The following is a 109,374-nucleotide window of genomic DNA, read 5'->3' as shown; positions in this document are numbered from 1 at the left end:
ACAAAAAGTGGCTCAAAATAACATTGTCAAACACACACAGAATAACTGAAAACTTCCATTTTATTCACTTAGATTTCTTAAAATTTTTAATATACACATGATATGAAAATACAGTTATTGCTTATGATTGAAAAAAAAATCATTCATGAATTGAATTATACAAGAAACAAAGAAACATTCAACAGTACAGAAAAATAATGATAATGATACATTCTGCAAAGAAATCAAGGCCCCAATAAATTCACTTGTTGCTAAGCTATAAAAGGTTAATGAGTCCCATTTTCATAAATTTTTACTTCTGAGACGAGGGGTCCATTTCACTAAACTTTACAAGTCTCAAAATCATTTGTAACTTACGACGAGTCGTAAGTTCCATTTCATTAAACTTACTTACGAATGATACCCTTTGTAAGTAATAGGGATTTACTACATGGACCCTTCATAAAGTTAAGTCTAGTATTGGGAATTCGCAACTTTACAAACAGTTGCTTTAGTTACGAAGGGTTAAAAGTTTAGTGAAATGGACCCCAGTATAGAAAATGTTGCCATGGAAACTAAGATCCTGATATTGAGAGAACAAGACAACCCCTTTGCTGTAAGTACAATATAATGTCAATGAAGTGAAATAGTTTTCTGTCTATTTTAGACATATGTACAGCCAAAATTGACTGGATCAGGACCACCAAATCGCCATGTAGATGCACTAAACCATGTAGTGCTAAACGACAATAATATTGGTAATTACCTAGCTGGGGGGTTTACACCCCCAGCTAGGTACTGTAATGCTCTCCGATTCTTCTTTCTTTCTTCTTCTTCTTCTTCTTCTGGCAACAAACTTCGAAATGCTTCTCCTCCTACATGTTACACCCTACAATTACGTAACTTGCACATATGTACCGCCTTTATCCAGTGCCCATATGGTGCAAACAGAATTGGGATCAAAAGGTCATTAAAGGGCATTTTCGGTATATAACCAAATATCTTCAAAATGCTTCTTCTGCCACATATTACATAGCACAATGACATCACTTACACATGTGCATCGGCTTTAACAAGTGCCCATACCTTGCACACAGAATTGGGGTCAAGGATCATTAAGGGGGTAAAATCTTACAAATGCATAATCTGGACATCTGTAAGGAGTATGGGGCTCAAACTCGATACAATAAATCTCATGACCAGGGGAACATTTTGCGGGGGTCAGGTCAAAGGTCATGCAGAGGTCAAATTTTAGAAACGCATTTCCTGGACATCTGTAAGGGGTACGGGGCTCAAACTTGGTGACAACAAACTTAATGATCAGGGGAACATGTTGGAACACTTTGCAGGGGTCAGGTCAAAGGTTATATGGGGTCAAATCTTTATAACTTCATTTTCTGGATATCTGCAAGGGGTATGGGGCTCAAACTCAGTGACAACAAATCTCATGACCAGGTGAACATTTTGCAGGGGTCAGGTCAAAGGTCATGTAGAGGTCAAATTTTCTAAATGCATTTTCTGGACATCTGTTAGGGGTACAGGGCTCAAACTCCACAACAACAAACTTACTGACCTGGGGAACATTATGGAACAGTGTGCAAGGGTCATGTCAAAGGTCATCTGGGGTCAAATCGTAGAATTTCATTTTCTGGATATCTGTAAGAGTGCAGGGCTCAAACATGGTGACAACAAACCTCAAGACCAGGGGAACATTATGGAACAGCATGCATAGGTCAGGTCAAAGGTCATCTGGGGTCAAATCTTAGAATTTATTTTTTTGGACATCTGTTAGGAGTACGGGACTCAAACTCGGTGAAAACAAACCCCATGACCAGGGGAGCATTTTTGGAACATTTTGTAGGGGTCAGATACCTCCACAACACCAACATGCCCCAGCTAGGTTTGTGGTCTATGACCACCATTTGCCACTAGTTAAAGTTGTGGCCCAATTGTAGATTTTTGTCCTGATTTAATTTGGGACACAGGGTCAGAAATTCGCAACCAAGTATGAGAATCCTTTTGGATTCTCCCAGTGGAATTTTGCAACAATCCATGGATTTTCGCCATATAACTTTGTATGATAAACTGAAATATTTACGAGAATCCATTTAGATTCTTGCAGTTTTGATGACGAGAATCTTTGCAAGAATGGATTCTCGCCAAATTTCTGACCCTGGGACATAATATAGGGACATGAAAGCAACAAATGGCTTAAAAGTCTTGTCTGAAAAACACCTTTAATTTTACATTTTCCAATAAATGGAAGAATTTTGCAGCAATGTCTAACATTCTCCAAAAGTCTTACAGCCCTGCGATTTTACTTTCATGCATTTCGATTAATAAACCATGGCTTCAAACCGCGACCACACATTGCTGGAACATATAGCATCAGGCCCAATTGCTTGTTAATTCTGCCAGGGCATCCGTGGTTGAGTTTTAAAATCATCTCCAAGTAGGTTCGAAAAATAACTTGTTTGTTACATCTTGTAACATCATCCTGGCCCCATTTAGGCGACAAAAAGACAACAACCCAGTTCTATGGGTGGATGGACCTGTGATGTAGGTCGGTCGGGTGTTTAATATTTTTTTATTTACACAAAATCTGGGTCACTTTATACTTTTCTTTAATAAGAATACAGTAAGGGTTTGCTTGCTTCTCTACATTAACATGAACCAAAAAATTGCACATGCGCAGAGTAAAATATGATTAAGCAAATCTAATTATCAATTCATATTACATATTACTTAGAGACTTGTGATTGGTTGGCTTCTGTGTACAACATCGCCAGAAAAAACCTAGCAGACTTGTGATTGGTTGGCTTCTGTGTACAACATCGCCAGAAAAAACCTAGCAGACTTGTGATTGGTTGGCTTCTGTGTACAACATCGCCAGAAAAAACCTAGCAGACTTGTGATTGGTTGGCTTCTGTGTACAACATCGCCAGAAAAAACCTAGCAGACTTGTGATTGGTTGGCTTCTGTGTACAACATCGCCAGAAAAACCTAGCAGACTTGTGATTGGTTGGCTTCTGTGTACAACATCGCCAGAAAAAACCTAGCAGACTTGTGATTGGTTGGCTTCTGTGTACAACATCGCCAGAAAAAACCTAGCAGACTTGTGATTGGTTGGCTTCTGTGTACAACATCGCCAGAAAAAACCTAGCAGACTTGTGATTGGTTGGCTTCTGTGTACAACATCACCAGAAAAAAACCTCGCGAGAATGTCCCGTTATACATGTACAATACAGAAAATAACTTCACACTTTATTGTTATGAATGTGCAATTTGAGTGTGTGAAACAAAAAAATTAAAATAGTTCATTCAAATTGCATCACTCTTTTAACAAAACAGGGTGACCTACATACCTTTCAATTTTTTAGCATGTAATATAAACCATATTAACATTCTGTGACACACTTCAGCTCTTTTACAGTTTACAGGGCTCATTTAAGTACAACAGCAAAGAAAATAGTAATTCATACATTTGATCAAATAAATCATTTCTTCATTCACAATACTAAATCATAATTATTAAAATTCAAAGAAGTTATATAACAGAACAGAGTCGGGACACCACCATGATTGGGTATAGCTCTCACCCATGGAGCGCTGAACAGCATACCTCCAGATTAATATTTTGCCATGTTCCCCTGCAACAAAACTGACCATAATATGGACCTAAGAATAAGGAAGCAAGGCATGGAATAGCAAATGGTTCCCAATTTTTTTACAAGTGTCCCAATTTTTGCCTGACTTATCCGTCGCGACCCACAACCTGTTATACTGGTATATACCCTTTAAAGCCCCATAATATAGTTTTGAGCATTTGCCAAGAAAAAAACAGAGGTACAATGCTTTAGTCCTCATATATGACAACCCAATATGGCACAATATTCATAGCCTTAAGTGCAAGGCAAATTGGAGTCCACAATCTCTCATAAAACATCCTTGATAAAATCACAGAATTAAATACATTCAAAAAACTAAACTATTGATTTGATTTAGATCATACAGCACCACAACTAGTCATAATAATAATCATATGAGACATGGTTCTTTTAAAATAAGAAATAAGTCACAACTTTTCTGCTTCATATTCCAAATGCGGGCATTATTAGAGCATATTTGCAACATGTATTTCTCATAAAAACGATGCCTTTACCACTCTCGTCAGTGTTTTTTGACAAAGCCCCATCGTTACCATGTTTACAGGTAAATTCTACATTGGACTATTCTAGTTGAAATCCATACACCCCCTATGGAAGACATGACCTTAATCTTCCACACAAGGGGTGTAGGTTTCAAATGGAGTCACTCATTCAGGAAACCACATTTGAAATTCACACTCCCTGTGTGAGATTCAGGTCATGTCTTCCATAGGGGGTGTATGGATTTCAACTGGAATAGCCCAATTAGTCTGCTCAAACAAGGTTAGTGGAATTTATAACAAATTCACAATTATTAGAAAATATCACAAAATTTTGAAGCTTTGAAAGCAAAAAAGAAAAAAAAACCAAGAATCTCATCAAGAATTCCTATTGACTGCATAATCAAAAACTACATCCTGTCACCCGGTGATTTATGGAAGTAATCATCAAAATTAATTCTCACAGAAAATGATTGGGACTTATCACATATTTACTGACAGAACCACTCTCCTATGATATTTTAAATGAAACATGGAAAAATTAAAAATAAAATCACTTTTTACAAATTTTACAGAAAAAAAGAGACATAATTTGAAAAAAGAAAGACAATAAGGCAGCGATGAAATGAATAGCTAAAATGATAGTGCAAAAAATGAATCAAGTCTACACAATGCAAATGAGATACCATATGTAGCTATAAAACTAACACATTTTTCTTATACACTGCAAAAACAGGGTTTTAACACTTTCCCTAAAAAACTTTTTGTAATCAATATTTAAATGCTAAACACGTTTCTGAATATGATGGCGTGTATTTTCGTTCATTGCACGGTTCCATCATATGCGATGAGAGCCGGGATCTCGCAGCATATATGCATGGGAACTGAACCAGTCATGTAACATTGCGTAAAGTTACATAATTCTTCTTTGCATGTCTGTTGTGAGTTTGAGGCTCTAATTGCATATGGCGGAATTGTGCAATGGGCAATTAAGAATACATATCTTTGTCTTCAAATCAATAACGTAAAAGTGTTCAATCCAGTCTCTAAATACAGTTTTTGCAGTGTATAACATGTTTGTACCAATTATAATCAATTTAATCATACCCATAAAAGTGGAAACTTTCAAGCAAATTTTTTTTGTACACAATTCCATGTTTTTTTCAATTTGTGTTGTTGTACTACCTACCTATGCACAGGCCTAGCCTCAAGTAATATATATATCGTCGGCAGAGTGCAACACTATCGTAAGTGCAGTAGAATATAATAGCTGCCTTTTGTAAAAGACTTATTGTTTGCAGCACAATCCCCACATCATACTCATTGTGAAGTGTTGATGTTCTGTATACTTTCCTGATGGCCACTAAGCTAACCCCGAGATATCACCTTTACATGTAGTTGGGTGTTTTTTCTAGTGTTATTGGTTAAAAGTAAGTACATTTATATTGAAATGTTGCTGAAATGTTGCAAATGGCAGCTATTTCATTCTACTGCACTTTCGATAGTGTTGCACCCTGCCGACGATATAGGTCTATATTCAAACATTTTTCATGTTACCTGCTTCCTGTGTAGTATAAAATAACACAACATTTCCACTTCTAGAGTACTACAGAAAATGCAGGAACTGATGGCTGGACTGGACACACCAAGGTCACAAAGCCAAATTTTCATTATGTACACACACTCTTAGAAGAAGAGAGTTCTAAAGTTCTACCAGGAAAGATGGTTCTCTGGTAAGTGGTTCTACATACAGGACAGCTATGGTTCTAGAAAATTGCAAGAACCCATAAATGGTTCTTTCAGGACTTTACAGAACATTTTACATGTCTAAAATGGTTCTTTCTTGCCCTTGAAGAACGTTTTAGTTCTTTGTTAATTAAACTAGGCCTTTATAAGGTTCTACATCCAGATCAGCTTCAGAACCTTTTAGGGTTTACTTGGAACCTTTTTTCTAAGAGTGTACACAATTTTGCATCCAACCAACAGTAAATTCCATGTATTCCTTATGAACTCAAAACATGCTCATTGCTCATGCCACAGTTCTTTAACTCCTGTATATATACATACTTGGAATGCCCTTCGAATGATTTGGGTATAAAAACTCGACAGGTTTGTCAACCGTAACATGTTCTTTGAGTGTTCTACAAAATCAGATACATTGCATCACTGTTAAATACAAAATATGTCATCACAAACTAATCAAATGCATACATATACATTGTACAACTTTCTTCTTTCTAATAAAGCTGTTACATCAAAGAGCTGCACTCCCACATGATAACCTTTCACCAACCTGTATCACTACCAATACATGGGGTGTGGTAGTGACTAATAGAAAAGCCGAGTATTATTCATAATTCATTCATTTACACTTACAATATATTACATATGTTTTTATTTATTCATGAGATAATAATATTTAAATATCTATATCATTTACACACAAAAAAAGTGAAAATAAGTACAAGATGTCCGTAAAAATAGTTTTTGTTATATTTATGATTGACAGCAAATTGAAAAAAAATAATTCAACTGAATTGTAGCCATTTTTTGTACAAAATGTGAAGTTTGTTCAATTGTGACAGTTCTAATCCACTCAGATGAAAGTCAGAAATTTTGAGAATACTGTTACCTACTTTTACTTGTATTATGCTACGAAAACGAATAAGCATCAGTAATGATCTCCTGTACTTACGTAATATTTATTAAGGTATTGTATATTTCGACTGCTTACATTAGACACAGTTTTAACCACCGTTTATCAGTGGGAGCTGGTAGCCTAATGGATAGAGTGTCCATCTAGAGATCGGAAGGTCATGGGCTCGAATCCCATGCTTTCTTTTTCCAAGTTGTGTTGTGTGTTAGTCAGGATTTGTGTTTATTTGTTGTCTTGTTTAATTGTAACACTTTGGGTTGGTAAACTGTTCTTTCTTTCTTTTTGAAAAAAGTTATTACCACTTACTGGCTCAGTAGGTATTACTGATCTCAATTTATTTCATTATTGACGACTTTAGTCTGATCGGATCAGATCATGTCACATATAAATGCAAGAAGAAAGACAATAATTAAAAGTACTGTAAAAATGGCAATTTTCACACCATGTTTATTTTGTTCCAAGCAATTACCGAAAAAATACCAATGTGAGAATATTATTTCCTTTGTCTATAAGTCAGGTGAGGAAACTTAGAATTGCAAATTTAAAAACAAGTGAACAGGTGACAATAATTGGCAAAGCACAAAATAATCATAGCATGAAAATTATCCAATTTTACAGTAATCATCTAGCATTCACTACACAATAGGAAAACAACAAAAACTCAAGGTCTTTGGTACATGTTTTTTCTTCTTATCAGTGAGCTTAGGCACAAAAAACATTTTGATTAAAATGAATGGTATGTCACCAATGGGCACAACCATTAAGACCTAAGTTACCAAATACTAGTACTCACTCAGGTGACCAACTACAATCAAACGAATATGAACACTCATATGAATTGAATTCTTCTGATAAATATTATCGATAACTAATTATTAAACATTTTTCATTATGTTATCGCGAATTAAATTCTAAAAATATTTACTGCCACGCAGAAAAATTAAAGACAAAAACATAGTAAACTTGCCCAAACAAAACAAAATTTTTGTGGTGAAATCTGGACACACTTGCCACCTTTCCATCCAATTAGGTCACTTTCAAGACTTCATGTCTAAAAGCTGTAATGGCAGCACCCAGCAGGATCACATGCAATTATTTTTAATCAAGGTTTTTTTTGTCGCCTAAGCTCACTGATTCTACTGACCTAAATTCTTAAAAAACAATTCAAATGCATGTGGTGATATAAATTCAGGTCTGACAAACATTTCAAAGTGAATTTCAGGTGGAGCAAAAAATTGGGAACATTTACCCCAAATTTGTCATTTTGAGTTAGGTGGAACCCCCTCCCAAAAGTGGTGATGTTGGGTGTAAAATCCTAACCTTCTCTGCATGCAGACACCTGTTTCAAGTTTATTATGGCCTACATGGGGGGGGGGGCATGGGTTCTGGATGTGGACTGCAAACCCCTGCCCCACCCCCTACTAAACAATTAAAATCATCTTAACACAAATTACATAAAGAATCTTACAGGACATCTTGTTAACAATATATTAAGGCACATCAAGAGTAAGTTAAGCTACAAAATGCATGCATAGAAATTCAGTATAAACAGTACACCATCATATTTAACCCCATGAGAACTACCTGCCGATTGGTCAAAAAAGTTTTCATTATCAATTGGACCAATCAGCAACATTGTTAGAATAATTTCACCAGGCAAAAAAATTGGGGTGAATTATTTGCAAAGCTCCATTCTGATTGGTAATTAAAATGAAGATATCATGTAATTGACCAATCAGAGGCCATGTTATATCAGCAGGTAGTGCTCAAGGTGTGAGAAGAAATAATAATGCAATATAATAGTTATTTTTTTCTGTGTAGGAGTTGAATGTATGGACAATATGGTATAATTCTGGTTTAAACGACAAAAAAATCCTCCAAAAAACAAACAATGTTTTACGAGTGGATGGACTATTTAAGCAGGGTCGGTCGGGATTATTTATCTGGAGTCTCCTGACCCTTAAATATCACCAAAAGTTTGAAAAAATCTGGCAAAAATTTGATGATTTTTTTTGAAAACATATTTTGAAATGTTTTGAATACCCACCCACCCCTGCAAAATATGGATCGATCAGTCCTGTAAAACAGTTTTTTTTTTTTTTCGCCTTATCCCTGCCTACTATCCAGGGCATTCCAGATTGTTTCTGACAATAATTATAAATATATTCTCTCAGGTGCAATGACTTTAAATTGTTTAGATCAGAATTTACACTCAATACAAATATAAATAAATCCAAGGTGAATTTTAAACTTGTTCTGCGGTTTAAAAAAAAATCTGTGGACATTTTTACTACATGGACCCATTGAAATTTTGAAGCAACTATATAGACCTTTTCAAGTCAACATCAGAAACATTTGGAAAATCAGGCCATGTGTACTAGGTGCGTACACATCATATGCTCACCAATTATTATGCAAATGCAATCATTGCAATTAATGTAAGTGCTACATCCAACAGTGGCATGATTACCCAGATATATAAACTAGGTTATCATTTACAAATGGTTGTCTTTGAAAAAAATTTGATTTGAAAAGGTTTATTATCACTGCTGTCACCCCCAATCATAATCGTAACCCTAATCTCTTAACCATATTTTCTAATGTAAAAGAGAGAAAAACTCACTTTACAAAAGAGTGAAAAACACTCTTAACAGAGTGAAAATCACTCATCAAAGAGTGAAACCATTCTTGAAAGAGTGGAATCACCCTTTCAAGGTATGATATCAGGGACATTATTCTTTTTGAGTAATGTCCCTTGAAAGAGCGTTTTTCACTATTTTAGGAGTGGCTTCCACCCTTTGGGATTGATTTTCACTCATCTTACTCTTCTGGAGAGCGAGTTTTTCACTCTTTTATATTAAGAGTAAACTTTACCATAACCTGTATCCTAACCCTAAACCCTTACTTCTTTGGGGTGGTGGCAGTGATAATCAAATAATTTTAGCCAAAAATGTTACTTGATATATATAACGATCCCTATTTCTGTGTACAACACATGTTGCCTGTCAGTTCTTGCAATTGAGGTCAACTTGTAAGTTTTTATAAATTCAAAAATTCATATAAAACGTCAGGTGCATAAATTTCTCTTTGACGTCCGCTCAAGTGCAAAGTTCAGGACAAATAAGGGCACTTAACAAATTAATCAACATTTTTCACTAGTCTTCAGAAATAATATTATAATACATACACTTCACAGAAACTACATGTAGCACAGGAATACACCGGGGGAAAAGTGAATTTAATTAATTAAAGAAAAAATAAAAGAACCTTGACACACACAGCTATTTCTAAGATAGACGCTTAATATAATCTGAGACAAATATCTATATCTGAGACGAATATCTATATTCGTCTCAGATATTATTGTATGAAAATTGCTGGCTTATGGCTTACAGTTGACAATATATTGATCAAAACTGCATATCTGGATAACTTTTCAAACAAACCTATTTGCCTTACATTAGTAAATACAAAAAGAAATGAAAAAACTTCTCTGAAATTGAGTTGTGTTACTGAAATAATTTCTTAAATGTTATTTTGAAATAAACTGTGTGACCTGTTTTTGTAAAGACTAACACAGAGAATTTAGCAAAGAATGGTAGACATACTGTAAGCAAGGTTTGGATTTGTGAAGTTTTTGTGAAAACAGACCATATCATTTGACACCATCTGGCCAAAAATAAATAAAATTCATATTTGCAGGTTACACCCCTTGTATTGTTTATCCTATGATTTGGATGAATTTGACGAAAACCTGCAAACTTGCAACAAAATTCTATTAATCTGGAGAGGATTTAAGGTGGGTCAGAGAGGAGCATGACCTATATGGCGGTGTTTGCACTCAAATATTGAGACATGTAAAGCTGACACACAAGAGAAATGGAATGGGCTCTATAAAGGAAATTCCAATTCTACCCAAAATGCTCATGATTTTTCTCGTTAAGGGGAAAACACCAAATTTTGATATATTATTGGCCTTAACTCAAGAACTACAAGACCTATTGAAATATAATGCAATTATTGGCTTCTTTGACCTTATTTCCTTTAATCCCATGAGAACTACCTGCCAATTGGCCAAAAAGAAGTTTTCATTATCAATTGGCCCAATAAGCAACATTGTTAGAATTATTTCACCACCCAAAAAAAATTGGGCAAAACTCCATCTGATTGGTGATTAAAGTGAAGATATCATGAAATTGACCAATCAGAGGCAATGTTAGATCGGCAGGTAGTGCTCAGGGGGTTAAGATCAATGTATTAATATAATGAAATACACAGCCGTTTTTTAGTTAAATGGTTAAAACTGGACAAATATGGCTCCAGCCATCCCCTCGCCTTAAATAAAAGTGAAATCAAACTTCTACTCAGAATGCAAATATGGACATTTACCTAACAGAAAATTGAATGAAATATGTATGATTATAAGTACTCCTGATGTTTGTCAGAATTGTCAACATTTTGATCAAAGAGTCAATATTTATAAAGTTATCTAACAGCTATAAATATTCATAATACTTATAAGTATTTTATCATATAGACGGTAACATAAGCTCATCAGTACACAATTTTTATGCACATTTCCAAACTTTTATAACTTGCGACGCCAAATCGTAACCTGAAGCCATTTGATCTAATTAGTGCCTCTTCCCTGGTAAGCACCTCCACAGAATCAGTGGCGTAGATTTCTTTTTGACATGGGGGGGGGATGAGGTTGAAAAAATTTCTTGAAGTACAGTGAATCAAGCACATTTTAGCGACAGAATACGTTTATGGTACTAATGCATGTGAAAATTTTGCCATATTGAAACTAAATTGATGAAATATGGTGCAGAAGTGGAATAAATTTGCGCAAAGTGTGGGAAAATTTGCACTTTTGGGGCTAAAATGGCCAAATATGAGGTTAATTTTGTCAGAAACCCACATACAGGCATCAACATGGGGGGGGGGGACGATTGTATGGACCATCACCCCCTGGCAAAATATTGGGGGGATTTATCCCCCTATCCCCCTGGGATCTACGCCTATGCACATAATCTGTTGAATGTCAACTGTCTAAACACCGATGCAACTAAATTCCATCAAATGTCCGAAATAAAAGTTGTCTTAGACATTGTTGCCTTACTTCATGTGCTTACAGTTTTTGTCAAACTGATTGGCCGATTATGCGTCAAATCTTTGGTCGGCACAGATCGGTAGCGTATGTCGGCAAATGTCGCTCATTAACAGGGCGCTCCTGTCAATCTCAGCAATGGACTGCCGTTCTTCCATGAAACCCAGAGTAAATACTCAAAATAAAGATGACTGGTCGTGTGTCCACCCAGAGTAAATACTCAAAATAAAGATGACTGGTCGTGTGTCCACCCAGAGTAAATACTCAAAATAAAGATGACTGGTCGTGTGTCTTGAGCTCGCCACCAAAAAAAGGTGGCGACGTTACATTTTGCCAAAGTCGACTCAAAACAAATGATGATATCTCTGTCAAGCAAGAAGTTATTGTCATGCTTGTGGTCTCATTTTATTGCTAAATAAAATGCACTTTCAACCTTGTAAAAAGAAATTCTTGAGCCTTTTTAATACTGACACTGTGCTTCATAGAATTCAGAATGGGCAGGGTGGCAGTGGTGGGGGATGTGATGGTGGGGGATGTGGTACACACAAACTCTATGGGATTGGTATTTTTAGTGCGTAATCTGCTTCTGTAAAGGCTGTAAATTGGATTTGGACTCTATTTAGCATCTAAACGACTCACAGCCTTACAGCTAAACAATTCTACTAATTGTTTTTAATCATTTATGATTGGTTTAGTGTAGAAAATACAAACTTTTCTATACAAAACTACCCGTTGTCATATTAAACACTGTAGTAAGTAATGCAGATGTCTTCAAAATCTGAAAGTTACTGTAAAATTTTAATTACTTATCCTATCATAGTCAAAGTATAGATTTTCTGAAGGGAAATTTGACGAGGAATCTAAATATGGACATATATTTTCTGTATGGGTTAGGGGGAAAATGTTTAGGTTCAAAATATGTTGAATTGTAAAAAAAATCTAACATACTTTGGGACACCCTATATTCCGAGATTACCAAACAGCTGTGATTTTGGTTTCTTCCGAAGTCAGTTGGCTCTCCATTTCCTCTAACCAAATGAATGTTGTTTACTTCCAGTTTATTACTGTAAGTTGGTAATAAGCAATGCATTGATTGATCCATTTTTTATCAAAATCTTTTTTATTCCACCCTGTATAACTTGCAGGTCACCCTGTATAATGAGTTGAAATGTATATATTGGAATTGCTGATGCCTTCAGCTTTCCAAAAATGTATACTTTTGCTAGTTTAGGGTTGATGATTGTCGAGATAATCTAATTAGAAACCCGGTTGGTGTAAAAATTCATAATATTTGTCATGTAACGCTAAGGGTGGCGAGTTCAGGACACACGGCCGACTTTGCATTTTTTACCCAATTATATAATAATAAACATACATTGAAAGTAAGCGCTTAAACTAATAGCTAGAAATGTCCGCGGTAGGGCCCTAATTTGGGGCGATGCACTAAATATATAAAATAAGGTATGATTTAATTAGTTAAAATGTCATCTTTCAAAACAAGTTGATTGTTTTTACCCAAAAGTGAATATTCAATACAAATCAAAGTCAGTCTAAAACAAGCTCAGAAAATGCAAAAATTTGCAGAGATAAGCTTCATCTGTAAAATGCATAAATTCATAATTCATAAAATTTCCACTTTTCATTGCATGCATAATACTGACTTTATACAATCAACACAAATTTGTGAGTATGATACGATGTCTCGCATAATATTTAATAAATCTTGTAAACACATTTGGTTGGAGAATTTTGAGGAGTATAGTGTTACATGATAGCTGACAGTTGGTTTTAATTACCATCATGAAGCGCTGAAATGGGGCTCAAGCAGATTTGAAATGCAATCCGAACCAATACTATATTCTCTGCTTTCCAGCATAAGGTAGAGATGATCGTATCAATTAAAGGCCTATTCAGTGATTTAGTCATTCAGACTAAAGTAAATTAGGCCGATGTTGGTATTAAATATAGTGGTAGGTAAGTAGGATTTATATTTATTATGCAAAAATTGTCAACATTGGTATTTTTTTAAATGTTTGTGAATTCTTTTCAAATGTTTAAAACACTGGTGAAAAAATAATCATAGTAGTAAGTATATGTACCCCATTCCTAATAAAAATATAAAGATATAGTATTTGGAGGTGTGAGCAGAAAAGCAAAAAATATTTTGCAGGGTTCTTAAAATAATTACACGGCACTTTTGGCAGATGATAGGTAAGTCAATCCTTTTACTGCATATGCACAAATTGGGCTATTCCATTTAAAATCCCCACTACCCCTGTGGAAGATTTTGGAAATATCTGCCACAGGGGAGTATGAATTTCAAATGGAATGAACACATTAGCAGCTCCATTTGAAACTCACCCTCCCTCTGTGGAAGATTCAGGTTGAATCTTTATCAGAGGGTGTATGAAATTCAGATGAAGCACTGCTAATGTGTTCATTCCATTTGAAATTCATACTCCCCCTGTGGCAGATATTTCCAAAATCTTCCACAGGGGTAGTGGGGATTTTAAATGGAATAGCTCATTGTTTAAACAAAATAAGCAGCTATATTCTTTTAAAATGCACGCTGCAGTTTGACTATTTGTGTAGTGGACAACCAACTGGTCAAATCAAACCAAAATTGTTGTTCCTCCGCAATATCTTACTGACATCTAATGTGGGTGTATATGAACCATGGGAAATCAAATGGACATGTCATCTTGTAGCAAAACACTGTATCTCATCCCCTTAGTACGGTCACCAACTAAAACTGGAGGACTCCACACTGACAGCTAGATCCACACCAATGTGGATTAACCCCATGAGAACTACCTGCCGATTGGCCAAAAAGAAGTTTTCATTATCAATTGGCCCAATCAGCAACATTGTTAAAATAATTTCACCACACAAAAAAATTGGGGTGAATTATTTGCAAAACTCAATTCTGATTGGTGATTAAATTGAAGATACCGTGTAATTGACCAATCAGAGGCAATGTTAGATCAGCAAGCCTCGGCACCCTTTACAGGTTATCGCTGACCACTACGGCCCCACATCATTCTATAAACCATTTAAAAACAACTCATTTTGCTGCTTAGAAGTGCACACCCTAGATATTCCACAATAAGTGATCTTCGCAGCCAGGATGAGCTCACCGAGTGACGTACGGGTTACAAGTAGACAATTAGCAGTAAGTTTATGTCCAGGGGAACTTCATACTAACTCAAGTTTTCCACAAGAGCATACTTAACCACCGCCAGAGTTCGAAACCACAACCTCTCGCACCATATTCGTGTGTGCACAGACAACATAGTGACATGAGCGCTCTACACGCTCAAGCACTGTAACACGCTTACAAGTAAAACGCTCACTACGCAATCATTTCAGTTTGCTGTGCGCATCAGTTTACTGCATAGACAGTTGTTATACTTGAGGATCACAGAAGTGCACATTGATGCGCATTGATCTGGCTCTAACCACTCGTGTGAGTCTCCCGTTGTCCGCACACCCTTCTCCCCTGATGGACAGCTGTATATCAACAAGTTCTCAATTAATTAGCAACTGACAGTTGACTTAAAACAAACAAGACCCGACACACATGTCAACTCACATGAGATATATATCAGAAGCCAGTTCAATATGATCCAGGGTGTCGCAAATTAAACACTATCAAAGTATCATGAAAGTGAAATTTTGTCTCGCAACTAGTATTAGGGATCGGAAAGCAAAAATTTTAAGTCTTTTTGGGAAAAATGTATATCTTCAATAGGATAGGTCAAAACTTTGAAATGAGGTTAAGTACATATCATTAGGTTTATAAATTTTATTTCAAGGATTGTTAAATGTCAAAAATATCAATTTTTAATAACTTGCCATAAAATTTGTATTACATCACGAATTATTTGATATCAGTGGCACATTCCTCGCATTCAGAATGCAATTTGGCGTGTCTGATGGGCTCTCAGGTCCTACAAAAATACTGTGCAAACATTGCTATCGGATTAAAAATTCATTCACTTTTAGTTGCTACATATCTTGATAGTTAGATATATCAAATCCAAATTTACTTTCATTATATATTTGGTGATAAACAAAGTCCATAAAGCCAGCTTTATAATATTTTTAAATGTTAGCCACAGATAAAATTAATTTCAATAATAGGTCCAAAAGTCACAGTTTCCTGTCTTATAAATGTCTTAAAAATACACTATTTAATTTCAAATTTCTTGCAAACACCACTAGGTCATGCTCCCCTCTGACACACCTTATCTGTCCTAATCTCAGCATTTCATGATTTCTACCCTCTTTCTTTTGGATAAAATACACTTTTTGGCAAACAAGAACTTGCAGGAATGTGTGTGTTAAGTTCATTTGGTCCCCAATCCAATTTTTTTTTTAACTAGAAGACTTCAATTTTGCAAGATGATAGGTGAAACAAGAATGCTTGGTGAAACAGTTTTGACCTAATGGCGTAGCCAAGAAATGGGGTAAGCTGCCCCCTTGTGAGAAGTACCCCGTGGGATGCTGGCTGACCAGATATAAGATTTGTATGCCTTTTTTGTACTTTTAAGCCCATTTTTGACCGTTTTCATCAAATTTTTCTTTTCCCCCCTTTGAAAATTGCCTTCCCCCAGCTCCCATTTGCCAGCCCCATGAAAATGTCCTGGCTACGCCACTGTTTTGACCTCTTTAGTTCTTGTTCTTTCTTAGTGATACCATACTCCCTAGAAAAAAATATCTAGGGGCTATAGCTACACTTGTTTGGCTCAATTTTATGTCAATTATGCACAAGGTAAAGATTACAGGCACTTATATATTTATATCCACAGCACCAAATTACTTACAGTAAGCGTACCTTGTGCATTATGAAGGAGGGGAATATAACTATTTACATTTTTGTTGGATTTTTTCAGATCTAACAGCATCTAGGAGCCAAGAAAGCACAAGAACTGAAAAAATAAGAACAAAATTAAAGTCTGATTATATAAATATCAATATCCAAGTCAGAAATAATAGGTACGGACCTAAATATATTGCAAAAGGGTTTATGGTTGATGGATACAACCCTCAATGCAAAGACCGATGCAGAATTCATCATGTATGTAAATGACTCATGAATAGAAAAATACATTCAATAGACTATATGTTTTCAGCTTAAGTTTGGTAGTGACATAGCCATGTGTATTTTGCTGGTCACAGTGGTAAATCGTGGTGCCTACCTAATTCGGCAGAGTGTAAAAACATGGGTGCAAGGGCGATTTGTAGGCATGCTTGATTGCAGCTTGAACAATTAAAGCTGTGATTGAAAGCACTGACGTCACAACCAAACTTGAAACTTGAAAAGATGACAAGCAAGATGGGCAATTCCAGTTGAAATCCATATACCTCTTATAGAAGACATAACCTAATTTCCTACACAGGGAGTGTATATTTCAAATGGAGTCACCCATTCAGGTAACCCCAATTTGAAATTTGCACTCCCTGTGTACAAGCTTACAGTCATGTATTCTAAAGGAGGGGGTATGTGTATTTCAACCGAAATAGCCCAAGATGGTATGCCTTGGAAGCGACAGGACAATCATTCACATATGCCTTAATAATTCTTTCACCGAAGGGCAAACATCACTTTGCCTTTCAACACTGTAAGTGTAATTTCAGTAATGTCAACCTTGTGGAAAGAAAAGACGGATAGCTGAAGAGATTGCCGAAATAAAAGGTAGTAGAAATGAAAATGGAATGATTGATAGCTTGTTTCCAGAGGAGGAAATTGCACCAATCCCACAATGCAACTTGCTACCTACTTCCACAGAAAATAAAGTGTATTTCCTATGAGCAGATCACACTGCATTGTGGGAATGGAGTAACCCCTTCTCTGAAATTGATATAATACACTTATTTACCCACCTCTATTTGTATATACAATTCGGTACGGATTTATATCAATACTTGATATGCTATGGAAAATATTATGTGACACAGGTTTGGAAAATATTCACTGCAAAAATAGTGTAACACTATGATGCCCTACATTAAAAATAAACTGTAAAGGGCTATTCCATTTGAAATCTGCAATCCCCATGTGGAGGATTTAGCTAAAGTCTTCCACAGAGGGAGTATGGGATTCAAATAGAATAGACAATTGGGTAACTTCCATTTGAAATACTCACTCCAGTTGTAGATGTAGGAAAATCCATAGGGAGTATGAGTTATAATGAAAATAATGACCCCAAGCCAATTCCATTTGAAAAACATACTCCCTCTGTGGAAAACTGTTCTTACAACTTCCACAAGGATATGTCCGATTTCAAATGGAATAATCCAGTCAGACAGCATATCCTACACAGTACAAGGATCCTATACTATAATTGCACAGGGACCCCTGAATATACATGTATGCAATAATTGTACACAGTATACATACACTCATTCAAGTCAAAGTTGTATAGACGTCTATTAGCTTGAATGGTACTAACTTAATACATTAGCTCTGAATAACAAAGTTCTGTACATGAAGAAGCACCCATAATCCTTACCACTACAGAGGAGGAAATCATACATATCTGGGTATACCAGTTGAAATCCATACACCCCAGATTGAAGACATGACCTTAATCTGTCAAACAGGGGATGTAGACTTCAAATGGAGTCACCCACTCAGGTAACCCTGTTTGAAATTCACACTCCCTGTGTGGGAGATTAAGGTCATACCTTCCATTGGGGGTGTATGGATTTCAACTGGAATAGCCCATTTGCCCTCCCAAGACAAAATGCAGCCTCTATGAATAAATACCTTAGCATATACAGCCTTTTAATTGCGAGACAGGGGGATGTGTTCCCCACCTTTCGGTAAAATGACCCATTTTTTGTTCTTTTCAGCCACTTTTTGACAATTCAGGCCGATTGCCCCCCACCACATTTCAAGCCAGATTGGCGCTAATAAATACAGCATTTTGACTCAAGAGGGCAGATGTAACAATATTACTTTTCTAAAAACATTGTGTGGATTCATTCATATTAATTTTCAATCTTTCTATCAGACCCTTTTCATGTAAACTAAGTTGGAATAGACAGAGATTTGGCAAAAATATACCCAGATTTGGACAATAAAATGAAATTGCAACAGCAATAAAATCAATTTAAGCAAAAAATATCCTCTTTGCATTCATGCACTTTTACATTTAACATGAACCCCATGAGAACTACCTGCCGATTGGCCAAAAAGAAGTTTTCATTATCAATTGGCCCAATCAGCAACATTGTTAGAATAATTTCACCACCCACAAAAATTGGGGTGAAAATATTTGCAAAGCTCCATTCTGATTGGTGATTAAAGTGAAAATATCATTTAATTAACCAATCAGAGGCAATGTTAGATCGGCAGGTAGTGCTCAGGGGGTTAAGGGGTAGGAGCTAGATGTAAATCTAAACAAACAAAATTGGTCCAATAGTAGTAATCCACAGTTCATAGACACAAGAAACACCTCATATATATGAAAGAGCAGCATGATACTTTAGTACAGTGGTCAGACCTTACCACGCAAAAATCGAGGCACATGATTGGTTAGTAGGTGAGATGTAGGTGGCGCTTTGCCTAGTCTTTCCATTCGAAAGCGTTCAATTCCCATCTTTGTGTTTTCCCTCCACTGCAAGGTTTGACGCTAGGCTCTTCGCGGCTTTTGTCGGAGATGTCAAGGCATAGGCCGCTACTGTGTTTGATTACTTTGGTCTGTGGAAGAGACAGAATGATAAAAGAACATTATAATCTATCACCAGGCCCGTAGGCAGATATGATAAAGAACATTTTAATGTTACACCAGGCTCATAGATGCAGGAATTTCAAAAAGGGGACCTTTCCACAAATACATTTGATTATTATGTAAAAAGTGCACTTAAGGGATCTGGAATGAGCGTTTTGAGCGTTTCTACAGTATTTTTTGTGGGACATGAGAGCACATCAGACATATCGAATTGCATTCTGAATACGGAGAATGTCTTTCTGATACCAAATAATTTTCATTTTTTGAAATTCACGATATAATTATTAAAATTTGATATTTTTCACATTTTTGATATATACAGTCCTCGAAGTAAATTTTATAAATCTAATGATATATTCTTAAAGTGTATGTAACTGGGAGGAAAAGCCGACGATCAATTGAAAATTTTGACCTTTCATATTGAAGATATGGATTTTTTCCCCAAAAGTCCTAATTTCTTTTGGTGTTTTGGGAAAAAAGGTCAAAATTTACAATTGATCGTCGGCTTTTCATCCCACCTACATACACTTCAAGTATAAATCATCAGATTTATAAAGTTTACTTGAAAGTACTGTTAAATATCAAAAATATCAATTTTAATGATTTGCCATAAAATGTGTATAACATTGCGAATTTCAAAAAAAAAATCAAAATTATTTGATATCAGAAGGACATTCTTCATATTCAGAATGCAATTCAATATGTCTGATGTGCTCTAATGTCCCACAATAAATACTTTCCAAACGTTCATACCCCAAATGTGGCCCGTTAGGGATGAAATCCAAAACTCGACTGCCGGTTGACCAGCAGTTGAACCGTATTCCATTGTTTGAACAATAGAATCTGGCCCCAACCGGACCGGACCACCCGGAACCGGCGGTCGAGTATTGATTTCATCCCTTAGTTACTTTTCCTTCATTACAATATTTTACAATACCTTTGACGAGCGCGTACTACCTTGATGTTGCAAAGTCAGAGATAACAACGCGTACGGCGCAAAGTTCATTCATAAATTTCCACTCGGCAACAGCAGAGGTCGCCTCAGCAGCCAAGTGCGTTTCAACGCAGTAAATATGTGATGTACGCTTAAAATACGCTCTTGTCAAAAGTTTAGTGCAAAATATTAAGTGGACCTTTTTGTCACTTATGGGCAGGTGTGCTTTGCTGCGGGTCTGTCTTTCACACTCTTGGGACTACCTGGGATTGGGTCTTCAATTTTTTGTTAACTTATATCAAAGATCATGTGACATGATCACCAAATTAATTATAACCCGAGGACAATTTATTAAAATTATTATTCATCATTACCAACATATCAGACTCTTTTACTTTTGACAATTCTTACACAATGATAAAATTCTTTTAGTTCATATGGTTAACAGTGGTTGTGAAATGTGGATTTTGCAGAATTGATAACATATCCATAAGCCAGCATTGACATCAATGATTCAAATGGTTTCAACTTGTAATAAATCAACACAAGTCTGACATACATCAACATTCTTCACTACATGATAGATATACTGCGCCAAGAAAGTATCCTTACACTTGGAAAAATAATCACAATTTCAAAACTGAACCATATTGGGGTAAATTTGTTTTTGTAATAGATGCACTATCTAATCCTGCACATTATGACACCACATTGAATCCAATATGACCTCACAAAGTAAAGTTACAAGCAATTGAATAGGCGAAGGTCCAGTTTTAAAAGTGACAAATTGGCCTATACAAGGCGCAAAAAGATTTCAACAAGCGCAACAAAGAGACTGCACAGTTTCTTCAATGAAGCCTTATTTATTTCAGTTTTTACTTCTCTGTACTTTTCATAACTTGCATTTTATTTGTCAGTTCTTTTGTTTCAGTTTTCCTTTGTTCCTTTTGTTTTAAATTGAATGCACACACAAATTAGCCATTTACCACTCTCAAACCAGATGTCTAGTCCGTGGAGTTTTCAATAGGCCAGTGTGTCACTTTTAAAACCAGACCTTCGTCTAATCAAATGCTTGTAACTTTGCTTCTTGAAGTCACATTGGATTCAATGGGGTGTCAAAATGTGCCGGATTAAATAGTGCATCTATTAAAAAAACAAAATTACCCCAATGTAGTTCAGTTTTGAAATTGTGATTATTTTTCCAAGTGTAAGGATACTTTCTTGGCGCAGTATATTTTAAAGCCCCATTTGGATGATCTTTGGAAGGAAAAACAATTGGGCTATTACATTTAAAATTCACACCACCCCTGTGGAGGATTTACCTAAAATCTTCCACAGGGGGAGTATAAGTTTTGAATAGAATAGACAATTGGGTAATTTCCATTTGAAATACCCACTCCAGTTGTGGAAGATATAGGTAAAGCCGTAATACAGGAAGAGTATGGGTTTTAAAATGATTAACTATGACAATTACATTTGAAAAACATACTCCCCTGTGGAAGATATTTCCAAAATTTTCCACAGGGGTAGTGTGAATCTTAAATGGAATAGCCCATTTCTCCTAATTGACTAGTAAAGTGTAACACAAACTAAAGATTGATTCAATAGGCTGTTCCAGTTAAAATCCATACACCCCCTATGGATCTTCCACACAGGGAGTGTGAATTTCAAATGGGGTTACCTGAATGGGTGACTCTATTTAAAATATACACTCCCTGTGTGGAAGATAAAGGCATGCAGGGGGTGTAAGGATTTCAACTGGAATAGCACAAAGTTGTGTCGACTCCCATGATTCCAATGCCAATGCTTAATTCTACAAATATCAATTAAACGGGGCACTTTCATCCCTGCATAAATTTACTCCAAAAAAGTTGAGATTCTTACATCATGTTTGTGTGCATATGTCCAATTTGTCTTTTCTGTCTGTTGACAGACAGAATATACAACACAGTGGCATATGGAGCATTGTAATATTATGCAATTATGTTCAAACATGTTCTAAAAGTGCCACAATTTACATATTTTAAGTTGGTCCAGCTAGACAAGTCACCAAATGGGCCTTTAATACAGATAAAAGATAACAGAAAATGTATAGAACAAGAAAATCTTTCTCCCAGTATGTTGCAAGAAGAAAATCCCATTTTAAAGAAACAATCTATCACCATATGATGGCACTGGTTTCAATATGTGGAAAAACATAATAAGAAATGAAAGCATCCCATCATGCATTGCTTCAGAGTCTTAACCCTAAGGTTAATGAAAGTTGATTCTGAGTTTCCTGTAACCAGCCTGCATCAACTTTTCATTTTGGCCAAAATGTTTATAAAAAAGGTCAATTACCTAAAAAGTAAGCTAGAAATAATCAAATAATTAGCAGTTTTTCTTAGTTGTAGGGGTAGAGGATGTAGTAAATAATGGAAATTTAAGGATTACCTCATCATGTTTTAAAAAGTGGAAAAATAATGAATAATGAAAAGGTTGCCTCATTTTGTTGCTGAAAACATGTTATGGGAAACTCAGAATCAACTTTCATTAGCCTAAATTGCTGAAAGGGTTTTGTTAAAGAAGGAAGTTTTAAAAGAAGAAGATGAACAAAGAAGTTTCCCTCTGGTTTTGAATCCCAGACTCCTCAGGTGCCAAGCATGTCATTGGCAACTGGTAGCCATGTGTGTTTCACTGGCCAGGCTAACAAAACTTTGCGAATATATGACTCGGCGTGATTGCATTCTACAGCCCTGACTGACTCAGATTTTCAGTTGTGGGATTTTTTTTCAAATTTGCTGTATGCATACAAAATTAGCCACTTTTGAGCCAAAATTGAATTGAACAAAAAACGTTGTATGCATGTAAAATCAGCAGATTTGGGTCAAAAGGAAGATCTATTTTGGCAGGGGAAAAATGTGAGCAAAGCAAGGGAACAAATTAAACAAAATTGCAACTTATTTTCAGAATCAATTTGCAATTAAAAAAACAAGCCAAACCGACCGACCGTATTTGAAAGGTCAGGCTGTCCGCAGAACAGGTTTTTGTCGCCTAAGCAACAAATAACAAGGTCTATGTGTGGTACGATCTAGCTCTATTTCATGCATTGTTCTATTCCTGTTGAAATCCATACACCCCCTGTGGAAGACATGACATTAATCTCCCACACAGGGAGTATGGATTGTAAATGGGCTTACCTGAATGGGTGCCTCCATTTGAAATCTACACTCCCTGTGTAAACGAGTAGGGGTGAAATCAAAACTTGTTCCGTCCGGTTGCTATTGTTCTAAACAATGTCAACCGGACAGAACCGGACGGAACTGCCGGTCAAGTTTTGATTTCATCCTTTAGGTAATGTCTACCATAGGGGATGTGTGGATTTCAACTGGAATAGCCAATTGCATCATGGGAACATTTTAATTTTCTGCTGTGGGAGATCACATGCTTTAGGGATTTGATATTGTTGATTACATTGCTTAATGCTCTGTGTGCTAGCCGTGCGCTTCAACAGAAACATATTTTCTCTATGTTATCAAGAGCTATCTTAATAACTACTAAACCAATACTAGGCATGTTTGTACTCATTTTAATGCATTTTTCATGCTGATTCCAAATATGGTCATGAAAATTTACATTTCTGATATTTTTGATTTTTTTTTTTTTAATTTGAAACTTGTCGTCTGCAGGCGACACCCGCATGAAGAGAGTTAATATGAGCTCACTTGATTGATGTCACCGGCAATAAACTTACACTTCCTTCCCATCCTCTTCATAAAAGTGAAGGCCAAAATCTTGTTTTCCAAACAGTAGAAGATTGCTTTTAAATTTTACATATTTTGTTTTGTGGGTGTATTGCATGACAAACAACAATGGATCAACTTCAGCGAGTGCTGACGACTTGTTTTCGATCAGTATATATCACGTATCACAGCAGCTGATAGGTCTATCCCATCATACTTTGTGGTACCATAATAGAACTGAATGTGCCATAAAAAGTGTATACAAAATCCCTCACTTATTACCCGCACCCAGGGCGCTTCGACTTTTACTTGAAAAATTATGAACTCGATAGTATTGTGAAACTATCCATAGCTCTCAATTTTTAAGTGGATCTTAATCACTTTTTGCATCATTTGTTATGGAGCAAGCAGATAGAATGCAATGCATGATGGGATACTCCATGCATCTACTGTGCTATGGGTATAAAACTAAAATACTAGTTGTAGCGAAAGATACATTGTGTATGATCACTTATGCCAAGTAATTCAGATACTATATTGTATAAGGAAATGGTGATATTTATTATACAGGGTGTCTCAATAAATATTGGCCATGTGGATTGGGGAACTTAATTGAAATATCAGTAGTAGAATTAAAACTTTCTTTAAGATTCAAAAACCATGAAGTTCTTTAAAATGTGCAAAAATCATCAAAATTTGTTTATATGTCACTGAGATAAATGGGACTCATTTTTGGACATGTCTATGCACTGTTCTTTAAATGACCCCTCATTAAAAACCTAGAGTGATATAGGTATTCTAAAGGAATTCCCAATAAGTGTGGCATTTTCACCCCCTCTCACATCAGAACAAAATCCATCTCATTAATATTCATATAATCTAGGAGTTTATCTAAATTACCTATTAATAAGACATAATAAAAAAATAGTTCCGATAGCTAAGTAGTCATGTGCTCCAGACCTCGGGTGATTTGTTCCCAAATTTTACAAAATAGTGTCCATGGAAAATATATGTCAATGGTCAAAAGATAACATAAGAGCTACTTTGCATAGAATCTATTTTATATATAGCCTAAAACGGGTTCTGTCCAGCATGATCAATTGCACATGATGAGTTCAGTGATGCATTATGTTGATATTCATACACCCCCTATGGAAAACATGACCTTAGTCTCCCATAGATATTTCAAATGGAGCCATCCATTCAGGTGACCCCATTTGAAATTCACACTACCTGTGAGGAAGATAAAGGTCATCCCTTCCATAGGGGTGTGTATGGATTTGAACTCAACTGGAATTGCCCAATTTGACCAATCATTCAAAGTCATCGTCGTATGTTTATTAGGGAAAACAGATGCAAGAAAACCATAGATCCCAAGATAGATGGAGCAAACAGAAAATTGGCATCAAAACCTGTTCATCGTACACACATATAGCACAAAATAAAAACCACATGCACAGTCATCAGAGAAAAATTAAGACAAAAAGAGTTGGCCTGAAAATGCAGTAGTATATTAAAAGCCATAATGGACCACTTATGTTTACCCCTGATGTCCTAAACAAAGACAGATATGTCATAATTAGAACCAGCAGCCTGCATTGGTTAGCTTGGATTTTAGACATCATTTGTTGAAATCGGTTGAGAATTAATAAAATGGTAATCGAAAACCCAGGGAAGGAACAAAATCAAAAGCTGCATTCCAATGTTCTAATCAATGGAAAGCATGGCGTTGTTTATATTGTTCAAGAACACTTTGTTTACAAATCAATATTGAATCAAGATATAATTCGTAACATCTCACTACCACGAAAGGCAAAACATTTTGGTACAGATAAAAAAAGGAAGATATACACATCTCAAAGTTCACTATATTGCTAAATTACACAAATTATCATCACTTTAATCAAGAAAAAAGTATAGGGCATCTAAGAGCCGATTTCATCGGTATAGGTTTTTGCCAAAAAAGATTTTCTTATTAGTTACAGCATCATGCATATGTTGGTATTCACCACAAGTGTGCTATTCCAATTGGAGTCACCAATTTAGGTAATCCCATTTGAAATCCACACTCCTTATGTGAGAAACCCCATTGAAATTTTAGGCCTGGAATATGTTTGGTTCAGGCAATATGAAGAAAAATTGTAGTTTGGGCTACTAGGATACACATTTTTGCTACTAGAATCTAAACCACTGGGTGATAGGCCTCAAAGTGAGGTAACACGTACATGTAATATGTTACAATTGGAATGCAATGAGCTATTCCAGTTGAAATTCATACACCCCCTATGGAAGACATGACCTTAATCTTCCGTCTTCCGGGGTAGATTTCAAACAGTGTCACCAATTTCCGTTTGAAATTTACACCACCCGGAAGACGGAAGATTAAGGTCATGGTCTTCCATAGGGGGCGTATGGATTTCAACTGGAATAGTCCAATATGGTGAACTACCTTTAATGGGCTAATCCACTTGAAATTCACACTCCCACTGAGGAAGATTTGGGGATTCCAACAAAATTCAACAATTTGAATAATTCCAACCACTTTCGTCCTCAAAAAATGGAAAAGTTGTCGAAGATTTGGGAATGCCAAACAGAATTGTCTCATTTGAGGCCTAATTGTGTAAAATCAGACTGGATCAGATTTAAATTTCAACAGTATTCAACTGGAATTTATCATAAAACCGGGTTTAAACATACATAATGGTGCAATTGGAATGACATTGGCACAGGGTGTGAGGTTTTAAATGGAATAGCCCAAGCATTAAAAAAAATCACAAAGAATGACAGCAGTGATATTTAGAACTTAAAATCAATGCCACTTTTCACCAATAAATCCATGATTAAAAGATGTGATATAAAGCCTGATAAAACTCTATTTCTACTGCACTCCAGTTCATGCCATTTAATCTTAAAAAGCAATTACCGTATTCATTCCATTAACCGCCTAGAGGGCTTAACAATGTCATTTTGGGTGGGCGCATATTTTTTACATTGTTTAGGCCTACAAAACGTAAAAAAGGCCCAAAATATTCATCCATCATCATCACCATGTCATAAGTTTCAGACAATGATTCAGATTTGCATGGACAGTTAATAAACTAATACCACAGTTAGCTTGTTGTAAAGTCACTGGGTGGGCGCTTAGTTATAGGGGAATGGGCGGTTAATAGAACAAATACGGTACATGGTATCCATGATGGTGGTAACTTCTCGCCAAATTTCACCTTACAGAAGTGAAATTTGTATACATATGTACCCAGCTGCATACCAGGCAAAATTTCCAAGGGGAAAAATTGTAAAATCATCCAGCAGACAAACTGCTAAGATGACTTTACCAGAATGTGCAAAAAGTGGGTGACAATGTGCTATTTTAAAATGGGCAAAAATGAAGAATAATTGTAGCCTAAATACAGAAAAGGAACATGCATATCATGACTTTTTATCAATTTTTTTCTGGTATTTCAAACTGGGGGGTTGAGTTTCTGGTCAGGATGGTACTACATGTGCCATGTAAGTTAAAAGTCAACTGGGATTGGTATAGGCTGCAAAGCAAATAAGTGTTTCCACTAGCATGCACACCCACTAAACCCACAAAACCAAATCAGATCCACAAGCTACCCAAAACAGTCACAATAATATCTCGTAGTCAGATGAGAAGAACAGCATTGGGCTATACAAGTTGAAATCCATATCTCTAGGAAAGAATTTCAAATGGGGGTTACCTGAATGGGAGACTACATTTGAAATCTATACCCACAGTGTGGGAGATTAAGATCATGTCTTCCATAAGGCCTAAAAAAATTGTTTGATTGGCGTAACTCGACCGACCCTGGCTTTTTTTTGTGCAAAAAAAACAACCCCAAAGAAAAAAACAAACATTTAGTTTAAAAAAAGGAAGGAAAAAGGTTCCAAGGGCTTTATCAAATGCAATTTACAGGTTTAAAAGTGATTTTTTTTAAATGTTATGCTAATCAAACAATTTTTTTTATGCCTAAGGGGTATATGGATTTCACCTGGGATAGCCCATTGTTCCAAGTCACACACAACCCACTGAATCTAATCTCTGATTTTGCAAGAAAGACAAAGCAAAGAAGTACACCCTCCAGAAGAAAAAGCTATAGTTCATTTTGCCTCAAATTGGCAGTGACATCAAAATGCATCTCTCTATGTAACTCTCTAAGAGAATGTTATGATTGTACTGCTGCAGTCTTTACACATGAGCACACAACCCAAAACACAAGGCAAGGATTTATAGGTGTTATAATAGTGTTGCTTGTGTCCTTGTTAATATTAGCTCAAGTTAATTTGAAACCAATGATAACATTGCTTCTTGTGTACTATAATTGTGATGACCTTTGACTAGACCCCAGAAATTGAAAAACCTATGGAAAAGCTTTATTTTCATTTCCGGTTATTATACTTCTGCATTTTTTCTTTCTTGTGCGATCAGAATTTCAGTGGATGGTCCGTGAATGAGAAACAAATCAAGTCTTAATCACTGGACTATTCCATTTGAAATTCATACACCCCCTATGGAAGACATGACCTGAATCTCCCACACAAGGGGTGTAAATTTCAAATGGAGTCACTCATTTAGGTAACCCAATTTAAAATCTACACCTCCCTGTGTGGGCATTTACGATCATGTCTTCATAGGGGATGTATGGATTTCAACTGGAATAACCCGTTGGATTGTAAAACTTTCTCACCATGTAGTGCACTATGTGGCTTTAAAATGCCACTTTTGTGTCTTCAGACCTGTGCAACGTGTCAGCAATAGTTCGTCTTTCTTTTTTTTCGATAAGTCAAGACACATATCCTTTTTGCTACTTTTGAGCTGTTTGGTCTACAGAAAAAGAAACAATTTTTACACTATAATATTTTGCGGTAAACCTTTGACGAGAGCGTATTTTAAGCGTACATCGTGCAATTACTGCATTGAAACGCACTTGTCCCTGATTGGCTGCTGAGGCGATCTGCTGTTGAAGAGTGAAATTTTATGAATGAACTTTGCGCTGACGCGTTGTTAGCTCTGACTTTGCAACAGTAGTACACGCTTGTCAAAGGTTTACTGCAAAATATTATATTTTACAGAGAAGAATGGTACTCTCTTGCTTGTAGTGAGCATACATTGTAAACAAGGAAGTGGGGTTCTGATTGGCTGATTCAATCACAACAGACCATTAATCTGACTGGTAAATTACATGCAAAAGAAGCGATCAGCGCAGAGCGGGGTTCATACAGAGGAACATAAAGCCCGGCATATGTTGGTCATTAACAATAACAGGGCATGTGCATCAATCAGACCAAAAGAGTGCCGTACTCCTCTGGAGGCTAGTACACAAATAATGATACTTTCAGAATTTTCATCATTAGGACTTGTTTTAACAAAAAAGGTGAACAACTGAGAATAAATGGACTAAAAGGGAAAACAGCACTCAGACCACCTATGTCGCTGTTTTCTCCCCCTTATCAATTACATTCTTCTTCAATAAAAGTGAAATTTTCCAAGACAAAAATTGTATATATTGAAGTGAAATTTTCCAAGACAAAAATTTTATACTTACAGGCTTCTTTTCTTTTTTGGGGGGGGGGGGGGTTATTTTTCTCTTTATAAATTTTGTCTAGTTATATGTCACAAAATAAGGCTCCAGTTCTATTGAGTAGCACTACTCCGAAACTATTTTCCAAAGAGAAACATTTGCGTGAACATGTTTTCTAACTTAAGCACTGCTGAAGAACTTGGCATCACTGGATTTAGATGTTTTTGTCAACTTGTAATGTTTGCTATATTCAAGGACTTATGTCTGACATTGTATAGGCCTTATCAACTGCTCAGTGCCACAAGTGGCTAAGTGCAACAGTTGCCCTGTGAACATTTGGCAATTTACATTGTTCTTACATGGCAGTTACACATGGCATCTATTGCACTTACCCACTTCTGGCACTGAGCAGTCATTATGATCTTTATGGCACGGACTTTACTTGGAACCTTACTTATTATTACTTATGTGTGCCCCTTTTTTGCATGTGAAGTGGTAGCTGCCATGAAGTTTACAGGTAAGTGCATCCACTGGGCTATTCCAGTTAAAATTCACACTCCCCTGTGGATGAGTTTAGGGAAGTATGAATTTCAAATATAATTATCACATTTACCAACTCTATTTGAAACTCACCATCCTGTGGAAGATCCAGGTTGAGTCTTTTTCAGAGGGTGTATGAAATTCAAATGGAGCTGCCTAATGTGTTTGTTCCATTTGAAATTCATACTCCCCCGTGGAAGATATTTCCAAAATTTTCCACAGGTGAAGTGTGGATTTTATATGGATTAGTGCATAGCTGCTCTGCTGTGCTATCTGACGCGGCATCAGACTAAGCCAGTGCTATTGTATCTTTGCTAGTCATGTGCAATTTATAGCATTGTCAGAGTAAAAATCGGGTTTAAAAAAAAATAGATAAAACCGTGCTATCGTATTCTTAAATCAGATATAAAATCATGCACCCAAGAAAGCGTGTCAACAAGATTTGTATTGAAATAATTCAAACAATTTACTAAAGTAAGCAGGTTTATACCATACGCTTAAAGACGTACACTCATAAACAAAATTAAAAGTTCAAAATAATTTATATATCTATAAACCCAGCCAAGAAGAAATATTTCATTCCAGTTGAAATCCACATACCCCCTATGGAAGACATGATCTTAGTCTCCCAAAAAAGGAGTGCAGATTTCAATTGGAATCACCCATTCAGGTAACCCCATTTGAAGTTCACACTCCCTGTGTGGAAAGTTAGGGTCATGTCTTCAATAAGGGAGTATTATCATTTCAAATTCAGAGCTCAATGCTTTTAAATGTGGGATTATTGACAAAACATAAAGCAAAATCTACCAGCTGGGTGCATATTGTCTTCCAAAAAAATGATTTCAAATATTTTGAACATGCAACCACTTTACAGAAATCCAAGTTCAAAGAAGTTGTTTTCTCATGTCAGAACAATTGATAAATATCGTGCATCTACACTGAATTGTAATTTTGTTGGTTGAGGGCTAAGTCACCTGCCTTTGCACAGTATTTTTTGTGGGCCTAAAGCTGGTTTCATAGTTTCTTGCCGCTGAATGGTGTGACGCTTCATCATGCCGCTTGCACTTGTCTGCAAGCGGAGCGGCACACCGCTGAGCGGCAGCGGCATGACTCTGAAAGCCACTCTTGTCGCTCAGCACCACTCCAAAATCAATATTTTGTTCTCATACATCAGAGCGGCACCGCTCCAAGTTGTATCTGGGTGGAAGAGCAGACCATCATATGAAAATTTTGACCTTTTGTATTGAAGATTACATGAAGTTTCTCAAAAGACCTAAAATTTGTAGGTCTTTTGGGAAACTTCATGATGGCCAGCTTTAATCCCAGCAACATACACTTTATGTACATCGATTTTTAATAATTTGGCATAAAAATTTGTATTACACCGCAACCACAAAATCAAAAATTATTTGATATTGTCAGAACATTCCTTGTATTCATAATGCAATTTGGTGTGTCCAATATGCTCTTAGGTCCCACAAAAATACTGTGCAAACATCGCTATCCGAGCCCTTAACATTAACCCTTGCCAATAATTACCCTCATCATTAGCCGCCACGTTGCACAAAGTCCCACTGCTGAGATCTTTTGGCTTTACTACAGATTTCAGTTGTAAGGTCACCTTTTGTTTTGCTTAAAACAAGACACTGATTCTTGTCAATTTTGATATGCTTTGTCTAATTATGACAATGGGGAAAAATAAACAAAAGGATAAAATATATATAGCATCATTGTGATCAAAAATACTAAGCAAAATAGCAGTGACAAAAAAATTAATTGAACCTTTTAGGTGAATAACATAATTAAATTGAAATTGACCTTTTGGTAAATCCCATAATTCATTGCGGTTAGACCTGAGCTGTCGTCATTGACGAGATCTCAGGTCTAACCACAAGGAATTATGCTCTGGAACAGTATCCCTTTCACCATTCGTTCTGCTGTCTACACTGATCAATTCAAAACTAAGCTCAAAACTTTCTTGTTCAATTAATTGATTCTGCATTTCTTGCTTATCATGTTCATGTCATTTTGTAGTAATTTAAGTTGTAGTGTATGTTGCGCTTGATAAATGTTTTTAATTATTATTATTATTATTATTATTTACAGAAAAGGTCAATTTCAATTTTATGGAATTCTAATAGACACCAGTAATATGACCCAAGAATAGAATTTTTGCAACAGCATTCTAAAAGAATATTTAGATTTCCACCCATTTTCAGCCAAGTGCATAGGCTCCAAAAATCTATGAGAATTGTCTTAAACAAATTATTCTTTCCCTATAGTTATACTCAAGATGGCCAAGGAAAAAACATCCCCTTGACCTGGATTTGAACCTTATTACTTCTAGGATTTAGACCTGGATTTGAACCTTTGACCTCTCGGATTCTAGACCAAAGTTGTTACCAAATATAAAGGAAAGTTGTGGTATCAAAGCTTTGTGTATTGACCTTTTGGTAAATCCCATAATCCTTTGGGAGTACACCTGAGATGTCGTCATTTGACGTCACGCCGACTTGCAATGCGTAGTAACGATGTTCGCTAAACAATGTGCGCATCGGAGTGATACAGGATGTCGTCAAATGACGACATCTAAGGTCTACTCGCAAAGGCTTAGGCATCAGAAACAAATTTGTTCGATCTTTGGATCGACCGTCGATGCTGCTTCGATGCTTGTAATTAATGAACTAACGACTAATTAGTCAGAATTAATGCTAAATTACTTTTTAATATCCAAACAGGCAAGGATTTATATGTTATCACAATTAATAATGGTCAATTAATTGATTTCATAAATAATAAGGATCGACCAAGCATCGATGGTCGATCGAATGATCGAACTAATTTGTTTCTATTGCCTTATGGGATTTACCGAAAAGGTCAATTGACCCGGGACAGAGAAGATATGTTACACTTCCCACAATGCATTTTGTTCAGTTTCCTGTGCTTGTGAGCTGTTCAGTTCAGCGCGAGTCGTTAGTAACAAAAAGTACCTCAATGAACAGCACACATCCTAATCTTGCAAATTATGGTACTTGACTAACGACCCCTGTTAAACCAGTGTATTCTGTTCATAAAACAGGCACATTTTACAGTAGTCTGTGCAAAGAAATATGGGTGTCATTTGCTTACATGAGGTGGTGCAACAGTTGCAAAGTATTCTGGGAAGGGTAATTTATCTCCTCTGGACCTGGGATATTGACAAACCCAGTTAAATACACTATCCTTTGTACTTTTTGCTCAGTAGAGAGCAATGTTGTCAATTTTTTACAGAGCTGATCCATTTGGTACAATTCTGGTTTACCCTGTGGCCTGTGCACCCTGTGTTTTCAATACAATTCTAGTTTACCCTGTGCACCCTGTGTTTTCAATACAATTCTGGTTTACCCTGTGCACCCTGTGTTTTCAATACAATTCTGGTTTACCCTGCGCACCCTAATTGTTAGGGCTAGGGTTGGGGTTAGGATCAGGGTTATCCTTGTGTGCTGGGTATACCAGAATTATTCCATCCATTTTTACCATGGTTACTAGCTTGTTATTCTGTCTCAGCAAATTAGTTAAGCTAACCATCTCTATACCATTTTTCACCCAATATCAGAGTGATGTGAACGTATTGGGCAGCTGTTTCGCACGACAATCTATACAGCGTCTTTAAGCATGTGTACGTCAGTGCTTTGAGCAAATGTTAGCAATTTAAAGCTGCACCCAATGTAATGCTTGCTGACATCACTACCATATCAGCATGAAATATGGTACATAGGGATGTTTTTGTAATCAGGGGTCCATTTTGCTAAACTTCTAATCCTTTGTAACTCGAGTAACTGTTAGCAAAGTTATGAATGCCCAATAATAGACGTAACTTTACAAAGGGGCTCTGTTGTAAATCCCAATTACTTACGAAGTTTAGTGAAATGGAACTTACGCAAGTTACGAACGATTTCCAGACTAACAAAGCTTCGAAAGTTTAGTGAAATGGACCCCTGGAACTCTATTATCACTGTTATCACCCAACCATAATCCTAAGCCTGATCTTTTAATCCTAATCCGCATCTTAACACTTGGTGCCCTCTAGAGGGTCTTGGCTATGAGGTAAAATGATCTAATTTTGAGCTTTTATCACATCAAACACATGGAAAGTGCCATAAAGGGTCAAGATAGGTTATGGTATCTTCAAAACAAAGTCCGGTGGTAATTTGACGATGTCACCAACTGATAGAGTGCCCTCACATTATCAAAGAAATGGATTTATCTCAAAATGTCAAAATTTCAAGTTAGATCGTTTGACCAAATCAGGGCTGCGCAATATGCACCAATCATCTCCCTTCTCTGATGTGGTTATACCACTGTGGTGCAATTCACAGGACAAAATTATTGGTATGATGCATTTCACTTACCGATTCATCATAGGTCCACTCCTGGTTTCCCCCTTGTCCATGACAAGTTAACATCATAACTGGACCGCCACGAGACACATCTAAACATGCGTCGTCATGGCGAATCTCATTGTTACGAGTTAATGCCCAAATCTGATGGGATAAAACAAAATAATATGATTTTGGTGTTAATTACAGAATAAAATTCATATAACATATGGCTACATTGTTAGAAATCCTTCCATAATTCAGTTAAAATTGGATTTTGAATTAGGGTCTAATGTACACCAAATCTTTCCAAGAATCTGCTCCCAATTTAACACTTTACACTAGGATCCATAATATGCTCATCTAATCAGGGCACAGTTCTTTAACCCAATACATTTGTATATTCATAGAATGACCTCTGAAAATTTGGGTACAAAAACTCATACCGTGCAACTTGAGGTCAAATTTTGCTCTATGATTGTTTAATTGAGGTTATTGAACTATGCCATTGGGATGAGGCCATTGTGGTCCAAAGTGTTAACAGTTTCCTGTTTAGATTGGTGGCCTTTACAGTCCTCCCCACTATCTGTTGAAGGTCCTACACTACTCATCAAATGTTTTTGGCACTTTTATGCCAATATAGCATGCACACTGCATGCAGTGGGATCCTGATAGGGTAACTGAATTACTTCATGAATACGCATATGTAGACAACTCAGTTCTCTTCGCACAATAAACAGGGCACACACATTGTCTGATGCCAATAACTCTAGTCAACCTAGCAAGCACAATCCATGTAAGGGCAACATTGTGTAGTATGTAGAAGTCAACACTACTTCAACTAGTTTCAAGCTAAGTGTAAAGCCTACGGCTGGTGAGCTACGATGATAACAATTCTCCTTTCTTTTTTACAATATTGCTATGAAGTAACAAAATGGCTGCATATAGTATCTTTAATATAATGTGAAGCCGCAAGTGATGATGCCATCACTAACCATATCTAAGACTATAAAACATATTTGAGACCTGTTCACACCCAGAGGGGAACCTCACCTAACTTCTTTTTAATATTTTTTTATGGATCACCTACCTGATTGCCCCCTTGCCCATGACAGGCAAACATACCAGCTTTATGACCAGCATCGTGCATCATAGTATCCACACACTGGTGGGTCTCTATATTTCTAATCTGTAGAGAGAAAAAATGTCACAATATACATAATTTGAGGGAATGAGGAAAAATATCTTTTAAGTATCAGAGATGTAACAGAGGTGTTGGCAACTGAAAATCAACATGGCCCGGCAACCGAGCACTTGCGCTCAGAATTTAACATTTCTAGGAGCATGCTGATTTTGCTCCTTTTATGCCGAAATATTATCATAAGGAAATATTTAAAAAAAATTCTGTGCGTGTGGCAAAATTTCCGGAATTTCAAAAAAGAAGCTTTCTTGGGTTATCCAGGGTTGTCAAACTCAACAAATAAAAAATTAGTTTTAAACTAGAATTATGTTGTTCGTAATTAAGGTGGCCCCCACACAAAAGTGTGTAAATAACAAAGGTTTGTAAATTCAAATAATATTAAATCTGCAAATGAGCTCATTAATATTCATAAATATGTAAATAACATGACACAAAACTATACAGCACATAAGGCTACCATATCCAATCCCCATTCCAAGTGCCAAGTTGATCGGGTCTTTGCAATTAAGCTGCAGAGTGGATTAATGAAAATGTAGGCAACATATGCAAATAAGTGCATTAATATTCATAAATATGTAAATAACATGACACAAAACGATACAGCACATCAGGCCACCATATCCTATCACCATACCAAGTTTGAATTTGATCGGTTATTGCCTTTGAGCTGCAGTGGATTAATGAATTTGCTTCCGCCTGGACAAACCAGACAGCCAAACAACCAAACAAACAAAGAACCATCTGGGGGATAACATAAGCCTCACATTCATTCATTCATATTTTATTTTGCCAATCACCAATCAATAATACAATGTACAAATGCGATTCAATAATGAGATGGGGGCCCAAAAATAGCTTTAAAAATATATGTACAAAAAATAAAACTCGATCCTCACCTCACCCATCTGCTTGTAGTTGACAGGCCATGATGATTCTGGATATATATTTTCTAAGTACCACTTGAAGCTCTTACAGTTGAGTTGATCACGTAACCTGAATCGGTCCGTCAAATCACCCGGATCTGTTTTGGCTACTGCTGGTGATATTCTATTATATGGAAATAAGAAGAGAACAAATATTTGCTTGAGGTTAAATTATGTTATTATATACCTTATTAATATGTATAAGGTAATCATTGGTTAGTAGAGTCGGTATTCTTGAGTGCGGTATTTGGTCTAGTTCCCCACACAGTGTAGTAAATTTCTTTTTGACATGGGGGTGAGATTGGAAGAATTTCTTGAAATATAGAGAATCCAGCACCTTTTGGTGACAGAATAAGTTTATGGTACAAATGCGTGCAAAGCGCAGCCACAATTTAACCATATTGAACCAATAATGGAAAACTGCAATGTCACAGTTCTCAGATTGATGTGTGAAGTTGCCGGTCCATCACACTACACATTTTGATAGCATTGAAATTCGCCTCACACACATTTTGTCTTGATGAAGTCATTCTGGGAGCCAGTCAGCAGGACGACTTGGAAATTGTGCTCCCTTGGGAAATTTGCGCTGTACGCCACTGATAAGTTTTGGTGAGTAACAGTATTTGTACTGAGGGGTATCAAAAAGTTTTTGAAATCTCCCAGAAGTGAAGGAGCTATATCGATTAAATTTTGCTAGTGTAATCACTGGTCCTAATGTATATTATGGTCCAAAAATGGTCTCATAATGGTCTTGCAAGATGGAGAAAATTGAGGCACACAGCATGATACCCCCCTCGTATTATGCTGTGGGTCGCACCCACAGAATTAAAGACAGAGAATCGGGACTCGACCGCCATCTTGATACAGGCATGGAGCAAAAATTGGGGGTATTCGGTTTCCCTCGGAATGTACTTGAGGCATTCATTGTCATGCAAGCACGACATGGATGAAGGGCGCATTTGAGAGACGCACTTGATGCAACCTGCACGCGAGTACCAAGACACTTCAGATGAAACGCAGAATTGTTTTCGTTCGTCTCTGCGCACCGCCGGCATCAGGACCCGAATACCCCAATTTTCTCCCCATAGCTGACGGCGCGATTGTATGTGGTGGTATAGGGAGTCTCCTTTCTAATTCTGTGATCGCACCATAGTTTTCTTATGAAATTTGGGTCATGGAAAAAAAAATTGGGAAGCACTGCACTACGTGTTCTTTTTGTCCATGTTCTTACCTGTAGAAAAATTGTTTATATTCATCTAACCAGACCTCGGCTAGTCTCTTGTTGTTCTTGTTGACATAGTTGGTACCGGGTGGGAAGTGATAAGGTGATTTCTTACGGAATACATGGCCGACGTGTGAACAAGGCACAAATTCTAGCTTACCACCACACATCCATAACTGTAATCAAATTAAAAATATTTGGGTTAACCTTATGATCATACCGGGCGGAAAGTGATAAGGTGATTTCTTGCGGAATACATGGCCGACATGTGAACAAGGCACAAATTCTAGCTTACCACCACACATCCATAACTGAAATCAAATTAAAAATATTTGGGTTTTAACCTTATGAACATGAAAGATTATTTAAAAAAATTCTGCAAATATAACTGCCTCACATGTCCAACCCAGAACACTTGACTTACTTCATGTGAAAATACCAACCCTATTTACCGGCTTTCTTTGAAACAAACAAGGGAAGGGGCCTAAGCACCAGGGTTTACTTTAACGCACAAAACACACATATTTACGCGTTCAGGCACTTGCTACGTAATATTTGGACACTTACACACGCAAAAGTGTTTTCTGTAAAAAATGCCTAAAATAGGGGATTTTCAGAATTATTGCCACAAAAATTGACTTCATGTAGACATTTTTTTTAATTGAAAGTTAAACACAACAAGATTACCTAAATTCTCACGCCAGCTTTTGTTATTTTTCAGCTTCTTTAAGCATAAATAAATTTATAACGACATCAATATTTTCACAGACTAGAAACACGTGCTATTACGTAATTAATGGATTTAGGCGAAAAAAGCTGGCGAGAGATTTTAGATAATATTTATTTACAATTTTTCCGATAGTAAAAGTTGGAATCAGAGTTGAAGTTTTTGCTAGCAAGTCGTAAAATTAAAATAGTGTAAAAATGATGCACCAAATGACTTCAATTGGACCTTCATTTTGCAAACTTTTCCCTCTCAGGGAGGAACATCCCCCTCAGACACCCCCTGCGTAGTGGATAAACAAGTGGCCATTTTCACTTCTGCTTTCGACATTTGCCAATTTAGGCCCTATGTTTAACCATGGAAGTAATACACATGGAAGCTGGTCAAATACTACATCAAAGTGAGTATCATACTTGCCGCGATACTGAACAAAAGCAGTACAGTTGAAAGTGAACAATTGAGTCACGCATGGTCAACGTGTACCATGTCTAAAATCAAAGTTCCCGCTTAAAAATCAATAGCAGTACGAGGTCGTGTACCAAGTCTTGACAATGGGCTGTGTTATATTACCGCAGTGCATGACTAGTTTTATGAACACAAACAGATTTTATAAAATCCCTACTTAATGGTCAGAATGCTATTAATTTATATTTTTACAATTTTATTAAAAGTATGTAATTATGTGAAAACCTACCGATTAAATGTATATATATATATGCTAGACTTTCAAATAGCAGTTTTAAAACAGAAAATGAAATGAAATACAATTTATTTTATGCAAAATGTAAAGATAATACCCGACTCTGTAACATTCTGGTCAACAGCAATTTCGGGCAGCCCGGGCACACAAATAGATGCGGATTCATTTTATAATGTAAAGCATGTGCCAAGTCGCATATCAATTATTACCGCTAATTAGCGGTTTAGACGTAAATGCATGATTTCCAATATTTTGAAGTTTAAGAAAATCTGTAAGTATAGGGTAGAAATCGATATTTTGATTGGATTTCTGTAATAATGGATTACAAATCTAACATCCCTGTCACTTTTTTCCGAATAAAAACAACATACTTGAAACATAATCAAGAAAAACACGATTTTTGCTCAAAATAATAAACATGTAAATAAACGAACTGGCAATAAAGGCGGCAAGTCTGATCCACATCAAAGACACGCTGACTACATTGTTATCACAATAGCTTGATACGTACCCTCTATAGAATGTTACGTAAATAATTCAATAGGTGTTGGATCGACCAGCTTCCATGTCTCTTACTTCCATGGTTTAACACAATTTATAGGCCTAGAATAACAGGGAAAATGTGCCCACGAAAGGCTTTATGGACCGTCATTTCACACATTTTCGGCTTTTTCAACTGTTGACTGTTGAAACGTAATTTTTACAAAGTAATAGTGCCAAAATGGTCCACCAAATCACTTCAATTAGGTCTTCATTTTGCAAAATTTTCCAAGTTCTGAGGGGGAACTTCCCCTGCGTAGTGGATAAATAAATTGCCACCTACACTTCTGCTTTCGACATTTGCCAATTTATTGAATTTGAGTAGGGAAACACCCGATATTGTGCATTTATTCTCGGCTTTTGGCATTAAGAACCTACTCCAGATATGCAGGGCCCGTCACATTTTGTCATCCATCAATGTTTTAGTAATTGCTAGTTTCAAGACTTGTATAGTATCAGTGGACCTGTGTAACATTTGAGATTTTGCAAATTAGAGTTCAGGTCCTTTTTTCTGTCTAAAGCAATGATTTAAATAGTGTAAAAATGATGCACCAAATGACTTTAATTGGACCTTCATTTTGCAAACTTTTCCCTCTCAGGGAGGAACATCCCCTCAGACACCCCTGCGTAGTGGATAAACAAGTGGCCATTTTCACTTCTGCTTTCCACATTTGCCAATTTAGGCCCTATGTTTAACACAATTTATAGGCCTACAATAACAGGGAAAATATGCCCACGAAAGCCTTTATGGACCGTCATTTCACAAATTTTCGGCTTTTTCAACTGTTGACTGTTGAAACGTAATTTTTACACAGTAATAGTGCCAAAATGGTCCACCAAATCGCTTCAATTAGGTCTTCATTTTGCAAATTTTTCAAGTTCTGAGGGGAAACTTCCCCTGCGTAGTGGATAAATAAATGGCCACTTTCACTTCTGCTTTCGACATTTGCCAATTTATGTTTAACAGTTTATAGGCCTACCATAATAGGGAAACTTTGCCGTCCACGAAAAGCTTCATGGACTGCATATTTCACAAATATTTGGCTTTTTGAAACTAAATTTTACACATTATTAGTGCCAAAATGGTCCACCAAATCACTTCAATTAGGTCCTAATTTTGCAAAAGTATCTTACTTCTCAAAGTTTCTTACTTCTCATTTTTTACATTTTCTTATTTTCTTCTAATATTGCCCCCCCCCCCTTCTGACTGCTCTAGATCCGCCACTGCTCCAAAAACACACACATTGTTAAAAAATGTCGCAAAAATAATATTATAAAAATACCCCTTGGGTAATGTTTTTGACTCCTTCAGAGGAAAATTTCACAATTGAAAGGGTCCAAAAAACTTGAAAATACTCCTTCAGCAAAATGCTTAAAGAAAACCCTGCTAAGCACCATACTCTGGAACATAGAAACATTACAAACTAGCGCTCAAGATCAATTTAATGATGCTTAGTCATTACTCTCAATATACACGGGAAAGAAGAACCACGCATTGCACACAAGCACATGAAAATGCAATGGTAACATGAAATGCGAAAACTGATAATACAGAGAAAAAACTCCGGTCATACCTGCCTGTGCAGGGACTTAAACCCAAGGCCTTTATATTAACCACTTTCTTTGAAACCTTCTTTCACTATTACAGATAAGGATTCTTTTGGTCTGTGTGTGAAATACAGGATGAAATGAGCAGAAAAAACAGAGTTTAAAAGGGCATTTCGTGATCCGCAGCCTCATCCCCCACTTTTCTCAAAAAAAGTTGAGATTTTATATCACTGGAAACCTCTGGCTACATAATGTTTATTGTTTATGTACAAAATATTTCTTGCAGATTAATTCGTTTAGCAAAGATACCGTGAAATTTGAATTTCGTTCTGGTGCACCAGAACGAAATTACAACGTATTGTCTATGGAGCAGTGTAATACACATAATCATGCATAACTCGCATAAACACAATATCGGAATCAACTGAAATTTTGGGAATATGCTTTTTTCATGGATATGTACCGAATGTCATAAAAAGAGGATGTGACACAATTTGCTCCATGAAGGCCAAAGGAGGCATTTTTGAAAATTGAGTTACTGTAAGTATTACCTTATACAAACATTAGGCATTTAGCATACTTGGTTCTAAAGTTATTAGTCTAGCCGAGCGGCGGCTAGACTCCTGTTTCCCAGTAGTTTCTTTCTTCTTACCTAGCTGGGGGGTTTACACCCCCCCAGCTAGGTACTGTAATGCTATCCATTCTTTCTTCTGGCAACAAATTGCACATTTTTTGCTCTAGCTCAGACATGCTTTGACCGATTTTGACCTAACTTGGTCACAACCATCATTGACCACGACCATACACGCCACCTGACTTTTAGTAGGTTAAAGGTTACAGAGGGGTCAAATAGGCTAAAAATGTGATTTCAGCTAAAAATTCTTCTTCTCCTACATGTAACATTCTACAATGATGTCACTTGACCATACTCATCGGCTATACCCAGTGCCCATAGTGTGTAAACAGAATTGGGTTCAAAGGTCATTAAGGGGGCATTACAGGTATATAACCAAATACCTTCAAAATGCTTCTTCTACCACAAATTACATAGCACAATGACGTCACTTGCACATATGCATCGACTATACCCAGTGCTTATAACTTGTACACAGAATTGGGGTCAAAGGTCATTAAAGGGATAAAATCTTACAATTGCATTATCTTGACATATGTAAGGGATATGTGGCTCAAACTCATTGACAGCAAATCTCATGACCAGGGGAAATTTTACAGGGGTCAGGTCATAGGTCACACAGAGGTCAAATCTTAGAAATGAATTTTCTGGAAATCTGTAAGGGTATGGGGCTCAAACTTGGTGACAACAAACTTCATGACCTGGGGAAAATTTTGATACATTTGCAGGGGACAGGTCAAAGGTCATCTTAGGTCAAATCTTATAATTTCATTATCTGGACATCTGTAAGGGGTTCAAAGCTCAAACTCGGTGACAACAAACCTCGTGACCAGGGGAACAATTTGAAGGGGTCAGGTCAAAGGTCATCTGGGGCTAAATCTTAGAGTTGCGTTATCTGGACATCTGTAAGAGGTATAGGGCTCACTCTCGGTGACAACAAACCTCATGACCAGGGAACATTATTAAACATCTTGCAGGGGTCATGTCAACCGTCGCCTGGGGTCAAATCTTAGAATTGCGTGACAACAAATTTGATGACCAGGGGAAAATTTTTGGAACATTTTGCAGTGGTCAAATCTTAGAATTGCATTTTGATGAGACCAGGTGTACATTTTTGGAACATTTTGCAGGGGTCAGATACCTCCACAACACCAACATGCCCAGCTAGGTTTGTGGTCTATGACCACCATTTGCCACTAGTTCTTCTTCTTCTTCTTCTTTCTGTCAACATTTAACATAATTTGCTCTAGCTCCTTTATTATTTGACCGATTATGACTAAACTTGGGCACAAGCTCCACTACCCCAGCCTTTACATTAGACCAGACCCCTTTGGGGTCAAACGTCATGCATGAGTAATTTTGGCTAAAAATGTGATTTTTACCAAAAATGCTTCTTCTCCTACAGATTACATGGTACAGTAATGAGATTTATACATTGACCTTGGCTATAGCCGGTGCCTATGGGGTCCTCACAGATTTGGGGTCAAAGGTCATTAAGGTGGTAATTCGCACATAACCAAATACCTTCAAAATGCTTCTTTTCCTACAGATTCTATGGTACAGAGATGCGACTGACACATATGCATTGACATTAGTTGGTGTCTATGGGGTCCTCACAGATTTTGAGTTCAAGGTCATACAGGGGACAAAAATGGTTGATCACTGAAAATCACTTTAAAATTCAATATTGTCTGCATATTACGTGCTGTGATCATCCGAATAATGCCAAAAGGGCTCTAGCATTATGTTCATATACGATTGTAATCAGATTTGGCTTAAACATGGAGGAGGGTCTGTTTTGGGGTCAAAAGGGGTAAAATTCTAAAGTTTGTCCGATTGAAATGAAAATTAGTATATGTGATCTTGATATGATTCAAAATATATTGGAGGTCATGTCAAGGTCAGCAGAGGTCAACCAAAGGTCAAAAGGGGTCAAGTTCTAAAGTTTGTCCAAGTTAAATGAAAATTAGTGTATGTGATCTTGATATGATTCAAAATATAATGGATGTCATTTCAAGGTCACCAGAGGTCAACCAAAGGTCAAAGGGGTCAAATTGCAAAGTTTGTTCAATTTGCATGGAAATTAGTATACGTTATGTGGATATGATGCAAAATATGTGGTGAAGGTCATTTCCAGGTCATCAGAGGTCATTTCAAGGTCACGGCTAGACTTCGCAGCCTTACTAAGGATGCAATATATCTAGTTATAATTAGAGTTTTATAAATTGTATTTTCTTATGTATTTTATTGGTTTTTTATTCCATATGTTTGCCTTTATCTCAATTTCAAATTTGCCACCTTTGGCCCCCATGGACCAGATCGTGTCACATATTAGTCCTATTATCAAAATGTTTGCCCTAACCTTAAATGGTGTCTTGTAAGTTGATTGCACCATTAGCCTACTCTTTTCAGCAAAAGAGCCTCAAATTGGGACCCTAAACACAATGATGTTGGGTGAAATCCCTAACCATTCCAATGAATTTCTGCCTCAGAAAGACAATACATTGGGTCCGAGTGCCCACCAGGATTTTAATGCTAAGGCCAAGGGACACGCTCCACACCTCACCTCACCTCAGGCTATTTCACCCACTGCTAAAGTTTGTTCGGTTTATATAAGGCAGCAAAAAATAAGACTCATAACACAGTGTATTGATATAGAATGGCATGCACGCAGCTGGGCGCAATGCTTATGCTAGTTGGGACTTTATTGATGTGTGCAGTAACAAAAGCAGAATAATTTCCGCCTTATGTAAGCCAAACAAACTTTATGTGAAGCCATCTTCTAGCATTTTCCACCTGTTTCAGTCTTCTTATGGGTCATGGAAAGACAAAATGCTACTGTTGACTTACCTTGAATGAAAGTTCCAGGTTTTCTCCTCCCCATATATTGAAACCAGGATCATATGTACCCAGTTCTTCAAAATAACTTTTATCTATAGCAAATAAACCTCCCGCCATGGTGGGGGACCTGTGAAGGATAAAAGAGTTAATGATGGACTGCATTTAGATACATATTGTCATGGTATGTTACACGTTGTAATAGGGACTTACAATAGGAACCCATTGTTAACTACGACGGTATATAATTTAAAATGCTTGTATCTTTACGATGAGTTATAAGTTATAAGATATGTGACATGATCAAGGGGAATGAGTTACATGTCGGCCCTGGTTGAAAATGAGTTTTACATGTTTCTAAAGAGGACATTTAGAGCTTTCAGAAACTGAAAACCCCATGTTGATACGATTTTTCTTTGTAAAGTTACGTCAATTTATCAATCGCTGAAAACAATATAAAACAAAAGCATTTTAACACTTTCTTTGCCAATATCTCAATATCAATATTAGTGACATCCGACTCATTCCCCTTGATCGTGTCACATATGGTTGAATGTTAGTGACGGATAGCATATATACCTATTACATAGATTTCTGTAATCTGATTGGCTACAAGTGCGGGCATGCTGTTACCCTTGGTGACTGGCATATAGTAAACTCGCTCAATGCCCGCTGCCAAGGGGCGCAAGATTGGCATGATTGATCTGCATGTCAAGCACTGTGATGTCCTGTGCTGTCAGATGATAGAAATCTTTAGTCTACAGCCATGCCAACTATATGTTTGGGTCATAGTTAAAATTACAGGCCCTTGATGGTGTCAAAACCATGCTATGTATAGCGCCTTGGGTCATAGCAAGGTTTTGACATCATCGCAAGCCTATAATTTTAATCATGCCCCTCATAGCAGTCAATACTTGTATAAATAGTCCTTATAATGAGTGTGTGACTTATGTTAAACAACCAGTGCTGTTAGTGGCAATAACTACCAAAAATTTGATGTCGCCACCATCGGTTCATTTAAAACAAAGCAGCAAAACAGCATAGCGTCATAGGGGCACATGCACCTCCCCTTATCAAATTTTAAATTTAGAAAATCCCTTAAGAAAATTATGGCTTGTGCTCCCTCAATCAGGACTGGTGTCCCCCAAAGCCCCAATCATCACGGTTGGTACCCTCCAATAGGATGACTGATGCTACGCCACTGAAGCAGCAGTCACAAAATTTGAGTAGAACAGATCTAATCGGTCAACTTTGAATCGGTATGATTTTGGCCTTGCCACATCGGAATCGGAATGAGGGAAATCGCATCATTTGCCGATTAATTATTGTCACATAAAATCAGTATTAAGGCTTCATGATTCAAGATATTGTCACCCTACTATTATAATTGCCTAGTCATTTTTTCTAATTTTGAAAACAAGTACAAAATGTGGTTCAAGCATGCATCAGTTACGTAATTACCCTAATTATTTTGGATAATTCCCTTTAATATGTATCATTATCATTTGTTCTTGTGCAAAGGTTGGTGAATAAATGTGTTAAAATGCATGCTTGAACCATATTTTGTACTTCGTTCTCAAAATTACAAAAAAATGACTAGGCAACTAGCGTAGTAGGCCGACAATATTAGTGATATCGTCGTTGGGCAGGAAAAACCTTGTATGTGCTTTTGGCCCCTGGACTTGTTTAAAACAAAACTGCCAACAGGTTACATAAGAGGTTTTGCTTTAAACATGTTCAGGGGCCAATGACACATAGGAGGTTTTCCCTGCCAAACGATGATATTTTCATGCACACAAACATTTCATGTGGTTATGATAAACAAAAGGTGAGGATACCTGACAGGTTCTGTAGGATCTCCTTTCCTCCTGTTCCTCTCTCTGGCTGGCACTGGAAACCATTTGAAGAAAAGCGACCAACCAAATCCACCCATCTGCGGGTCGTTGCCATGTTGATATGCAAATGTCTCATCGCTGATCACATCTATGACTGGACACACTGATGTGGTCCTGTTTGGAGAAGAAAGATAATGTTCTTAGTTAATAAATCATTTCTGTCTTTGACTTGTTAATGAAAACGGGGATACAAAATTTGCTTTTATGCAGTAAGAAATAGACCTGAAAAATTTGAATAGAAAATTATTTTGTTTCATGTAAAAATTCCCTTTGAGTCCCAAATATTAAGAAGCAGCTATTTACCCAGAACTGCAACTCTGCTGCAGAAGCATTTAGCTAATACCTTATCGATTGACTAAACTTGACTGGTATACAAGTTCTCTGTTCTACCCTTTGAGAGTCTTTCTTAAATTAACTTTGACCCATGACCCTCGGCTGTCTTCAGCTATTCTTTTATAATTGAAGACCAAATTAAAAAGACTATAGTTTGCGTATGATGTCCTGTCAACCAGCCCCAAAATGCTGTACTGCGCAGGTCAGCAACCAATCATGTCGCACCTTTGCACGTCAGACAAAGTAGTTTTTTTAATTTGATCTTCCAGCCATTCTTCTGTGGCCACACAATGTGAATCTACATTGTAACAGGGTAACAACCTGACCTTTGACCCTTACCTGCCTTCAGCTATTCTTGTTAGTAGTGGTTCTAGCCATCCTTCTGTGACCACACAATGTGAATCTACATTGTAACAGGGTAACAACCTGACCTTTGACCCTTACCTGTCTTCAGCTATTCTTGTCAGTAGTGGTTCCAGCCATCCTTCAGTGACCTCACAATGTGAATCTAAAAAGGTCAGCACCTGACCTTTTGCTACTTTGGCTCCCTGTAACCTGGCCCGGATGAGACCTGCTCTCTCAGGCATCTTTTCTACATGGACTGAAATAGGCAACTTGGCAATGTAATCTTCTAATTTTTTACCTAGATGTTCTGTGGAAACAAGAAAGATATATGGTTAATTATATATATTGCACTGCTTTTTTGTGTGTGATTAAAATTAAAACTAACCACCCTGACTCCTACCAAAACATACAGGCTTGGTGCCTCCACTTCCGCAGGTGGGGTGGATAACACATACATGTAGGGCACTTCCAACCTAACCAAAATGCCTATGTATAAAGGCCTACAGTGCTACTCTGACAATCCCGGAGGTATATTCACTGGGAGAGGCCGACATGGTGCCGCTGGTTCCCACCCATGACCAATAAGCAACCCTCCACTGTGGCATGTGGGCTGCAAGCCCTGAAGATGCCTGCATTTGTGCGCTCACTACTTTGCCGTGTGTCCAGGCAAGGGTGCGAAGTCTTGCAACCCAGCCCAACCTGTCATCTTAACGAACCCCAACTGCCCAGAATCTAACCTCTCCTTCAGTGGATGGGGCAGGTAACAGTAACACATAGGGCACTTCCCAACAAACTCCCCTCATGACTATTCTGAGCCATTAACACCAGACAGCGTCAATTGGCCAAGTGAGTTGTACACCATTGGTAGATAGTAACTCCTGGCATCTCTGTTCAGAAGGGCTTCACACAACAATGGTTGAGACAGCCTGATGCATATAAGTAAGTGATAAGAAAAGCAAACTAACAAACAAACCTACCTTGGTCACTAGCATCATCAACTAGTATAATTTCTTTGACTAGATTGGGCGGTGAGCGATTGATGATGCTGTGTACGTTGCGTAGTAACGTGCTCCACGCCTCGTTGTGGTATACTAATATAACACTAGTTGTGGGTAAGTTTTTGGGGTACACTTTGTTGGCACACCTGGATGAGAGAAACACAAATTAAGGAAATAAATTTTAATCCTTTGTTATAACTTGAATTACAGCAACTTTATGCACAGCACTTCGGTAAGACAATATTCAAGGTCTGACTTACATTGGGTGACCAAAATGGATAAGCAAATTAATTTGTGTATGAAAATTTGCCACTTTTAAAATGTGCTTTTTTCATTCAAATTGGTGTCAGTTGGGAAACTAAAGTCACATTGTGCCAAACAAGGTATCAAATTATGCAGAACAAAATCCTCCATATCTATATTGAGTATTGACTACTTCATTTGGCAATATAGGTTTGGTGTCTGTGTAGATACTTTTTGTGTGTAGTGTAGTTTTGTTTTTCTTAATTATTTGAATAGTCAATATTTTGCCGGTCGAAAAGGACAATTTTGAGTGACAAAAATTATGACCCTCGCACTTTATATTATGTGAGTACAAGACTCATTACAACTCTCACATTTTTATGTTGAATGAATACTGTCAATGCATTTGACAATTTTTTGTAGTAGTGTAACGATCAAAGAAGGATGATGTAATTTGATGGTATTTACTATTTTAATACGACCCCATATACACGCTCCCAAATGTGGATTAAATATGCGGGAAACTGATATATTACAACTTAAGGGAACTGGAATGAGCGTTTTGAGCATTTCGACAGCATTTTTTGTGGGACATGAGAGCACCTCGGACCTATTGAATTGCATTCTGAATACTGAACAATGTCTTTCTGATATCAAATAATTTTCATTTTATGAAATTCACGATATAATACAAATTTTATGACTAATTATTAAAATTTGATATTTTTCACATTTTGGAGATATAACAGTCCTTGAAGTAAATTTTATAAATTTAATGATATAGTCTTAAAGTGTATGTAGCTGGGAGGAAAAGCCGACGATCAATTGAAAATTTTGACCTTTCATATTGGAGATATGAATTTTTTCCCAAAAAGACCTAATTTTTTTTGGAGTTTTGGGAAAAAAATCCATATCTTCAATACGAAAGGTCAACATTTTCAATTGATCGTCGGTTTTCATCCCACCTAAATACACTTTAGGTAGAAATCATCAGATTTATAAAGTTTACTTCGAGTACTGTTAAATATCAAAAATATCAATTTTTAATGATTTGCCATAAAATGTGTATTACATTGTAATTTCAAAAAATCTAAATTATTTGATATCAGAAGGCCATTCTTCGTATTCAGAATGCAATTCGATATGTCTGATGTGCTCTAATGTCCCACAATAAATACTATCCAAACGTTTTCATAGCCCTTCCCTTAAATTTGCATGAATTTCACAAATCTGATGTGCTATTTCCGATTCACAGCTGTAAGTATGATGCCCCACTTGAATAGTGTGCACAGGTGTCTGAAATTGATTTTTATTTTAAACCACTAATTATGACAGATATAAGTATCACTATTGACCACAATGGCCTCATCCCAATGACATAGTTCAATAACCTCAATTAAACATTCATAGTGCAAAATTTGACCTCAAGTTGCAAAGTATGAGTTTTTGTACCCAAATTTTCAAAGGTCATACAATAAATGTACAAATGTATCAGGTTAAAGAACTGTGCCCAGTAGATGAGCATGTTGTGGATCCGAGTGTATGATGTGCCACGTTACAATGTAGTAAAACACTTAAATTTCGCGGGTACTTTATTTCACGAATTGAGAAAAAGCAGGATTTATGAGGGTTTTAAATTTGCGAATCCAGATGATTTACTGTTTAGTTTCAATGTAATATTTTATATTTTGCGGGGGATTTAATTTCGCGAATTTCAGGTACTCGCAAAATTCGGGAAATTAAACACCTCGCGAAATTTAAGTGTTTTACATTAGTTATAATCATCAATTAATGCTCCCTCCTAACCATTAATGACAATGACCTTTATTGGATACCACTTCTTTACACTATTTAAAAAAAAACACATATCTCTTTTGACAAATTTGATCGATTGATTGTATTATATTTCAGAGGTGTAAGCGAGGTAACGATCCACTCCCTGAAAAACATGCCAGCCATGCTCTTTTTATGACAAATTATCATCATCCAATCCCGAAATGTAAAAAAAAATTGCCACATTTCCGAATTCCAGGAATTTCCGGAAGACTTACATCTCTCAGGTGGTGGCCGCATTGCATTCTCTAAATTCAGTAAATTTTCATCGTCAACCGTGTAATTGAATGGGATTATTTTGACATTTTAAAACGCTTGAAATATTACAAACAAATAGGCCTATGTTGATAAATAATATAAATACAAGCTAAAACCGTTGGGGTTCGATAATGAACCCCACAAAACTAACCGAGTATATGACTGCAAAGCACCCATAATCTGCTGCACATCCCCATACCTTTTTCAATAAAGATCCCCCATACCCGGAGAATATTTCATCATGATTCATTAGTACTTTTGAATGCACATGAACTTAGTTCTTTTGTATTATGCAAATAAAATCATCACATTGTATAGGCCTAATTACCGACTAGTGTAACTGTAACATTACCTAAAACAGGAAGCTGGGTTGGCTACCCAATTAGGTAGCCCAACTGGGCCACTTTTGAAGATTTTCCCCACAACTTTTGATCATTTCCTGCCTTACAAACAATGATAAGATAAGACAAAAATTGGGCTACTTTTACACACTGGCAATCATGATTTCAGTACTTTTACACACTGGCAATCATGATTTCAGTAATTCCTTGTCACATAGAAACCAATGGTAAAGAGAAAACTTGGGCTGATTTTTTGTGGATTTGCGCCATGATTTAGGCTGGAAATTGTGGCAGCCCAGACAGACAGGAAGTGTATTTAATCACAGATCATAATTTAATGAAGTACCATGTGTTAGCAAATCCTGCAATTTAGGTGGACATTTCTGAGGCAAGTATTTTAGAGAGGCAATTAAATTCACATAATATTAATTTTACATTTGGTATAGAAATTTTAGATTATATAAATGAATTGTCAATGCAATACTAATGTATTCATCTACTGAGTACTCTCCTCAAGAGTTACAATGTCAGTATCTCCTTTAATCCTTTATGTTACATTCCGATTTCTATGAAAAATATATTATAGTTTGTTCGGCTTAAAATTGGTGAAAAAGATGAAACTCATAACATCATGTATTGGGCTATTCAATTTAAAATCCATACTGCCCAGCTGTGGAAGATTTTTGAAATATCATCCACGGGGGAGTATGAATTTCAAATGGAAGGAACACAATAGGCAGCTCCATTTGAATTTCATACACCCTCCGAGAAAGAATCTACGACAGATGGAGGGTTAGTTTCAAATAGAGTTTGTTAATGTGCTAATTCCATTTAAATTCATACTCATCTGTGGAAGATATTTCCAAAATCGTCCACAGGGGGAATGGGGACTTCAAATGGATTAGCCCAAATTTGATATAGAATCACATGCATGCAGTTAGGTGCGCCACTTGTAAATTGCCCGTGTTGCATCACTTGCATGACTGGCGACCAGGGGAAGCACTAGCTCAAAAATGTTAAGGGTCCAGTTGATTTTTTTCCGGACCCTTTAAGGGATGGGGTATGAATGTTTGGACAGTATTTATTGGACTGTTATATCAAAATGTGAAAAATATCAAATTTTAATAATTTGTCATAAAATTTGTATTATATCGTGAATTTCAAAAATTAAAATTATTTGATATCAGAAAGACATTCTTCGTATTCAGAATGCAATTCGATATGTCTGATGTGCTCTCATGTCCCACAAAAAATACTGTCGAAACGCTCAAAACGCTCATTCCAGATCCCTTAAGCCATGCAAAACCCAAGGGGTCCAGTGAAAATTTAAGGGGTCCGGTCAGAAGTTCCTGCTTTTTACATTTTGCTGTAAAGCAATTTCATGTAGCAAATACATGTTGTTCCGTTTAGAGATAGACAGTAGATCAACCAGGAATACGTGGTATCTTGTCAAGATTGATGTTATTGTTATTGCGTTGTCATTGTATTGACTTTTGAACGTTCTATTCGGAAAAATTTCTTAGGTTTTCTGTGTCATAATTGGTTCCTTATTTGTATTGACAATGACAATTTTATGAGCAACTCGGCAATGAATTACATGATAACAGCTTCCGTGCATTGTAAAATTTTTAAATTTTTAAAAAGGGTCCATGAAGCTATGATCGGACCTGTTGGTCAGTTTCAACTTGCTGACAACCAAATACTCACCCTCTAGGCCTGACGTCAGGTAACGACCTGTTCATTGATATTCTATCACTAGCCATTAAATTGAATTCATTAATTTTAAATAACCGGTCTGATTCGGCTTTGTTCTCTGGTTCTATAATGACCGGCTTGCCCATTTCTCCCGGTCCGTCTAAGTTGACTGGTTTCGGGCCCTCTGTAAAGAACAAGAAGAAACAATTTGTTATATTTTTATGGTAAAGGTACTGTATATAGCAAGATACGTACGGTATTAATTTTTTTGTGATTTGAACTGTTCGGACCAGTTTCTTGTTTACAAACAGTAAGTACAAACAGTCCTGCCCCGTCTGACAGTGTCGAGTCTAAATAGCACATCAAACAGCGCCCCCATGTGTTTATTAGGGGCTGAAGAAAGTCTAGTTTGCAGACAGTTAGCTACCCAAAGCTGAGCTATTTTAGCTGTTGCGAGAAACCAGATTCTTTCAATATAGGCCTACTGAATATTTAAACCTTTTCGCAGGCTTTTAATTCAAATTCAGTTCATTAACTGCAAAAATAAAAACCTCACGAAAAAATTGCTGCTATTCAATATTGGATGTGAGGGTTCCACACAGGGTTGTAGCTAGGATATTTTTAGTGCTGGGTGGGCATTTGCTGAAAATTTTGTCTATTTAGCAATTTTTGCCAAAAATGGACCAAATTCTCGACTAATTCAATCAAATGGTGCAATTTTGGCCTCTGAGTGGTGGTCTCCAGTGCTAAAATTGCAGCCGAGTGGTGGACTCCAAAACTGAGTGGTGGGCTCTGCCGCCCACCACCACCCACTGTAGCTACAACCCTAGTTCCACTTGTAACACAGCTTTAGCATTTTCAGTAGTCCACATCATATGTGCCCAGCCCCATATTCCAGAGAACCATATACTTCTAACTATGCAACAAAGTCTTTGTCAAGAAAGTGAGAGTTACTAATATGCAGAAAAGGGAAAAATATTGGTTTTTTTTTAAATGATACATTGCTTTTGAAAATTGCAAGTTTGCTACTGAAGTGATGATGCATTTAGACAATATATTTCTTATGTTCATCTTTATATTTTCCCTGCTTAGTTTGGCTATTTTTCGGAACGCCCAAGGTATAAATTTGTTGGAACAGGTCACAAATGGTCTCAAATACAATGAGCTTGACTATTTTTGAATATGAATACACAATCACAGAAAACTAATGTCCAAATTTCACAATTTGCCCCCCCAATTTGCCCCAGGGTTGACAAAAACTTTCAGACCAAATCGTGAGTCAAATAATCAAAAAGTAGCCCAAGTTTTCTCTTAACCATTGGCTTCTATGGGACAGGAAACTCCCAATGTCAAGGAAGCGGCTTCCTTGACGTTGGGAGCTTCCTGGAAGCCAATGGTGATAAGTCGCCTAATTTTTTCTTAAATCATTGGCTTATATGGGACAAGAAATACCGTATTTCCTCGAATAGTCGCCCCTCTCCTCAATTAAATGCCCCACCACTTTTTTCAAAAAAGATGTTTCAAAAATGCGGCCAAATGCCAATATTTCCATGCTATCTTGTGCAGTAAGCTTACCAAGTTGCTCACATGGTTGATAATAGCAGCAATAATTGGCGAAAATCTGCATCGGAAACCCGGAAGTGAACCAAAAGTCAGTGTTTCTAGTTCCTAGTTCGTCATTTTAGCGTGACTTTTAAGCTTACCTAATGATTTTAACGGGAATTGTTGTGCTAAAAATGACCTCTAAAAAAACGCCCCCCATTTGGAAAATGCAATGCTGGGGGGGGGGCTTATTCGAGGAAATACGGTAGTTCAAAGTCGCTGGGAAAATCTTCAAAAGTCGCCCAATTGGGCTACTTAATATGCGAGTTTGGCAACACTGGTGGCAGGACAGAGCATTTGGACCTATATTGATCAGCAATGCAAACAGTATACACCACCCCAGTCATTTGTAAAAAGTGAGAGTTGTCTTATAGTTGTATTTGACTATTGGATTAATACTGCATGATATGGCCATATATGGGTCTTTATAACAGATGGAAGTACTTGATCAGCCAACTCCCTTTTGATTACATAATGCAGTTTTTAAAAAATGTGAAAAGTTTGGTTGGAGAAAAATATTATTTGAATTTGACATCTCATTTTCTATCTCATTTTTAATTTTAATCATCATTTACCATACCTGGGTCTCACTTTCTCGGGGTTCGAAATAAGCAGGAGTCAGGGGCAATTTTGCCCCTGCTGATCCTGCAAATGCTACTCGTTCCCAGCGATTTGAAACTGCGACCAGCGAAATATGCACATACGTTAGTACCGAACTTCAGGTGAACCAATGTTTAGTGAAAATACATGTGCTATTAAACTGACCTGAAAGGTACTGAGGAAAAAATATTCCCAAGGAGTATGAACAAATTCCCCTTAAACTGCCACTTCCTCTTTTTTGTCTTTTAATGGAAAAATGTATTTAATTATTTCCTGCATTTTTTCTATACTTAATCATAAGTAGGAGACCCAGAAACCTTCAAACCCAGTAGCTAGAAGCAGGGCCATGTTTGGAAAATGTGGGGCGGTCATCAGAAATGTGGGTGGGGGCGGAGACGGCCCCGCGGACACAATACAAATATTTGCCCAAATTGGGATTTAGATATAAAGAAAAACATAACAAATTCCTTAAAAAGTGGGGTGGCCATAGCCTCCCCGGCCACCCCGCTTGTTATGGCCCTGGTTAGAACTAGTTATAGAAGCCCGGCCGCACCAAGGTGGATAACTGAGCACCAATATAAATAAATAAATATATGAATAAATTTTGCAGTTGTAAGCATCTGGCTGAGAATACATAGGCCCTACATGTACATTGTATTTAATTTTATAAAAAGCACTGTTGAAGCAACTCAACTAGTAATTTACAATAAAAGACAATGGTTTAAATGTACTGTACTAGTCACCATAGATACCAAAAACATCTTACTGTATAGCGACAACTTTTCGCTAGGTTTAAATTTTCACACTTTTTACAATAAATTTCAGAGCCACGATTTTAAAAGCCTGCGAAAGTATATTTTACCCATAGGCTTTATTGTGTAACTGTTTGTAATCACAGATCTAAGAAACCGCAAAATGGCTTCGGAGAGTTCGAATCGCGAAAAATTAGTACCGTGAAAATATAACACTTTACAATATTAGATTCCATGTACACTGCATGGATGAAATGGCACACTATATTAAAGTGCCGTGATCAATCTGATCAATGCGGCTTGTCCAGTGGTATCAATTTTCATCCCATAACTGGGGATGAATTTCATCAAATGCAGGGGCTCAATTTGGTCACACTTTGCGTAACTATTAAATCAAAATTGATTTCTGCCTAACTCATCTGGCCAGAGTCGAGTGTCATTACTTTAAACTGGGTGCAGATTTTAGTCAAAGGCAAGAAAATAATTTGATATTTTTTAAGGAGAAAAATCTCCCTCCCCTTGCATTCACTCAAAATTGTGAAAATATTCATTTCTATTAGGGTGGCCAAAATGCTAGCTATAGTGTGTACCCCTGCCTACATACACAAATGTATGGTGGAAATGTAACAGATTCTGCAGCAGTTGGAAAACTTTTGGGCATCTTAAATTCCATATAATTTGTCTCCTAGTAACTTATGTGCAATCCCGACTACCTAATTAGATAGAAAATATTCTGCTCGTAATGAAGGTGAATATAGCATTTTTGTACGGTCACGCATAAAAAAGTTACGCACAAAATATTTTTTGTCATCAAATAAAACTATTTTCCCAAAGATGTACAATTATGCTATATTTAATTTTATAATCTAGACCCTCAGAGCAAAATCCTGTGCGAAAATCAGACAATTTGGTTGTGTAGTTTAGGAAATACAGGCCTTTGAAGGTCATAATTGGCACATAATAGCGCCCTCAACGGTGAATATCACATATATTTACCTTAAAAGTCCTGGCAAAAGAGTTATTTTTGTGATTTCAGCCATTTTAAGGGGTATAGTCCATACAAGATCCCGTCCAACAATTTTTCTTAAACTTCGTACCAATTAACTTTCATCGATATACTTCGAATATCTAAAATAAAAAAGAGGGGTCACCAAGCTCGTTTTTGAGAAATAACCATTTTAAAAAGGCTGTTTTGGGGAAAAATTAATGCAGGCGTCTATGGAAAAATGGAAAATTTAGACCTATTTTTGATTATAACAAAAAATCTACCCCAACAATTTGGCTGATTTTTTGATATAATATGCGCACTGATAGGATGTTTCATTAAAGCTAATAAAAAATGGGGGTCACTGAGTTACTTTTTCACAATTTGAGCAGAAATGGCATATTTTTGGTTCAAAATACCAGTGCGATATCATAGCGCGTCACTCGCAAAAACTTGTCGCAGCTCATACGCACTAAATTGTCCGCGTATGCAGGTGATATCGCAGACACCGGCAACATGACAGTTTTCGGTTTTATTAACCCTCTTGATTCCAAAGTCCATTAGGTTATATAGTTTCACTCAATATGAAGTTCTTCAAAAATCGAAAACCAAAAGTGGTTAAGCCAACAAACAAAATGAGATATTTTACATGAATCTGTAATTTCAAATTGAATTGAATTTGAACTTTGTTAATACTGCCGTTTTTTCTCGTTGTTTTGCATATATAGCAAAAATACTTAATGACTTATTTATAAACAATGTTAATTTTTTGCAGGCTATCACTGAATAGGCCTTTAATTATTAACTTAAATATATATATATATGCGGATCCCGTTATTTATCATGTTTAGAATGATATTAATATTACTCAAATATCATCTCATTTTAGGCATGTACCCAGCAAACACAAAACCTTTTCGACATCATTCGCAAAGGTTAGAAAAGGTTGCAAACGTTTAAATGTCGGGTTATTTAAAGGGTTATAAAGGGTATAAAACGTTTTCAAAACACTCAAAAACGTTATACTGCAAACATCCTAACATAATGTTATTTCAGTGTTGACAAAATATTTGGAAAAACTATTTGCAAAACATATTTTTTACAATAACACTTTGAAAACATTTTAGAAATATTATTGTAGTGTGTTTTCATACAAAACGTATTAAAACGTTTTCATAACCTTTATATACCCGACATTTAATTTACTTAAATCAAAACCCAAATGTTTAAAAGCGTTTTAACGTTTTTTTGTGTTTGCTGGGACAACTTGGTTCGATCTACTTATCATTCTCGTTTTATCATTAAGTTATAAATTCAGTTGCACGCGAAGTAAGTCAGATGTGAAAATAGACATTTTGTTAATTGACTTCATGTGATATATTATTTCAAATTACAGAATTTTACCTCAAAATACTATTGAAATAATTTCATTATATTAATAATCAGTAAAATAAGAAACTACTTTATAATGAATAAGTTATATAATACTAGTTAATAAGACAAATAAAAAAGGCCGTTTGATATCACCCTTTTATATATTTTTTCGTAGGCCTACTCTGCCTGTTTAAATGGACAGTATATGCCTAAGAAACAAAATATAAACCTAGTTTTATTTATATAATATTTATATAAACCTATATCCTATATAATTTTCTTTTCCATGAAAATAATACATTTTTTGATTTCTGAAATGGGTTCGCCCTAGTCTTATTAGGCCTAGGTCTATATATTTTGTTATCTTGTTATTATTTTATCTTTCTTTTCCCTCATTATTTAATTCTGTCTTCCTTCTTTCTTACCCTTCCTTCATCTATCTTTGTTTTGTTTTCGTTTCCTTTCTTTTTTATTCTTTCTCACTTCTTTCTGTCGTTGTTATTTATTTGATTAATTACATTAATTTTTTCAGTTTCCTTTATTCTTAAAATTTCTGTTATTTCACTCTATCTTTCTTTATCTTCCTTTTATTCCTTCTCTTTTCTTTCTTTCTTCCTTTTATTAGTTTTCTTTCTTTCTTTCTTTCTTTCTTCTTTCCTTCCTTCCTTTCTTTCTTTTTTTCTTTCATTCTTTCCTTCTTTCTTTCTTTCTTTCACTCCTAAACTTTTTCTTTCTTTCTTTATTTCTTTAGTTATTTCTTTCCTTCTTTGTTTATCTTTCTTTCTTTTACAAAAATCATTGGTAAATGCCGATGAAAACACGATATACTCTCGCGAAGCTGGACTTCTTACCAGCGCCTGGCGCACACTCCACGCAGTTATTAGTTTGACGCGCGCGTGGCGGCGAGAACTGCGCGGACAAAATTTCACAGAAATTTCAGTTAGAAACGAGTGCGTACTTGACGCGTGGATTATACCCCTTAAAAATGTTGTAAAGAAGCAAATATAGCAATTATGACCCTGGATTTTTAATATTTGCATAAATGACCATTAAATAAACAAAAACAATACATCTCATGTCTTCTTTGGCTTTATTCCCACAATTATCGCTCCGTGAATATGCAAATTTATGACAAAATCAGAATTTTCCTAAAAATGGGGTAAAAAAATTTTGTGAATCTTTAAAAGGCTGTATCTTCGCAACGGATTGTCCAATTGAGTTGATTCAAAGGGTTTTTAAAATCATTTTGCAGAAGGAACAATCCTGACAGAAAAAGCAATTCCAGGGGTGGGTTTGAAATTTTCATGTGACCACCCTATTTCTATGGAATGTTGCCCCTTTCCCAAACAGATTGTTTCTCCTCTCTCCTTTAAAAAAAGTATCCTCCTGATGACTCCTCTAAGTCCAACTCCAGTTGGTCCGCAGTGGCGTAACTAGGGGGCAGGAGGGACAACGTGCCCCGGGCGCCACCCTTAGTGGGGGCGCCAAATTGACCAATTCAGCATCAATTCTGCACTCCTACAAGCGATGAAAGTCAAAATTTCAGCACAAAATCAATCAAAAGAACATTTTAAGACTTCAACTTCTAATAACCAAAATTAATTAGTGGTAGGCCTTATGCGCGCAATTGTTTCAAGAATTGGGGGGAGCATTATTTGTATCCTTAGGCCTGGGCGCCACAACCCCTAGCTACGCCACTGCTGGTCCCTAATATGTGTGGCTAAAGAATTCATCAGTGTCAAATTGATTGCAAATTTTCAACTTAAAATTTGAAGTAGTTTTTGCACACAGACTAATTGACTTTATAGAAAAACACCCCATCCTCCATCTCTGTTTGGCTAAATTGTGTTATCGATTTTAACTCGAATGGACACATCCATATGCATGTACACATTATAAAACTGAGGATTTTGGTACTATCAAAATTTCAAACTAGGATTTCTGTTCAAGTGTTAAATTTCTTTTCTTGTTTTTAAAATGCAAGATTTAGCGTTGCTTTAGTTTGGATTGAAGAGTGAAACATAATTAGCAAAGGCAATCCAGGCTCTCAAAGAAGGCTTTAGTCCATATGGAAAAATCATTATGTGTATGCAGAGTCAGGGTTGCCAAAAGATATCAGCCTGAATCGCGGGTCAAATAATCGAAAAGACGCCCAATGTTTCTCTTAACCATTGGTTTCTATGGGGCAGGAAACTATCGGAAGTCGCGGGAGCCAATGTTGAAAAGTCGCATAATTTTTTTTAATCATTGGTTTCTATGGGACAGGAAATTGTCATAAGTCGCGGGAAAAATCTTCAAAAGTCGCCCAATTGGGCTACCAAATCGCGGGTTTGGCAACCCTGTGCATAGTGCAGATCTTATTCATCCTGAAAGAGCCATGGATCTAGTTTTTAAAAATATTGTAAAATTTTGGTGTTTTAGTATTTGTGTACAATTGTTGTCAACTTCAGTATAACTTGAATACAACCACAATACAAAGCAAAATAAAAATGTTTACTCTATTCTCTAACACAAGTTTGACATTTCTAAATTATATATTTTTTTACATCAAATTTTTCCATCCCGGCAAAATTTTCAGATTTTAGAGAACCGATTAATAACGTTGAGATGTAAAATATTTTAATTGGAAAATTACCATAATTTCCATTTTTGCACTGAGCATTTCAAGAGCCTTGAGCTCCATTATAACAACAATTAGTTTTTAATTGGGGTTTAATTGAATCAAATAGCTTCAATTCATGAATTTCTCATGAACATTTTGTATCACTTTAAATTGCCAGCTTTCTCAATTTACACACACAAATTGCCACATAAATTAATTAGGCCATAGTACTTTAAGGGGGTACTACACCCCTGTGGTAAATTTGTGACTATTTTTGCATTTTTCTCAAAAATTAATAACACACTGGTAACAAAAGTTATGTATATTATTGGGGCAAGGAATCCAATTACTACGCTGAAATTTCAGTGAATCAAGACAAGCGGTTCAGTAAATATGATAGGAAATGAGGTACATCCTAGTGGCAGCGGTACCTCATTTTCTATCACAAGTATCGAACCGCTTGTCTTGGGTCACTGAAATTCCAGTGTAGTAATTGGATTCCTTGCCCCTATAACATACATAACTTTTGTTACCAGTGTGTTATTATTTTTTGAGAAAAATCCAAAAATAGTCACAAATTTACCACAGGGGTGTAGTACCCCCTTAAGGCCACATAAAATATATTTGTTTGGTTCTCATCCGGAGGTTTTTCATGAATTGATGAAGGAGGAGGTGTTTTCTCCTTTATGTAAAATTAGCAGTGTTAGCAACTTAGTTTTCAGTCTTTCTAACAGACCTGGAGGAAAAGGAGGCAGTCCCTTCTCTTTATCAAATTTAAGATTCTGTGGAATAAACCAAATAAGAGTACCGGTAAACGATTTGGAAGTAATCCTTGTTCTCTAATAAACTTATTATCTGCACAACGTTTCCCAAAAGATTTTGAAATTTAAACAAATAAAATTGACAAATCCCAGAAATTGAGGCGACAGGGGACAAGAACCAAAACATAAATTTTATACAGCCTAAAGTATTAGATAACGGGAATACTGTACTGTATATAACTAGTCTGAAATTTAATTGGTCGCCCGATTCATTAAATTATTGTAAGATATCAAGTTCTGCTTTCTCAAATTGCACATACAAATTGGCGCATAAATTAATTACGCCTGCCTTTATCAGATGTGACATGAATTGCGACTAGAAAAATTAATTGCTTGTGAACCAGATTTATTGAGTCATTGTAATCTAGATACATAAAAATGGATACAAAAAACTAAGTACTATTTCCATCTGCGTGTCAATTTCCTTTTGTCTTATGTATTGTATATTTCCCTAACTTAGGGCAATGGTTTGTATGAATTCACCTTAATTAGTTTCAAAATCACTCAAATAACAGTCAAAATACACATCAAAATTCACCTTCATTTGGGGTTTAAATAGTCTAGAACTGAACATTTTTCTCAAGCTTCATGCGTAATTGTCTCGACGGTAACTAGCCAAAAATCTGTTTGCCCCACCCTAAAATTTAATGCTTCCTCCAGCACTAGAGGTGGCAATGCTGTGGCCCACTATAGATTTGATACCAAAAGGGGGACCAAGGACGAGTGAAAAGTTGCTGAAAAGGGGGTCATTCGGTAAAACTTTTTTGGGAGTCATAAATTGATGCCAATTTAATACAAACTTTGGCATTGTTTTGATGTGAAATTCTATCCACTAAAATATTTCTAATGTGTGTATCAAATATTATCTGATATGTATAATGATAGACTTTGACAGGCAAGTCTTATCATGGAATAATTTGTCTTTCTATATCAATAGAGTTCAACAGAGGTCTCTTTGCTACAATTTATAAGAGTTAAAAATACATTTACAGATAATTCTTATTCAGTGGGTGTGTCTTGTAAAGAATATTAGGCAAGTGATGGGGAGTGATCGCACTCACTCCCGTCAAAAGACAAGGCCTGGGAATTAAGGACATTGTTGACAGATAAATACAAATCTTGCACATTTTAATCATGATAATGGTGTTTAATAATAGTTGGGCCCAGGAAACATTTCTCACTGGGATGGAACTTTGTACACAGTGTACATGCTATTTACTGTCTGTGATTCCACCAGTAGCGTATCTGGCACACAGTATTATGACAGGAGCGCCGTAGTTGGTTGGGGTTTCCCCAGGTCCGGGCCCAAGGTCACGTCAGCAAAACAGCGACCAAAACAGAAACAAGCCAACACGAGCGTGAGAACTGGCTCGCGCATTGTGATGTGCATGTAATTCACCCCGGAATTCACCTTTGTTTTTGTTAAATAACTTAAATTTTATGGACCAGGAGTAAGGAATTATATCCATCTGTACAACGTAAGTTGATTTGTGAGCTTGAAAGCTTAAAAAGCAGGCTGGTGCAGCTGCTGGTGTGATCGGTAGCAATAATCGGTAATGTTTGCTTTTTTACCGGTCCCGATTCAGAACCAGTTAGGCAAATATCGGCCCCGATTCAGAACTGCCGATCATGATCGGTGCATGATGCTTGAAACACGTAAGCAATTCCAATCGCAGCCTTTTACTGTGAGAATGTACTTACCCATTTGTTTTTTGTTTTCAGGTGCTCTGTTCATCCACTCGTTGGCTTTATCCAACATTTTCTTGAGAGCGCTGCCATCCTCGTGAGTCTCTTCAGCACTATCTTTACACGAAGGCCCTACGCAAGGTGCCGTATAATACAATAGTATTGTGAAGTCTATAAATATCCAAAATAAGGACGTTGCTATGATAATTTTACATTGTCGTCTTTTCGGCATCATGATAAGTGTTTTTGTTCTAAGAAATGTAGAAAGCACACCAAATTACACAAAAAAGGAAGGTGTTTCTAGAAATTCATCTGTGTGTTTCTAGAAATTGATTTGTTTGAAAGCAAGGCGGTGGTATCACACACTGTAAGGCACTGGTATTTAGTTGTTGGTTCTAGGTGTTTTTATGTTTCGTTTCTTGGTTGGTTCCTGGGTTCTTTTCTTGTTACCTGCATACTACTGGTCGGCAACCTGTTGATAGAAAAACAAAAATCGAAAGAAATATTTAAGAATTTGCAATTACCTTTAAACAGCAAGAATATTAATGTTGATTGTCCATCACATTACAATCCCGAGATAAAAAAAATTTGCAAACCAGAATTCTGCTATACTACATTCTGTTTTGTGGCGATATACCGACAACTTTCGGTTATGGGCACTGAAACAATTCCTATATTTAGCAAAAAATGGCAAACTGTCAAAAACATAACCTTTTCAAGAGGTCACAGTTCAAAAATCTTTGGTTTCAGGAAGTTGTCATTACGTCTTTTTTGGTGCACACATTCAAATTAATAGATTGGTACTTGTATCTTATATTTCCAAAAAATTAACTTTTTTGGTCAGAAATGGATCAAAATTACCTGATTTCGATCTGGCAAATGGTGATTATTTGTGATATTATCGAGCATATTTTCATGATGATGATCATGTTTTGGCTGAAATAGCCATGATGGCTGAAGTAGCCATCAAATTTAGCATATGGTTCCCAAAAATAATTGACGGTTGTCATTTTGCAGAAAACAATAAAATACATTATGCAATTTTAGTCAAATCTCGTTATTTGACTCATTAGGTTTAATCGCATTCAGCAATACAATACCTGTAGTACTAATGATCACAAAAAAAGGATTTACTTGATTGATTGACAAATATTCCCATATTGTTTCTGAAAAACTAAAATTCATTATAATTGAATATGGTATTTGAAGTCATTCCTAGGATTGTATGCAATAGTCACGATAATGAGATTTTGGTAAAAGAAGGGTACAATTGCTTTTATATTTTATTGTTTTCATTAGGCATGCAATGAAAGAAACGTGTCACACACAGCCTTCTAGAGACCATTTTACTACTTTTCTTTTTGGTATGGCTCATTTATTGTTGTTTTTTTCCAATTTATAATTTACTGAATCTAGACCTGTGCTTTTGTACAGTAAGCATTTCAGCGCCTTTCTACTTGTTTGCCTTCGAGAGGTCAACAACAATCCCCATCCTGGGATCCATGGGTATACTGAATTATTGATAAAATATTTTGTATAGAACAGCATCTATTGATGGATTCCCTCTCTTCCCCTCCTTTCTCTCTCTTTTCCCCTTGCATTGTTAGGGGGTGGAGGCCCCTGAATTACTGATAATATATTTAGTATGGAACTGCATCTATTGATGGATTCCCTCTCTTCCCCTCCTTTCTCTCTCTTTTCGCCTTGCATTGTTAGGGGGTGGAGGCCCCTGAATTACTGATAATATATTTTGTATGGAACTGCATCTATGGACGGATTCCCTCTCTTCCCATCCTTTCTCTCTCTTTTCCCACTGCATTGTTAGGGTGGGAGGCCCAAAACACGACTAATTGCCAGGGAGTAATTCCTTCCCGACAGCTATGTCATTCGATGTTAGTGTCATTTGCTTTCCCTGCTCAATTGTAAATAGCTCATGGAGAAAGAACTCGTATAGATAGCTTCACCTGGAATGTCAGCGGTACCAGTGTTCGAAATAAGCACTTATCCTCTTGTCCAAAAATCACTGGGGACAACCATATTGAGATATGTACTTATCCTCTGGACAACCACTTTATTTTACCTCTTAAATATGGCACATTTTGGGGACAACCAAAATGTTTTGAGGACAAGCAGAATTTATGCTTTAAGTTGTCCTCAGGACAACCTCCATATTTTCCTTATTTCGGACACTGAGCGGTACTGTACAATCAGGACAAATCTGATTGCATTTTAGGGGTTTGCATCATGCCAGCAGTTTTAGACAACATGCACGTTTAGCAATTTACACTGGCTTTTATCTTGAAAGCCCTCAAAAGACAGACAAAAGCACTTGTCTTAATAGAAACTAATGTTCTGTTGCAGCGCAGAACATTTCTCCCTGATCTATCAGTCAGTGATGCCAATGCCGCACCTTAGGCACCCAATTGGGCTACTTGGCAATCACTTGCTGCTACTCAGGAAACCATGCCGCTACTTGCCTAAAATTGGGCTACTATTGCAAGTATGGTACCAACCTGCGACAGTAATTTTAAGTATTTTCTCTTCAATTTAGCCAAATTATAAAAGTTTTGAATCTCCAAATAGCTAAATGGTTTTGTGACCATTTATTGATCAGTCAGTAACTTCCCTTTAAACAAATATTTTGTGATCGTAGCATAGATATCCACGAAAAAAGATTGTTCCGAAAATTTCAGTTGATTCTGATTTTGCGTATTGCGAGTTATGCATGATTATGTGTATTACACTGCCCCAGTGAGTGCTCCATAGCCAATGTGTTGTAATTTCGTTCTGGTGTATCAAAACGTAATTCAAATTTCACAATATTTTTGCTAAATACGTAAACAATAAAAATCTCAACTTTTTTGGAGAAAAGTGGGGGGATGATGCTGCGGATCACAAAATTTCCTTTTAAGTCAAGTGCTTTTCCACCAACTGGGGTCAGATTTACATTCTAAATTTGGGGTAAAACCACCTTAAATATCCGGTATTTTGGAATCCTAAAAATTGGCCATGGGCTACTTTGGAGCCATTCCCTGTGGCCTAGCGAGCCAATTTGCCGTACTGACACTTAATTTTTGGCAACACTACGCATCACATTTCTCCATGATCTATTAGTCACATAAGTCACTTAGAACTCCTTGATCGGTGGGCATGTTACGACATGGCCAGTGTATTGTAGGTTTACATTTGATCTGCCAATCTTTATCCTTTTAAAATATTCTGTTACACTGCAAAATCTTGGGATGAATCTTGAAAGAATTTTTTCCCCTGTAAATGCAGAGGTATTTTCATACTTGTTTACTGTGATATGACGGGTATATCTAAATGACTGTATCTATGTTAATGGGACAGGTGACTTTTAATGGACAGGTGGATTAATGAAGTTTACAAAAAAATTGATAAGCTTTCCTTTTTCCTGTTGAGTAAATGTGACCACCTCAAGATCATGAAAACAATTTTAGACCAACTGACAGTGACCATCCCCCACAGGTATGGCAGGGCCTCAGATTCGATGAGAATCACAGAATCGCCTCTTGTAATGATTCTCGTAAAATTTGTTGCGAGAATCAACTTCTTTCATTGAATCATGCAGTATTAAAAAGTAAAGTGACTCGGATGTTTTTGATTCTCGCAAACTGGAAAGAAACCAAGGCCCTGTATGGGGATTTCATGTGGTAATTACCATATTGTATCAAAATTGCTCTAAGGTAATTGGAGGAGATTATATAAAGATTCTCAAAATATGACTTTGCGAGAATCCAAATGCATTCTCGTAAGTTGCAACTAAAGTCTAGCAACAAATACCAACTTTCAAGCCCAGTTTGCTTATTTTTTTTCTCATTTTGTTTCATTTTTAATTCTTATCATGGCTGTTGGTTTCATATTGTTGTTTAGTGGTTTTAGGTATACTGCTATTGTTTTTGTTTATTTGTCTGTTTTTTGTCACCAATTGCTGTTGCTTCACTTTAAAATTAAAAATCTTTTTATAAAAAACGTCTGCTCGACAACATTACAATATATGAGCTTTTTATAGAATATAAAAAGCCTTGCCCTAGGAAATACCAAGATACATTATCAGAGAAATGGGAAAGTTAACTGCAGGGTTACACCATGTAAAATGCTGTACTCTTATCTCAATCTCAAATGTCAAGATATGTTGCAAACATTGCAAGCACTCTCAATATTGCTACATCAGGATTAAATTCTTCCAATTGTAATAGCTGCGCTATAGATATAGGTTTGTATGAATTTTTGGTCAATTACAATTGAAGACTGAATTAAACAGACTAGTTTGCATCTGATAATCAACTCCCCGCAGCCTGCAATTGGTTAGCACAGTGCGTAAAAGAAAGGTTGATTCATCTGGTGCCTTTATGGGAAAAAAGGAATCACAGAAAATCACAAAAACAAAACGCCGTAAAATTGCTCTCAAAATGAAATGGGCTGTTGTATTTGAAATCCATACACCTGCTATGGAAGATATCAAGGCATTGGCCAGAGGGGTGTCCAGGTGTCATTTGGACACCCTGTTTTCAATTTGGACACCCTAAAATTCTGATTTTTATAATGGAGTGAATAAGAAGTGGACACCCTGATTTTGTAGAATAAGGTATTCTTGACCATTTTGGACACCCTAAAGACACCCCTCTGGCTAATGCCTTGGAAGATATGACCTTAATCTTCCACACAGGGAGGGTCACAGGGAGGGTGAATTCTGAATGGGGTTACCTGAATGGGTGAATCCATTTGCAGGCGGCATAGGAAGCGCAACACATGACGTACGAGGCTGGCGAAGATACAGGGCTGACAGCCCCATTCAAAATACAGGGTTAGCAATTACAAATGGAAAATTAACATACTTGCAGTGTGGTACAGTGTCGTACCCCGACGGTTTTAGAGTAAGATAATTTTGCTTTGACAACACATAACAAATTTAGAATTGTTTGTGAAGATTTCATGATTATGTGTTAATCCAATGGCGACCTCAAAATTGGCGATATCGCTTCCATCACCGTAGACCCCCCTGTGTCACATTAAGATGATGTCTTCCATAGGGGGGTGCATTTCAACTGGAATAGCCCAATGCGTGCAGACTACAGTTAACAAACTGGTTTATTTTTTACCCAACGGCAGCTACTATCACTAGAACAATTCAATATTTAAATCAATGGTAGTGAATGTATCTATCTCAAAGTGTCTGCAAAGGCTGACTCCATCCTATTAGAGGCACATCACTGGAATGATTGCCACGGCAACATGAAACCCGACTTTCAAGATAACGAGAATTCCGCTCTCTCTTAAAACCCATCCTTGTGTCTCAATAAATAATGCGCTCCATTTCATCTAGTTCTTTGATTGTATTTGCAATATGTAGCATTGCAAAACACCTTTTCTCCCAATACAAATTTACTACATAATTCCAAAATCACCTGGTTTTGTATTTTACATGTAGAGAGTTAATGCAATTAAAGTAAATTGATTTTAAACATTTAAAATGAGTCAGTTGAATGTTCAAATTAAGCAATTACAATGTCATTTAAAGTTGTGAAAAATGATCTAAAATTGAAACTTGTTCTAGGAAAAAGTCTGGATGTCAATTTTGTCATTTTTGAAATGCTCGATATAAAGTTGCATCATGCCGAATAAGGTGTCAAAATACGCAGCATAAAATTCTCCATCTTGCGAACATTTTATTTGGTAATTTATTTTTAGTGTATTTAAGTAATCACTTTTTGTTTTCAGTGTAAAGATACTTTTTGTGAGCAGTCCATACACTTGTATACCACAAGTGTGAGTTGGGACTTTATTGATGTGTGCAGCAACAAAACCCAATAATAAAATAGTGAATATTTTCAGTCATCCAGTTGTTAGAATCACAAAGTTTTGAATTAAATCAAATACTGGAACTTACATTTTTTGCAACTTGCTACGTTACGCAAGTTCCAGTATTTGATTCAATTCAAAACTTTGTAAAACCCAATAATTTTGCCTATTAAAACACCAAGAGAGCAAGGCCAATGACACATTTTCAATAACAAGTTTGTACACAAAATATAAATTAAAATACAGCCAATTTCTATCAAATTCATGGGAGCGATGACCGAATAGGGTGGAACTAGTCTTATACAAGACTGCCCTACCCCAAACCTAATTCCTACCCATAAACTCCATAAATATGGACTGGACTCATCCGAATCAAGTCTAGCAAGTTCTATATATTCGGCAATTACCAATTCATGCACTGATCTGAACCATAGTCTTGCACCCAATTGATACTGGTTACATTATAATCCCCTAACAATTCAGAGTCAATCCCTGCTCAAATGGAACACAAAAACTTGAACTTTACTTGGCTCCCATCTCTATTCACTTACTTTTGTAGCTTTTAATACTAGTATAATGCCGACTGCAAGCTTTCTAAATGCAAGATTGATCTATCTGATGCGTGCCTTTGAGCTAAAATGGGTTTTTATCATCACAGACTGAAGTCTTGGGTTGCACACACACACACCTTGTGTGCTCAGCCGCTCACCATCACTTGGAATTCAAACATTCTCATCTGTCAGTACAAAGGTCTTTGACCCCAATAGGCTTATACATTCATAGTATGACCTTTGTATGTGTTGGGTACAAAAACTCATACTCCACAATTTCAGGTCAGCTTAAAAACTAAGATTGTTGAATAGAGGTTCTTGAACTTGGCAATGAGGCATGATGTTAATTTGGCTCTTAATGGCCTCAATTCCAATGTCTAAGTTCAATATCTACAGTCAGCGATCAATAGATCAAATTTGACCTCAGGTTTTGGAGTATGAGGTTTTTATACACAGATCATTCTATTCTCTACTATATTCTGATGAGCATATTTCAGATGGCAAAATTTAGAAAATCCCATAGGAAAATTGACAAAAAACGGCTTGTGCCCCCAATCAGACCCGGTGCCCCCTCATCATGGTCTGTACCCCCCTCCCAATTGGATGACCCACGCTACGCCACTGGACTGGTGTATGGTTTTATATAATCCAACTTTCCAAGATTGGCTTTAAAAACAGGATTCCTCAGTCCTCAGAAAACAGCAAAATTCTACAATTCTTTGGTTCACCTCAAGTTCGATAGTGACATCAATGCTTTTCACGATTGTGCTGCAAGCGTGTCTACTGTCTACTAACTGCCCTTGTATGCTTGCGTGTATGCTTTGTGCTAGTAACATCATGCGCGCAATTCGATACTGTGGCCAGCGAAACACACACCTACAACACTGTACTTGAGACAGACCTATGTAGGAACTTTTCAATATCGAAATCACAAAAATCATAATACATAAAATAAGTTAAAAAAAAGACTGAAAAAACACAACAATTTGTAGCTACTTTTTCAAGTCATAGTTTTTACAAAGGAAAGTTCACAGTGCATTTGAAAGGAATTGTCAAATCCTAAGCACTGGAGTAAAGGGCAATCGTGGTTTTTAAAAAGGGACACATTTTAAAGGGGGTACTACACCCATTGCATTTTTTTTGCATTTTTTTGCATTTTGTGAAGAAATGAGAAAAAGAAATTGGACAAAGTGGTATGCAAAATAAAGGGGCAAATCTTCTCGTTCATTGGTGGCATCAGTATCAATGACGCGTACATGCTTCTAATGGTATAAGCCAAAAAGTGGTACATCACTGATGTTTTAAATTCACTTCATTTTGGAAAGCTTACTATCAACCGATTTCGTTCAAATTTTGGATATGTGTTGCTAACACATTAGGGAAATAATGTTGATATGTAAAATGGGATTAAGTGGTCCCTGATTTCTTTTATGACTTCATGAACTTGGTGCTCCACAACTATCAAAAACGAACCGGTTAAAATGCTTCTATTTTCAATGTTGAGCTATGTCACTGAAACTTAATTAAGCCATAGGTAACAGGTTACCACAACCACACTACAGCAATGTTGAAAAAGATTGTATTTTTGTCACCTATACCACCATATTAGGTAGTTTTCCGTAAGCTTCATTTTTGTGATTTTGGTAACTATTTTATATTTATTTGCCCAATCCATCTCAACTAGGCAATCTAAATTGTACTCACCATTTACATCCCAAGGTATTTTAGTATATCCACCTCACACATTTCCATTATATATCCAGTAACAGACAAAATATCAAAATTGATGCCTCATTATGACATGTATGATATCACAGACTATCACATGTATTCAAAATTGATGCCTGAATTTGACCTGAACCAATTGACCTATAACCTGACCTTTGATGACCTTATAGCCTTTTTTAATCTCTTTTCCTAACAACACATTATAGAAGATACATACATGGTGTAGTATTAAATTGTCTATGTGGAAGAGATTAGGCCTATTTAATTTATTCAGTGTTATAATCAGTGAGTACATTTCTATAGATAGTACGGTATAACAAAGGATTTAATGTATTCTATTCATGTATTCTACTTGGACATGTTCAATAGAATAAATTATGGTTTGTTATGAAACACACATCTCAGTTACCAGGATAAAGTAAACAAAAAAATATATAGGGCTAAAATGATTTTCTAAAATGGTTTAAAACCACTTTGTATGTAGAGATATTTTATAAGTTCAGGACATGAGATGATGAACATATTTATATACTTTATAAATTTGCAACAAAAAAAAGAAGATGGGTACTGCTGAAAATCAGGGTATTATATCGCCTTAAATTAGTATGCATTGCTAGCTGCTCAATAGAAGCAATTAAATAATAAAAACTACAACTTTAACCAGCTTAAAAAAATTAGTAAGGCACAAAAGAATCTCTGTTTTATGGCCAGACCGACCCAGATTTTGGGCCTCTTCTTTTGTCAAATATTCCCAATCCAAATTTAATAACACCAGGGCGGTTAGCATCCTGATTCAGCAGAGTTTTGGTTACTATCCTATTTTTAGCAAATTTTGTGACAATTGCCGATAATTCGTTTAAAATCTCACCCTGTATTTTGGATCAATCCAAACACTAAGGACCACAATGGCCTCATCCCAATAAGTGCAATAACCTCAATTAAACTTATAATAGGGCAAAATTTGACCTCAAGTTATAGAGTATTGAGTTTTTGTACCCACATTTTCAAAGGTCATTCAATGAATGTACAAATGTATTGGGGTTAAAGAAGTGCACCCCGATAGATGAGCATGTCGTGGATCCTAGTGAAACCAGTTTGGTTCTACATGCACCAGTGCACTTGGATTTGACATTTTATGTATAATAATCAACCACTGGTTTGCTTTATTACGGTAATTGTGTCTATAGTTTACATGTCATGTGTTTTATGCCACGTTGGTTTTATTTGCTGCTGGCAATCACTAGGATCTACAACAAGCTCATTTATCAGTGCGCAGTTCTTTAACCCCAATACATTTTCAATTGTTCATTGAATGACCTTTGAACATTTGAATACAGAAACTCGTACCCTGCAACTTGAGGCCAAATTTTGCACTACAGTATGATTGTTTAATTGAGGTTATTGAACTATGCCACTGGAATGAGGCTATTGTGGTCTATAGTGAATGTGGCAGTAATTCTTTCTAAATAATTTCCCACTTGAGTAAATAGCCTTCCAAACCAGACAGTGATCATGGTGATTGGCATTAGGCCTAGATACATGTTTGAAATGTATACATTGAAAAGTAAAAGACAATCTGTCTTCTATATCAATACACTATAATTATTCAAATGGCAAAACAGGCAAGCGATCTATGAGGCCAAAAAAAAATTGTCGTGTTGCCCTCAATTGGGAAAAATGGGAAAGTTGGGTCGGCCGGCCGGATTTCTTTTTTCTTTTTAACTGTCCCAGCAGTGTTTACTCAGAGGCCGTATGTCTCAATTTTGGCCCAGTGAAAATTATTTTCGGCCCAAACAAATTTGCAATATTGTATTGTAATTAGTCAATTTGGGGAATTACTGAGACAAAATTGGGCCAATTTGGGAAGAAAATGTTTCATTTGGCGCACCCAATTTCCAGAGAGAGTAAACACTGTGTCCCAGTGTTGAAAAATCCCCTCAAATATTAAATAATGTTTCGGAATTGCCGAATAGGGTGCAACTCTACTAGTCTTATTACAAGACTGCCCCACCCCAACCCTAACCCTAAACTCCGTAAACGTGGACTGGACTCAAGTCTAGCAAGTTGCACCCTATTCGGTAATCGTACCAATGTTTCTTCATTTAGGGGACATTTGTCAATTTTGACTTCTAGACCTACTTGTTAGACATGTTAAATAATCAATAGTCTTTCAGTAAAATATTAATTTCAAGTGAAAAAATAGATTTTTTTAAAACAAATCTGTAAAATCATCATTCAAAAAAAAAAAAAAAAAAATCGACCCTGATTTTTCAGGATTTAGGGTCAGTGGATTGAGGGCAATGTAAACAATTTTTTTTTTTTTGGCCTGATGAATCTTTACAGTTCCTATTCAATTCTATTAGGGAGTGTTCAGAAATACATTGGGGGGGGGTGCTGGAATTTTTCTTTCCTGTCAATAGTCACAAAAATTTTAACCCCCCCTTCGTAAACCAAAATCTTTTTTGACCCCCCCTCTTAATGGACCTTTAACTTTTTTGACTCCCCTTATATTAGGTTCAAAACTATTTTGACCCCCCCCCCCCCATTAAAATGTACCATTCTATATCAAAGGACAGAGGAAACATATTAATGATACTAAAATTTGTATTCATGTGCAATGAAATTATACCCATGTCATTGATACAAAATATGTGGAATTGTGGAAATGTTTGATCATTTTGTGAAATAGCTCATAAGTATGAGTATTTGTAGTGGTGAAGCGTGCAAAAATCTATTTTAGCCCAAAATACAAGGGCGTAGCCAGTTTTCTTGGTGGGGCGGGGAAAATAAAATTTATACGGTTTTTTTTTTTTTTTTTAGAGAGACTGTACACGTATTTGAGCTTCCAAAAAAGGCTTTATTGGGATAAAAAGCATGCAAAAATTTTGTATTCCCCCTATGATGGGATAAAAATGCCTTTATTGTGACAATGTGCGCACACTAAGGCTGGCATTTTCGGTCGGGTAAGCGGGTACCGCCGAGATTACATTACCGGGTAGGAAATACCCTCCCGGGTACCAAATTCAAAAGTAGTGTCCCTGGACCGAGACCTAAATGCTAGGATCATTCATGGTTGACCTAAAAAAAAAAAAAAAAAAAAAATTCAAGATATTTTGTTATTAGCTGCGGGTTAGCTACGGGTAGCAGCTCTATAAGTCACCATGTCTCTCCGTCCGTCCGTCCGTTAGTCCGTTAGTAACAAGCGCTAAAAGATGCTGTTACGTCAACATCGTTTGTCGCATGGCTATGGTACTTGGTGAGGGGAGGGCCTATACCGCCCCATACTGGAAAAGAGTTTAGTCGAAATATGCTAATTAGGTCATTAAAGGGGCATTACACGATTTTCAACAATTTCTAAAAAATGCTGTTACGTCAACATCGTTTGTCGCATGGCTATGGTACTTGGTGAGGGGGAAGGCAGGTAACGGCCCCATACTGGAAAAGAGTTTCAGTCGAAATATGCTAATTAGGTCATTAAAGGGGCATTACACGATTTTCAACAATTTCTAAAAAATGCTGTTACGTCAACATCGTTTGTCGCATGGCTATGGTACTACTTGGTGAGGGAGAGGGCCTATAGGGCAATCCGCATGGCTATGGTACTACTTGGTGAGGGAGAGGGCCTATAGGGCAATTAAGGGAAATTTGGGAAAAGTGGGGAACATGAGGGAAATTGAGGGGAATGGGGGAAATTAAGGGCAATTTTGGGGGAAATTGAGGGAAATTCAGGTGAATTAATTGATTTTGTGGGCAATTAAGGGACATTGAGGGGAATTGGGGAAAATTGAGGGAATTAAGGGAAATTTGGGGAAATTGAGGAGAATTCAGGAAATTCAGGTGAATTAAGGAAATTTGGGAAAATAGAGAATTTAAGGAAATTTGGGAAAATGAGGGAAATTGAGGAGAATTGGGAACATTGAGGAAGTTAAGGGAACTTGAAGAAAATTAAGGGAAATTGAGGGAAATGCAGGTGAATTAAGGGAAATTGACAAGAATTAAGGGAAATTTGGGAAAATAGAGGGCAGTTAAGGGAAATTTGGGAAAATGAGGGGAAATTGAGAACATTGAGGGAAGTTAAGGGAACTTGAAGAGAATTAAGGGAAATTGAGGGAAATTCAGGTGAATTAAGGGAAATTGACAAGAATTAAGGGAAATTTGGGAAAATAGAGGGCAGTTAAGGGAAATTTGGGAAAATGAGGGGAAATTGGGAACATTGAGGGAAGTTAAGGTAAATTGAAGAGAATTAAGGGAAATTCTGGTGAATTAAGGGAAAGAATTAAGGGAAATTAGGGATTTAACACTTGATGTCAAGGCGCTTTTTTCCCGAAAATCGTGTGGACATCAAAAGTGTCCGAAATCGGTTTCCGAACACTTTCGATGTCAAGGCGCTTTTTCCCGAAAATCGTGTGGACATCAAAAGTGTCCGAAATCGGTTTCGAACACTTTCGATGTCAAGGCGCTTTTTTCCGAAAATCGTTTGGACATCAAAAGTGTCCGAAATCGGTTTCGAACACTTTTGATGTCAAGACGCTTTTTCCGAAAATCGTTTGGACATCAAAAGTGTCGAAATCGGATTCGAACACTTTTGATGTCAAGGCGCTTTTTCCCGAAAATCGTTTGGACATCAAAAGTGTCCAAAATCGGTTTCGAACACTTTTGATGTCAAGGCGCTTTCTTTCCGAAAATCGTTTGGACATCAAACGTGTCGAAATCGGTTTCGAACACTTTCGATGTCAAGGCGCTTTTTCCCAAAATCGTTTGGACATCAAAAGTGTCGAAATCGGTTTCGAACACTTTTGATGTCAAGACGCTTTTTCCCGAAAATCGTTTGGACATCAAAAGTGTCCGAAATCGGTTTCTGAACACTTTTGATGTCAAGACGCTTTTTTCCCGTAAATCGTTTGGACATCAAAAGTGTCGAAATCGGTTTCGAACACTTTTGATGTCAAGACGCTTTTTCCCGAAAATCGTTTGGACATCAAAAGTGTCGAAATCGGTTTCGAACACTTTTGATGTCAAGACGCTTTTTTCCCGAAAATCGTTTGGACATCAAAAGTGTCCGAAATCGGTTTCGAACACTTTTGATGTCAAGCCGCTTTTTTCCCGAAAATCGTTTGGACATCAAAAGTGTCCGGAATCGGTGTCAGAACACTTTCGATGTCAACACGCTTTTTTCCCGAAAATTGTTTGGAAATCAAAAGTGTCCGAAATTGGTTTCGAACACTTTTGATGTCATGGCGCTTTTCCCCGAAAATCGTTTGGACATCAAAAGTGTCCAAAATTGGTTTCGAACACAATTTTTCAAATTTTGATTTTTTTTTTTGGTGTGGATGGAAATACCCTTTCTGGCATTTTTTTAAGATGAGCGCCCTCAAAGGTTAAGCTCACAGAGGGGTTACAGGTCAAAATAGGGGTCAAACTTGAACCTGCTTCAAAGACACCAACACTGCAAAATTGAATTCCTTGTCCGCAGCGACCGCCACGGATCCGACGGTACTTGTTTTTAATATGAAAATTGATAATTTGTATTCATGTCAGTCTATTAATGATTTCAAAATGCATTCAAATTCAATACATTTTGAAATCATTAATAGACTATGATTTGCAATTTCGGGTACCCGGTTACCCGCCCGAAAATTGCGGCGGGTACCCGGGTACCAAATTACCCGAAAATGCCAGGCCTAGCGCACACAGCGTGCAAACATTTTGTATTTTATACACTATTTTGGCCCATGATCAGGGTGAATTTGGATGGAAAGGGGGTTCCTTGCCCCTTTTCTTTTCATTTGCCCTCCGGATTTTCTCTTTCATTTTTTGTCAGGGGGGCACTCTCCCACCCCCTGCCTACTACCGAAATGGTGTGTTTTGCTATTTGATGGGCCAGTTTGTGTGATTGCGAAGCGCAACATTTTGCAATTTTACCATATTTGGGCCCAAAACACAGAATTTTTTGATGTGTTAAAAAAGTTGCAAATGGCAATTATTGCTTAATTTTTTCTTCTATTAGGATTTTTAGGGGGATGTCTCCCATGGAAAAAAAATAGTGGGGGGGAGGGGGCGTGTACCCCTGTTCTCTAAGCTTCCTCCGCCTATAATTGTAATGCAACATGATTTAGTTGTATATATATATATCAGTGCAAGGGCTTAGGCAGGCAGCCGTGTCTACAGGGAGTGTTTTACACACCCAAATTTGTAATACACACCCAGTTTTTGCCCACATGGCTTATACTTGGTACACAAATCTTAAATTTACACACCCAATTTTTTTAAATTTACACAACCAAACCATCAAATCCTGCCTAAGACCCTGCATCAGTGATAATAAATATATAATCTGTACTACATGATAAAACATTATTGTAAAAATTGTCAACACTGAAGAAGAACAAAGATATTGCAGCTTTTTAGTGACTTAAAGAGCAGACCAGAAGGAACTGACACAAACCTCAAAATTCAGTTATAGATAAGACAATTTTGAACACTTCATAATAATATATCTCTGACTATTGAATGACTTATCAAAATACATAAAGCACCTGATCAAATGTACTTTTGTAAACAAATTTTACACACCCCTCTATGTGCTAAATTGTTGTTAACCCCCTGTTCATATCCCCAGAACATTTTAACCCCCCCCCCTATTCAGAACTCCTAACATTTTATGACCCCCCCTACATGTTTTCCAGCCCCTCACCAGAGTATTTCTGAACACTTTCTTAGTACACAAAATATACCAGGGTTCGGTTTTTGCTGGCAGCTTGCAAAAACTGGCAAAACTCAACAAAACTAGAAGAAACTCACAAGTCTGCCAGGCAAACGTTAAAAGTAAACTAGTATCTCATTTACGTAAAGCACAGCCTTTAAGGGTAGACGAGGAGTTGTTGGTAGAAGAAAAAAAAAAAAATCAATTTTCATTCTCTAGATCAATAAATTATTGACAAATAACACCTTGATGTTTTGCAAAGGTTCATTCTACAAATTATATAATTTGAAAACTTGCTTAATTTATTGTTGTTAATGAGTTATGTACATTTTACAAAAGTGTTGTTGTTTCAGCCCTCTTTACAAAATAACTCAAGAACCACAGGACCTACAAAATTATTTCTGTGATATTTGAATTCTTCTACACGCTCGCAAGGAAATGAGCAATGCAATTTTTGAAAAATTTTCATTACCATTAGCAAGATGTTGTGAACTACCAAATCGCAACACTTTAAAATAGTGTATTACCTTAAATGAATGTTTCACAATTCCTGGATGTGAGGGAGGAGTGCATTCCATGTGTGAGCTGTACAAATGTAGGTACTATTCTGGTGCCCCCTGTGCACCAGTCGAATATTTCTATTCATGATTTGACTCTGCACCAATTTGATCAATTTGACCTTAGATGACCCCTGGGTGACCCCGAAATGACCATCCAAAAATTTGGCTCTAAATGTTGACTGTACCTACCAAGTTTCATGCCCATATGACAATTTTTTAGTAATTTGAACTCAGTTGACCCCTGGGTGACCTCAGATGACCCTGAAATGACCTTTAAAAAAAATTGGCTCTAAATGTTAACTGTACCCACCAAGTTTCATGCCCATACGACCACATTTTATTAATTTGACCTTAGATGACCCCTGGGTGACCCCAGTGACCTCAGATGACCCTGAAATGACCTTCCAAAAATTTGGCTCTAACTGTTGACTTTTTTATATCAGAATATCAGATATCAGAACCGGGGAATGATGATCCCCTCATCTTTCCGAATAGCTCCGACACTTTAACGTGCTCAGGGATGAATCCTCCTGAACACAGGACCAACGGCTTTACGTGACTTAAGAATCACGGACGTCGCACATACAATGTACCGTACACTACCTATAAATTATAATCTGCACATATATGCTATAAGTAGTGTATGGGCGAGAAGAAATTCTACAATTAAATTCTCATAACTGAACTTAATTGAAGGATTCCCGACCATAGAAACTTTTTGGGAGGGAAGAGAATTTTCACCTGAGGGACCCCATTGGAAATAAGCCTGCATACGTAGCCAGGCTTTTATGGGCTATCCTTGCCTTGCAACTTTTGGTGTTGTGACGTGTATGCCGTTCCAATCTGGGATGGCATTTTGTGGTTTGTGCACATTTTATTATCGTTGTTAAATTTTGATACATTGTACTTGATGTCTTACCATTTTTCTGTATTTTTGTATATGTTGCAATGCTAAATAAAAACTAAACTAAACTAAACTGAGGCAAGCCCAAGCAAGGCTCGAACCCTCGTCGATCGTATCTCCCGGCCGGCAACGTAACGCCTTAACCACTCGACTATCTCGCCCTCGCCAATTCCCGTTACTGTTGAGTGTTGTCACTTGTCAGAGTGAGTCATAGCCCGAAACATCATGGCCCTAGTTGTTCCTTCCTCACCATAGGGCCATGAATGCGGTACGTACGTAGAAACGGGGTATACATGTGCGTCGAACAACTGAATAAAAGCACAACGTATGGACCAATATATTTTTGTAAACATTTTAGGCCTATAACAAAATGTATATTTTGTACAAATTGTACAACTATAGTTTCTACCCTATGACCTATAAAAGTTACCTGTTATCAAAGTGTCCGCAAAAACTGGTCATCATAAGTATCTTTGATGCTGAAAACTAAGGATATTCACGCAGGGACAGGCCAAAAAACTTACCTCGATCGTAAAATCCAGCCGATGCATGTCACAAATAATTCATTAAATTCCATTGTGTAAATGACAGTGATTGTGTCCATGTATTGTTATTGCACCTGCGATCTCGCGCGAGAGCAGTTGCCAAGCTGAATTTATACTCGATCGCTGGATCACCACGTAAATTTGCCCCTCGAAAACCTCTACGAGGTTGTTGCATCAAGCACGCTGACTGGCTTAGCAATTATCAAAGTAGTTTTGTAAACCAATCAGGTTAGACGTACTTTACTGGCGAGTCACATTAATTAATACCGTAAAAGGCCGTCACGTTCATTGATTGGCTTACGATTTCAAAGAATGGCTTTTGCAACCAATCACAATACCGGTTATATGACGCCCGTCGGAAATTTTGCATACGTCCACGATGACGTCATGCCCCAGCGCCACGAGGCTGGCTTTTCTGCGAGTGGTATAAAGTCAGTTTCACACCTGTGATTTAATGGAGCACATCCATGCAGCGCATTTGACAGATAAAAATGAAATGGGCAATTCTGAGCAACGGGATTCCATGAAATGGACGATTATGTAAGTTATTCTACAGGATCGGTAATAATTAACAGCTAGTCTGCTGTATTAGAAGTGCATTGAAGTTTGTAAGTTTGTGACTTTGTATGTTATGTGCAATTGATATTATAGGAAGCTTAAATTGGCAGGCTCTCATGCAATGTATCCGTCTCTTCTGAACATATATGGACGTTCAGGGCAAGTCATACTGAAGTTAGTTCCAGTAACTGTAACTCGTCGTACCTAGAGTTACAGTTCCCTCTATTATTATCTTTTCCACAAATAAGAAACATCACAATATGTGGGCTCATTTTGGGCTCTAAGGATGCAGCTGAGGAACTCTCTCAAGGACAGTTTGGGCATGCACTGACGATTTTAATCCCATTGACATTGTACCAGGGTTTGGGCGTGCTTGGATGATTTTAATCCCACTGCAGGCTTCCCGTTAGTGTGCGTCATTGCGTCCAAACGCGTATTTTACAAATTTGGACGCAAATTCACATGGCTAATCAAGTATTTTGCGTCCATGTGGACGCAGACAAAACTTCGAAATTTAATCATTAATTGATGATAAAAATAAGACATTTTTATTCTTTTATATTTTTAAGATAATAAAAGCCCCAAAATTTTGACCCACCTGCTTAGAATTGTAGTCAATTCTGCAATATTTGTAAATGCAACGTCAGGAAATCGTGCACTTTTTGCAAGCTTTCCGTACGATCGTTGTTTGATGGGAAAGTCCCCATTGATGCTTTGTTTACAAAGCTTGCTGGAGTGATGACTTGCGGCTACCGTGCAGTTGCTGTTTATTTAATTATTTATCACAAGCTGACAATATTCAGTTTTTAATGTTGTAAGTTTATTTTCTCATAAATAATCTATGTTTCCTTTATTAGTATTATTGTTACGATGAATAAAAGCAATTTTAAAGACAAAATCCAAATGATAATCTTTTTTTGTATTATTTGTGGTAGCACGTGTTTTAGCTTTTATATCATCAACAACACGTTTTAAAATTAAAGAAACCCGGAAGTAAAAGTACGAAAATTTGCGAATGTTTTTGCAGCTGTTTCTGACCACGTTTCCGACCAAAACTGACACAGAAATGAGAAAAATTATCATAGCCACTGGAGATGGAATATCATGGCAAAAATGCACTTTTATTTTATTTTAACAATCAACATTTGATGAAGTGTAGACCCGCTGTACGGGTACATGGGTTAGCAACAAGGGACTGCCGTTCTGACCATGAAATTCATGGCGTTTCCCAGTATGATTGATCGTGAATTTCAGATGGACGTAAAATCTGTCTGGACGCAAGTTTTTCAACCTTGTCAGCAAACTTGCGTCACACATGACGCACATTTTTTAATCCTTAACGGGAACCCTGTCCCACTGTACTAGTCTATACTCCCAAAGTTGAGGTAATTGATCAACATTGATCTCATCTTTTGGGTGGGTTCAAAATTCCCAGGGTTGGCAAAACCTGCAATCTTCATGGGAGTAATTTACTTCTAAAGTGCAAAAGTGGTCAAAATATTGAGCTGCAAAATGTCTCGATTTTCATGATTTGGATTTATCATATTGAACAGCATTCTACTTGTGATGTTTCTACACTGTGTAGAGAGGGTCTACAGCATCTCTGAGGTAAAACTGACAAATATATTTCTTGATGCTTGAAGTTTGGATTTCTTAAACGTACAGTGCATCCCTATGTACCGCTGCAAGACTTCAGGTCAGTAGATGTCATTATGTTTATGATAAAGACTGAAGTCTTGCTGGCAGGACTATACTGAAGTATGACTTACCCACACAGGGTATAGAAACGGGGCACCGTCATAACCGTGAACGCATGTCGCGGTGATGACGTCACACTGACGGCATCTATTTAGGAAAAATTCAAAACACAGCGACGATAACAGTCACAAGTCTGGTCTTTTACATCCTCAAATGTGCTCAAAATTTACGAACATTTATGTGTACTCTGGACCAGATAGGCTCAGGAGTCAGACCTTCATACTAGTTCGCAAGGCAAACTTAAAAAAACCGGGCAAAACAGACGTGTCATTTATCGGTATGACATTTTCGTTATTGATGGTGCCCTATTTTAAGTTTGCACAGAAGAGGCATCTCAGTTTTAGTGCGTAGATTGTCAGTAAATTGCACATATACTCACTCTAAATCAATCATCAAACTAATCCTGCGTTCCTTATGAAAAGAACCATATGCTGCATTGTATACATGTACAATCACCAAAAAGATGAAAACGCATCTAAAAAATTGCATGCGTGCAAGCTTACGGCACTAAAAATCAAAGTCATAAAGCAGCTAAACAGAGTGACGTCATCGCCTTGCCACAGAGCTGAATGTAACACGCGACACCTGATCATGTGATATTTCATATTTACGGCACTAAAAGTTGAAGTTGCATAGGAATTGTGTGCTCTGGAAAACTTATTTTTTCTGGATTCATAATGGAGTATTAATTACAATTTCAAACATGAACGTTTCTGAAAGGTAAGAAGTACAACAACCCGTGTAATTAATATTATGACAAACATGCAGATATTTAAGCTTCTGGAGCCTTGTATGTTTTCGTACAAGCTCTAATTGAAATTACGTTGTGTTAGCTTTCTGCATACAGATCCTCCCATACCGTACTAGCAGAGCTAAGTACGGTATGGGTTCCTCGTACTACCTTCGTACAGAGAACATGGTCTGGAGAAGGACAGTGGAAATCGTAGTGACGGAGTGAGTACCTCTAGTCCTGCCAGCAAGACTTCAGTCTTTATCATAAACATAATGACATCTACGGACCTGAACGAGTTACAGTTACTGGAACGGAGAGTACCTCGGGCTAAGTAAGTGAGTCAGTAATATGAGTCTCATCTGCTAGGACTGGCACCGCTCTGCTAGGTTCCAGAGTAAAAAATAAGTACCATGATGAGTACAGCTTGTCTTTACGCAGTGCAATAATACTCATACATATGAGGTAGGCACTAAAGGAAGAAGAAATTGCAATTGCAATGCAATGCATCTTACTATAAATAGGGAAATGTTGTATCTATCTATCTATGTATCTATGTATCTATGTATGCCTATAAAGGCTCCGTCAGTTTCGATCCAAATGTCGCCAAATTCATACGGGAGATCGATGAATATACGGGAACATGTTTAAACTTTATTTGGTTGAAAAGCGGTCAAGAATTGGCCTCAAAATCAGTGAAAATGTGGTGCGTTGCTATGCTGGGTAGAAAAAAAGGGAGTCAGTTGTCAAGCTAGCCCGTGCGCGTCGTACGGGCGTATCTAATGCCAAGCCGCTCGCGAAGCGCAGCGATAGCGCATGGTAACGCAGCACTCACGCCATGTCGCAGCGTAAAGCGGCCTTGAGAGTCGCGCAATGAATGATAATACGGGTGAACGACCGACCGTAGGCGTAATAAATACGGGGAAAAGATGTGTGTTAAAAAGTACAAACAACATGAAGAGGTAGGCCTACTGTAAATAAAAAAGAAAACAAAATGAGGACAAACAGGTAGGCCCTACAGTATGTGGGTTAGCCTATAGTTAGTCACAGTAAGAAAATGAAAACGGGAATAAAATAGGCTAAAGAAGGAAAGAATAATAAAATCTAATAAAATTAGATGATTTAAATAAAAAAGCTATAGAGGCCGTCAGCCTTTCGCCATCTTGTGGGTACAAATGATCTGTGTGTTCATGCGTCGGACACTACGCGCAGGGCGCAGCTTGCCACGCAGCTGTTATCGCGCATCAACGCGGTGATTTTGCCGTTCACGCAAGGAGATCGAACGGACCATCACAGCGTGAACCCACAAGATGGTGGCATATGACGTCACGCTGACGGCCTCTATTAAACTGAGGACAGAACTAAATAAATAACATAGGCCTATCATGAAACGGGAAATCACAAGCTAAGCAGCAAATAAAAAATGAAGTCAACAGGGAAATGTAAGAAAGGACAGATTTAGAAAATAATGGAACGGGATTGAGTAAATGAAAAACATGGTAACGGAAATTTGCAAGCTTAGCAGCAAAATGTTTTTAAAAAATGGAACAAAATTGGCCCATGTAGAAGAAACTAAAAAGAAAGAAAGAAGCTAAAATGGAAACTTAGGCTTAACGAGGGTCAGACTCAGATAAATGAAATTTACCTTTTCAATTATTCTACCTGTTCAGTAATTCCTCCCGTTTTAGTGAACGCTCCCATTTACTCACCTAGCGGGGACCCGCGCGTAGCGCGGGTGTCCCGCTAGTGCAACATAATAATGTGTGTGTTTCATGTTTGGAAATCATCATGATTAATCATGTAGTAAATTTAAATTAGTATTTCCATGATTAATTCAAGGCCGGTTTAATCACCCGTCATACCCTCGTAACCCATATGAAACGCTGCGTATAGATTAATTAAAAATATTGTTTCTTACCTTAGCAATAACTAGCCTCTGTCTACGCAAATAACGGTTTACTATCACGGAAACTGAGGTTTGCAACGTAGTCGATTTCCTCGTCAGCTGTACAAGCAAGTCGCCATGTTTGCTTACTATATTCTATCCCAGCATGCATTGCGTTGAAAAGGATTTGGCTGGTTATCGGCGGAGTGGGCGACATAGTGTGTAAGATAAAACAGTGGGAATATCAAGTTGTTAATTGACTTCCTGTATATCAACAGGTGGCGCAAGAGTGAAATAAAAGTTTTAAATTTCGGGGCCGGACGGAAAAAGTCCGTTCTGCACAACAAAATAAGCTAAAATAGATAAATAATTTAAATAAATAAAAAATTCTGACTCTCGACCATGACAACAGCATGACAGGATAGTTTTGATCCACGATTTGAGTAATGAGATCAGTAAGACGACGAAAAAAGAAAACCCTGTTCTATAGGCCTCCGGGATAGGCCTACGGGCCCGACCGACCCAGCCTTTTACAAGAATTGGGAAACAAATTTCCTGCGGCCTACAAATTAAATCATGGCGACCCAAATTTCGAAAACTCAGGAACAACATTTTTTCCCCAAATTGCAAAATATTTACAGGTTTTGGTGATTTTTGAGGTCAAAAAAAATCCCGACCGTCCGACTCGTCTACTTGAAGGTCCGCCCGCCCGTAGAACTTGTTTTTCTTTTTGTTGTTTTTTTGTCGCCTAAAGAGCATTTTGGAATATTTTGCAATTCTAGCAGCCTCTTTTTATAAGCCTATATTTTTAAAAGCATATTTTCAGGGTCTAATGGTTAAAGACCGCAGTGATTTTTATTTTTTTGCAAAACGTGCATGCAATTCCCATCAGGTAGGCCTAACGACAATGCAAATTTAATAGCGTAAAAGTAATTGCAAATTTTTTCGCGTTGCGCTCCTCGTCACAATATAGGCCTACTGCTTTTTCGGAAAAAAACTTGAAATAATTATCAGCCGAGTAAAAGGCATTGATAAACTAGCTGATGATATCATCAGTAGATATAGTGCATTGATAAACTACCTGATATCAGCAGTAGATAGGGCATTGATCATCAGTATCAGTAGGCCTATATCAGCAATTATAGGCCTAGATATAGGGCTTTTTCGGAAAAACTTTTGAACTTGAATTTATCAGCAGTATCTATATAAGGCATTGATAAACTACCTGATGATATCAGCAATAGATAGATATAGCTAGGGCATTGATAAACTATCTGATATCAGCAGTAGACGTGGGCATTGATAAACTGTCTGATATCAGCAGTAGATGGCCGAGTGGTGGGCGAGATGGCCGAGTGGTTAAGGCGTTGCGCTGCCGGCCGGGAGATACGATCGACGAGGGTTCGAGCCTTGGGCTTGCCTTAGGTGAAAATTCTCTTCCCTCCCAAAAAGTTCCTATATGGTCGGGAATCCTTCAATTAGGTTCAGTAATTTAATTTCAGAATTTAATTGAAGAATTTCTTCTCGCCCCCATACACTGCCTGTCACGTGCAGATATAGGTAGTGTATGTGCTTCGTCCGTGATTCGGAAGTCACGTAAAGCCGTTGGTCCCGTGTACAGGAAGAGTCAAACCCTGTGCACGTTAAGTGTCAGAGCTAATCGAAAAGAGAAGGGGGACCATCCCCGGTTCTGATATCTGCAATCAATCCTAGGTTCCAGGATCGTGCATAGGTAAAACTGTGCACGTAAAGCCCGTGCGTTGATACTCAACCATTTGAGGTAAGCACGTATAAGGAAGGAAGGAAGGAAGATGTGGGCATTGATAAACTATTTGATCACTATAATAGATGTGGGCATTAATATACTACCTGATGATATCAGCAATACATATAGGGCATTTATAAACTACCTGATATCAGCAGTGGATGTGGGAATTTATAAACTACCTGTATATCAGCAGTAGATGTGGGCATTGATAAACTACCTGATATATCAGCAGTAAATGTGGGCATTTATAAACCACGTGATATCAGCAGTAGATGTGGGCATTGATAAACTACCTGATATCAGTATAGATGTGGGCATTGATAAACTACCTGATGATATCAACAATAGATATAGGGCATTGATAAACTACCTGATATCAGCAGTAAATGTGGGCATTTATAAACCACCTGATATCAGCAGTAGATGTGGGCACTGATAAACTACCTGATATTAGTATAGATGTGGGCATTGATAAACTACCTGATGATATCAACAATAGATATAGGGCATTGATAAACTACCTGATATCAGCAGTGGATGTGGGCATTTATAAACTACCGTACCTGATATCAGCAGTAGATGTGGGCATTGATAAACTACCTGATATCAGCAGTAGATGTTGGCATTGATAAACTGCCTGATATCAGCAGTAGATGTGAGCATTGATAAACTACCTGATATCACCAGTAGATGTGGTCATTTATAAACTACCTGATATTAGCTGTAGATGTGGGCATTGATAAACTACCTGATGACATCAGCAATAGATATGGGGCATTGATAAACTACCTGATATCAGCAGTGGATGTGGGCATTTATAAACTACCTGGTGATATTGTATTGTATTGTATTGTATTTTATTTCACTCACAAAATCGTGGCCAAAGGCCAAATTACATGTGGTTTACATTTTTAAAACATTAAGAAACATTTATAATCAACATGGAATATTGCACATCTTACTATAAATAGGGGAATGTTGTATCTATGTATGTATCTATCTATGTATGTATCGCTATAAAGGCTCCGTCAGTTTCGATCCAAATGTCGCCAAATTCATACGGGAGATCGAGGAATATACGGGAACGTGTTTAAACTTTATTTGGTTGAAAACGGTCAAGAATTGGCCTCAAAATCAGTGAAAATGTGGTCCGTTGCTATCCAAGGTAAACAAAAAGAGGAGTCAGTTACTAAGCTAGGCCTGCGCGTCGCACGGGCGTATCTAATGCCAAGCCGCTCGCGTAGCGCAGCGATACCGCGCGCTAACGCAGCACTACGCCATGGCACGCGTAAACGACGCAGAGTCACGTAATGAATGATATTACGGGTGAACGACCGTAGCGTAATAAATACGGGAAACAGATGTGTGTTAAAAAGTACAAACAACATGAAGAGGTAGGCCTACTATAAATAAAAAAGAAAACAAAATGAGGACAAACAGGCTGTACGAGTATGTGGGTTATACTAAGTCGCAAAATGAAACCGGGAATAAAATAGGCTAAAGAAGGAAAGAAAGAAACTCTTCAGGAAATGTAAGGGGAAAAAAAGCTATAATAAAATCAGGAAGTTTAAATGAAAAAGCTATTAAACTGAGGACAAAATTAAATAAATAACATGAAAACGGGAAATCACAAGCTATGCAGCAAATAAAATAGAAGCTAAAATGGAAATGTAAGAAAGGACAGATTTAGAAAATAACGGGAACGGGGTTGAATAAATAAAAAAACATGGTAACGGAAAATCGGAAGCTTAGCAGCAGAATTTTTTTTAATGGAACAAAATTGGCCCATGTAGAAAAAACTAAAAAGAAAGAAAGAAGTTAAAATGGAAACGTAGGCTTAAAGATGGTCAGGTTCAGATAAATAAAATTTACCTTTTCAATGATTCTACCTGTTCAGTAATTCCTCCTGTGTTAGTGAACGCTCCCATTTACTCATCTAGCGGGGACCCTGCGCGCGTAGCGCGGTGTCCCGCTAGTCTTACTATAAATAGGGAATGTTGTATCTATCTATGTATGTAGGCCTATAAAGGCTCCGTCAGTTTCGATCCAAATGTCGCCAAATTCATACGGGAGATCGATGAATATACGGGAACGTGTTTAAACTTTATTTGGTTGAAAACGGTCAAGAATTGGCTGCAAAAACAGTGAAAATATGGGTAAAAACGGAGTTTTTGTTATAAAAATCCTTTGCCAGACTACGCGTCACTGCAGCTGACCGGCATTGCGTCGGTGCCTCGTGCGTAATGCGCACTACGCCAATGGGCGCGTAAACGGCGCAGAGCCACGCGACTGCGAGCCAGAGACCAGTGGACATGATAATACGGAAAGAAGGAAGAATATCAAAGGACAAAAAGGTACATGGACGGGTCACGGGATTATGATAACGGGTGAACACGTCCGCAGACACGCTATGAGAGGACGTAATAAATACGGGAAAAAGATGTTTGTTGTATAAACAACATGAAGCGGTACTATAAAGAAAAATATAATTAAAATGAGGACAAAAAAGTACGAGTAATAGGCCAACGGGTTAAAGTAACTAAATGAAACGGGAACGAAACAAAGAAGGAAAGAAACTAATCAGGAAATGTAAGAAAAATGAAGCTAAAATAATGAGAACAGAATTAAATAAAAAACATGGAAACGGGAAATCACAAGTAGCAAATAAACAAAGAAGCTAAAGGGAAATGTAAGAAAGAACAGATTTAGAAAATAATGGGAACGGGGTTAAATAAATAAATAAATAACATGGAAACGGAAAATCACAAGCTAAGCAAAAGAAACTAAAAATGAAAGTGTAAGAAGAGACAGGTTTAGAAAAATAAAATGTACCTTTTCAATGATTCTACCTGTTCAGTAATTATTCCTGTTATGGTGAACGCTCCCATCTAGCGGGGACCCGCGCGAAGCGCGGGTATCCCGCTAGTACATCATAAAACATCAAAACTACATAGATAACCAAATGGGGCATTATATATTAAGAATTAAAACAGATTTTTGAGCTTAACTCAGAATAAAATGAAAATATTGCACATTGATTTCATCCTCGAGCAGTGAAGCAACATAAATATAATACTGAGATGCTGACAAAGTCAATAAAAGCTCAATTCCCCCCCCCCCCTCTGCAACACATGCGGGGTACATAAGGCTGAGCTCACACAGGAGTATACTGCATACGGCACACGTCACCCGCCACACGACACACACCCACCCGATCAGGCCGAGCTCACATAGGAGTATAATAGTCTCGGATACTATGTGAACCCAGCCAGATCGAACGGGCACACATCGCACAGCGAACATCGCACACAGCACAATCCCATGTGAACTCAGCCAAAACAGCAGACTCCAAAGACTATCCAGCAGGCGCTCACAACTCTGCACCAAATTTGCAGTAGATATGGGCATTGATAAACTATACCTGATATCAGCAATAGATATAAGGCATTGATAAACTATCTGATATCAGCAGTAGATGTATAGGCATTGATAAACTACCTGATATCAGCAGTAGATGTGGGCATTGATAAACTATATCAGCAGTGGATGTGGGCATTGATAAACTACCTGATATCAGCAGTAAATGTGGGCATTGATAAACCACCTGATATCAATTGTCAACATGTGAGCATTAATAAACTACCTGATATCAGCAGTAGATGGGATATTGATAAACTACCTGATATCAACAGTAGATGTGAGCTTTGATAAACTACCTAATATCAAAAGTAGATGTGAGCATTGATAAACTACCTGATATTAACAGTAGATGTAAGCATTAATAAACTACCTGATATCAACAGTAGATGTGGGCATTGATAAACTTTCTGATAACAGCAGTAGATGTGGGCATTGATAAACTTTCTGATATCAGCAGTAAATGTGGGCATTGATAAACTACCTGATGATATCAGCAATAGATATAGGGTATTGATAAACTACCTGATATCAGCAGTAGATGTGGGCATTGATAAACTGTCTGATATCAGCAGTAGATGTGCAGGCATTGATAAACTACCTTTCATAAACAGTAGATATGGGCATGATATCAACAGTAGATGTGAGCATTAATAAACTACCTGATATCAGCAGTGGATGTGGGCATTAATAAACTACCTGATATCAGCAGTGGATGTGTGTATTGATAAACTACCTGATATCAGCAGTAGATGTGAGTATTGATAAACCACCCGATTATCATTGTGAGCATTAATAAACTACTTGATATCAACAGTAGATGTGAGCTTTGATAAACTACCTGATATTAACAGTATATACCGTATAGGCATTGATAAACTACCTGATATCAACAGTAGATGTGGGCATTGATAAACTTTCTGATATCAGCAGTAGATGTGGGCATTAATAAACTACCTGATGATATTAGCAATATATATATAGGGTATTGATAGACTACCTGATATCAGCAGTAGATGTGGGTATTGATAAACTACCAGATATCAGCAGGAGATGTGGGCATTGATAAACTACCTGATGATATCAGCAGTAGATATGGGCATTAATAAAGTATCTGATGATATCAGCAATAGATATAGGGTATTGATAAACTACCTGATATCAGCAATAGATGTGGGCATTGATGAACTACCTGATGATATCAGCAGTAGATGTGGGCATTAATAAAGTATCTGATGATATCAACAATAGATATAGGGTATTGATAAACTACCTGATATCAGCAGTAGATGTGGGCATTGATAAACTACCTGATATCAGCAGTAGATGTGGGCATTGATAAACTACCTGATATCAGCAGTAGATGTGGGCATTGATAAACTACCTGATATCAACAGTAGATGTGGGTATTGATAAACTACCTGATGATATCAACAATAGATATAGGGCATTGATAAACTACCCAGCAAACACAAAAACGTTTTAAAAACGTTTTAAATAAGTTATATTTTGGCTTTTGGTTTAGGTAAAAACGTTTTAATAACATTAAAATGTCGGGTTATATAAAGGTCATGATAACGTTTTAAAACGTTTTGTATGAAAAACACACGACAACAATATTTTTAAATGTTTTCAAAAAATGTTATTGTAAACTATTTTTGCAAACATTTTTGCCAAATATTGTGTCAATACTTAAATAACATTATATTAAAATATTTGTACCCAGCAAACACAGAAATGTTCTTAAAATGTTTTTTCCAAAACCTTTTAATAACATTTAAATGTCGGCTTATATAAAGGTCATGAAAACGTTTTGAAAAAGTTATTGAAAATATTTTGGGCAAACATTTTTCGCAAAATATTTTTTTTTTTTTTTTTTAACATTCTGTTTTGTATCAAGTTTTCAAGAATGTTTTGGAATGTTATTAAAACGTTTTTATACCCTTTATATAACCCGACATCTAAATGTTTTCTGTAAAACATTTTTGTTTGCTGAGCAGTAGATTATCAAAAAAATGTTTTTTTAAGGTTATGAAAACGTTTTATACTCTTAATATACCCTTTATGTAACCCGACATTTAAACGTTTTCTGATAACCTTTTATAATCTTTGGCGAATGATGTCGAAAACGTTCTGTGTTTGCTGGGTACCTGATATCAGCAGTGGATGTGGGCATTAATAAACTACCTGATATCAGCAGTAGAGATGTGGGCATTGATAAACTATACCTATATCAACATATGAGCATTGATAAACTACCTGATATCAGCAGTAGATGTAAGCATTGATAAACTACCTGATATCTGCAGTAAATCGTGTTTTATACATAACTAATGTTACCGACACTTTGTGTTACAAGGTTTCACATAGCGGAAACGTTAATGTCGATATTCTGCCGCTCTACAAAATGTACGCCAAGCTGGTACAATTTAGACCAATTTCTAGAAACGTTTTTCAGGAAATACCATTTCGTAAGACTTGCGTCTTGACAATCCATTTTGGACAGTACAATATTTTGCTCTAACATTTTGGGTAGCCAGAAATGACCTTCAACCCTAGTACTACTGAGCCATATTGTGCACCTCCCCCTTCGGCTATAGACAAAATTGATTTTCAGTTAAAAATTCTACAAAAATGCGATTTTCACCGAATTGTCTCCTAAATATAAAAGGAAATGACTATTTTCACGTAAAAAGTCAGTAGCTGTTGGAATAATTTCACAAGAGCGAAATGAAAATCACTGGGTCTCACCCCCACCCCAATGATCATCTTTGATGGTCGGTCCTACTCCCGGGTAAGATGCTGGGGTAAAGATTTTATAACGAAAATGAGCGCAAAGGATGGATCTACGATTAGCTTAAGTCGTTTGGGCGTAAACGCGTGCGTTTTTGTTTTATGACGGATAAAAAATCTTAATCCCCCTCATAAATCGTAGTTCTAGGGTTAAAATCTGACGTTCACAATTTATAAGTAATACTTATTCAGACTTCATAGCCCCCTTAGTAACGTAACTTCAAACTGACAAAGCTGTTGTTTTTATTATACAATATCCATTTATTAATTTCAGTTTAATCATCCGAGACACGTTTCTTCATTGAATGACCAATATAGTGCACTATGTCACATGCAATACCTTAAGGGCTGGGGTATGAACGTTTGGACAGTATTTATTGTGGGACATTAGAGCACATCAGACATATCGATTATTGCATTCTGAATACGAAGAATGTCCTTCTGATATCAAATAATTTTGATTTTTTAAAATTCGCAATGTAATACACATTTTATGGCAAATCATTAAAAATTGATATTTTTGATATTTAACAGTACTTGAAGTAAATTTTGTAAATCTGATGATTTATACTTAGGTGGGATGAAAAGCCGACGATCAATTGAAAATTTTGACCTTTTGTATTGAAGATATGGATTTTTTTCCCAAAACACCAAAATAAAATAGGTCTTTTTGGGAAAAAATCCATATCTTCAATATAAAAGGTCAAAATTTTCAATTGATCGTCGGCTTTTCCTCCCAGCTATACATACACTTTAAGAATATATCATTAAATTTATAAAATTTATTTCGAGGACTGTTATATATCAAAATTTGAAAAATATCAAATTTTAATAATTTGTCATAAAATTTGTATTATATCGTGAATTTCAAAAATGAAAATTATTTGATATCAGAAAGACATTCTGCGTATTCAAAATGCAATTCGATATGTCTGATGTGCTCTAATGTCCCACAATAAATACTGTCCAAACGTTCATACCCCTTCCTTAATAGATTCAAGAGAGCAAATTTATTATTAATAAGAATAATGTAAATATCTTGAGCGATCATATATCCACGAATATTCTATTTTAGTGGGCAATCAAGGCTTCACTAATTTCCCACGAGTAATTTCTGCCTTTCATCCAAGGGATTCGTCGCAATTAATTGAAGAAAGGACTATTATTAGTTCATAAATTATGGCACGTCACTAGCACTATACCGTATAATTATGATATAATGGTTACCAAATTGACTTTATGCTTCAATTTGTTTTATAAATATAGGCCTATGCATTCTTGAGGTGCGGGCAATATTACACGGGAAACGTGATGTAAAACATTCTAACATAATATTCTGACAAAATGTTTTGCAAAAATGTTCTTGTGCAGTCTCTAGTCGAGTCGAGTCATTGAATTGTCGAGTCTCGAATTATAGGGCCGAGTCCGAGTCATCTGTAGTTCGAGTTTTGAGTGAGTCTCGAGTCATAAAATGTCGAGTCGGGGTATTTGAGTCTAGTCGTTACAAGTCTGGGAAGTCTATTAAAAACTGCACAAAATGCCACATAAATTATAGGCCCTAATGTAAAATAAAGTATACATTGGTGAAAATTTTTATGACAAACAAATTTTATGATCCAGAATTCACTGTAAATCGAGGCGATTCGTTTGGACGATGTATTTAACATGTCTTATAGCTATAATAAAGACTAAATTTTAGATTCTATAAATTACAGTAAAAAAACACACCTGTCATTGTAGGCCTAAACACACTCGTATGCGTTTGTTGAAGCTGACCACCTGGGATCAAATATCTGATATTGTGAAAATGTGTTACAATCATTTGTAATTTGTAACCCTAAACAGTGGCTTGCACACAGGGGTAGAGGTGGTCCGTGTCTCCCCCTCCCCCACTTTTGTCAGTCAGTCGGGAGAAATGCACCCAATCGAGCCGAAACGGTATTGTGACGGGGGAATCCAGACCCGTGCCCCCCCCCCACCCTCCCCCTTGCGGACTCCACTGACACTTTTCAGTGTTTTATTAAACGACTGGATATCGCCGTCGCGTCGGCTGGATTTACAGTGACTTCGGATATCGGAATATTTAACACCAGATGTAGAACTTGCTTGTTGGTAACCGGTACATAGTGTCATCGCCCCGATGTCTTCATGGCAGAAATCACCATGATGGTAGATCGAATCCACTTGTTCTTCAATAGCCACGTATTTTGTTCCGACCTGTTTAATATAGTTTTGAGACGCATAATGGGCTGAGGGACACTTCCGACAACGGGCTACGGACAATAGACCTTTTTCCCTCTTTCCCATCATGCACTATTCCAGGGGGTATGAGTGTCGCAAAATACATCATCTCCCCGGGGGAGTACAGAGTTATGTTCATTACATTCTGGAATACGGAAATTTCGGCTGGTGCCTTCATCGCAAAAAAGGAATCCCCGATAATCACGCTAATGGCGCGCGATCACTAATACCTTTCGGGGGCAAAAAAACAACATTTCTATGCCTTATGGACATGGTGTCCTCACCCAAAAAGTTTCCTGCTATTGAAACCTAACTTTGTATACATTTTATAGACCTAATGGTGAAAAACTAATGACGGGACACGCAGTGATATTTTGTCGGCGTCCGTTTCACTTTTTTTCGGAGATGAAAATAAGACGTCAACATAAATCTCTTACACAGATGTTCTGCATCGCTCCGTAACTGCATCATTCGTGTATTCAATAATTGCATAATTAGTAACATCGATGGCCTTTATGATAATCCGCATATATGGAATCAGTATGCCCATATTAAGACAAAATAATTGCAAAGGTCTGGCAAAGACCATCGGATGCACACGATCTATGAGGTTAATGAGCTACATACCCCCCTGGAATAGTGCATTGTGGGATAGAGGGAAAAAGGTCTATAGCCCGGTGACTGACCTCTGTAGATATCAGTGAGCCTGGTACGTCATCAGTATTAGACTGCCTCCACCAGTGGTCCACATTGCGCTTGTAACGTGATATGTTTCGTTGATTTCAAAGCGCACGGTTGTTTGTCAATACGCTCGCTAACGACTATCATGTTCTATCAACACATATATTCAAGTGCAAGCCTTAAAATCGGCTTCTTTAGAAAGCAAAAATTATGGGAGATATTCATCATTTTCTACCCCAGCATATATCTAATGATTTAATCGTCTGAATATCAAATCGTGCATAGCATATACACGTGTATCGATCCCGGGTATTGATTTAGTTTCCCTGATGTACAATGTAATTATTTACCAGGCGATGTCGATGTGCGGTATTTTATTTCAGTAGTTCTGCTGATAGTGAATACCTAAATACCGATAGGCCTATAGTGAAAACCGGTATAGTGAATACCTGAATACTGGTATAGTGAATACCAGTGGCGTAGCTTGGATTTTGGAACCAGGGGGGGGGGGCACAACTTGTAAATGTACCGACGGAAATATTTTTTGCCGACGGAAGTTGTGATTTGTTAAGATTGACCCCAAACTTTTTGCATGGTTTGAAAAAGTGAAGAGCAAAAAAAAGGATAATAAGCGGTAGCGGTCCCAACATAAAAACACGAAATAATGCACAATTTTTCATCATTTTTTACAATTCTACCCTTTTTTCGGTCAAAAAATAGGTAAAAAATAGTCTTTTGTTAACCCAATATTTTTTCACTAACGCCTTCCGTGTACCAACGGCCTTACATGTACCGACGGCCATGACGAGCGGGGGGCACCGCCCCCCTGCCGGGTTACGCCACTGGTGAATGCCGGAATACCGGTATAGTGAATACTGGAATTACCGGGTTGTACCGAGTACCAGAATACCGCCGTGAATACCGATTATTGGAATTCCCGGCGTCTATACCGGTATTCTGGTATTATCATATACCCGGTATATTGAATACAGGGAATACCGGTCGGAATGCCGGTATAGAAATACCGGAACACGTTAAAATATTGTGATCATATTATCTCCCGGGATGATTCATTTCTTCCTTTGCAGCATCCCATGCGACGAAAATAACGAATTACTGCTTCCTTATGTTTAGCATTGGTATACATATAAACAAATACATTTATCCAACTATTAAATATAACTAAAGAATACACGACCCAGATTACAATATAATTCAGTTCTTGACCCGTTACACCCCTGTATAAATTCACCAGTGTATACGGCAACCACGTCATGTAAAATACCACAGTTATAAGTAGTGATGTACGTGTTGCCTTAAGCTCTAGAAGAAACCGTATCGACGCAAGTTTTGACTGAATAGCCGAAGGTGCAGCCGGACTTGTTGGGTTATCGACGTCGATGACTTGATGGTTCTGCTTCGGTGCAAATTGAGCTATAAGTCTTGCTTGTCTCATGCGTTGCTCTCTACCGATTAAAAATAATTTAAAGTAAATAATTCCAACACCGAGATAAGTTAACAAAAATATTACATAGAACGTGATTAAGTTTCCAAATGGTATGTTTGGATCACCCATGTCCAAGGAGCAAATGCCGAATTTAAAATATCGGACATTGCTAAGCGGTCCATTTTTGGGCGTAAGAAAATAAAACGGTATAAAATAAAATGGTGTGATAGTTAACGATAAAATGGCAAACTTTTTTGTGAATAAAGTAGCATAGCGAAAAGGGTATACGATAGCTATGAATCGATCTACGGATAAAAATATGATCATAATATAAGAGAGTCCACAAAGTGTCGCTCCTATAATACCCATGATTTTACAGCAAAGCTCGCCATATATCCAAGCATCCGGATAAAGAACGCAATTCGGTATTGGGATGATACCGTACACGATACCTATCGATAAATCGATACATGCCAATGTTAGGAGATAAACTTTAGTTGCATCTGCTATATCAAGGCTTGGTAAAATACGCAAATTTAAAATATTTCCACCGATTATCAATGCTGATGTAATGGCCATAGATGTAGTATTAATAACGGCTGAAATGATGCTAGTGATATCGTCAGATGTTTCGGTATCGTTTGCGAAGTTTAGTGTTTCCGCACTTGCCGTTGACTGTGGTGACTTTACAACAAGGGTACCCATTTTACGTAGCAGGATGCGGCCCCGGGATGTGACGTTATACAATATATCAGGGTACTACGCAGTATACAAAATTCATCCGATCGAAAATCCATCAAATGCCGAATTTCATAACAACTGTTCGTTGATTACATTTCGTCGATTAAAGGGATCATGCTTACCGTCTGTTACGTGTAACAAAAATATATTGTATACTAGTGTGCTGAGTTTGACAAAAGACTCGGAATATTTCCCAATCTGCGTCCTTATGATGTACTGAAATTTATATAGATTCCATTTTTAGATAAACCTTGAGGTACCCATTCAATGATGTGCGTGAAGCCGATGACCAGATTGCAACTGTCGATAACGAAACGAATTACACAAAGAGCACGTGTACGTCATATTCATTAAAGTCGAAATTTAATGTAATTGATGATTTTTCATTATCAGTCTACCTGCAACATCTGTTCCAACCAATCTTTAATCCTCTATTTTTAGAAGTCGTCGTACTTATAACAAATGCTCGCGTTACAAAGAAAGTCCGCGTCAAATCCAAATCTCTATAGTGCTGAAAGGATAGTTTCAATTTTTTTTTTTGACCCTTTCAATTGTGAATTTTTCCTCTGAAGGAGTCAAAAACATTGCCCAAGGGGTATTTTTATAATACTATTTTTGAAGACATTTTAAACAATATGTGTGTTTTTGGAGCCATAGATGTAGATCCTGGGGGGGGGGGAGAGAAATCTCCCCAATATTTTGCCAGGGGGATGGTCCTGTATGTGGGTTTCTGACCAAATTAACCTCATATTTGGTCATTTTAGTCCCAAAAGTGCAAATTGTTGCGCACTTAGTGTGAATTTATTCCACTTTTGCACCATATTTCAACAGTTTAGCTTCAAAATGGTACAATTTTTTGTACCATAAACTTATTCTTTCGCCAAAAGGTGCTGGATTCACTATATATACTTCAAGACATTTTTCACCCCCTCCCCAAATCAATAAGAAATATACGCCACTGTTTGGAGCAGTGGCAGATCTAGAGCAGTCAGAAGGGGGGTGGGGGCAATTTTAAAAGAAAATAATAACATTAAAAATAATAATAATACAAGAAGTAAGAAACTTGTGCAAAATGAAGACCTAATTGAAGCAATTTGGTGGATCATTTTGGCACTATTAATGTGTAAAATTTTAGTTTAAAAAGCCGAACATTTGTGAAATGAGCAGTCCATGCAGCATTTCGTGGACGGCAACTTTTCCCTATTATGGTAGGCCTATATTGTGTTAAACATAAATTGGCAAATGTCGAAAGCAGAAGTTTTTGGAAAATTTGCAAAATGAAGACCTAATTGAAGTGTTTTGGTGGACTGACCATTTTGGCACTATTACTGTGTAAAATTTAAGTTGAAAAGCCGAAAATTGTGAAATGACGGTCAATAAACCCTTCGTTGTCACGTTTTCCCTATTAGGCCTATAAATTGTGTTAAACATAGGGCCTAAATTGGCAAATGTCGAAAGCCGATGCGAAAATGGTCACTTGTTTTCCACTAGGCATGGGGGTGTCTGAGGGGATGTTCCCCCATGAGAGGGAATATATAGTCCAATTGAAGACATTTGGTGCATCATTTAAACAGAAAAAAGGACCCGAACCCAATTTGCAAGATTTCAAACTGACACTCTACAATTTTAGAGACTCGCAATCACTAAAACATGCATGGATCGATGCTGACAAAATGTGATGGGCCCTACATTATCGGGAGTAGGTCCTAAATGCCAAAAGCCGAGAATAAATGCACAATATCGGGTGTTTCTCTATTCAAATCTTGCAATATCTGAACGCGTACGTTTTCAAGATTTTGTACGCGTTGGACTTTGGGACTTTGGATTTGAAGGAGTCAGCAAAGTGCCTGAACGCGTAAATACGCGTGTTTTGTGCGTTAAAGAAAACCCTGATTACTGAGCTCAATCATCTGAAATTACTGGAACGTGAGCCACCCAGGCTGGTGGCTCAGCATAGTATTTTATTAACAGAAGATTTTCTCCAAATTCGTTTCCTAATGACAACTCAAAAATAGTGTAAAAGTTGCCAAAACAAAATTCATTTTAGTTATCCGAACTTAAAAATGCTGAAAAAGCTCAAAAATCTGACGTTCACAATTTAAGTAATACTTATTGTTCAGACTCACAGCCCCTGTAATAACTTCAAACCGACAAACCTCTTGTTTTTAATATTATACGATACCCATTTATTAATTTCAGTTTAACCATCCGAGAAACGTATCTTCATTGAATGACCAATTATATAGTGCACTATGTCTTATGCAATGGTGAACCTTGGTGGATTCAAGGGAGCAAATTATTTTATTAAGAATAATGTGAAGATCTTGAGCGATCATATCCACGAATATTCTATTTTAGTGGGCAATCAAGGCTTCAATAATTTCCTACGAGTAATTTCTGCCTTTCATCCAAGGGATTCGTCGTAATTAATACGATTGAAGGAAGGACTATTATTAGTTCATAAATTATGGCACGTCACTATACCGTTTTATTATGATATAATGGTTACCAAATTGACTTTATGCTTCAATTTGTTTTATAATAATAGGGCTATGCATTCTTGAGGCGCGGGCAATATTAATGAACCCCGCTGGAAACGTGATGTAAAAAATTCTAACATAATATTCTGACAAAATGTTTTGCAAAAAAACGTTTTTATGCAGTCTCTAGTCGAGTTGAGTCACTGAATTGTCGAGTTTCGAATCATGAGGACCGGGTCCGAGTCATCTGTAGTTCGAGTTTCGAGTGAGTCTCGAGTCATAAAATGTCGAGTCGGGGTATTTGAGTCGAGTCGTTACAAGTCTGGGAAGTCTGTTAAAACCTGCACAAAATGCCACATAATTTATAGGCCCTAAAGTAAAGTATACATTGGTGACAAATTTTATGACAAACAAATTAATGTCATGATCCAGAATTCATTGTAAATCAGGGCGACTCGTTTGAACGATGTGTTTAACATGTCTTATAGCTATAACAAAGACTAGATTTTAGATTCTATAAATGTGGCATTACAATAAACACCACCTGTCATTGTGTTTTAGTCCTACATCTTCTAAACACACGCGTGCGTTTAATGAAGCTGAGCACCTGGGCTAAAATATCGAATATCGTAAAAATGTGTGACAATCATTCGCACTCCACTGACCCTAAAAACTTGGTTGCATGTTTTTGTTTACTTTTCGGTGTTTTATTAAACGACTGGATATCGACGTCGCGTCGGCTGGATTTACACTGACTTCGGATATCGGAATATTTAATACCAGATCTTACTGCATATAGTGAATACCTGTACAGTGAATACCGGTATAGTGATTTGATTTGATTTGATTTGATTTGATTCGGTATCTCCATATTGCACATACAAAAATACAAGGTAAATAGATATAAAATGCATTAAGATAAATAACATACTGGTATAATACACATAAAAAAAACAAAGCAAGGAGATAACACAGGATAGCCCTTTAAGCCCAAAGGCTTATTTCCGAAGGGGTCCTTTATACATAAGGGCAAAAGGCATAAATACATACAAAAACATACAAATAAATATATATATATACAAGTGAATATTAAAAGTAAAAAAAGTATTTAAACATGATTAAAATCAATTAGAAACTAAATTTGGTTAAAAAGATGAGTTTTACAGACTTGAAACTTGGTTTATTAGAAATTGATTTGATTGCACTTGGTAAGTTGGCCCAATCCTGAATGGCATTATAATAAAAAGAGCCAGAGGTGATGGTGGTGGATTTTGGAACACGAAAATTTTGAGCACTGTTTCTAGTACTGTATTGGTGCACGTTTGAAACTCTGGTAAAATTTGAACTAAGATAGTCTGGGCCAACTTCATTAAAAATATCAAAGACATGGTTCAATACAGTAAATACCGGTATAGTGAATACCGGAATATCTGCTTACCAGTAAATATTCAGGTATTCACTATACCGGTTTTCACTATACCTGAAAACCGGTATAGTGCATACCGTATAGTGAATACTGGAATTACCGAGTATATGATAATACCAGAATACCGGTAGACGCCGTGAATACCGATTATCGGTATTCCCGGCGTCTATACCGGTATTCTGGTATTATCATATACCCGATTAATATTGAATACCGGATATATTGAAAACTCGTTAAAATATTGTGATCATATTTCTCTCCCGAGATGATTCATTTCTTCCTTTGCAGCATCCCATGCGACGAAAATAACGAATTACTGCTTCCTTATGTTTAGCATTGGTATACATATAAACAAATACATTTATCCAACTATTAAATATAACTAAAGAATACACGACCCAGACTACAACATAATTCAGTTCTTGACCCGTTACACCCCTGTATAAATTCACCAGTGTATACGGCAACCACGTCATGTAAAATACCACAGTTATAAGTAGTGATGTACGTGTTGCCTTAAGCTCTAGAAGAAACCGTATTGACGCAAGTTTTGACTGAATAGCCGAAGGTGCAGCCGGACTTGTTGGGTTATCGACGTCGATGACTTGATGGTTCTGCTTCGGCGCAAATTGAGCTATAAGTCTTGCTTGTCTCATGCGTTGCTCTCTACCGATTAAAAATAATTTAAAATAAATAATTCCAACGCCGAGATAAGTTAACAAAAATATCACATAGAACGTGATTAAGTTTCCAAATGGAATGTTTGGATCACCCATGTCCAAGGAGCAAATGCCGAATTTAAAATATCTGACATTACTTAGCGGTGCATTTTTGGGCGTAAGAAAATAAAACGGTAGAAAATAAAACGGTGTGATAGTTAACGATAAAATGGCAAACTTTTTTGTGAATAGAGTAGCATAGCGAAAAGGGTATACGATAGCTATGAATCGATCTACGGATAAAAATATGATCATTGTATGAGAGAGTCCACAAAGTGTCGCTCCTATAATACCCATGATTTTACAGCAAAGTTCGCCATAGATCCAAGCGTCTGGATAAAGAACGTAATTCGGCATCGGGATGATACCGTACACGATACCTATCAATAAATCGATACATGCCAATGTTAGGAGATAAACTTTAGTTGCATCTGCAATATCAAGGCTTGGTAAAATACGCAAATTTAAAATATTTCCACCGATTATCAATGCTGATGTAATAGTCATAGATGTAGTACTAATAACGGCTGTAATAATGCTAGTGATATCGTCAGATGTTTCAGATGTTGATGGTGACTTTACAACAAGGGTACCCATTTTACGTAGTCGGATGCGACCCCGGGATGCGACGTCATACGGTATAATAGGGTCCTACGCAACCCCGGTACGCAACACTAGTAAGTATACAAAATTCATCCGATCGAAAATCCATCAAATGCCGAATTTCGCAACAACTTCGAAAACAGTTAAGGATGTGGTTTGATATCCAAAATGTGGTTTCTTCAGGCACGAAGAGAAAATGTAGGTCTAATATGTTGTCCCAGAGATAGTTGCTCACATCATCTGTGGAGCTGAAACATCACACCAGAGCAGATGTAAGAAGAAATCGTCACTCAGTGACCGAGCTCTGATGTGACGGCCACTTGTCTTGATCACAAACCGTTATCTGCGTGAAAAGCCGTGAATTACTTAAGTTATAACTGTTCGTCGATTAAAGGGATCGTGCTTACCGTCTGTTACGTGTAACAAAAATATATTGTATACTAGTGTGCTGAGTTTGAGAAAAGACCGTCGGAATATTGTTTATTTTAATACAGCTATCGCAATCTGCGTCCTGATGTACTCGAATTTATATAGATTCCATTTTTAGATAAACCTTCAGTGAACCTTGAGGTACCCATTCAATGATGTGCGTGAAGCCGATGACCAGATTGCAACTGTCGATAACGAAACGAATTACACAAAGAACACGTGAAAGTCGAAATTTAATGTAATTGGCGATTTCTCAATATCAGTGTACCTCATGACCTGCAACATCTGTTCCACACAATTACGAGTCTGCAATCCTCTATTTTTAGAAGTCGTCGTACTTATAACATTTTTCCAGTCCTTAAAAGTAACTTGTACATCCTCTCTCTCGCCTCGGAAGCTTCTGCACGGGTCCACCTATAATGAAGTGGTCACGGAAAGATTATACTGCAATAACAATTGATTTCGCAGTACACTAACAATATACGCCATGCTGGATAATCTGGCTCACTATAAACACGCTCATTAAGTGGTCTCATCAAGATGACCACGCTAAAGTGGTCATCTTAAGGGTATACGAGGTATTGTTGGTCGAAGCAGCCAAAAAAAAATCGATTTTCATTAGCTGAACCAATATATTATATTGAAAAATAACACTTTGGTGTTTTGCAAAAAATCATATACTTTGAAAACTTGCTTAATTTATTGAGTTATGTACGTTTTACAAAAGTGTTGTTGTTTCAGCCCTCTTTACAATATAACTCAAGAACCACAGGACCTACAAAAGTATATCTGTGATATTTGAATTCTTCTACACGCTCGCTATGAATTGAGCAATGCCATTTTGCTAAAGCTCACTACCATTCGCAAGATGCTGTGAACTACTTTTTTTGCTGCTTCGATCAACAATACATCGTACATACCCTTAACGTGGTTACCTTAATGAGATTAACGTCTCATCTCTATTTCAATAAATAAATCGTTAACGTCACATACTATGAGTGGCAATTGACCTTTTCGGTAAATCCCATAACCCTTTGCGAGTACACCTAAGAACTCGTCATTTTGCGTCACGCCGCTCGGCGCCGATGCGCACATCGTTTATCGAACATCGTTACTGCGCATTGCAAGTCGGCGTGACGTAAAATGACGAGTTCTCAGGTGTGCTCGGAAAGGGTTATGGGATTTACCGAAAATGTCAATCACATAAAAGACCTTTGTGACAACGACCCATGTTACCCTTTATTGACTATTTCCCTGACTAAAGATAATCATGATAATGACCTCTGGAATCCTTTTTGGGCACCCTCTACGGAGGGGCCCCGGTATTGTCTTAGAATTGCAAATTGCTGCATTTTTCGGCCTTGCTAGATTTAAGTTTCGTTTGTTTTGTTTAAAAGTAGGTGTTTCGAATAAATAAATAAATGAGCACGTTATAGACTAACATGCGAAACATACCTCAACACGACACCGATTATCTATGGTAATGGTCTGTTTCTCACCCTTTATCTACTAGTGTACTACATAACACATTTATAATGTTTAATTGTGTGTGTGTGGGGGGGGGTGGGTGTTTGTGTTTTCCAAGGTCTAGAAAAACAATAAAAAATCGTTCAAATAATGCAAGATGCCCTGTTCGCGGCATCACTTGGTTTGAATGATTCTTTTGGCATAAAAGTGACATGTCCTAAAGGAAGAGGGGCTTGACACGTCGAGACGACAAGAGATTTTTGGCAGGGGGGGTAAGCAAATTTTGGCACGCCATTCGGAAATGTCATTCTCCCTCCGATCCAGAAATCATTATTATTGCACAGCCTCCCCGTGTGTATGATAGATAATCACGTTCGGGCATTCCCACAAGATATATAGCGCGCTCTACTGGTAGTTAGTGAAGTCTAGTCGAGTCGAGTCGAGTCACTAAATTTGTTGAGTCTTGACTTGGACTTGGCCTTATTGATCCAAGGCCAAGTCCGAGTCATCTGTAGTTCGAGATTCGAATGAGTCTCTTTAGTCATAAAATGTCGAGTCGGGTCATTCGAGTGGAGTTGTGACAAGTTTGGTGGAGGCAATGTTCAAAACTGTACAAGATACCATATACAATGGTGACAAATTTTAAGACAAACTAATTTAGTGAATATCGGAATACTGGTTATTATAGTGAATACTGAAATACCGTGTATTTTAATAGTGAATACCGATATACCGGTATAGTGCATACCGGAATACCGATATGGTGAATACCGGTATAGTTAATTTAACCGGAATACTGGTATAGTGAATACTGGAATACCACTATAGTGATACTGGAATACCGATATAGTGGATACCAGAATACCGGTATAGTGAATACCGGAATACCGATATAACGACTACTGGAATATCGATATAGTGAATACCTGAATATCGGAATGCTGGAATAGAAATACCAGAGCCCGTTAAAATGGCGTGATCATATTTCTCTCCCGGGATGATTAATTTCTTCCTTTGCAGCATCCCATGCGACGAAAATAACGAATTACTGCTTCCTTATGTTTAGCATTGGTATACATGTAAACAAATACATTTATCCAACTATTAAATATAACTAAAGAATACACGACCCAGATTACAATATAATTCAGTTCTTGACCCGTTACACCCCTGTATAAATTCACCAGTGTATACGGCAACCACGTCATGTAAAATACCACAGTTATAAGTAGTGATGTACGTGTTTTTTCGTTGCCTTCAGCTCTAGTTTTGTTTGAATAGCCGAAGGTGCAGCCGGACTTGTTGGCTTATCGACGTCGATGACTTGATGGTTCTGCTTCGGCGCGAATTGAGCTATAAGTCTTGCTTGTCTCATGCGTTGCTCTCTACCGATTAAAAATAATTTAAAATAAATAATTCCAACGCCGAGATAAGTTAACAGAAATATCATATAGAACGTGATTAAGTTTCCAAATGGAATGTTTGGATCACCCATGTCCAAGGAGCAAATGCCGAATTCAAAATATCTGACATTACTTAGCGGTGCATTTTTGGGCGTAAGAAAATAAAAGGGCATAAAATAAAACGGTGTGATAGTTAACGATAAAATGGCAAACTTTTTTGTGAATAGAGTAGCATAGCGAAAAGGGTATACGATAGCTATGAATCGATCTATCGATAAAAAGATAATCATAGTATGAGAGAGTTCACAAAGTGTCGCTCCTATAATACCCATGATTTTACAGCAAAGTTCGCCACTATAGATCCAAGCGTCCGGATGAAGGGCGTAATTCGGCATGGGGATGATACCGTACACGATACCTATCGATAAATCGATACATGCCAATGTTAGGAGATAAACTTTAGTTGCATCTGCTATATCAAGGCTCGGTAAAATCCGCAAATTTAAAATATTTCCACTGATTATCAATGTTGATACAATGGTCATAGATGTAGTACTAATAACGCCCGTAATGATATAAATGCTAGTAGATTCGTCAGGTGGGTTGGTATCGTTTGTGAAATTTAGTGTTTCAGTATTTGCCGTCGTCGATGGTGACTTAATTGCAAGAAGGGCACCCATTTAACCTGGTATACCACCGAGTTACAAATTTATAACTCGATGGGCCGTATACTATGTGAATTGGCGGTGTTTCAAGTTGTTGATCATAGTCACTGACGGGCGGGCGGGCGGGTTTATTTCATATCAGGACAGGATGCGACGGGTCATACAGTAGGATATTTCAGGGTACTGCGAATCGAAAATGGTGCCCTTCAAATTTGCATTCAAACAGTCAAATCCGTCAAATGACCATTTTCCAAAATGCGGTTTCTTAGGGCATGAAGAGAAAATATACCAGAGATATCTGCTGTCATTATCTGTGGAGCTGCAACATCAAGTGTTTTTTTTTAATTCAAACATTTCAGAATTGTAAATTTTCATGGCTATATGTGACGTGTCATGTCAAAAGCAGACACTTTTGGGCAGGTTATCAATTTTGAGGTCTTTACATATCTTAAATATAGAGATATTTTGCTCCACAACGCCGTTTTCCCCTATGAAATCGGACATTCCTAAGCGAAGATACTGAGTTCGTAAGTTATGGTATTATAAGATTGGAAATTGAGATATCGGCCTTTAAAAATATTATTGCCAATGTTGAGAATAGGAATTTCCTTGAAAAATGGCTCAAAAAATACAAGATGGCAGTTATATTCCGGTCTGAAACTATCAGACAACACTAGTAAACCAGAGTTCGTAGTATCTGATCCAAGAAAATGCACTTACTGTGTACGTTTCAACAACCACTGTTGTCTTTGTCAACACTTGATGAGGAGTGACTGCAATCTACTGACAACCAACGCTAGAGGGATTTCCACTTCCAGCGTGATTTTTTGGGTTGCCAGTTGGTTTTCCTTTTGGGGATTTTTTAGATCCCTGTTGCAGGAACTCATCAAAAATGTGAGTAAGCTGGTACTGCCCCTCGTCTCTGTTCATAGTTGTACGCCCCCTCTTTCTAATTTCCACAGCTTTTTTGATCCAGCGCTTATATCTATCTTGCTCTGTGCCAATGACCTCAGCTTCCCCCCACCCAATTACATGGTTCTTATCAACAACATGGTCCGTTATGGCCGACTTGTGCGTAGTAGTTAAGGACTCTTTCCTCCCTGCTCTAGTGACCACGGTGCTACTGACTTTTTCCACTTCACTTTTGTGCTCTTCTAACCGCGTGCCGAATTTTCTACCTGTTTCTCCAATGTACGATAAGTTACAGTTCATGCAGGGGATTTTGTACACTGCCTGAGTGGTGTTGTGCGAGTCGCGCTTATCTTTTGGATGGACAAGTTGTTTGCGGAGAGTATTGTGCGGTCTCATGGCTGTAGAGATGTTTTAGTTCTTCATTACTCTGGAGACACGTTCGGTGACGCCCTTGACGTATGGTAGAACAACCATACCTTTGCTCTTGCTGTTTTCATCTGTCTTTTTTGTCACTTTCTTTGGTTTAACACTTTGCATTTGATCTTTTACCTTTTCAAATGTCCAATTAGGATAACCACACGTTTGGAGGGCTTTCTGGACTTTCTTTTCTTCTTCCTCTTTATCCGCCTCTTCTGTCACTATGGTGTCTTTTCTGTAGTACAAAGATCGTATGACCCCTAGTTTTTGATGCAGAGGGTGGTGAGACTGGTAATTCAAATATTGGTCGGTGTGCGTTGGTTTGCGGTAGACCATAAGTTTGACAGTACCGTCATCCTTCCTAACAATCAGAGTATCCAGAAATGGTAGAGAACCTTCTGTTTCTTGCTCAAAAGTAAACTTGATTGAACCAGACTTGTCGACCCGATTGATGTGGTCAGTCAACTGCTGCACATTGTCTTTGTTTATTACCTCCAACACATCATCCACGTAACGAAGCCACAACTTTGGTCTACAGTCGAGAGGAGCCGTGGCAATCGCCTGTTGTTCCAACGCTTCCATGAATATGTTAGCTGCTA

General features: G+C 37.1%; 3 protein-coding genes across 3 annotated transcripts in view; all 3 read right to left on the bottom strand.

Moving 5' to 3' along the window:
- Window positions 1-17,386: 17,386 nt before the first annotated feature.
- On the bottom strand, window positions 17,387-85,317 carry LOC140162531 (polypeptide N-acetylgalactosaminyltransferase 1-like). The gene is made up of 12 exons (XM_072185779.1): window positions 85,200-85,317; window positions 63,437-63,893; window positions 53,012-53,183; window positions 48,609-48,775; window positions 47,731-47,938; window positions 46,897-47,067; window positions 45,071-45,188; window positions 38,084-38,250; window positions 36,826-36,976; window positions 35,819-35,917; window positions 34,762-34,893; window positions 17,387-19,600 (listed from the first exon to the last, which is right to left on the bottom strand). Exons 2-12 carry the CDS (start codon window positions 63,654-63,656, stop codon window positions 19,466-19,468), a joined length of 1,740 nt encoding a protein of 579 aa, XP_072041880.1. The 5' UTR covers window positions 63,657-63,893; window positions 85,200-85,317; the 3' UTR covers window positions 17,387-19,465.
- Window positions 85,318-108,769: 23,452 nt separating this feature from the next.
- On the bottom strand, window positions 108,770-109,357 carry LOC140161685 (uncharacterized). The gene has a single exon (XM_072184986.1). It carries the CDS (start codon window positions 109,355-109,357, stop codon window positions 108,770-108,772), a length of 588 nt encoding a protein of 195 aa, XP_072041087.1.
- Window positions 109,358-109,371: 14 nt separating this feature from the next.
- Window positions 109,372-109,374, bottom strand: part of LOC140161684 (uncharacterized) — a 3,436-nt gene continuing 3,433 nt past the window's right edge. Inside the window, exon 2 of the mRNA XM_072184985.1 lies at window positions 109,372-109,374. This exon is cut by the window's right edge and continues 914 nt beyond it. Coding sequence (XP_072041086.1) covers window positions 109,372-109,374 — 3 coding nt within the window.

This window comes from Amphiura filiformis, chromosome 10 (genome assembly GCF_039555335.1).
Source record: "Amphiura filiformis chromosome 10, Afil_fr2py, whole genome shotgun sequence".
In the NCBI taxonomy this organism is placed as follows: Eukaryota; Metazoa; Echinodermata; class Ophiuroidea; order Amphilepidida; family Amphiuridae; genus Amphiura; species Amphiura filiformis.
The sequence above is the reverse complement of the archived record's forward strand: the minus strand, read 5'-3'. Positions and strand labels throughout refer to the sequence as shown.

Bases quoted from the DNA above. Each gene is read 5' to 3' on its own strand.
- LOC140162531 (XM_072185779.1), bottom strand. From the start codon at position 63,656: ATGATGCCGAAAAGACGACAATGTAAAATTATCATAGCAACGTCCTTA. The intron at 48,776-53,011 runs GTGAGTATTTGG...TCTCTCATCCAG, and splicing joins CCTGACGTCAGGCCTAGAGG to GTGTGCCAACAAAGTGTACC. The intron at 47,939-48,608 runs GTAGGTTTGTTT...TTGTTTCCACAG, and splicing joins TGATGATGCTAGTGACCAAG to AACATCTAGGTAAAAAATTA.
- LOC140161685 (XM_072184986.1), bottom strand. From the start codon at position 109,357: ATGGAAGCGTTGGAACAACAGGCGATTGCCACGGCTCCTCTCGACTGT.